Source organism: Juglans microcarpa x Juglans regia, chromosome 1D (genome assembly GCF_004785595.1).
Source record: "Juglans microcarpa x Juglans regia isolate MS1-56 chromosome 1D, Jm3101_v1.0, whole genome shotgun sequence".
Taxonomy (NCBI): domain Eukaryota; kingdom Viridiplantae; phylum Streptophyta; class Magnoliopsida; order Fagales; family Juglandaceae; genus Juglans; species Juglans microcarpa x Juglans regia.
In genome coordinates, this window is record NC_054594.1 from 35,641,582 (window position 1) to 35,785,760 (window position 144,179).

Consider the following 144,179-nt stretch of genomic DNA (forward strand, 5'->3'; position numbering starts at 1 on the left):
ACATATGCAACCACACCACACACACACGCACACATACACACACACATGCACAAACCCACACGCAAACTCATGCACACACATGCACGCACAAACCCTCACGCGCACTCGCACACACACAAACTTGTTTGCACATTCTCATACACACACAATACACAAACAAATACCCACACCCACACACACCCAAAACACAAACTCACAGACCCACATCACACATGCTAGCACGCACACGTGCACCCACACACACACATACACAAACCCGAGTACTCACACACACACAAACATGCATTCACATACACACAAATATGCACGCATGCATATACACACACAAACATGCATGCAATTACACACACATACACGCATGCACACACAAACCTGAACAAATGTCGCGTGATTGATTGGACCACCGGCCGTCCTTCCCACCTGCGCAAACTTTGACACCAATAACTTAGCTTCTACGACAGCCAAACTACCATAAAAACAACCACCAGAACACCGCCCAAATATAGCCAAAATAAATGCTTAAATCCAACTCATAAACAAAAAAGTATCCAAAATCATAATTATCTAACATCAAACTCTGGCAGAGAGAGAGAGAGACATACCTGGAGTAGAGAGGCCGAGGTCGACAGAGAGGAAGAGAGGATAGAGAGAGAATACGACAAACGGTGGGGGCCTGAGGCATTGAGGTCAATGGACGAAGAGAGATTAAGACAAGAAAGAGAGAGAACGGGAAAAAGAGAGACAATTGTTGCGGTGAGGAGAGATAAAAGTTTTCAACAGTACCTAACAAGAAACGATCTCGTTTTCGGGAGACTTGGGACTAGAAGTCTCCACAAAACAACATCGTTTCAATTAAAAAAAAAAAAAAAATAAGTTCTAAGATAAAACGACGTCGTTTTATTAAAAGAATCTACTTTTTCAAAGTATATAAATGTATATATATAAGCTAGGTCGAGTGGACGGAATAAATCCTGGGCGTGCTAGGGCCCAACAAGAGCCCCGCCCCTCGCTCCCAGGTAAGCAAATTTCTCTTTCACCCATGTACGCATTCACACGTGCACTAACCCACACACGCCCACGTGTGCATTCATTAACCCACACACGGTCTTTCTCACAATACACACACCCACACCCACACTCTCTCACACACACACACACATACCCACATGCGCACTCACACGTACACGACCACATGCACAATGACACAGCCAAACACACATGCACACAAACACACGCACACGTCACCACACGTTGCACACACGGGCATAGTCCCCACACCCACACCCAACACACACATACACACATCATAGACATGCACACATACACACACGCACAAGCCCACACTGGCACTCACACACAAGCAAAACACAAACGCACACCCAAACACGCGCACGCACACACACTCATACGCACGCACGCACAATCCCTCACGCGTACTCACACACACACAAACTTGTTTGCACATTCACACACACCCAAAACATAAAAATAAATACCCACACACACACACACCCAAAACACATACACAAACACACCCACACACACAAACATACCCAAAACACAAACTCACAGGCCCACATCACACATGCAGGCACAAGCGCGCCTGCACACAAACATGCATTCACATACAGAAACATGCACGCATGCAGATACACACACAAACATGCATGTACTTACACACACATACACGCATACACACAGACCTGAATGAATGTCGCGCAGTTGATTGGACCACTGGTCGTCCTTCCCAACTGCCCAAGCTTCGACACCAATAACTTAGCTTTATGACAGCCAAACCACCATTAAAAAAAACCACTAGAACACCGTCCAAATATAGCCAAAATAAAAGCTTAAATCAAACTGATAAACGAAAGAAGTATCTAAAATCATAATTATCCAACATCAAACTCTGGCAGAGAAAGAGAGACATACCTGGAGTAGGGAGGCCGAGGTTGACAGAGAGGAAGAGAGAGAGAGAGAATACGACGTATGGTGGGGGCCTGAGTCATTGAGGTCGATGGACAAAGAGATTGAGACAGGAAATAAAGAGAACGGGAAAAGAGAGACAGTTGTTGCGGGGAAGAGGGTTCAAATTTTCAACAATATCTAACAAGAAACGATCTCATTTTCGAGAGACTCAGGACTAGAAGTCTCCACGAAACAACATCATTTCATTTAAAAATAAATAAATTCAAAGATAAAATGATATTTTTTGGGGAGTAACCTTTCTATTGTCCCAAAAACCACGTTGTTTTATTAGATAAATTTACTTTTTCTAAATATATATATGTATATATAGACCAGGTCGAGCGGATAGAGTAAATCCTGGGCGTGCTAGGGCCTAGCAAGAGCCTCGCCCCCGGCTCCCAGGTGCACTCACCCCACACACGACCACGTGTGCATTCACCCACCCACACACACTCTCTCTCGCAAAATTCAACACCCACACCCACACTCTCTCTTACACACACACACATACCCACACGTGCACTCACACATACACGACTACATGCACAATGACACTGCCAAACACACATTCACACAAACACACGCCCACACACAATGACACCCAAACGCACACCACCACACTCCGCACACACGGGCGTAGTCCCCACACACACACCAAACACACGCATACACACGCCACATATGCAACCACACCACACACACACGCACACATACACATACACACGCACAAACCCACAAGCAAACTCATGCACACACATGCACGCACAAAGCCTCACGCGCACTCGCACACACACAAACTTGTTTGCACATTCTCATACACACACAATACACAAACAAATACCCACACCCACACACACCCAAAACACAAACTCACAGACCCACATCACACGTGCTAGCACGCACACGTGCACCCACACACACACATACACAAACCCGAGTACTCACTCACACACAAACATGCATTCACATACACACAAATATGCACGCATGCATATACACACACAAACATGCATGCACTTACACACACATACACGCATGCACACACAAACCTGAACAAATGTCGCGTGATTGATTGGACCACCGGCCGTCCTTCCCACCTGCGCAAACTTTGACACCAATAACTTAGCTTCTACGACAGCCAAACTACCATAAAAACAACCACCAGAACACCGCCCAAATATAGCCAAAATAAATGCTTAAATCCAACTCATAAACAAAAAAAGTATCCAAAATCATAATTATCTAACATCAAACTCTGGCAGAGAGAGAGAGAGACATACCTGGAGTAGAGAGGCCGAGGTCGACAGAGAGGAAGAGAGGGATAGAGAGAGAATACAACAAACGGTGGGGGCCTGAGGCATTGAGGTCAATGGACGAAGAGAGATTAAGACAAGAAAGAGAGAGAACGGGAAAAAGAGAGACAATTGTTGCGGTGAGGAGAGATAAAAGTTTTCAACAATACCTAACAAGAAACGATCTCGTTTTCGGGAGACTTGGGACTAGAAGTCTCCACAAAACAACATCGTTTCATTTAAAAAAAAAATAAGTTCAAAGATAAAACGACGTCGATTTGGGGAGTAACCTATTTATTGTCCAAAAACTACGTCGTTTTATTAAAATAATCTACTTTTTCAAAGTATATAAAGTATATATATAAGCTAGGTCGAGTGGACGGAATAAATCCTGGGCGTGCTAGGGCCCAACAAGAGCCCCGCCCCTCGCTCCCAGGTAAGCAAATTTCTCTTTCACCCATGTACGCATTCACACGTGCACTAACCCACACACGCCCACGTGTGCATTCATTAACCCATACACGGTCTTTCTCACAATACACACACCCACACCCACACTCTCTCACACACACACACACATACCCACATGCGCACTCACACGTACACGACCACATGCACAATGACACAGCCAAACACACATGCACACAAACACACGCACACGTCACCACACGTTGCACACACGGGCATAGTCCCCACACCCACACCCAACACACACATACACACATCACAGACATGCACACATACACACACACGCACAAGCCCACACAGGCACTCACACACACAAGCAAAACACAAACGCAAACCCACACACGCGCACGCACACACACTCATACGCACGCACGCTCAATCCCTCACGCGTACTCACACACACACAAAACATAAAAATAAATACCCACACACACACACACCCAAAACACATACACAAACACACCCACACACACAAACATACCCAAAACACAAACTCACAGGCCCACATCACACATGCAGGCACAAGCGCGCCTGCACACAAACATGCATTCACATACAGAAACATGCACGCATGCAGATACACACACAAACATGCATGCACTTACACACACATACACGCATACACACATACCTGAATGAATGTCGCGCAGTTGATTGGACCACTGGTCGTCCTTCCCAACTGCCCAAGTTTCGACACCAATAACTTAGCTTCTATGACAGCCAAACCACCATTAAAAAAAACCACTAGAACACCGTCCAAATATAGCCAAAATAAAAGCTTAAGTCAAACTGATAAACGAAAGAAGTATCTAAAATCATAATTATCCAACATCAAACTCTGGCAGAGAAAGAGAGACATACCTGGAGTAGGGAGGCCGAGGTTGACAGAGAGGAAGAGAGAGAGAGAATACGACGTATGGTGGGGGCCGAGTCATTGAGGTCGATGGACAAAGAGATTGAGACAGGAAATAGAGAGAACGGGGAAAAGAGAGACAGTTGTTGCGGGGAAGAGGGGTTCAAATTTTCAACAATACCGAACAAGAAACGATCTCATTTTCGAGAGACTCAGGACTAGAAGTCTCCACGAAACAACATCATTTCATTTAAAAATAAATAAATTCAAAGATAAAAAGATATTTTTTGGGGAGTAACCTTTCTATTGTCCCAAAAACCACGTTGTTTTATTAGATAAATTTACTTTTTCTAAATATATATATGTATATATAGACCAGGTCGAGCGGATAGAGTAAATCCTGGGCGTGCTAGGGCCTAGCAAGAGCCTCGCCCCCGGCTCCCAGGTGCACTCACCCCACACACGACCACGTGTGCATTCACCCACCCACACACGCTCTCTCTCGCAAAATTCAACACCCACACCCACACTCTCTCTTACACACACACACATACCCACACGTGCACTCACACATACACGACTACATGCACAATGACACTGCCAAACACACATGCACACAAACACACGCCCACACACAATGACACCCAAACGCACACCACCACACTCCGCACACACGGGCGTAGTCCCCCACACACACACCAAACACACGCATACACACGCCACATATGCAACCACACCACACACACACGCACACATACACATACACACATGCACAAACCCACATGCAAACTCATGCACACACATGCACGCACAAACCCTCACGCGCACTCGCACACACACAAACTTGTTTGCACATTCTCATACACACACAATACACAAACAAATACCCACACCCACACACACCCAAAACACAATCTCACAGACCCACATCACACATGCTAGCACGCACACGTGCACCCACACACACACATACACAAACCCGAGTACTCACACACACACAAACATGCATTCACATACACACAAATATGCACGCATGCATATACACACACAAACATGCATGCACTTACACACACATACACGCATGCACACACAAACCTGAACAAATGTCGCGTGATTGATTGGACCACCGGCCGTCCTTCCCACCTGCGCAAACTTTGACACCAATAACTTAGCTTCTACGACAGCCAAACTACCATAAAAACAACCACCAGAACACCGCCCAAATATAGCCAAAATAAATGCTTAAATCCAACTCATAAACAAAAAAAGTATCCAAAATCATAATTATCTAACATCAAACTCTGGCAGAGAGAGAGAGAGAGACATACCTGGAGTAGAGAGGCCGAGGTCGACAGAGAGGAAGAGAGGATAGAGAGAGAATACGACAAACGGTGGGGGCTGAGGCATTGAGGTCAACGGACGAAGAGAGATTAAGACAAGAAAGAGAGAGAACGGGAAAAAGAGAGACAATTGTTGCGGTGAGGAGAGATAAAAGTTTTCAACAATATCTAACAAGAAACGATCTCGTTTTCGGGAGACTTGGGACTAGAAGTCTCCACAAAACAACATCGTTTCATTTAAAAAAAAATAATAAGTTCTAAGATAAAACGACGTCGATTTGGGAGTAACCTATTTATTGTCCCAAAAACTACGTCGTTTTATTAAAATAATCTACTTTTTCAAAGTATATAAATGTATATATATAAGCTAGGTCGAGTGGACGGAATAAATCCTGGGCGTGCTAGGGCCCAACAAGAGCCCCGCCCCTCGCTCCCAGGTAAGCAAATTTCTCTTTCACCCATGTACGCATTCACACGTGCACTAACCCACACACGCCCACGTGTGCATTCATTAACCCACACACGGTCTTTCTCACAATACACACGCCCACACCCACACTCTCTCACACACACACACATACCCACATGCGCACTCACACGTACACGACCACATGCACAATGACACAGCCAAACACACATGCACACAAACACACGCACACGTCACCACACGTTGCACACACGGGCATAGTCCCCACACCCACACCCAACACACACATACACACATCACAGACATGCACACATACACACACACGCACAAGCCCACACAGGCACTCACACACACAAGCAAAACACAAACGCACACCCACACACGCGCACGCACACACACTCATACGCACGCACGCACAAACCCTCACGCGTACTCACACACACACAAACTTGTTTGCACATTCACACACACCCAAAACATAAAAATAAATACCCACACACACACACACCCAAAACACATACACAAACACACCCACACACACAAACATACCCAAGACACAAACTCACAGGCCCACATCACACATGCAGGCACAAGCGCGCCTGCACACAAACATGCATTCACATACAGAAACATGCACGCATGCAGATACACACACAAACATGCATGCACTTACACACACATACACGCATACACACAGACCTGAATGAATGTCGCGCAGTTGATTGGACCACTGGTCGTCCTTCCCAACTGCCCAAGCTTCGACACCAATAACTTAGCTTCTATGACAGCCAAACCACCATTAAAAAAAACCACTAGAACACCATCCAAATATAGCCAAAATAAAAGCTTAAATCAAACTGATAAACGAAAGAAGTATCTAAAATCATAATTATCCAACATCAAACTCTGGCAGAGAAAGAGAGACATACCTGGAGTAGGGAGGCCGAGGTTGACAGAGAGGAAGAGAGAGAGAGAGAATACGACGTATGGTGGGGGCCTGAGTCATTGAGGTCGATGGACAAAGAGATTGAGACAGGAAATAGAGAGAACGGGGAAAAGAGAGACAGTTGTTGCGGGGAAGAGGGGTTCAAATTTTCAACAATACCTAACAAGAAACGATCTCATTTTCGAGAGACTCAGGACTAGAAGTCTCCACGAAACAACATCGTTTCATTTAAAAATAAATAAATTCAAAGATAAAAAGATATTTTTTGGGGAGTAACCTTTCTATTGTCCCAAAAACCACGTTGTTTTATTAGATAAATTTACTTTTTCTAAATATATATATGTATATATAGACCAGGTCGAGCAGATAGAGTAAATCCTGGCGTGCTAGGGCCTAGCAAGAGCCTCGCCCCCGGCTCCCAGGTGCACTCACCCCACACACGACCACGTGTGCATTCACCCACCCACACACGCTCTCTCTTGCAATATTCAACACCCACACCCACACTCTTTCTTACACACACACACACATACCCACACGTGCACTCACACATACACGACTACATGCACAATGACACTGCCAAACACACATGCACACAAACACACGCCCACACACAATGACACCCAAACGCACACCACCACACTCCGCACACACGGGCGTAGTCCCCCACACACACACCAAACACACGCATACACACGCCACATATGCAACCACACCACACACACACGCACACATACACACACACATGCACAAACCCACACACGCAAACTCACGCAAACTCATGCACACACATGCACGCACAAACCCTCACGCGCACTCGCACACACATAAACTTGTTTGCACATTCTCATACACACACAAAACACAAACAAATACCCACACCCACACACACCCAAAACACAAACTCACAGACCCACATCACACATGCTAGCACGCACACGTGCACCCACACACACACATACACAAACCCGAGTGCTCACACACACACAAACATGCATGCACATACACACAAATATGCACGCATGCATATACACACACAAACATGCATGCACTTACACACACATACACGCATGCACACTCAAACCTAAACAAATGTCGCGTGATTGATTAGACCACCGGCCGTCCTTCCCACTTGCGCAAACTTTGATACCAATAACTTAGCTTCTACAACAGCCAAACCACCATAAAAACAACCACCAGAACACTGCCCAAATATAGCCAAAATAAATGCTTAAATCGAACTCATAAACAAAAGAAGTATCCAAAATCATAATTATCTAACATCAAACTCTGGCAGAGAGAGAGAGAGAGACATACCTGGAGTAGAGAAGCCGAGGTCGACAGAGAGGAAGAGAGAGATAGAGAGGGAATACGACAAACGGTGGGGCCTGAGGCATTGAGGTCAATGGACGAAGAGAGATTGAGACAAGAAAGAGAGAGAACGGGAAAAAGAGAGACAATTGTTGCGGTGAGGAGAGATTCAAGTTTTCAACAATACCTAACAAGAAACGATCTCGTTTTCGAGAGACTTGGGACTAGAAGTCTCCAAAAAACAACATCGTTTCATTTAAAAAAAAATAAGTTCTAAGATAAAACGACGTCGTTTTGGGGAGTAACCTATTTATTGTCCCAAAAACCACGTCGTTTTATTAAAGAAATCTACTTTTAAATATATATATATGTATATATAGGCTAGGTCGAGCGGACGGAGTAAATCCTGGGCGTGTTAGGGCCCAGCAAGAGCCCCGCCCCGCCCCCGGCTCCAAGGTAAGCATATTTATCTTCCACCCATATACGCATTCACACGTGCACTCACCCACACACACGACCACGTGTGCATTCACCCACCCACACACGCTCTCTCACAATATACACCCCTACACCCACAGTCACACACACACACACACACAAATATACCCACACACGCATTAAAACATACACGCCCACATGCACAATGACACACCCAAATAGACACACAAACACGCACGCCCACACACAATGACACACCCAAACACACACACACCCAACACACGCATACACCCACACACACACACCCAAAATACAAACACACACATGCACGTGCGCGCACAAATTCACACGTGCACTCACACACACACACAAACTTGTATGCACATACACACACACACACCCAAAACACAAACACACACACACTCCCGCACGCGCACCCACACACACTCACACAAACATGCATGCAGATGCACACACGCACACACAATCATTCACGCAAACTTGCACACACATACACGCACACCACACACACACACCCATGTGCATGCACACACAAACACACCCACTTGCGCACTCACACACAACCACATGCACGTTCACACACGCGTGCAAGCACTCACTCACACACTAACACACACATTCACGCACATACACAAAAAATGAAATCAGATAAAAAACTTTTGAACAAATATATATATATATATATATATATACTGGACTTGATGGTGTGCCATCAATTATATGTAGTACTGCAGAATAACAAATTGCAAAAAGTATTGACCTATTGAATGAGTCAATGACATCACCCAACAACTAAAACTAAAAGGAAAAAAAAAAAACACTGCATATGAGGGTATCAGACTGAAGGAAAAAACCAAATAGATCGATAACCTATAGAACATATGTTTGACACACCTCTAGTTGAATCTCCCCCTATCAAAGCTCAAGGTAGGCTTCAACCTGAGTAAAGAGGGGTTGGTGTTTTGCATTTTTTAAAGAGAGACAATATCTCATCAACTTTGTCTAAAAGGTCATCCTGCAATGGCCTACCATTTCTAAAGCAACTTTCATCCACAAATTTCAGCATGTTTGTTTGGATTTTTCTTGACAATATCAGATTTTTTAGTGGTATAGTAATTAAATAACTCCGCATGCTCACCTATTTGGATTTTTCCTGACAATATCAGAGTTTTCAGTGGTATGCATTCCTGCAATATTAGTGAGAGTTTTAGAATGCAGAAATACAAGAAGGCAGATAAGAGTAATCAATCTCACGATTTTCTCCCCAAGTGAGTACAGTTCCAAAACTCCGTGCATCTGTTGCTTTTGGTCTTCTCATTGAGCGGGCAAAAAATTTCTTATAGGCATCCTTCAATTTTTCAACTGGTTGAGCATTCCTATTTAATGGTAAGTTTAATCAGAGATACATTTCTGCAATGCATGAAAATAAGATAAATAAAGCCGAATAAAATGTCATAAACAGATTTTGAAAATAGAATCAGCATAAAACACTGGTCAGAGCATATGTCAATATTTTATTACAGATGACCAATACTTTGAAGTTACATTAATGGATGAAATGCAGCACAAATACAATGATATGTAGAATAATACAACAAAGCGAGTCTTACTTGGATATCCCAAGATCATAAATTTCATTGGCAAGTTTCAACTTATTCTTCAATTCCATGTGGCAAGCTTACCTTATGTACACAGCATGTGACTTGCCAATTTCATTTGCATCTAGAAAATTGTATAGGATTTTTGCATCAACACAATTTTCAGCCCGAATAGCATTTTATATTTCAAACAGCAATCCAAGATGGGATCCAGGAGCAATGACATGTATATTCTTTTTCTAAAAAAGGACAAGTAAACAAGGTAAAAAGGACCCACATACTCCAACCACACTTTAAGGCATCGTAGATCATCTTATAGCGATCCGAATGCCAAAACGTACGCACGCATTGTTCATATATCACAACCAACCCGAGTAGTCTCCACCCGGTGGAAATGCTTCCTGAACCCACTTAATACACCTTCCAAACGAAAACAGAAAAGTTGCTGTTAATCTCTATAACAAATCCCTCTTAGAAGATGACATTTGTAGCAGTAAAGAATTTCACAAGTTTAGGGAAAGAAAGACTTGGGGTATTGGAATATATGAAAACCCCTGAAAAACCCAATATCATGTAGGAAGCAATAAATCCCATCTTATATAAGAGCTTATTCTAATTTCGCAACCTTAAATCTGGGGGTCATTGTTTGGATAGACGGAAATTCCAGCTGCTTAACTTTGTGGTGTTGGAATTTCTCTAGAAATGAAATAACAAAATCCAGTCAAACCAAAGTTGAGAGTGCTCACTCGAGCCATGGCTGAAGTGGGTCATCTCCATTATACTCATCGATCGCCTCGATCAACCTCCTAAACCCAGGATAAAGAAATGAACCCAAAACTTAATCGTCAGCATTGATTGATAAAAGAACTTCAAGAACGAAAAATGAATCTTCGGTTTTCAAGAAGAGATTTCTTGAGATGATTGTCGTTGTGGGATTTGAGGGCGTCTTTTAGGATGCCAACTTTACGGCCTCTCTTCAAGGGCCTCACGTTCTCCTTTCTCTGGTTCTTCTTCTTGATCTGGACGGACACATGTATTTTTGAATTTTTGAAAAAACGATTAGGGTTCTCTCCGCTAACCGTTGGAGTTGTCTTTATATACAGAAATTGAAAGTTTGTGTGCTCGGCTGTTCCCCGACCTTCAACAAAGTTTTGAAATTCCACGATCCCAATTTGGGCTGGGCCAAAACTACTCGACTTTAACATTTGGCCCATGTAAAAATGGAATTCTAAATAAAATATTCTTCAAATTTTTTCAAAAAGATGGGGCAAGATTTTTTAAGATGATGTTTGAATAGTGAGTTGAGATAAAATGAGATAATTTTAGATGAGTTGAATAAAATATTATTATAATATTATTTTTTAATATTATTATTATTATGGAATTTGAAAATTTTGAATTGTTTATTATATTTTATTTAGAAATTTAGAAAAATTGTAATGATGAGATAAGATAAGTTTTTTTTTTTTTCAAATAGTCGAACGTCACATGTCCAAGATTGACCCCCTCTCCAATTTTATTAAAAACTCTCACTTATGATGGAGGAATACCGAATAAAATCAAACCAAGGACACCAAAACCAAAAATAAATAAATACAACTCAGGTGCCAATAAATCCCCAAACCCACGCTCCAAACGTTTCTAAAAAAAAAAAAAAAACTCCACATTATTGGCCCCTAATATAGGGAAGACCCCATTTATCAGTACGCACAAGTCCACAAAAAGTCTCTCTCTAAATTCCTCCCCCCAAAAATCAAAATTACGTCCCATCGCCCCCTTCTTAGCAAGAAAGTCAGTTACCATGTTTGCTTCACGATAAATATGCCTTACATTGACATTCATCAAACAAAATAACTAAATTGCTTCTTCCCAAAAATCTCATAAATACCAAAATTTGCACACACCAGACTGAAACCATCCCACAATCACCATCGAGTCCAACTCTACCACAAAATCTCTCAACCCAAGTTGATGACACAACTTTAGACCATCAAGGAAAGCCCGACATTCGGCAACATTATTCGTGGCATAACCAAAACAATGAGCAAACCCAGCAATGACCTTCCCGTGATCTCTAATGACACCACCCCCACCCCTCCAGATATGCCCGGATTACCATAGGACCCTCCATCAACATTCAACTTTAACCAACCCCACCCCCGGCCTAGACCAAGCAATCTTCTTCACCTCCTCATTACTTACCAGCACCACTGGGCAATTTAGATCTTGCAAAATCAAAACATCCCTGCCATTAAGTTTTTTTAGTTTCCTTAAAGAAGTTGAAAGTTCCACTAAAAAAACCTTTAACACATCGCACAATTCGTCTTCAATAAAAAATCCCCCCTCCAAACTTGCTATACATCTTGCCCTCCAAATAGACCACGTAAAAATTATCGGCGCAACCCCACAAAGCCATCCCACTTGAGAACAAGTGGATGCCCGTACCCACCAAACATTCACAACCCCTTGCCGCCTTCTCACCTGCGGCATCCTAATCCTAAACACCCCAGCAAAAAAAAATCCCAAACCTGCCTAGCTCCTTCCCCATCACACAAAACATGATCTAATGTTTCCATTTGAGCAGCCTCACAACAATTACACTTCGATACCATCGGAATACACAACTACCTAATTCTTTCATCCACTGGTAGAGCATGAAGACGAGCTCGCCACATCATAAAAGACATTTTTTTTTGGAACTTCATTTTGCCAAAGCCACTTCCTCCACAAGCAGATCGAACCCCTTTGTCTCACTAAGTTCCAAGCTAGATTAGACGTTAATTCCCCATCTTCCGCCAGCTTCCATACTTAAAAGTCCCTCCCCTCTTGCAACCTCACCTGCAAATTCACAATCTTTTCCACCATTTCCTCACCAACGAGCTGTTGCACTCTAGGCACTTCCCAGCTATTTTTCGCAAGCAAGTCACGGACCTTCAAGCCTGGATCACCAACCACCACCTCCGAATCAGCCACTACACCATCCCCCAACCAATTATCAAACCAAAAGCTTGAGTCCCCCCCTCAGATTAGTCATATAGAATTACTCAACACAATAGGGAACACCTTTAAAATACCTCTCCAAAATCTCGCGCCCCTCCCAAATGATACCACCGAAACTAGATGTGAATTACTAACATAATTTTCCTTCAAGAAATCAGCCCACAAAGAACCCCCTTTAATAACTTCCAAGCACACTTCATGAATAAGGAATTTTGAACATCTGAGAGATCCCGAATCCCCCCTCATCCACTGGCAAACAAATCCTCTTCCATGAAACCCATTTTCTCTTTTTTTGCTCCATACTCGAACCGCATAAAAAATTTGCAAAAATCCCCTTTAGCTCCTTAACTACTCCTTTCAATACATTCATCACAGATAGCAAATGAATCGGCAAGCTATTTAATACATGTTTCAAGAGAATAATCTTCCTCCCAAAGGATAAGAGCTTTCCTTTCCATCCCACAAGCATTTTTTGCACTCTTACCAATAACGGCTCAAATAAACGAAACATCTTACGACCCACATACAATGGCACTCCTAAATAAATACAAGGCCATGATCCTTCCACAAAACCAGTCAAGTTCTTCAAATCTTCCTTCCTGGACAATGAGAAAGATGAAGAAAAGAAAATAGATGATTTACTTGGACTCACCTCTTGTCCTGACATCTTCTCATACACCTTCAGAATTTGCGTAGTGTTACGGATTGAATCTATACTACCATTCAAAAATAACAAGAGGTCATCGGCATATAATAGATGCGTAATTACTCTATCCCCCATCGGCTGAAACGACTTTATTCTTCCCAATAAAAATTCTCAATGAAACAACCGAGACAAGATCTCCTCTGTCAAAATAAAAAGATAAGGCGATAACGGATCACCTTAATGTAAACCCCGGGAGGATCTAAAAAAACCCTTCAAGCTTCCATTTAACATAACTGAAAAAAACCGGCTAGGAAACACAATTATAAATGATAGTTCGACACTTCTTAGAAAAACCCAACCTCTTTAATACCTCCATAAAAAATCTCCAATTCATTCGATCATACGCTTTCGTCATATCAATTTTAATCATTACCTTCCCACCTCTAGCTTTTCTATTCAAACCACTCACCATTTCCTGAGCAATGGATATATTATAAAAAATGCTTCTACCTTGCACAAAAGCCGCTTGTTCCAGCGAAATGGTCCCTTCTAAAATTGGAGCCAGTCGATTCACCAACAATTTCGATAAAATTTTATACACTACCCCACATAAACTGATTGGCCGAAATTGAGAAAAGGAAGCCGACACTTCCACCTTTGGAATTACCTCCTCCATAGTCGGACTCATCTCCAACGCCGCATTTTCCATCTCAGAAACTACCGAAGCTAGCAATCCCATATCAGACTCATCCTACTCCACTGCGTCTGCTGTAAGCATTTCAGGAAAAATAAATAAATAAATAAAAACCCTCCCCCACATGAACTAATTCAGCTAATTCAAGTACCTGTCCACTCTCCAAAGCCATCCTATCAACATTTTGATTCTTCTTTTTAGCTCGCATAGCTGAATGAAAAAAAGTCAAACTGAAGTCGCATTCCTTAAGCCACTTAGTACGTGACTTTTGACATCCCATAATCTCCTCTTGATGCAAATATTGAATTTGTCGTTGCTTGCAACTAAGCAACTCCTCTTCCACCTCCTACGAATAATTTGAGATAACAACATGTTCTAACTCTCCTAGACTTGCTTCAATGGCCTTTAGTTCACCCTCAACTCTTCCAAAAACCTCAACATTCCATTTTTGCAACTCATTTTTGCCGTTTCAATTTTTTACTAAGTCGCACCATAGCACAGCCCTCCACTAGCCTGCACCATGAATTCCGAACTACCTCCAAAAAACCCTCATGGGTCCCCCACATGCGTTGAAACCTGAAAGGCCTTACACCTCTCCTACTCTCACGCGCCATAGAAATCAACATCAGCGCATGATCCGATGACGTTCTTGTTAAATACTCAACTCGGGCATCAACAAAAAGATTTATAAAATCAGTATTCACCAAGACCCTATCTAGTTTGGCCCAAATACACCGACCACCCAGCCTTTCATTACACCATGACATCCTCTGGCCCTCAAAAGGAAGCTCTAACAAACTGCAATCTTAGATACACACATTAAAATCTGCCTTAGCGCAAGGAGCACGAAACAATCCTCCTACTTTTTCATCATCACTTCTAATAATATTAAAATCCCCGCCACCAACCATGGTCGTAACCCAGGATCAATCCTGCACAAAGAAGCCCATAAATCTCGCTGGTTAGTCTGAAAACAGCTTGTATATACTACCGTAACCAGAGTGCGTATCTCACCTCTAACAAACCAGCCTGATAGTGCCTGATCTGAACACGAAACAAATTCAAAATCCAGCCCTTCCTCCCAAAATTGCCGAACTTTACCTCCAACCTCAACATTATTCACATAGTGTGGCAGTTTCATCCACTTTGCCCACCTACCACATTTATTTGAAACAAGAAATGGTTCTAAAATAGCCACCACCGATGGATGATATTTAGTTAATAAACGCTGAAGCCTACTATTTGATGAAAGAATTCCCCTAATATTCCAAACAAAAAAATTCAACACCATTAATAAAATTTATTCAAGCGCGTCACCCTATCAAGGACAACAATAGGCTGTTTTTTCTTGGTCCCTCGTGGTTTTTTTCGAGAGAAGTTCAACTCCGTATCAGATTCATAACATTTCCGAACCATCTCCACACCACCTTGACACAGCTCATATTCTGATAAAGAATGCCCCAAGGCATTGTCCCCTCATCTGCCATACTCCCCCCTCTCTGCCAAATGGAACAACTCAAACTCCATAGCTTCATCAATTATTTTAAGTGAACTTCAAGGGCTCAATACGCCATCACACAACTCCGCTCGGCCCTTGCCATTAGCTTCCAGTTCAGATTGTTCAAACCAATTTCCCCTGCTCATCTCAGTAGCTAACACTGGCCCTTCTGCCTCATTCAGTCATTTAGTATGCCATCGCTATTCCCAGCCATTCTCCCAATAAATGGGACATCAAAACTGACGGATGGACCCCCAGAAAGTCCCTCCATTTTAGGCTGAACATCATGATAAACCTGCCCACATCCATCTACATAGAAGACCTTTGAAACTGCCATTGCCCCTCCAAACAACGCTGCTTAATACCTTCCAGCAACACCGCTCGTCTTGAAGGTTGCACTACGACTACTTCTTCTGCTGCCTTCTCTAGTTCCCTCACCCCCACCGACTTCCAGACTTGTGCCAATTTCTCTTTGCCGCCCCCACCATTATTCACTCGCATCTTTCCCTTCCACTCCCTCTCAGTCCGACCACACTTATTCTCTTGGTGCCCCTATCTACGACAACTTGAACAATACAAAGGAAGATATTCATAAACAACCTCTTGGAAATGGCTATTTGCCACCCCTGGGGGACCAATCTAGAATGAACGCCTCACAAGTTTAGAAACATCTATCTCTACACAAATTCTTGTTGCCTCCGGACACGTGACACACGCCGTCGCATTATCTTGTTTCGGAGACCTTCCAAAACCACCCCCAATACTTCTCAAAATAGAAACATGAAAAAAATTTGGAGGTAGCCCTGGCAACGTCAACCAAACCGGAACCATTGGAGAATCCTCTTATTCTTTGAAATCCGGCGTCCAATGGAACACCTTGTAAGAAACACCCATCATATCCGAATTTCCCCTTGCCATCACCTGAATAAAATTCTCCTCATTTGCCAAACGAACCAAAACATTTCTAGGATTTCTAAGTTGCCCCACCACAGGAACAGATTTCAGACCCCACCGATTGCGAATGAAGTTGCGAATATGGTCCAGAGATGGTCGCCTACGGAGGAATTTTAGAGCCACCGAAAGTCAAAAAAGCTCTGCAGAAAGTTTGATTTCCGCCTTAGAGAAGAGGAAGAACATCTCGCCCTCGTAAAATCTAGGCTCCCTCACAGGCAGATCCACTTCTGGAAGAGGTTGTGGCCTTGCACCCACAATATCAGCCAGAGAACGACTAGACAAAGCCGCACCTATCAACAACGCATCTTGATTCCTCTTGTCTGCATCATGTGCTCCTAAAGCCTGCAAAGAAACACTCGCACCCTCCGTCCATCCCAAGGAGGCGGCGGACGAAGCCATACAAGAAGACCCTAGGCGATCCCCAATCCGAGAGAGAAATCGAGGCACGCCACGTCAGAGATATAAGAAATCCAGAACATCATATGGGATAAGATGAGTTGAGATCACTTCTCAATTCAAATAGGGTCTAACTCTTCCTTAGGTCTATATATTTATATATACATTTCTTAAATTTTGAAGGTCACGTTTCTAAGTTTTTAACAAAATGAGATACTATTTTCTTTTTTTCTTTTTTTTTTTTTTGTGGAAACCCAATTATTTTAGATGAAATAATTACGTATTATTTCTCCAATTATTATTTTTTTGGAGCTTGTGGGGACCAATACCACGGCTCAAACAATGTGCTCATGTAAGTGTCAATGAAATGGGATCATCTTCATTTCAAGTGAAACAAATCATATTTATTTAATGTAAAACACTTAACACTGTATTTTTGAATGGTTAGATTTATAAATAAAATAATCTAAATATCTAAATATTTAATGTAAAACACTTAACACTGTATTTTTGAATGGTTAGATTTATAAATAAAATAATCTAAATTGAAAATGTTCGAAACTAGAGTAGTTTTCCACAATTATCTTACTTTTTTTTTATATGTTTATTAGATTAATCATTGTTGAAAAAGCTAAAATTCAAAATAATAATGATACTATCTAGCATTGATCTTTACTAAATGAATAACCTTATTTAAATTGTTATTTTCCATAGAAAAAATATCTAAAAAATAAAATATGTACGAGATTATAAGACTCTTACTTATATTTTGCATTATTATTCTATTTTTATTTCACTGTATTATTATGTCTCTTCTATCAACTTTTGGATAAACTTTTATATGAAATTAATAGTTTTGGCCTAGTTTGGGTACTGGGATTTACTTCACTACTATTTATTATTTTATTATTATTAATTATCTACTTTTTATTACATTCACTATTATATAATATTCTATCATTAATTTTTTATTACTATTCACAGAACAACTCAGAATATCTCACTATCCAAACGCAACATTAAGGATTTAGACCATGGTCTTGGCCCATAATTTTACAGCGAATGGTATAACAACAAACGACCGTTGTCTGTCTCGACTTATCCAAGATTCAAGAAAATATAAAAACATGAAGAGTGGCACTCCAGGCCGGTCGGGTGTGAAGATTAATTTTACACCGGCGAATCAACAAGTGCCACGTAGGCATCCAAAAAAGAATTGAAATGGACTTGCATATACCCGAAACCTCTTTCTCACCTTCTTTCTCTCCTTGAAACAACCCGACCCTAAGTTTAGGCTATAATATAAGTGTTATGTAATTTTTTTTTTCATATAGCTATAAATTTATTATATTTGTTATTATTATTATTATTTTATCAGATTTTATATTATTAATAAAGTGTAATTTTAATAGATTTATTATCATATCATTATTATTATTATTACTATTCATATTTTATTATTATTAGGATAACTCATACTTTTAAGTTTCACGTTTTCCCTCATCTCCGCTCCGCACGTCTTCATTACACATGCACGTTTCTTTCCCTAGGGTTTATTTTTATGGTGTTCACTACATAGCCCCACGTAAAGCAAAAATCACTTGGCCTCCTTCCATAAACCAGACCACCCGCACAAAACACACACGACAGTGCATCAAGAGCCACGATCCTTCCTACACACAGCAACCAGCACACAGAAAACAGAGATGTCCAGCAGCCCACGTAAACGGCACCAACCGCCCCTGTTTTCACACACCGAAACAGAGCATGGCTTCTCCACACATCCATCCCACACGAAAACCACCCAACATGCACCGTAGCCAGCCTTGAACCCACAATGAGACGCAGCAATAGGAAAGGCCACGACTCGACGACGGAACCACACGTTGCGCAGACTATGCATGACCGTGAAAGACCTCCAAGCCCTGTCACACGTACACCACGCGATGGCTTCTTGCCGAGCACCTAGACGCTGCCAGTTCAGGTTATTCCGCCGACCACCCCAGGACGTCGGAGCACCACCCACGGTGCTAGAAACCGCCGACCAGCTTTTCTCTGTGGCACCTACTCCATCCCAATTGGCCTACGACCCTTAGCCACCCAGCTCTGTACGTGCGCCTCCCTCCCTCTCGGTTGCACTGCCGCATGGTTCACTTCCTTCGGCGTCGCACCACCACAGACGAGCCCCCAGTCGCGCCGCCATGACCCCCCGTCAGCAACCCAGAACCGCCGCACGTCCGCCTCTCTCTCGGTGAGCCCTTGCTTCGCGCGCCTCCCTCTCTCGTTGCCTCTGCTTCTCTACATCATATATTAGTTGCTTTTAGGTTTTAAATTACTAAGTGCAGGTGTTAAATGAGATTACTTTTATGCCCTTTTAATTCCTTCTCATAGTGTTAAGTATAATTTCATTTATAATTTCATTTATAACCTTACGTTTAAATATATGTTACATTTGAATATTAATATGTCATTTTTGAAGTGGAGTTTAATATTTCAAGTTGAGTTTAATTTTATTAAATAAATATATTAGTCAAGTGTTCATTTTTATAAGAAAGTGTTGAAAGAATTTGAAATATATTTTATTAAAATATACTATTGAGCCTAATATTTTAGTTAATATATCCTTTGTCTATTTAGTCATATTTTCTTTAATAAAATTATTATGTTATATTAAGGAATTTTCAACTATAGTATTTATTATTAATTTTACAAATAAATTTCAATAGTAAATAGCAAGTGTTTAATCGTTTATGTTTAAAACTTTAAATCTATGGTATGAAATGAACCTGTAATGTTATTATAGTAGATTTTAATATATTATTAAAGTTGTAATTTTTAATAAGGAAACATGTTAAGAATATTTAAATGATATTATTATTTCTTGTTTAATTATGTTAATTATAAGAAATGAAACCTATTTTAAGAATTTAAGTTTTATGAATTATTTTAAAATAGCTCGAATATTTTACTAAATTATAAATTAGTACCTAAGTAATTTAAATGCCAGGATTTATTGATTATGGTGTTAAACAAAAGATTTACTTGACTATCTTTTAGATTGTGAATTCAATTTAGTAGGATATTAGTTCATATTGTTCCCAAACAGATTTAGTGATAGTTATTGTTGCGTATAGGTGTCGAGTTACGAAGTGTTATTCAAGAAGAAACGCAGCGAGGTAAGTAATTTGATCGCAAGTTAGGATCATCACAGTTTAGTTTATAGATAATTATTATTCAAGCCAGTTCATTTCCAGCCAATTATTTATGCACCACTCATGTCATATGCAAACATGTCATCCAGCATAGCATATGATTTTGTCATTCCGCATCATGTTTAAATTCAGAAATTTATGATTATGTATGTAATATGTCATGCATTTCATGTGTATAAGACACGTAAGCCATCTGAAATTCAAGTGAAAGATAAGAGCAGATCAGTTAATAAGATGACCATTCAGATGCATGGTACCAATGCAGTTCAATTTCAGGATAGATGTGCAAGCCACGAACTCAGTCGTGGTCCACCATAGTATGCCAGAATACTATCAGCGGCTCCCCTTGCGGCCGCGAGACGTGGGGCCGGTGCATAACCTCGCACACAGGGTTAAGTGTGTTGGCCAGTAGGATAAATCAGATCAGTCAGATTAATCAGTCAAATCAGTCAGTTAATTCAATTAAAACAGTCATGCATAGCACAAACATCATTATAAATAGTCATGAATTTAAACTCTCAACATGAAAGTTTTTATGAAAACTTTATGTTTAGTATGTTTACGTTGTGATGGATTTCTTGCTGAGTCTTCGACTCATTTTTGTTCAGTTTATTTCATGTTTTTGGAAGACTTTTTGTTAGACCTTTTCTACAAAATAAATTTCTAATTTCATTTATGACATTTGAGATCTTTTGCTGGATTTATTTTTATGAAAAGTACGTGACACTCCTAGCCTTTGGGAAGGGGTGTTACACTGCCTCTCCCTCCCTCATCTGCACTCAATAGCAGAAGATCCATAGAGACACTATGGTCCAACCAAGTACCCAAGTAATCAAGAGCTTCCTCCACCATGCTTTGGGGACTCTCTTACCCAATATACTGGTAGTAGTAGTGGATCTTCCAACTGTTTCCTAAGATATTCTCCCACCATTTTAGCTACGTCTTGCCACTATCACCAAGCAAACCAGTCTTGGTGTCCACTATTCCACTATTTATGAACCAGTTCATGGAAATTACAGACACAATCCAATAACATAGCATCAAAAGTAGATGCCACACCGGGTTTCCAGCTTGCTGAAATCAAACAAGAACGAATTTAAGCATGTGGGTATTAAAGTTTGACTCTTTTAAGTAAACAAATCTTAATAGAACTATGCACAAAACACAAGAAAGACCAGAAATGGTAGTAGGAGAAGAAGCAGCAATAGGAAGATAAAGAAGGTGAGTAGAGTAAAATCATGGACATTGAGGAAAAAATGAATTAGCGAGAAAAGGTTGGAGAAGAATATGGTAGTGGTGGTAGAAATGTCTACTAGCCACATCTTGAGTGCAGATGGGGAGGGAGAGAAAGAAGGAAAGGGACAGTCGGCATCTTGAGTGCAGATGGGGGAGGAGAGGGAGAGAAAGAAGGAGAGGGACAATCGGCGTCTTGAGTTCAAATGGGGGAGGGAGAGGGAGAGAAATAAGGAGAGGGAGAGGTTTCGGGTGTATGCAGGTCCATTTCAATTTTTTTTGGGATGCCTATGCGGCATTTGTTGATTGATCGGTGTGAAATTAATCTTCACACCTGACCGGCCTCAAGGTTTTCTCAAACATGAAAGGAACGGAACAATTGAAGCAAAATAAACAAGGAGAGTTAAATAAAAAAAAATAGTACAATGTTATCCTAACAATCCAAAATGGGTAGTTGATTTGGATGGATTTCCGAATAGAGAAAAGTTTGGGGCCAGATGGGTGCCAAAATAATTTTCACACTAGCCAATAAGAAACAGCCATGTAGGCACTCCAGAAAAATCAGAGATGAGCCCGCATGCACAGAACAAATGCTCTCCCTCTCCTTCTTTCTTCCCAAAACTGTTATGGCAAACACCTCACAGAGATGAGCCTCAAGGCTATATCGCTGATTAGCTTCTTGTTACATCTTGAATGCGAGAACTTTGTGCTTTTCTAATGAGATGGAACTTTGGGCAGGCGTGAATCCTTGAAACTAGCATGCTTTGGCCAGATTCTTGTGTCCACAATGCCTATTATCACATCTAAAGCCAAGTCGGATGCATTCCAAAGTCCTTTTTCAGGTCGGAAGCCAAGAAACTGAGGGGTGCGTGTGGTGCGGAGGCTTCACATTTCATTAGGTGTAGCAGATTGAAAGCCATCAAGTTTTTCAAGGATTCGAGTTGTTTGGGGGAAAGCTGGTCGGAAAAACCAGAAATGGCGGTTTCATATACATAAAGAAACTCTTGGGGTGATGTTTCTTCTTCTTCATCTTGAGATGAGATCTGACTCGCCTGAGATAGGGAATCATTCACATATTCGAACCATTGTTTGGCACTGCCTGGAGCATCATTACGCGCTGTAAGTTTGGTCTTGTCCATATAAATTATGTATGTTTGTTGGCCCATCGTAGCCATTGAAGTCGTTGTCATGACATGAAGACCAGAAAAAGCAAGAATATCCAAAACATCATGATGGCTGTAGAACATAAGAATAACAAAAGAAGTCGGATGTATAATGTACTCGCAAGAATGAACATGGAAGAAAAAACATAGGATGAGAAACCAGTCCGACTGTGAGGTGTTCGCTGCAGCAGTTTTGGGAAGAAAGAAGGAGAGGGAGAGTGTTTGCTCTGTGCATGCGGGCTCATCTCTAATTTTTCTAGAGTACCTACGTGGCTGTTTCTTATTGGACCATGTGAAAATTATTTTGGAACCCACCCGAACCCAAACTTTTCCCTTCCGGATAATGTTGGGAAACGATGTTCCTATGGAGGGAGGGATTTCCCTGTGGTGCTTCCCCATGCCAATTGCTACACCTCCATCGTCACCAACAAAAAAGAAAAAAAAAAACCATGAAAAAAGGTGGAAACAATTATTGCATTTAGGAGTGTAAATTTAAATCGGGAAACCGGAAAACTGGTCCGGACTGGTTGGACCGATTTTGAACCGGTCCGGACCGGAACTGATTCTTGAATTATGCAAACCGGCCGGAACCGGTCCAGTTCCGATTCAACGATTTCTAGGACCGGATTAGACCGGTTGAGGGAAAAAATATAAAAATTAATATTTTATATATAAGTTTTATATATAATATATAATTTTTATGTGAAATTTTTATATATAATTATATATCATATATGAAATAATTTCATATTATAATTTATAAATTATAACATAAAATGTTAATATTAAATATAAACATTTGTAATTTGTTTGATTATATGTTATTAATATAATTATATATAAGATAATGTTATTATAATTTATAAAATAAAAGTTTAATCTTAAGATGAAAATTTAATTGATCATATGCTTTAAACATAAAATATATATATTAAATTATATTATATATAGTCTAATATATTATATAGCTATACTAATATATAAGTTTATGACTAATACTAATATATAACTATACTAATAGTATAATATTAATATTATTATATAGTCTAATATATTATATAGTTATACTAATATATAAGTTTATAACTAACACTAATTTTTTTAGTAGTGCAGATTTTGTAATAGAAACAGATTTTTAGAACAGATTTTTTGAAGCAGTTTTTTTTTTTTATTAACAGATTTTTATTTTTTAATGACAAATTTACATTTTAAAAAATCAAAAAACCGGACCAGACCGGACTGAAAACCGGTAAAACCGGAGATACCGGTTTAGGAGGGTAGCCAGTGCGTAATCGGTTTTGAAAAATACAAAATCGGTATATACCGATTCGGTCCTAAGTTTTGTCCAAAACCAGACCGGACCGGTTATACTCCTAATTGTATTGATGACCATGTCCAAATGTACATGAACCAAGCAGTAGGCTATTTAGGATCAACTATTAACCAAAGGAATGTATTAAAATCTCATCTTGAAATGTATGGCTCAATAATTTCAATTTGTTTTTTATTTATTTAAGAGGTATTAGGATTTCAAAGACGACAATTAATTAAAATATAAAAAAGTTTTAGAATATATTTAATACAAGAGAGAAAGAAATGTAGAACGCATTTTATGTATCTCTTTTTTATTATCTACGTATTAAAATTCGAACAAGTTTTTTAAAAACATTATGTATGAGTTTGACTCATTTTTTTTAGAGAAATGATATTTACAGTTATAGAGTGCATAAATGCACTACAATCTTTTTTAAAAAATGAATAAATATAGGACCCATGTGAAAAAAATTAATTTTTTAATGATAGAATTCACTCTTTTTAAAAAGAATTACATAGTACTTACGTACTCCACGATTGTATCTAACATTTCGCATCTACTGTAACAAAAGATAATTATGTGTGGCTCAAGTGTCGTTTGTCAAGCGTGAGTTTCACACATCTGTGTTAGGGCCTTTAAACAGTACTACACACACAACATAGATAGATTTGTTGACTCCAGATCTTACTTACCTAATTGCAACCAATATATATGGGGTGTTCGGATCCTCATTATTTGAGTATATTTTTTACTTTCCTTAACTAAAGAGTCTAGATGAAAATAATGGAGAGATTTCATCGACAATACTGGAATAACAAATTGTAGTGTCCTTTTTCGAGATGCAACATTAACCACATTCGAATCGTGCTCTATTTGGACTCCATCATCCTAATGTGAATAATGGTTTTGAGTCTGTTTATTCACACGAGATTTTATAGCGGGTGTGGCTATTCAGTTCTATCATTTTGTTCGTTCAAAATTATCATTAGTTCAAATTGGTTTTTATACTTTTTCTATTTTTATTTTTTTTAAATGTTAAAGAAAAAATACACAAATACACTAGTGGTAACATTTTTAACCATTTGGGAAATAAAAAATTCAAATACATTAGTAGTAACTTTGAGGGGACAAAATGATGGAGCTAACTAACATAATTATTTCCTATCTATCATTTTTGTTTGAACTATTATACAAACTCTTTTTTTTTTTTTTTGTTTAACAATATGATCTAATTTATTTGTTTCAATTGTCTTGAAATGCTTTTATAATCTATTGAAATAGGGTTTTGTTGATCTTTGCTATTATTCCTCTCTTTTTTTTTTTTTTTTCTAAGCAAGCATTTCATAGATAAACTAAGTAGTTACAAGATACTAGATTCAATAGGGGTGAAAGTTCTCAACAATCATCCCAGAACAAGGAAATGCAACACTAGAGAAATAAAAAAAGAAGAATCCAGAGCTAAAAGTTTGGCTCCCACCCATTTTTCATTAAGGGGAAGCTGCTTGAAGCGGTTTCTGCCTAGTCTGATAAATAGACTATAAATTAAGACTAAAAGTCGCAGTGGATTGTTGTGTGCTACATTTTGCTGGTCTGGTCCAGCTGAAGGAGACATTCACTACCACTTTATCTTGATTCTTTGTTAGGAAAAACGAGAACATAGAGAAGTAGCAACAAGAAGATGAGTCGATACATCGGCATAGGACCGTCACTGGCCGTGGAGGCACATGTAGCTTACACGCCACTCTTGAAAAGAAGGTACTACTCTGATCTAAAAGATCCGAAGTCGCTGACCCCGATGGTGTCGCGGCAAAAGACTCTTCGTGACACAGAGGCGTGTGAGGATCACGCGCACTATGAGCTGCGCGTGAGACTCACGCGCCGCTTGTTTGGTCAATTTTCTTCTACTGTTAGACAGATCGACAGTTGAGGAATCTTATGGTGGGGTGCGTGGCGATCGTAGGAGGCTGGTAAGCAGTAGATCGACTCATCTTAGTGCTATAGACGGAAAAGTAGGAAAAACAAAAAAAGTAGGGAAAAACTGATGTACATTTCCAGCGTTGGTCGGACAGGTGGACGAGGGCTTTAGATTTTAAACATAACCTAATAAAAAACGACCTCGTTTTGGGGAGATTGAGATTGGGAGTCTCCAAAAAATGACATCGTTTCATTTAAAAATAAATAAATTCGATAAAATGAAGTCATTTTGGAGAGTAACTCGTTTATGGTTCCCAAACCAGTTTGCTTTATTAAAGAAATTTGATTTTTCTAAATATATATAAACCTTGAGCATGCTAGGGTCCAGCCAGACCCCCGCCCTCGGCTCCCAATTGAGTGTGCATGTCTCTCCCCCACCCACATGCACACTCACATGTGCACTCACATGCCCATGCCCACGCTCGCACTCACACACAGACACTACACGTGCACTCACACACATACACATACACATACACCCACACACATACACTCTCATTGACAAGCGCACTTACACATACACGCCCACACACAATCACAATCACAAACCCAAACACACACACGCCCACACATACAATCACACACCCAAATGCACACGCGCACTCAAACACACGCAACTGCTCACAGACAAAAAGAATGCGTTGTGCGAACTCCCACGCACACATACAAACACACCCACTTGCGCACTCACACACAACCACATGCATACTCACACACACGCACACCACATCCACTCACACACATACAGAGACCCACACGCGCACTCATCCACACACCAACATATGAACTCGAACACACACAAGCACTCACGAGCCCACACACAACAACATGTGCGTAGGCTCAATCACACACTCACACATGCATGCACATGCACACATGCATCTACACACACAAACATGCATGCACTTACACACACATACACGCATGTGCGCGTGCGCACACACACACCCACACCCACTCGCACACCGAATGTCGCAGGGTTGATTGGACCATGTGGCCATCCTTCCCACTTGCCCAAGCTTTGACACTAATAGCTTAGCCTCTATGACAGCCAAACCACCATTAAAACAACCACCAGAACGCTGCCCAAAATAAATGCTTAAATCTAACTAATAAACAAAAGAAGTATCCAAAATCGTAATCATCCAAAACCAAAATCTAGCAGAGAGAGAGAAAGAGAGAGACATACTTGGAGTAAAGAGGTCGAGGATGACAGAGAGGAAGAGAGAAAGAATACGATGGACAGTGGGGGCCTAAGGCATTGAGGTCGATGGACAAAGAGAGATTGAGACAGGAAAGAGAGAGAAGAGGGAAAAGAGAGACAATTTCTGTGGGGAGAAGGGGTTCAAGTTTTCAACAATACCTAACAAGAAACGAACTCATTTTGGAGAGACTCAGGACTAGGAGTCTCCACAAAACGACATCATTTCATCTTAAAAAAATAAATGCTAAGATAAAATGACATCGTTTTGGGGAGTATCCCGTTTATTGTCCCTAAAACCATGTCGCTTTATTAAAGAAATTTATTTTTTCTAAATATATATGTATATATGCAAGGCCGAGCAAACGGGGTAAATCCTGGCTGTGCTAGTGCCCAGCTAGAGCCCCGCTCCTGGCTCCCAGTTAAGCATATTTCTCTTCCACCCACATGCGCACTCACACATGCCCATGTGTGCATTCACCCACCCACACACGCTCTCTCTCTCTCACACATGCATGCACACGCACACTCACACTCACACACACAAACATATACCCATGCACACGCACACATACGTGACCACATGCACAATGACACAACCAAACACACATGCCCACACACAATGACACACCCAAACACACACACCAACACACGCTGCACACATGAGCGCACTCCCCCACACACCTACACCACACACACACACACCCAAAACACACACGCACACTTATACACACATACGCACAAACCCACACACACACAAACTTATGCACATACACACACACACCCAAAACCCAAACACACACACCTACATACACACATGCGCACTGATACACACACGCACGCATGCAAAAGCCCACACGCGCACTCACACACAAACTTGTATGCACATGCACACACACACCCAAAACACAAACACAAACACCAACACCCCCCAAAACACAAACACAAACACAAACACACCCAAAAAACACAAACACACACACCCTCACCACACACACACACATACAGGCACACGCACACGCACACGCACACGCACACGCACACGCACACACGTGCACACACGTGCACACACATAAACATGCATGCACACACACACACACATGCACAAATTTGCATGCACATACACACGCACACCACACACACACACACACCCATGTGCATGCACACACAAACACACCCACTTGCACACTCACACATAATCAATGCATACCCACACACGCGTGCAAGCACTCACTCACACACTAACACACACATGCACACATATACACACACAAACATGCATGCAATACACACACAAACACGCAATACTAATACTTTTTTAAGAGGACAAAGCCCCATAAAGCTTATTGAAATAATACTAAAAGTAAGTTTTATTGGAGAGGCTGGTATGAATAAATATTTGTTATGAGGATGAAAGTTCATTTTGTTTCCTTGGGATTATGCTTATTTTGTTCACTAATGGGTATTATACTTGAAACCTATCTCTTCTGTGCACATATGGGATATTATCTCAGCTTGGATATTGTGGTTGAACTGTTTTCCACTGATAGTGTGTTCATAGAAAAAACTACTCATTGGACTGACTAGTGAAGTACCACAGCACTTTCGTGCGACATATTGTGACACAATTCATTTTTATTAATTCGACTACTGAAACCAGTTAATACAGGTAGTTCCAAAGCTCCTGCTATTAGCAGGAACAGACAGACTGGACAGGTTCTCTACTTTTAACTTGCTTTATGAATTTATTGAATTTTAACAAGATCATCATACATTGTTATCCATACTTATGACACTTTCCTACAATCAAAAGAAGGAAAGAACAAAAGGGGAAGGAGGGGTGGGGGATTTTTCTCTTTGATTGTACATGACACATTCACAAATCTAACTGATGCACAATATGATGGCTTCATGAAACTGAATATCTTATGTGTTGAGTACACTGTAATTAGCACAAAACATAGGTTTTAATGCTTTCAATAATAGCTGCAAACAAGATCTAGATGATACTTTAAGCCTATGTTTAAAAATTGAACATACATTTAACTCATCAGGTATTTTCTTTGGTTTCTCTCATATGGGGGGGTGTTCTCTGGGGACAATAATTCAATATACATTTAACTCATCACTTATATAAAATCCGCCATAAGCAGAATTTACATGTGAGAGCTCAATTGGAGAATCAAATGAAGATTATAAAAAATAGAAGAAAACATCTAATTACTATCTAATAGAAGAAAGCATCTAATGAATCCCATATTGTATTCACCTCCCTTTCCTTCTCTCTCTCTCTCTCAGCGAAACCAAACCAGGTATCAATCTCCTCTATCTCTCTCACTCACTCTCATATGCATGTATGTGTTGATGTTATTTTGGCAATGATTTTTAGGTTCAAATTTTGCTTTCAACAAGGTTTACTGTGATTCAATTTGGCTTTGGGAGCTATTTTGATTCCCAGCGTTTTGTTTTGACTCCAGTGTAATATTAGTTCTGGAATTAGAATTGCTGGGTTGTTTTTTTAGCCATTTGTTTATAGATTTGTTTTGGAAATTTATTTGATGGAAATTTATTGCTTTGATGGAAATTTATTTGGCAATCCCAAGTGTTGTTTCATTGATTTTCTATTTGTGAAATATTGCTTTTTTTTTTTTTTAAATGAACGAGGACGAAACCTTTATCATTTATTCATAACAACCTCACTTGTGACGGAGGAATACCGTAAAACAATAAAGGACCAATATAACAAAGGACACAAATAAAGAATTCAAGGACTACATTATGTTAAAATAGTCTCAAATAAGACACCACAACTTTCCCTTCACTACCTGAGGTAGTTCCTGCCAAGTAAACCAAGTCTTTAAAATTCCTTCAGAACCCATCTCCACTGCAATAAAAGTAGTACTCAGTGTACGAGCTAAATGTAGTCCATGAAGCAAACCCATCATTTCTGTAAAATTATTTGTCCCCTGTCCTAGGTGCACTACAAAAGCACCCATTAGATCACCAAGATGATTTCGGATCACACCACCTGCACCTGCCTGGCCTGGGTTCCCCTTGCAACTTCCATCTACATTTCCCAGCTTCAAGACGCTGCCATTTTACTTGCATAAATATTTAGTAGGTTTGACTGGTATGTTAAGAGCTAGCAATCTATCCGCATCCCTACAAGATAAATTCTTCCCTTCTTTCAATTTCATGCCAGCCCATGCTACCCAGTATTTATAAGACAACCAAGTTGTTTTTATGCTGTCCATTTTTTCTTCCATTCTCAGTTTACATCTTCTATTCCACAACAGCCAAGTCACAATGCACGGTATTAAGCCCAATAGATTGCCCACTTGAGTTGACTTCCTTGCATGCCTAAACCATCCCTCAACAATATCCCTCCAACTTCTACCAGGAACAAAAGGAATACCCTAACAGCTTGCACATCAACGCCACAGCTCCTGTGCGAAATCTCCCATAGCCAGCACATGGTTAAGATCTTCATAAGCAGGCTTCCTACAACAATTACACTTTGAAGCTAATGGAATTCCAGCTCTCTTTAACCTATCATCAACACTTAAAGCATTGTTCAAAGCTTTCCATGTTGTAACAGAAATATTTTTTGGGAGGCAAGGGTGCCACACCCAATCAGACCAATTAATTCTTGGAGCTGAGATTCGAATACATTGCCATGCACTTTTTGTTGTAAACTTCCCATTATTTTCAGTAGTCCAGATTAAAATATCAGCTCTCTCTCTGCTCATTCCCAAAACTTCCAACAACTCATCCGTTTTGTCCATGCCAACCAACTCCTGCAGGTAATCCACATTCCAACCATTATCAAGTTTACATTCCTTGATGAGAAGAGTTGGATGAGTAGTCACCTCAAAATGATCTGTTAATGGACCATCCGATGTCCATTTATCCCGCCAAGAAGAAATCTCTCCATCTTTAACCTTCCATTTTGATTTTTCAATTACCATTGGGATACACTATAATATTTCTCCAAAACCGAGTGCCTTTCCCTGCATCAACCAAAGAAATATGATTGCTTTTCACATACTTGGCCTTAAAATACTTAGTCCATAGAGAATGCTCTGTCATCAATTTCCAAGCAAATTTCATATGTAAGGAAGTTTGAACCTCTTTGAAGTCTCAAATTCCCAAACCACCCTCTTGTATTGGCTTGCAAATTCTGTCCCAAGAGCACCATTTCCTTTTAGATTTGCCATCCGAGATACCCTAAAAGAATGAGCTCAATATCCTGTTTAATTTTTTTATCACCAAAGTCGGGACTTGAATAATGGACAATAAATGTATAGTGATACTCGATAGTACATGTCTTAAAAGTAAAATTCTTGCTCCATTACATAACAACTTGGTCTGCCAACCTTCCACTTTTTTTTGTATTTTTCTGCACTAATTCATCCATTTGTTGCACTTTCAATCTACCAGAAATCAAAGGAGCCCCTAAATACTTGAAAGGGACACTACCCTTCTTAAATCCAATAATACTCAAAAGCACCATTTTTCTTGTAGAAGTCATGTGTTTAGAAAAAATTATGAAAGATTTTTCCTTATTAACCTTTTGTCCCGACCAAGATTCGTAAGTAGTAATTTTCCTTTTGATCTCCCTTAAAGACTTTGTACCACCATTTACAAAGAAAACAATACCATTCGCATATAGTAAATGTGATATAATAGGTGCTCCTCTTGGATGATAAAAAGGTAATATTTTACCTTCTCGGAATTTGGCATTCAACAAATGAGAGAAGATTTCCTCAATAAGAATAAAAAGGAATGGAGAAATAGGATCACCTTGCCTCAAGCCACGACCTCATTTGAAAAAAACCTTTTCGTGTACCATTCATGACAATAGAATACCATGGCAAACAAACACATTGTTTGATCAATTCCAACACTTGTTCCGAAAAGCCAAATGAAGCTAAAACGTGTAAAAGAAATTTCCAATCAATACTATCATATGCCTTGGCCATATTGATCTTTAAAATAACATTCCCACCTCTTGATGGCTTATTGATACTGTGAAGCATTTCCTGAGTCAGGCTAATGTTATCGAATATGCTCCTCCCTTGTATGAAGGCTCCTTGTTCTTTAGACACCAACTGAGTAAGCATAAAGGATAATCGACCCTCCAGAATTTTTGAACAAACCTTATAAAGTACCGAGCATAAACTTATGGGTCTAAATTTATTGAACCCATTAGGATTGTCCACCTTTGAAATAAGTACTAATGAGAAAGCAGTGTAAAACTGAGGAAGAGTCGTGCCACTAAAAAAATCTCTCACTGCTACCACAACATCACTTTGTACAATACTCCAACATGCTCGAAAGAAACCCGAGCCAAAGCCATTTAGACCTGGACTACTGTCAATCGGGATTTAAAAAAGAGCCTCTTTAATTTCCTGCAAAGAAGGAAGCTGACAAAGTAGAAAATTATCATCCTCACCAATACTCTTCTCAACCAAAAAGGATAAATTTGGAGTAGAATCACAAGTTGGACACTCCATCAAAAAATTCTGAAAGTACTCTCCCATCCCCAAGCTTCATCTCCCTAACAACTTTAAAGTTTCTTGATTGAGAGCTTTTGAAAAACTTAGCATGCCCTTCACCTTTCTCCAACTATGTTATCTTGGCTTGATGTGCTAAGCGCATCTCCTCCCGTTTGTTCCACGTTGAAAGTTCAAGCTGAGAAATTAATAAATCTTGCTCATCTTCCCGAGAATAGTGTTGTTGAAGATTAGACTCAAGTCTCTCAAGTCTCTCAAGTCTCTCCTCCAAAGCTCGAATATTTTCTGTTTTATTCCCAAATGTTTCCTTACTCCATCTTCTTAGAACAATTCTGAGTTTCTTTAGTTTGCTAACCAACCGGAAAAGCCCATTGCCCTGTTCTTCATCTTTCCAAACAGACAATACACAGTCCATGAATTTTTCATGCGTTACCCACATTTGCTGAAACTTAAAACTAGAACTACCGTACGATAATAAAGATGGTTCCAGCCAGGCAATCATAGTTGCATGATCCAAAGTACTTCTTGAGAGGTATTGCATGTGAACTCCCCCATAGTCTTCAAGAAAAAAACCATTAACAAGAGTGCAATCTAGACGTGCCTAACTCCTAGTCCACCCCTCATGCCCATTGCACCAAGATAGAGAATTGCCACTATGAGACCAATTGGATAATCCATTGCCATTGATAAACTCATTGAATTCTTCCATTGCAACCGATGGCCTCTGTCTCCCTCCACACCTTTCAGAATCATTAGAAATAATATTGAAATCCCCAATTATCATCCAAGAGGTACCTGATGGAATGGAACCTTCCAGTTGAGCCCAAAGTTCATGTCTCTCTTGGTAATAACACTTTGAATACACAAAGGTTATAAACATATGCTTATTTGCACAGAAATGGCAACATGTTGTCCACTCCTATTTTCAACTGACACCAAAATTTCAGAATTCCACATAATCCATAATTTTCCACCCACTTCTTCATTAGAGTAACTACAAGAAAAATTCAACTCACATTGCAGCTTACATAATCTAGCCTCATTATTAAAAGGTTCTGCCATCGCTAAAAGCTTTGGTTTGTATTTATAAACAAGTTTTTTCAACCTTTTTCTCAAGGTCCCAATCCCTCTAACATTCCAGAACATGAAAGGACTCATCACAAACTCATTCGATTGGATCTGCTTGTGACCCTGGCTGAACTCTTTGTTTTCATTCCTCCCTTTTCAACCTTTCCATTATTTTCAGAATCTAAATAAAATTCTTTCTCTTTACTCAGTGGCATCAACTGTTCCTCCTCATTCTTAGACATCACCTGAAGCACATCAAAATTCTGTTGGTTTGTTTCCTTCTCATTCCTCTGTTTAGTACTCCCATTACGCCGGATATCATTCTCTGCAACCTGTTGATCTATTAGTGCATCAATCTGTTCAGGTAACCCCTTATCTTCCCTCACTTGGACCAATTCCAAATCCGAAATATTACTAGCATACAGGACGTCATCTTTAGCCATAGCATTAACGTCATCTACCATTGGCTCCAATATAACAGGTTCCTCTGATATTATAGTTCTCAGTTCAACACCATCTTGGCTCAATTCCTTCATACTCCTATTGGCTTCCTCCAATTCATTATTGTCTTCTACCATAATCGGATTCTCCAGAGTCTTAAAGGCCATAGTGTCATGTGGTTCCTCCATTTTGCTACTGGTTTCCTTTAAAGTCTCCTTTGAAACCTCTGTTTCTTTTTTCCGCCAAATACAATCATGTTTTTTTCCGTCACCTTTCCTCAACTCTTCCTTTGGTTTTTTTTTCCACTCTTTTTGCAGGTCATAGCATTGTGCCCTTGCATTTTACAGTTCCACAAAATGCAGGAAAGGTTTCATAAACCACATTTTGAAAGAAACTATTCCGGTGATTAGGTAAACCAATCCAGACTCCACGAATAGGATCTGTGGCGGCGTCCATCTCTAAACAAACCCTTGCACCATTTGTTCTGGTAGCACATTTGGTGCTATTGTTCCTCCGTGTAAAACGACCCATCGGTGCAGTTATATTTTTCAGAAAAGAATCATGATAAAAGTTGGGAGGGAGACCTGGTAGAAACGCCCATACAGGAACCATGGATGGCTCTTCTTTCTCGTTAAACTCTGTATTCTAATGAAACACCCGATATTGCACTCCTTCCATCTCACATCTCCCTCGAGAAGGCCTTCAAAAAATCTTCCTCCTATATAAGCCTGATAAATATGTTCCTTGACTTCTGCATGGAGGACACTACAGGTTGCACATTAAGTCCCCATCTACTACGGATAAAGGATCTGATGGTGTCCAGCAATGGTCTTTGCTTCAAGAATTTCAACACCATCGAGAATTTGGAAGGCATTGCAAAACGCTCAATTTCCTCTTGAGAAAAAAGGATACACAAATCACCGTCAACTGATTTCGGAGGATGAATCGTCACCTCAGGAAGAGGCTGAGGTGATTGGGATACCATGTCTGCAAAGGAACGAACCCTTCCTGCCGGCGCCGAGGAGCAAGTGTTACGTTTCCACATTGACTAAGTATGTGATTGGTTAATGGTTTATAAGCCCTTAGGCACCATTCCTTGTAAGCTAGTTTTCAAGGATGAGTTATACCTAGTGGGTTCATAACAAATGGTATTAGAGTCATCTCACATCTAAGGCCATATTGCGATGGTTGCAATCATGCGGCACGGGGGTGATGCTAGCATGGCAGTATTCACTCGGAGCTAGGAAAAGACCTAGCACACAGCCAGCCCGTGTGAGCCCTGAGATCGTAGTAGACGTCGGCTGCGGAGCGTGGTGGTTGTTACGATCCCACATCGACTAAGTATTAGATTGATTAATGGTTTATAAGCCCCTAGGCACCCTTCCCTTGTAAGCTAGTTTTCAAGGGTGACTCTACCTAGTAGGTTAATAACACCAAGGACCCCAACGGCAGCCATGCAACGTATGCAAAAAACCCACCAACCCTAGGAAATTCTGTAGTAACGTAAAACCTAGAGAGTGTTTTTTAATATAAAGAAAATTGACTTTTTTCAAGTCTTCCTGAAATATTGCTTCATTATCAATAAAGTGGAAATGCATGCTGCATGCAGTTTGACACTTTATTGTTCTTTTGTAGCTAAACATGTATACGTATTGTGAGCAAAAATTATTGTTCTTTTGACACTTTATTGTTCTACATACAATTTCTTTGAATCTCACTTTGTAAGCATCTTGTTCTGGTATTTTGGTTTTATCATTTTGTACCTTGTGATTCTCAAAATTTAGTACTTTGTACTATATTAATGTGTTATGTAAGCTAAATCTGGTATTGGCATTTCCACCTTGTCATTGAACTCAATTCACAATTTTTTAGTATATATGGTGCTGCATGACATATAAGATGATATTAATTCATCTTTTTAACATTATTCCATTTGATATCAATTTCTGCAAAATGACAATCCCAATCAATAATCCAGAAGACTAGTCATTCCAATGTTCCACTTTTGCATAGATGCATGGACCTTTTGGGAAGTTGCATCATTGATTCATTGGTTTGGCCAGAAAGTATGAACCGGTCATGCATGTTCATAAGTGTAAGGCATTCATATGTTGATTTTGAGGCAAGTACAAAGCTGGCCTTTGGGTATACCTCATTTAAATTTTGACTAGGTTTTTGTTATATATACAGGCTAAGGTGCTAGGCAAGATTCCGTGCAATTCCATCTTTTATATTAACATGTTGAAGTCTTTTCAGAACTAACTTAGCTACTTCAAGTCTTCTTAATCCTAAAGCAACCCTTTTCACCTAAGCTTCTTTAATTCCCAACCTCACAAAAACCCACTTTTGGTGTAATTCTTTAGTGCTAAGGCTTTTCAGCAACCTTTTTCATTGCTGAACCTCCTAGCCAAAATTAAATTACCATGACTATATGCACCTCACAGCTAATGATTTTTCTAAGAGCTTTTAAGTGTTCACTCCATGTCACACATATGGCCTCCTATGAAATATTTCAGTCTTCTATATTTCTTTTTTTCTTTTCTTTTTTCTTTGACCTCAATATTGAAAAGAACCACTCCATCTTTCTCGTTTTGTATTGTTTCATTCTCGAAGAAAATGTTTACTTTAAACTAAGATATCACTCTATATTCCTTTTAAAGAAGTAAAATTTAGTGCTCTTCATGCTCATGTTTTTGCAAGTTTCATCAAGTTTTTTGATGTTTTAGTGTGCACCACCACTACAACATATATAGTCTTTAGCTCTCCATATATCTATCTATATATATAAAGTGGCTATCTAACAGAAAATATTGTTTTAACGGTTTTTTTATTATTTTTCTGTTAAAATTAACGCCGTTCGTCTATGGGTATAATAGCGAAGTGCAATAATTAATTATACAGGTCAAGTACAACATCCACCAAGTAATCCACCAATAAATTAGCCCAACCTCATTGGATTATAAAATGTAGGTGGGGCCTTTCATCAAGAAGGTTGTTTGGTTTATTTTGTTGATTTTTTTTTAAAATAATTTTATTTTGTTGATTTAATCATGTGCTATAGTAGTCTCCTTTCATTATAATTTAACACATAAACCAAATTTAGGACTAATACTTTTCTTATAACTATGTGAATAGAATGGTTTCACTTAAAATATTTTATATGATTTTGAAAAATAAGAGTGAAAAAGTTGAATAAAAATATTATAAAAATTATAAAATTGTTTGAATATAATTTTTTAATATATTTTTGTTTTGAAATTTATAAAAATTATTTTTTTATTGTATTTTATTTTAAAGTTTATATTATATTTTTTATTTGGATAATTATTATGTAATGGTTAGATGAAAAAAATTAAACATTTGAAATTAAAAAATATTTTATATTTGATTGATGTTTAAAAAAAAAATAAAAAATAAAAACAAAATTGATAATTTTATGTCTCATCTCCTTTTAATTTATTTTGTGGGCAACTCTTAATTTATTTGTTTTCCAAAACAAGATTTTTTTTATATTTTGTTTTCAAGTTTTTTTCTGATAGAACAAATTCCAGAAAGCGACGATATATTGTCTGGCTCTGGCTTCACGTTTGTTAAATCTTGTCTGGTTTCTAGTGTGTTTGTTTACTCATTTCTCGTGTATACTAGAAAAGGGAATTTGATGGGTGCTACTCCTGGGTAAGGTTGAAGGAATGGAAGTGGGGCTTACTCTGGGCTTCGAGTAGAAACCAAGCTTTTGGCCACTATTTGTGAGGTAGGTCTGATAGAATTTAATCTTTGTTTGGTTCTGTGAAATCATTCTACCTCCATGTTGCAAATTCTATAATTTTATTTCATTGGGAAAAACGTTTCTATTTTCTTGCATTTCTTGACATGTGTCAGAAATTGGAGAAGCCATTCATCAAAGTAATACTGAAAAAGAGATTTAAAACTATCTCTTTGGACTTCTTTAATTTCTTTTAATTTTTTCTTTGGGGTTTCTATTTTTCAATCTTGCAAGGATCTGTATTCTAAACTGACTGGTCTGTAAGATTGTGAATATAAACATGTGCGATTATCTTGTATGTATTTTAGAGGTCAGATACATTATGATACTGGGATTTACCTTACCATAAAGATTGAGTTAAGGATGCCAGAAAATTTTAGTATTACTAATTTATCTAGAATACTGGTATCTTCATATAATCTGTTGGGTGTTGGGCATATCTTTCATTGATGAAGCGGTTAAGTATTTTTGGTGGCTGCTGTCAAGTCAAAAGCCAAAACATTCACAATTGTTGTTATTTCACAGAAGAGATGGTCATACATGGAAGATTTTGGATTATGTCTTATTGAAGGCTTGTTCATGATTGGTTATTGTGTTATCAAGATCTTGTTATATTTTGCAGTAATTGTTTTTTTTCCTTCTAAGCGTCTTTGCAACCGTGTTGATATTGGAAGATGAGGTTTTTTTTTTTTTTTTTTTAAATATATTGGAGAGGAGGTAAAATGCCTAGAAAACTCAATTACTACCAACAAGGTTTATTTTCTCGATGTTAATTTCCTTGAACTTTTACAAGGCTTATATAGGTTCAAACAATCACCAAAAGTCGAGATCTGAAACAAAAAAATTAAAGATTAAGCTTGCAACATGGTGTTTCCATTTGAGACCCGAAAATTTTTAGAATCATTTGTTTTGAACCTTTTCAATGCAAAGCAAGGTAATTTGTTAATTTAAAATTATCTCAAACAACTTTCATAATATTATGGGTATGTTTATTTATAGGATCATGTTCTAGTTTCCATTAATGCTCTTCTTTTATAATATATCATAGCGTGTAATTATTTATAAATTACATAAGCATTACATCATTATTTAATTAATCAAAAACATTACGTCCTTATTAATAAAAAATTAGTTCTTAACAAAAAAAATATATTAATATAAATTAAGTAAACGTGCATTGCACGTTGCTTTCACCTAGTGTGTGTGTGTGTATATATATATATATATATATATCAAATGACCTCTTATAAATGAAAAGTATCATATTGATGCTTTCTTATTAAATTATAATTATTATATTGTTCTGTAAAGGACATCTAACATTATTTCTGGTATTTATATCAGCATTATATTTGATCTTTAATGCAATATAAGTCATAATCCCCATCCCCTGTTCACTTGAGATGAAATATTCTTTGTAATTTTCATGAAGATGGAAATCTAGAATTGTCCTAGTTGCTATCAAATTAATGTCTTCTTTGTTTATTATTTTAACAGTGAATTAGTTTATTCCTTATGATTTCGTTTTTGCTTTATGTAACATTTGTTCATAATGCATAACTAGTGAACTATTTTTAGTTCTAATTGTTGTTTCACTCTTAGCCTGAATCATTGTATGTGTTTTTATAGTGTTTCAGTAATAATTCCCTCTATTACTTGTCTTGGTTTCATGATTGAGAGGTGGATCTATGCTTTACCTATAGGCAGACAATCTTCACATTAGTCTAGTGGGAAGCATATCTTTCATTATTTTTGCTATTAAATTATGTCATCGGCTTTATCTTTTATCATATTTTAACAATTTTAACAATCTAGCGTTCTCTTTTTGTAAGTTGTAGTTGCTAGTATAAAAAATTTATAAGCTGCCAAGATTTTTGTTATTTGAGCTTCTCATCTTAATTTAATTGATTTATCAGTGAAGGCTAGGCTAGTTATATTTAGGAGTCAATGACGCTTGAGTGATTCAGATTTTTCATTTAGCAATGGCTAGCACTTTGGCTGACATTTCTATGATAAAACTAGCTTATTTTGTCGGTGAGGGGATTTTACTATATTAGATGGGACATGTTCAATGAATTTTTAATATTAATTTTTAGAGAGGGGATACAAGGGGATCAAGGCCAATAACTTGGATGTTAGTTATAGGGAGCTACTCACTAGTACTACATTTATTTGTGACATCATAATTGGGTTAGTATTGAAGCTTTTTGAACGTTTTCTTTTTAAGTTTTGACTGATGTGGTTTTATTTTGGTGCTTTCTTATCTAGTTGCAGGAAAAGAAAGTAGCATACATGAATATGCATCTTCTACAAGCTCTTGTACGAGTTTATAGCTATTCATAATGTGCAAAGACTATTTACATATTGTAAAAGTGCTCTTTGATTAGGTACCTGATAAAATTTCTGCTATTTGTCATGGTTTAAGTAGAAGTTGTCTCTCTAATATATATTTGGACTCTAGTTTGTCTCTCTTATAAATGAAAAGTATCATATATTTGGATTCTAGTTTGCTGCCAAAATTTTTTAATATACACCATGCTAGAAACATTTGTTATTTGAGAAGTTCATCCTAGTTTATTTGATTTTCATAGCTTTCTTTTGTGCCATAACTTGTATAAATTTATGTTCTTATGCAGAGGGTACTTATGTTATCTACTTTTCAATATCATTTGAAGGGTACGCTATCTACTGGAAAAGTCCCCTTAATCGAGTAAGGGTACTTCCCACCAGACTCTTTCTTTTGTAGTTATTTTCTAACTTTCCAAGAAGAAGTTATTTTCTGATTTTCATTTTTATAAATTACCTAGAAGCTATTTTCTTGGTTAGCTTGCAAGAAGGTCTATTTATAGCTTATGCTAGGGATTTAAATAATCAACTCTTTCAGAAATAGAAGTTCACTAAACAAAGTTAATGATTTTTATAGGATTGACCTCTTTTGTTATTGTTTGAATTTCCTTACAGCACCAATAGTTTTAGCATCTATCACTACAACTTATGCTATTCAATCATTAGCTAAATTAATTCCACAAACATGCAGCGTACAAATGTTATTTGGGTAGGCATAATGCACAAAGGAGGTTTCTATGTATAGTGGTTATGATTTTGAGCTTGAGAATGGACCAACTGTGCATATTTGTGTTGGTAGAATCTATTTTTTTAAATTGGGTGATTTAATATCTAATGTTTCTCATATCCAATGCTACATGAATAATTGAAATCTAGTTAACATACTGGTATGTAATGTTTCTCATATCAAATTCTACATCAATAATAGAAATCTAGCACAACATGGCAAAGAGCATACCTGCAAGTTACAACAAACAGAGTTACAACTTATATTTAGCTGTTTGATTAACAAACTTTGGAGCATTTTTAGGAAACTTAATTTTGGCTTTCTTTGCACAAGATGTATATGCTGATCAAGAATAATGACTATAAAGTATGCATGTCGCCTTTGTCTTTACTCCAAGTGCTTCTTCTTCAATGACTCCATGTAGAAATTAAGTATGTCTTGACTCTCGATTTAGTAATTGCTTCTCTTTGTTTGCTGAATTTTGGAGGTCATGTTTTGCCATGCAAAGTGAGCTTATGTTTGTGTTGAGAAGATACCAACACAAACATAAATACAGGTTGAGGCAGAAGCAATACACCTAGGGAACATCACAAGATTACTAGTAGCTATAGACTTTTTTGAAGATCGTTCTCCTATCAGGATCTTTAATCTATATAATTAATTACATTATTTTACTTTGGATGTATAATAGTTGTTTTGATGATGTTGAGTTGGTGAAATTGGTAGCGAAGTTTGCACATGTTTGTTTGAAATTGTTATATGATATTTTGCTAAATTTGGATCATCATTGTGTTCATATTTATGTTTTTAGGTTTATATTATGCCATTCTTTTTTTACTTTTAGACTCGTTCTCATTTCATCGGTTTTAGTCTATAATGTTTTTTTTGAAATTTTTTTTTCCTTCCAGCAACATGTTGTGGCCGTAAATATTTTCTTCTACTAGAATAAGTTATTTTCGATCATAACATATTGTTGCAAATAAATTTAGTTTCGAGATAGCCTTTCAATGTATGCTACTAGTATAGTAATTTGCGGCAATTACTATTTGTAGAGAAAATGAATTATTGACAAAATTTTTTTGTCACAAAATATTTTACAAAATATTTTGTCAATATGCTAACGCAACAAATATGTATTCCCAACAATGATTAATAATTAGAACAAATTTTTTGTGACGATTTTTGTTCTTATTTGCAACAAATATAGTTGCCAAAATAAGTACATTTTACGACAAATTGCAGTTTTGCCAGATAAGATATTTAAATCGGTGTTGTATTTTCTCTAATCTTGTGACCGGTCTTTTTGCGGCAATTTTTATGCTTTTTGTGACAAAACTAGTCTCCGCAAAAATTCATAAATGTTGTAGTATATTTACAACCTTCAGTAGAGAGATGGCACGTAAGCTCGCCTTTGACTTTTTAAAAAATTGCATAGTACCCGATAACTTCTCTATTCTATCTATGGAATCCCTAATTTTTTTCCCAAAAAGAAAAAACAAAACAACATTTGTTTTTTCTCTCGTTGGACTTTTTTCGTCGATCTCTCTGCAGTCTGCTGGCTACCCAACTTTGCAAGGCATTGCTCCTTATATTCACCGGAAAAGTCTATTCATAGTCCGGTCTATATTTTTACACTCCACACGAAAGTCTACCTGGCAAACCGGTTCGTCTTCCTCCGGTCTAATTCCAAATCCGTGCCTCTGCTTCTGCCCGAAAACATTTCCCTCTTCCACAAATCAACTCCACCTCTTGCCATCTCTCGCCTCTCCCTCCCTGAATCAGCTCCACCTCTCGCCTCACCCTCGCCATCTCTCGCCTCTCCCTCCCTGAATCAACTCCCTCCCCGACACTCCCTCTCTCACCTCTCTCTCCCTGAATCAACTTCTTCCTCTCTCAAGACCTTAACCACCACTACCACGAAGGAAACTCAGCGGAGCTCGAATCACAAATGCCGTGACAACTGACTGCCGATTTTCTGGGTAATTTTTTCAAATGTCTTGTAATATACTTTGAGTGATTGTCTTTTTGGTATAGTGATTGTAATTTGGGCTAGAAAATATGTGGGGATATGGATTGATAACGACTTTGAGAAATGAATAGCAAGTGTTTGTAAAAAAATCTCAAAGAAAATATTCTGCCCCAATACTCACGGTGCCCCTCAGTTTTGGTACCACGGTGCCCCTCAGTTTTGGTACACTTGATATACCTTATGTAGAATGTATTTTTGCCAATGTTGTTTGCCTAATGAATTTTGCATGTGGTTTACTTTCTAGATCTACTTCCGTGTGTATGGACTACTTTATTTTGGCACAAAGATGCTTATGTGATGTAGTGGATCATTGTTAGCCTTTGAATCACTCTCTTCAGCAAAACTGTGACATTGTCTTTTAGTTTTGAAACCAGTATTTCCGATACAATGGTCAACCTGTGAAACCGTGACATTGTCATATTCTTTAAATGTTATTAGTAGTTTTTGAAATTGGTTTGATTATTATGGTGAATTCTGACTTTGGTTCTTGAATGAGAATCATAACACCTCTGGCTTTGGTTGCTAATTTTGAATTTTGTAGGTACTAGATTCCGACCACTCTCATTGAACATTCCAAAGCCGTTATTTCCTTTGGCTGGACAACCAATGGTTCATCATCTAATTTCTGCTTGTACAAAGGTATATTCTTTAAAAAAAAAACTTATAATGTGAATCTGTATATGTTGAGCTTCTATCTTTTGAGTATGCTGAGTATCAGCTGGTGGGCTTTATAACTTCAGAGACCTTATCATGGAAGACAGCCCTGTATTTGTCTTTACCTTTGGCTTTGTCTTTGGTTGATAATTACAAACTTTTGCTTTTTAAAAAAAAAAAAAAATTGTTTGATTGAAGATATTCTGTCTCTCTATACTTTGACATGATGTGTATTCACATTGTGTTGATATTGATGCTTGAATTGTGTTTGGTAGTCACATATTTTCTTGCTCAATTGCGATGTTTGCTGCAGTTTTTCACTGCCAGAAATGCTTGGTAATTATTATCTTCTTGTTGATATATGATGGTATCTTTTATTTTTGTAACAATCTTACCATTTGATGGTTCCTTTGTTCTTTCTTAATGTCTTGTATGGAAAATTTGTTGTGTAGCACCAACTTCAACATTTTCTGGTGGTTAGGGGTCGATTTTCCTTGGCTTGCAGAATAATTTGATCACTTATTTTGCCTTCTATATTTGCAGAGTCTCACAGAAGATATGGTGGTATGGGAACTATTCTAGTAATAAAAGTAGGAGTTCTTGAAATAGCTTGATCTATATTCAAGTTATGGTTAAAACTCAAGATGGATACTTATCTTGAATTTGCTCCTCAGAGCACTAGCATTGGATTCATCAAATGCATCTTTAAATTTTGATGAAAAGTACATATTTTTCATATATCTAAACCTTCTTATCTATAACTCCACATTGGATTAGTCATTGGATTCATTAAAATAATAATATAATATTATTTTTTTAATAATATTATTTTTTTTATTTTTTCTTTCATATTATTTTTTCCTCCTTATCCATACGGATGACACCCATATCTAGGTCCATACTATTTTTGAATTATTCATATTTGCAAGTAAATTTGCTCAAAGTGGTGCTATTCCCAAATAAAGCTCAGAACAGAGACTCAAGTTTAAAATTAAAATTTAACCAATGCACATTCTGATTAATAACATGATTCCTGGCCATCAAGCATCTAAAACTCAGAAATTGGATTTTTGTCTTGCTCGAAATCATTTAAATAACAAGCATCTAAAACTCAGATTACATCAACAAAACAATTCACAATTCTCCTTCCAAAATGAAGTCACAACTCTACAAAACATCAACTACACAATTCAGATTACAAGCCACAATTCCCCTTCCAAAATGAAGTCACAACTCCACAAAACATCAATTACACAATTCAGATTACAAACCACAATTCCCCTTCCAAAATCAAGTCATAATTCCACAAAACATCAACTACACAATTCAGATTACAAGTCACAATTCCCCTCCAAAATCATATCACAATTCCATAAAACATCAACTACAGAATTCAGATATCAAGTCACAAGAAAATAGATACAAGATAACATAACAAAATAGATACAAAGCAGCACATTTATAAAAAATTCAGACCGCTGCTGCATGTTGCTTCCCTATTGTTCATTTAGATTAAATTGTAAGTAGTAACAATTTTCTTTAAAAGATTATGACAATTTGGGTAATATCTAGAATAAATTTATACAATAAATATATAGAGTATGAAAAAAAAATACCAACAAAATCAGAGACGGTCAATAACTCAAAGGAATTTAGTTAAAACAATCAAATTTATACTGTAAAGAGAAGAATCAGCCCATCATATTGACATATGGATGGTTGTGTAGTGTGCAGAGGCAGATTTATAAGAGCCTTACCATGAACAGATATCATATCTCTAGAGATCAAGTCATCACATTGACAATACATTTTTTGTATCCTGGCTTCATTTTTATACGTGTTCATGTAAAGAGAATAATCCCCAAAAATAAGTTTTCCCCTCACAACATGAAGTTTCCCCAAAAATATATATGACTGAAATGGAAGGAAGTTTCTACCTCTTTCCATTTCAGTCATATATATATATATATATTGGTATGTATCCTACTAGTAAAAGTTACACTAATCATCATAGATTAATCTAACTCAACAACAAAAGGCATTGTAAACCCAGAACCAATAGAAAGCTCTAAGAAACAGAGATGAATGTAATGCAGCTCGTGAAGAAACAGAGATGAATGCAATGCTATTGACTGAAGAGAAAGCTCTACGAAAATGAAATTAATTGAAAATACTCGTGAAGAAACAATAGAATGCTTGAAAAACAGGATTGAACAAACAACATTTTGTTTCAAACAACTCAAACAACATAAGGATTGAAATATATACATGGAGTGCAAAATTTCTTCATGGGAAAAAATACATAGATAGGCATACAAATCTCTTTTATCAAAATTTCTTATACATGCATATAACACGAAAATTATCAAAATTTCTCATAGATGCATATAGGATTAATATATAAAGACGGGGGAGAGAGTGAACTCACGTAGGCAGATCTTGTTTGGAGCGGAGAAACTCGTAAATTCGAAAAAGATAAGGGAGCTGTAATAGCTTGCCTAGAGGTGATGGAGGTCTGTGCTCATACAAGAGCGGAGAGTCGAAGAATCGAAGAAGAGAAGGGACCCCGTACACGTAGGAACTTGAACTTCAGTGGAGGTTTAATTTCAAATGGACGAAGATGAAGTTCTTCAGATTCACGACAAAGGGAATGGATAGCCTGGCGGAAAAAAGAAAAAAAAAAGGAGAGGAAATGAAGGGAAGAAACGGAGAGGAAGAAAGGGATTGAGGATTTCTGGGAGTCGGGAAGAAAGGGAGAGGAAGTGAAAAGGGATTGGGCTTTTTGCGGGGAGATGAGAAAGGCAGAGGAAGCGAGGGATTTGGGGATTTTCGGGGAGAGGAAGAAAGGCAGTGAGATTTAGGGATTTTCTGGGGGAGAGGAAGAAAGGTAGTGATGAAAAGGGGATTTCGGGAGGAAGAGGAAGAAAGCAGAGGGAAAGAAAGGAAAACTAACGACATCACGGGCGAAACAAAATACTTTTTCTAATAAAATAATGCGTTTAGCCATGAACAGGAACTCTTCAAATTTGAAGATGAAGAGAAGCACACTGTAGCTAAAAGCTTGAGAATTGAACATATGATGAATCCAATGCCAGCCTTTTAAAGTTAAAATCATCAAAATTTGAAGATTGAACTCATTTGATGAGTCCAATGCCAGTGCTCTCAGTTATTTGTTTTGGCTTTTCAAAATGTAATAAACTTGTCCTGGTGATAAAATGAAACTAATTTTTTCATCTGCCTTACCATGTTATGTATGCATGGCATTGAACTCTTCTTAAATGTTTTTTTTTCCTATCTAAACATATCCTTGATAGATCTTTAAACTCTACTAAAAATTCCTTTAAAAAAGTTTTCATTCCTACTCAATAAATTTTAGAAGTTCCCAACACCTAAAGCTACCCTAAGCCTTAGAGGTATTTGAAAATGTAAATGGCGTCCCTTATGACTGATATGACCACATGATATTGTTAACACTTGACACTGGACACAAATATATGACTTTGTATCCTATAACTATGTATATATATGACTTTGTATCCTATAAAAATTGAAATCTACAACTATCAATTTTTCTAGCTATGCTTAAACTACGTGGTAAATAGACTTCGCATTCTTGAATTCTCATCTATTTACCAATGACAATGTTTATCTATTTTCCAATAAATAACAAATTCAAGTACCAATACCAATTCAAGTACATGGACTTCAAGAGGGAAAGACAAAGCAAGTACATGTAATGATCGAATAAGCTAAATATAAAGTAATGGAGAATAAGTATAAGGAAACCATAAAAGCGTTGTTGACGTCGTGGTTGTTGTTTATTGCGATTTTTGCTGTAATTTTTATGTATCTATTGAAACATTTCTGTATGTCGGGCAGTGCTTTGACTCATGTAAGCTATTTCAGTTTTGTACAACTGATTGTAATAAACATGTGATGTAATTAGTAGTGTTAAATAAATTTAATGAACATGTGATGTAATGAGTTGGCTTTTGTCAATGTTTTAGAATGTTATGGACAAGAATATACAGGAAATTAATTAAGAAGAATCTTGCAAATGCTGCAAGGAGAGACTGTATATATATGCTGCAACTTGTACATCCAGAAACAGTTTTTTGTTATTTTTTAAACAAAATAATGAATGAAATGTAGCAAAACTCAACCTTAAAAGCGTTGTTCCCATTTATAATAATAAAATGCAGCAAAACAAAGCATAACTCAACTATAAAAAGCAAAACTCACATACAATCAACCTAGTGCATTTATAATAAATAAAATGCACCAAAACAAAGTATAACTCAACCTAGTGTAGTAAAACTCAATGCTAGCACAACTTCCAATAATCCCAAAAACATTCCACCAACAATTGTCACATATAACCACAACCTCGAAATAAATGTGCACAAAATACTTCAAGATTTCTATAATTTATATAATAATGATTTTTATACAAGTACTGCATTCAACTATCTGTACATTCTTTACAACCACAACCGCCAACAAAAAGGCTTCAGATTTTCACAAAATACTTCAAATAACCCATAAAAAATGTAATAATGATTTTCATACATGTTGAACACCCAAAAATCTTTCCAAAATACTTCGGTTAACCCGTAAACAATGCTTCACAAATTCTCATCATTGCCCGATGGTATTTGTTGTGTGACAGTACTACATTGGGTTCCAACAACAACATTTTCAACTTTAGCACCAACTTGGGGGGCCGGGGCCTCAGCAACTCCAACTTGTTTGTCATCAAATATTTTCCTGCAAATCTAATTTCCAAAATGCCAGAAAATACACATCTATTAGAAAGTAAACAAACACCTAACCAACATATATACAATTAATAAAAAAAAAACTGAGTACCTGTTTCTTCTTTCTCTTGGTTACGGCCTTATCCACAGGTGGAACATTTCTCTTCGTTGGGGGTCTCCCTTTCCCTCGAACAACGTTAGGGCTTAATATTTTCTTACCCTTATCAACAACGTCGCTCTCATTGAACTTGGTTGAACGGGACTCAAGTGGTAATCCTTTAAAATTATGTTCAAACTCATCCAAAACCTGCATCAATGCATTGACATGGTCATTACTTGGGGATACACGCGTCGCTAATTTGAGAAATCTTTTAATCACAAGTTCATACCTTCGTGAGTCCGCATTATCCCGCAAGTCATCATAGCTACTTTTGACAAGTGTGTATCTCCTCTTTAAGTCTTTCCTCCACCGATCCAAGACGTACCTCTCTGGCAACACGTGAATCTTCTTCATTTGACAAACTTTAAAGACATGCCTACAAATAATGCCCCTCATCTCAAATAGTGCACACGTGCATTTGATATCACATTCCTCCTCATTATAGTAAACTACGTAATGGACGGTTTTGACATAGTCACCTGTGGAAATTTCATTCAACACATTAAAGGTGGAAATACAACCTTGTTTGCTAACATGTATGCAATTACAACAAATCATCCCCACACCTCCCCATACCAGGTTTTGGCTCCTCAACTCGTTCATCATCATCAGATACTTCATTAGTTTCCTCGGCCTCTGCCACTTTATTTACGTCCGACGAACTTTCTGAAAATGAAAATGTATATTTCATATTAGAATTTATATTATAACACTGTATGTTTATTAATTGGGTTAAGAGTCTAATATTGTTTGTCAGGTGACAGCTCTTATCAGTCGTGTGTGATGTACCTCCAAAATTCTTTTCACTTTCAGCACCCAATGGCAATGGCACAGTTGATGATTCACTTACTAGTTGGGGAGTCTTTTCAAATCTTATTGACTCCTCCAGATTACTCGATGGTGGCATCGATGGATGTTGTAATTAGGCACGGTGCTCAAATAAATTCAATACATATATATAAAAATAAAAAATAAATAAATAAACCTAACAACAATTAAAAGAAGTATATCTAATAGGTATGTTGAACCCGTGTGGACTCCTCCGGATTACTCGACGGAGGGTAGGGCATCATTTGTTCAAAAGATGGCATCGATGGAAGCTGTAGTTAGGCACGGTGTTAGAACATCCGAAATGCAGAAGAACTCAAAAAAAAAAAAAACTTCAAAACGTTTAAAAATAAGCTACCTGGCTACCCCAAGTGCATGTATATGGATTTGGATATGCATTTTGAGGCAACATAAATGGTAGGTAGTATGGGTTTCCTGGACCATAATATCCCTATAATACACAAATAAAAAATTCGTTTAACTATGTATAAAAAAAATACATTTAACTAAATGACAATATCGGATATAACAACATTTTCAAATGATCAATATGTTTCATACCTGAGTCGGTAAAATCGATGTAGAAGGCGTAGATGGTGTAGGTGCTGTTTCATCTTCCTCTTTGTCTATCCCGTTATCTCAATAGATTCTACTTTAGTGAATCAATAGACAATCACCAGGTAAATTTCCAATTAAAAAAAAGGCAAGTATAAAGAAATCATAATTTTGAATCTCATTTTTTTATTGTTCATAAATGTAGCTGGAGTAACAACAAAAAAATAATTACTCGTACATTTAAATTACAAACAGCATACATTTGAAAACTAATGCTCAAAAAATAATTGGCTTTTAATGCAATTTTCTCATACTTACTTCATCAACTCTGTTACACAGCGCATCAAATCATAATAAAAAAAAACAGCTTGCAACGACACTCATATCATTGGCTTTTAATGCAATTTTCTCATTACACAACGCATCAAATAATAATAATAATAAAAACAGCTCGCAATGGCACTCATATGTGCAACCCAATTGGCTTTTAATGCAATTCCCTCTCTTACACAAGGCATATAAAAAAAAAAAAATTAACCTACACTAACACCCACCCCAAGTTCCAAGTTCACAAATAGATTGAGAAATGAAACCTAATAAATATACTATGATTTTCGGGCAATAGTAGAACAAAAAAAAAAAAAAAAAAGCAAAGAAAACCACAAACTTTATTTATTATGATTTTTGGTGCTCTGTTTTCTTTGCAAGAGTTGAGGTAAACCATCAAATGAGAGCCCCGCATAGAATGAAAAACACAACAAATTTGAAAGTGAGTTGAAAGAAAAACATTAAAAACGAGATTGTAACACATAAGAAAAACAGAAATGGTTCAAAGATTATAAAACATGAAAAAAAAAAAAAAGCAAAAACCTGCCACGTTGAATGTGGAGCTGCAGACTCGTTGATGCAAACTGATGTTGGTGTGGTGGGTTCGTCGTGCTGGGTTCTCCTCGGCAGTCCCAAACAGTAAAGGTGAAATGGCCGCTATCGGAGGAAGAAGAGGCTGCTGGCGGTGTTGGCGGGAGGGAGAATAGAGGAAGAACGTGGGCGTGCGGGGGGTGGGGAGGGAAAAGAAATTCGAAACCGTATTGGATATATCTTAGGTTTACTAAATGCAACGTTTAACATTAAAAAAACAAAAAAAATGCCAGATTACTTTTCGTGTGCCGTATGAGAGAAACGGGTAGGTGTATAGAAGAACTCAAATTCACCAGGTGATGTTGATCTATTAGACCAGTGACCGGCCCGTCTTTTGTTAACTGCTCTGCTCGATTTGAGCTAAAGCCCAACAAGTCCAGTTCACAGTTTAATTCTGAGTTGGGCTAAAAAGGGAGAGCACGAAGCAAGAACCTTCTCGTGTAGCTAGTTCGGCTCAAGTGGAGCCGGGTTCAACCATTGGGCTTGCTTTTCGTCGGCATTGAACACAATTATATTTTATTTCCGTTATCCGGCAACCGAACGGTGCCTTTCGTTCGAGCCGTGAAAGAGGTTTGTCTTAATAATGTACCAGGGTTTCATGTGTCCGGTAGTTGAATGAATGGTGAAAATTTTTGGAGGAGGATTGCTTGGTTCTGAATATTTTGTGCGAATTCTCGGCGTGTGAGGTTCGGGCTTAATTATGCCATTATGGTTTGTTGCCGAGAAAACTGAATATTTCGTTGTGTATTTTCATGAAAATAAGATTCTAATTTAAAGTGAAAAATAATTGCACAAAAATTTAGGAAAAGTTTTCAACAACCGAACATTGTGATGTAGGGTTTTTAGTTTTGCCAGTGGATTTCAAGAATTCTCGGTATATATGGTATAAATTGCTTGCTGATATCGTTGGAGTGGAGTCTATCAGCTCTACTTTCATTCTATGTGCTGTGTTCGTTACCTATAAAATCCAGGGGCAAATAAAAGAAACTGTACATTGAGACCTCATATTTTTGTTGTTTTGGTTCTGGATGAGGGGTAGTACTTCAGTTACCGAGTTAAGCTTATATTTTGATGGTCGAAGAAGATTGCCTGCCTTTTCTTTTTGTGATGTCTGCTCTATGTTCCAGATGCGGGCCTCAAGAGTATACATCATTACCTTGAAAAAAGATAACTTGATCCTTTGGACGTATTCATGATTCTCTTAATTGAAAACTGTTAGTTTTCATTTGCGTTTCATTCTGATTTGGGTGACATTATCGGAATTTCAGGTTATTGCATAACTTACCAGTGCTGTACGTGTGATATTGGTATTTACTGCTATGAATTCATGGCGTGCTATCAGTCTTCGCTTGTCCACATTTATTCCTTTTGGAGGAGGTTTGCGTGCTTAGGGAGAAACTCGTCAAGGACTGCAAGCACTGGAAATTATCTGTCCAATCTAAAAAAACCATATCTGATTCTTCCTTCCTACAAACTATCCAGAAAGGTATATTACAAGTACCTGACAATTCTTTGGCCGTCTAAAATCGTAACGTTATTACCACTAAGGGCCTTGTCAGTTAACTTCCATTTTTAGTGCCCTACCGTAAGCATAGAATAAAACAAATATGGACTAATTTAGTATACCTCACTTTGCTTCTATGTTGATTTGCAATTATCCTTGCATGCTTCTGAAAGTAAATATTTTTTTCTAGACTTATCAGATATGAGGTGGGATATGGGTTCACTTGTTAATACAGTGTTGTGGCTGGTGCTATTTGGCAAATTATTTTTAGCCATTTCAAGTTGTGTTGGACCATGCCTTGAAGGATGTGGATCTTTTCTTTGTTTTAAAGGTATTTTTGGCAGCTACACTGTGAAACTTTGTGGAAAATACCAGGAGCGGTCAATGGAAGAGCTTAGAACTTTTTTTTTCAAATACTTTACTCCATTGGTCAATTATAATTGATTTTCATGGCATGACCTTCCATGATTTCCTTGTATCACTAAACTAGCACACCTAGGTGTTGCTCTTGTATATGTCTCGTATACTTGGGCTAATGCCTACTCTTTTGATCAATAAAAATCTGTTTAACGATCAAAAAAAAAAAAAAAAAAAAAAAAAAAAAAAGTGGAAAACGACCCCAATTTGCCTAATGTGGTGTGTTGGGAGGGAGAGGAATGACCAAAGTTTCGAGCTATGTGAGAAGAATATGAAGGAGCTAAAGGATTTGTTCTTTATATCTCTTTATCATTGGATGGTAGCAAACTCAAGTTTTCTCAACTTTAGTTTTTTGACCTTATTACTCCCTTTGATACCTCACTTCAATAAACTCAAGAGTAATATAAGCAAAGAGTTTTTTGACCTTATTACTCTTCTACTTTGGTGTTCTAAAGAATCCTCCCCGTGTACTTGGGTATCACTTTTTGCTCATTTATCTTACTTATATAAAAAAAAAAAAATGGAGTTTCTTTGGGAGTGAGAATAATCTAATTAAAAAATGATCATGGAAACCCTCCTGGCTCCCTCAAGAAGATTCAAAAGCTTTTTATAACATTCGCTATAGAATTTATCAACATTTTTTTGATAAGTATTAACATTAAGTTATATTTTGGTGACTTCAAGACGTTTATGTGCATAAATCCTCCTTCAACTATAGGTTGGGTTATGTGCAAGACCATCAAATAAAACAAGAAACAATGGTGACAGGCATGCACAGCAAAAATAGAATATGTAATGTGAAAATAAAACATTGCATAACAAGTGAAGATCCTGCTTTTAAGAAATTCCAACAGTCATGTTTTCTTTAAAGCTCATGATTGGTTTTTGGGCAAATTTTCTGCTTCCAGAATACAATGCAGAGTAACTTAGGTTAATACCATGTAATCCATTCATTGTATTCTATCTGATTCTTTTTTTCTCAGGGCTACTGTAATTTATCCAATAATGTGAAGTCGTCTTTACCTGGTGCTATTTATGAAACATCTCCGAGTAATGTTGTAATTCCTTCTGAAAGTGAACAAACACAGCATCAAGATGCATTTCTTAGTCCAGCCAAGTGTGAAGAAAGAGCACTGAATACTAATCCTTCCGATGGTAGAGTAATGCTTATTGATGGCACATCAATCATCTATAGAGCTTACTACAAACTTCTAGGTATGTTATGGTTTTTCCTACAGGCTGTTAATGGATCGCATGCTAAGGCCTAAGTCCATTCAATTAAGACAGTAGGTGCCAGAGTTTTTTGAAAGGTTTTCTATAACCTGTTACCTGGCTTTCCTTCTTAGCCATGCCTCAGACAGTCTTAGATTAGAGGCAAATTCCACCAGTTACCCAATATTTGGATTTCTAATACTGGCACTGCATTTAAGGATGAAACTCCTCCACTGGCGTTATTTTTTTTCTGAAATATTGGGATATACCTTTTTACTGTTTATCAGCTCCTTATATGATTTCAACGGCCTTTAGCTTCAGGGTGCAACCTAATGTAGCATATTTTAATTAGACAATTATTTTTTTTTCAGTTGTTGACTAATAACATGTTTCTACTAATCATTATTTTGTTATCTTTTGATTGAGAATAGCAAAATTGCACCATGGCCATCTATCACATGCTGATGGAAATGGAGATTGGGTTTTAACTATATTTACAGCTCTATCTCTCGTAAGTAATAATTAAATTAGGTTTGTGGATGTTCTTTCAAATTTTTTCTTCTGCTGTACTTGCAATGACTATGGCTTCTATGTTTTGTTGTTGGAACTTCATATCATAAATATAGACTACAAAAATATATGAAATTTACATAATTTAAATCATTAAATATAGCTTTACGTTATTGAAAAGACAAACTACCTCTAAAATTGGTACTCCCTATGGATTTTTTTCTTTTCACCTACACGATGTGTTCTGGTTTGTGACATTTTGTGGTTCATTAATATTTGGGTATTTAAAATAGTCCCTCAGTGTAATAAAACAATAATATCATGATATACTCAAATCCATTGTAGTATTGTGGAGTGAGGTGGCTAGTGTTTTACGGAATGCTACAGGAAGTTCTGCTGTTCCCAAGGCAAAGCACTGTGGAAGATGGTTTTGTCTTTTATTTTTAGGTGCATTTAGAGGGAAAAAAACGACCAGAGTTTTGAGAATAGCAAGAAGACTGTGGAAGAACTCAGATTTTTTAAAAACCTTGTATCATCGGATGATTGCTCATTTCAGTTTTCCTATTTTTTAGTTTTCTGGAAGTTTTTTGCTCTTTTTTCTTTTTTTGGTATGCTTGGGAAACGCGTCTGTTTGATCATAGAGATAAAGGCAATGGCCTTTGGTTTAAATGATGATTTTGTCGTTGAACTAAGTAGTATAATCTTGAACAAACACCTTTCTTTACTCGATCCAGAGCAGTAAAATCTTTCCACTTAAATCCTTGATGTCCTCATTAGGTTATCCATAGTCATGGCTCAAGTCCCACACTTCCAACTCAGATTAGCTCTTATTATTTGTAACGACCCAAGAAAAGTTCAAGCAATATATGGGCTTATGTTCCAAAATGACTAGTTAATTTAACAATTAGACCCCTTGGGATCATTTTTTTTTTTTTTTATATGTAAAAAGATATATTACTCCAAGAAGACCCCTTGGGATCATTATAAAGCACAAGAATTAATCCCTTATGGGATCCTAGTCACCACCTTTCTATACTCAATTCAGAATATGTAACCTTTGGGTATATGTTATTCGATTTATAAAATGATTACTAGAATTGAACCAACACACCTTTTGAAACCACAGGGTTGACTATTGGGAATTTGAGTCAAGGTTGGTTTGGGTTGATCGGTTTCTAAGACTAGAGCATTATGGTTTCTAAAAAACGAGACTGGCTGGAAACCCCCAGGAAAAGGCTCAGGGAAGATAAACTTTTGATGCTGCAGTGAGAATGAATCATTCAATTGTTTCTGCAGTATGCTGAGACCACAGAAATATAATTCACAAGGTATGGTCTGAGGAAATCGATACAGGAGATCCACATGAAGCTGAGTTCAGTGCTGCTGAGGTGGCCTGTAAATTAGCGGACTACATGGGCACTGGGCACTACATTATTGAAGGGGATGCGCTGGAGGAAGTAGATGCAATCAATGAAAACCTGAATCAAGAGAACGAAAGGCATAAGCTTCATCAGAAACACACTTGGAACAAACACAGAATGTCAGGTTATATGGACCGAGAACTGCTAATGGTCAAGCACACGATGTGGCAAAATGGGCTGCTACCTAGAGTCTTGGGCTGTATAAATGGTTCGGAAATTTTAAACCACATTGTAAAATGGGACGAAGTTTTTGATTCCCCTTAATCTATGTCATGTATTATTCAGCCAAAAAAAAAAAAAAAAAAAAGAAACTCCCAAATCAATCATATGCCTCAAAATACTTGAGAGTGCCAAATATGCAAGGTTGGTAACTGAATTCAACCCTAACTGCTAACTGGATTTGGAAAGAAATTTGGTGTCAAACTCAGAATCCGATTCATAAGCAAACTTCAGCATGATTGACCAAATGGAGGAAATAATTAGGGGTGTCAAATCGTGTTAACGGGCCGTGTTCGTGTTCATGTCGTGTCAAGACATGTATATTATACTATATAGGTCAACCCTAACCCGACCCGTTAAGCTTATCGTGTTAAGATCTCAAACCCTAACACGACCCATTAATATAACGGGTCGTATCGTGTCAACCCGTTTTGACCCATTTATGTAAATGGATTGAACAGACCCAAAATTAACCCCTTGATCTAGTTAAGTTTAGCATAATTTTATATAAATGTTAAAATCACAATATCTATAAAAAATATAATACTAACTACAAGTCCAAAATTGCAATCCAAACAATAAAAATATCGAAATTAAAATTCCAAAAATTTTATTTTTTAGGTATAAGGGTATAATTGTAATTTTAACTTTCTTAACGGGTCATAACGGGTTGACCCGTTATCAACCCGTTAAGCTATCGTGTCTTAATGGGTCAAACCCGTTTTGACTTGAACCCGTTAAGACTAAATCCTAACCCGCTTTTATTGTGTCGTGTTCATGTTGGGTTAACGGGTCGTGTTACATATTGTCACTCCTAGAAATAATCGAGGGGCCATCATATATGACCGTTCATCTTCTACTCCCCCATCGCTTCTCGTCGTGAATAATTTCTAATCTCTCTTTACTCATGTCTATTCCTTTTTCATCTGCTTTATACTTCTTAATCTTTGTTGGAGGATGATGTCAACGGAGAGTAGTTTTTGGATTGAAGCCAAGCTTTTTGTGATCAGAAGAATAGAGGGGAATCTTTTCTGTATTGTCGATAAGTGTAATAAGTTTACGAAGGCCCTTTACCTCAGTAGGGAGGTGGTGGTCTGGTTGGCTAAGGTGGTTGGGGGAAGTCTGAAGTTCTCGAGTAATAGGGCTCCGTATCAGACTAAAAGGGATGGAAATAGAGCCTTTTTGGTCCAAGTATGTCAACATTCGTTTGGCAGGTTTGTGAAATTGATGGAGTTGGGCACAGGTGAGGGAAAATGAATTATTGTTATCCCTGAAGGGAGGAATGGAAGTGCATGGGAAAGGTTCGCTATGAAAACGATGGAGATTGTTGGTTCAAATTACTCTGTTTCTACTCCTGGAAACAGAGGTGTACTTAACAAGGGTGCTGCTAAGAGGGACTCTAAAGGAAAAGAGATGAGTATGGCTAATCCTCAAAGAGGAGCTTCTTCCTCACAAACATCTCCTTGTTTGTTTGCATTGATGGAAGCTGTTAATGATAATCCTAACCCCAGTAACAATCATGGAAAAGGAATTATCAAGAAAGATGTGGTAGTGTTGAGGGAGAGGAATAAGAATGTTGGATCGAAGGAAGGGAACCAGAGACATCTTTCCTGCGATGAAGGTGACGGTTGGCATTCTGCGATGTTGTAGAAATTGAGTGAAGTCGAAGGGTCATTTTGGCATGTGCGGGCAGAACTTTTTGGTTGGAAGGGCAGGCTGGATTCGATGTTGAAGATGATTGATGCGGGACTGGGCTTAATAATGAGCCTGGTTTCAACTAGAAAGCCATATGGGTTAGTTGAGGAAATGGGTAGGCTGTATGGACCCAAGGCTTCTAATGTCTTCGTAGGGACGGGGTTTGAGAAAGGCCCATACAAGAAGCCCATTACTTGTAAGAAGCAGTTTGGCGTTAGGCTTCAACGTTCTACCAGTCCAAGAAGAGAGTTGCGCCAGCCCAAGCCCGTGATGGCTTTGCCACCTGGTCTGTTTTCACAGAGTGGGTTGTTGGCAGCGGGTGTACCTCCTGGAGGTTTCCTTGCGACGAGTTCTGCTACAGTACCCACTGCGAAAGACCCTGAACAAGACAAAATTTTTTAGAGATCAGTCTAAGGAGAGGAATGCCTCGACACAAATCCTGACTTCACAGAAGAAGTTGACAGGTTTAGGAGATCTTCCCATCAAATTTTCGACAGGTTTGGAGGCTGAGGTGACTCATTCGACAGAGTTGATAGGTGAACCTGTTGTTCAGGAAGATGTGATGGAGGTTGGAGGCTCTTCAGGGGATTCTTTGGCGTCGAGTTTTGCACCTGGTGTGGGGGTTGTGATGTCCTCCATAGATCTTGCAACAGGGGAAGTTGAAGAGGTTGAAGATGAAGAATGTGAGGGGGGGCAAATGGAATTGAGCAGTCAATCTCACAGGTTCCATGTACTCAGTTTATTGATTCTGACTTGCAATTGGTGATTGGTGGAGGTGAAGGTTCTGAATCTTGCAAATTTGGAGAGTTTTTTGAATCTCATGAAGAACTTGATCCTATTCCTTTATGCTCTATTAACCCAGGCATTGAATGACCTAGTAATTCTTCTAATTGGATGTTGAGGAAGGTGGAAGAAATTAGAAATTGTGTTGGCATTTCTTGTGAGGGATTTGAAGAGCAGTTTAGAGCTCTACTTATTACTATTGAGGCTGGAAAACCTGCTCTAGCCAGATCTGCTGCTAAAAATGAAAGGGAGGTAAAAAGATTGGAATGTAAGATTAATTACAAATCTAGGGATGGGAGTGCCTTTTGAGAAAAAGCAAAGAGAGGGTTGTCAATGATTTCTCATGAAGCCTAAGATCATTTCTTGGAATGTTCGGGGGCTGAATGAGTATAGAAAGCGTCTCCGAGTAAAAAATATGATTAGGCAGTGGAAGGCTGAAATTATTTGTTTTCAAGAAACTAAATTGAAAGTCGTTAACCAATCGGTGGTTTATAGTTTATGGAGTTGCAATTATGTGGGTTGGGTCGAGTTAGTCTCTAATGGAGCTTCGGGAGGCATTATTGTTATGTGGGATAGAAGGGCTGTAGAAGTAGTAGATCATTACGTGGGAGAATTCTTGGTGGCTTGTCACTTTAAGAATGTGGATGATGGCATCGAATGGGCTTTTGCTGGTGTTTATAGGCCAAATTCAGATTCTAGTAGGAGTATATTGTGGGAAAAAATGGCAGGTCTTTGCAGTTGGTGGGATCTTCCATAGTGTTTTGAAGGAGATTTTAATATTACTCGCTTTCCTTGTGAGCGAGTAGGGGACTTGTCAATTACTAAAGCTATGTCTGAATTTTCAGAACTCATTTCTGAGTTGTTGTTGATTGATTTACCTATGGCAGGAGGGGATTTCACGTGGTCAAATGGGTCCCGTTTGGACAGATTCTTGGTTTCAGTCTCTTGGGAAGCATTATTTCCGAAGTTAAGTAAAAAAAGGTTGCATGATTTCCTTGGAAGTGTTTAGGAGTTTTTTCTAGAAGACTTTGTTTTTGTGAGCCATTGCTTTAGATTTGAATGATCTCAGCTTTCATGATTTACTTGTAACTGTTTCTAGTTCTTAAATAGGTGTATTCACATGTATAATTCCAGTGTACCTGGGCTATGCCTATCTTCATATCAATGAAATAATTTATAACTTATAAAAAAAAGTCACAAAAGGTTGCAGAGAATAGTTTCTGACCATTATCCTATTTTGATGGATTGTGGGGGCATTATTAGTGGGAAAAGACACTTTAAATTTGAAAATATGTGGTTGGAGGATGAAGGTGGTGGGCCTCTTATCATTTTACTGGTATTCCCTATTTTATCTTGGCTGGAAAATTTAAGGAGCTCAAAAAAGACTTGAAGAGATGGAATGCGGAGACTTTTGGCAATGTTGGAAACAATAGAAAACTTCTTATGGAACAGTTGCATAGTTTGGAGGAAAAGGAGTTGAAGAGTTCAATTTCTTTTGTGGAAAAGGAGATGAAGAAAGGGGTGCTGGCAGAAATTGAAAAATTAACGCTTCTGGAGGCAAAAATTCTGAATCCTATGGTTAAAGGAAGGAGACAAATGTATGAAATTCTTCCATAAAATGGCAAATTCTCATCGTAGAAATAATGCCATTGAAGTCCTTCATGTAGGTGATAATGTGATTTGTGACAAGGAGGAGATTGAAGATCAAATTTTGAATTTTTATGAGAAGTTTTTTCGGGAAGAATTTTCCTGGAGACCTAAGTTAGATGGGCTGGCCTTTGAAACCATTGATCATCTTACTGCAGATTGGTTAGAGAGATCCTTTGAGGAAGATGAAGTTCTTGATGTGGTTAGAGGCATGTCTAAGGATAAGGCTCCGAGCCCGGATAGTTCTTCCATGGCATTTTTTCAAGCATGTTGGGATATTGTGAAGGATGATATTATGAAAGTTTTTGAAGAATTTCATTCCTTTCTGAAATCTGAGAAGAGTTTTAATACAACTTTCATTGCTCTCATCCCTAAAAAGGCGGGTGCTGTAGAAATGAGTGATTTTTGCCCTATTAGCTTGGTAAATGGGGTGTATAAGATCATATCAAAAGTGTTAGGTACCGCCTAAGTGTGGTTATGGATAAGATTATAATGAAGTCTCAAAATGCATTTGTGAGGAGAAGACAAATTCTTGATTCAATCTTAATTGCTCATGAGTGTTTGGAAAGTAGAAAAATGATGGGGCAATCTGGAATTTTAGTCAAATTGGATATGGAAAAGGCTTTTAACCATGTCTATTGGGATTTTCTACTCTGCTTGCTTGGGAGATTTGGGTTTGGGGAGAAGTGATGCTCGTGGATAATGCATTGCATTTCAATGGCCAGATTTTCTATTTTGGTTAGGGGTGTAAATCGTTCCTGTCCGGTTTGGTCTGAGGGGGTGATGGACCGAAATTGGTCCATCATTTTTCCCGGACTGGATCAGACCGAACATCCCTAGGGGCTGGACCGAATCGGTAGCTATCAGTCTAGTCCAGTCTGTTTGGTCTAGTCCAATTATTATTTTAAATAAATTAATAAAAAAATTTATTTAAAATACTAAATTAAAATTAAGTGAATTATTAATGTCGATTATGTAACTAACTCAATAAAAATTATTTTATATGGTCAATGATAATAAATTAGATGAAAATTACATTCTTAACTTATATAATTATTATATAATTAATTATTTGATATTATATATTAGTTAATTGATAGAATATTAATTTCTTAATAACATATTTGAAATTTTATATTTTTAATGGTGATAGATTAGATGAAAATTACATAATTAATTATACAATTAGTATATAAATAATATAAATAAAATATATCTTTTTAAATTCGGTCGGTTTGGACCGGGACAGGACCGAAAAGTCTCGGTCCTCAATTTCAGGGACTGAGACCGACCGGTCTTGGTCCCAGGTCGGTCCGGTCCAGACCAACCAACTTTCACCTCTAATTTTGATGAATGGCTCTCCGGTTAGATTTTTTAACAGCTCCTGTGGTTTGAGGCAAGGGGACCCTTTATCTCCTTTCCTATTTTTCTTAGTTATGGATTCCTTGAGCCGTATGATTGAAGCGGTTGTGGAAGGGAGTTGTGTTGAGATTCATGGTGGGTGATGTCTCACGGGGCAACATTACTGTTTCTCATTTACTCTTCGCAGATGATACTTTAATATTCAGTTATACCAACCAGGATCATCTTTGAGCTTTAAAAGCCTTATTGTTATGTTTTGAAATTGTCTGTGGGCTTAGAATCAATTTAACTAAGTCTGAAATTGTTCCAGTGGGTACAGTCATAAATATTTTGGATTTGGCCAATATTTTGGGATTTAAGGTAACTTTGTTACCTATGAAATATCTTGGGTTACCTTTGGGGGCCCCTCACAAATCATTGTCTATTTGGGATGGAGTGATTGAGAAGATTGAGAGGAGATTAGCATGTTGGAAAAAAATTTATTTGTCTAAAGGGGGCAGTCACATTGATTAAAAGCACATTGTCTAATTTACCCACATATTTCCTCTTCCTCTTTCCTTTACTAGCGGGGGTAGCTACAAGAATTGAGAGGATTTTTCTGAATTTCTTATGGGAAGGGTAATGGGGAGGAAAGGAAATTTCACTTGGTGAGTTGGAATAAGGTTTGTATCCTGGTGTCATGTGGAGGATTGGGCATGTGGAATTTAGCTTTTCAATAAAACTCTTCTTGGGAAGTGGCTTTGGAGGTACAACAATGAGAGTATTGCATTATGGAGGCAGAATGTGGATGTTAAATATGGGAGGATGTGGGGGAATTGGCGTTCTAATGAAGTAAAAGGGGGGTATGGGGTGGGTTTGTGGAAGTCCATTCGGTTGGGATGGGGGGATTTTGTCCAAAACATTACTTTCAAAGTGGGGAATGGGAAATATAGGTATTTCTGGCATGATAATTGTTGCAGGGATTCTGCTCTTAAATTTGTATTTCCTAATCTTTTTAGGATTGCTAGAAACAAAGTGGCTACAGTGGCCAACTCTTATCAGTTATCTAATAATATGTTGCATTGGAATGTGAAATTTACTAGAGAATTACAGGACTGGGAAGTGTGTGAAGCTGCTGATTTCTTTGTAAAATTATATGATACGAAGATCGATCAGAATAGGGAGGATAGGCTGCTGTGGGTGCATGATTATAATTCCAGATTCTCAGTGAGATCTTTGTACAAGGTGTTAAATAGTCATGGTGATAAAGTATACCTGGGGAAATGTATCTGGAGAGCAAGGGTGCCTAGTAAAGTTGCATTTTTTTGTTGGCCGGTGTCTCTTGAGAAAATATTAACCACGAATAATTTGAGGAAAAGAAGATTATTTGTAATTGACTGGTGTTTTATATGTAAAAAAGATGGCGATTCTATTAACCATCTTTTCGTTCATTGTGAGGTGGTGACGAAGTTGTGGAATGAGATTTTTGCAAGGGTAGGCATTGCTTGGGTGATACCTTTCCGTGTGGGTGGACTTTTCGGCTAGCTGGCAAGGTTCAATGGGATGTGGAGGCAGTGCAGCAGTGTGGAGGATGATACCCTTGTGTTTGTTTTGGTGCTTATGGTTAGAGAGAAATGGGAGGTGTTTCGAAGATTGCGAACGAACTATGGGGGAATTCAGGGATTTTTTCTTTGGCACTATAAGTTTTTGGGTGAAAAACCTTGTAAGGGATGGGAATATTTGTAATGTCTTGCCTTAGTTCTATTTTGCTATAGCTTGTATTTAGGTGTACTCACTTGTATACATCCTGTGTACTTGGGCTATGCCTATTTACTTGGAATAAATTCTATTTTTACCTATAAAAAATAATAATTGAGGGGCCATCAGATAGATTCTGGTTACCATTTGTCTGGGAAATGGAGAACCAAACATTGAAACTAGGTTGTACAAATATTGAACCATACTGAACCTCTGCCTTTTCAGAAACTGACTGAATTACTTATCAAAAAAAAAAAAAAAAACAGAAAAAAAAAAGAGAGAAAGAAACTGACTGAATGGCTTTGAGGGTGGTTTAATGGACTACCCCACCAGAATCTCAGCAAAACAATTTCCACTGATGGATTTATGTTGTATCAGTACTGTAACTAGATATATCAAAGCAGAACATCATTTGATTCTTTTTTAATTTTGATAGTCTTGCTCATTCCAATTTTAGTTTTTCTTTCAGTCTAACATTCAGTTGCTTTTTATTTTTATATGGACAAGTTTCACTTTTTATTCATACATACATCTATAAATACATATATACATATACGTGTGTGTTTATATATATAACCTTATCTTTCAGTTTTTATTTGAGTCTATTAGGTCAACGGCATTTCTTATCTTTTTGCTCTTCGTGCAGATAATTGATGTTCTGGAATTCATCCCCTCCCACGTGGCGGTATGTTTCCGTTCTATGAAGTGTGTGTGGGGCAAGTCAGATTGCATTCTTTTCTTTGTACTTTTTATCTGTTACAAGACTTTTTCTTCTTCTCTTTGACTTGTATAAGTAGTCTCACATAACAACTTATCAGAAAAAAATAGTCTCACACAACACTAGGTGGGGTAGTATACAAATCTTGTATCATTTACTTGATTTCAAAACGTATATCAGTCATCAGAACTGTATGATAAAATATAGTTGTACACAGTCTTTGGAAGCATAATGTTCATGCTTCAATAGTTTTTCTTTGTTAGGCGCTATTTTCTCCCTTGCTACTACTTATTTTATATTAGGATATAGCTGTCTTTTTTTTCCCTTTCACAGATTTTGCTTTGTTATTGTTGTTGTTGTCGTGTTTGAATTGCATGTTTTCTTAATGTTTTTTCTATTTTTTATCTTGTTCCTTTCAGTTTCTTTCTTTAATTTGTTTGGAAGCTTGTGCTCATCATTTTCCTTTTCCCATGCAGGTGGTATTTGACCATGATGGTGAGATATTCAGTCACATTTTTCATTTTATATTATTATCCCCTCAAAAGTTAAAAGTTGCTCGAGACCTATTTCTATATTTGGTAAATGTTATAATTGTTTTGCATGCCATACAAGATCTCATTCTGCTTGTTTTAAACTTCAGAAGTGGCTTCTTCTGGAGTGCATCTACCTGGAATAATTTTGGCCAGTGGTGTGACTTCAGATGCCCATAGGAAAAAAAGATGCCCTTGGGGTTTATCAACTAATTCTTTTCCTTCCACCCTAACAATTATGTGTGCCTTCGGTTCTGGGTCTCTCATTAACTTCTGGGATGGTTGTGGTTGGACAGATAATCGAAGCTACTCAATAGTATAGGGCCTGTAGGATTCTCAAAAAGGAAGAAAAATAATTTGATATCCTTTGGAATCCATCCCCTGTTATTTCTTCTAGTCCTTGTTCCAGACATTTCTTCTTTTGTTTTAAGTTGATAATTGAAAATTTTAAGTTGGAAAATGGTGGAACTCTTCCCTTCTTTTTTTTTTTGTATGCAAATAATTTTTTATTGAATCGAGTAATAAGGCGTGAGTATACAAAAGAGACTACCTAATTACAAGTTAGGAGCTAGAAAAGGATACAAGAAAATCATGAAAACTAACCCCATTAAGAACAACTTAACTACTGAGTTTTGATGGGATTCGGTGCATTAGTGTTGGCATGATTGCACCCATCTTAATATCATCAAAGGACATGCCGTTTATGATGTCCAGAGAAAAATAGGGTTGAGGTAAATTTGAATTAGGTTTTGTTACATATTGGGATTAATTGAAATTGGGGTTTACAGCTTAAGACTTAAATAAAATCTGTTTGTACCTGATGGAAACTATGAAGAAAACTAGACAGCTGTGAAAACAGATATCAACTACAAGCATCTTTCTTGACATGTCTTTACCGAAATGTTCAACCTCTTGAACATTTTTTTTTTTTTATTGGCACCGGGTGTCTGGAACAGCATCCCAACTAATCCTAATTTTTGCCCTGTGCAAAGCACAAAAGCCAATACTTTTATCCCTTTGGCATTTACTACTGGAGGTCTCATTTTGGAATGACATTAGCTGTACTTGCCTTAATGACGTTGAACCTTGTATGATATGTTCTTAGTTTGGTTGCAGTCAAAGGTTAGTGTCTGGAATGGTGCTTTTTTGACCGTCTAGTTCTGGTTGAAATGAGATGATTAGGATGATTAATTAGTTTATTTTTTTCTTTCCTTTCTTTCTGTTGTCTCGTTAATTCTGGTTGGGAGGATATGAAGAGGAGGATGAATGGATTTCTTTGGAATGATCATTTTCTTTTTTCTTTTTGCTCTGAATTCAAGGTCTTTTATATTTTTTTATGATATCGGGGAGTTGATTATTGTTATTAGCCAGTTGTCTGGACCAATATATCATCTAACTTGCACCCATTTTTTTGCATGGCTCAAATGGAGTGGTGATATTTTTCTTTTGTTTTCACGTGTTTGCTCCTTTCTTTCTTATGTTGCATATGATATAATTCTTGGATTTTAAGAATGGTCTATTTAGCACATTGAGATGAGTAATGTGATAACTGAAGAGAGAATGAAAGTCATCATCGCTGCATAATTGGTGGCTTTTCATCTTTGATGCGTAAATAATCATTTTAATTGCCAAATTGTATCTGCACATTTTTTTTTTCTTTTTTAAGCATGCAAATTTTGTAGGTGTGTGTTTCAGCATTTCCTTTTCAGTGTCATCTGAAGGTTTTAGAACTTCAGAAAATTCTGCTTGGAGTTGGCTGGAAACTATTTTGGGATAAGAATTATATTTTCAAAATTTGATAGTGTTGCAAAGGGTATCATGGCATTAACACTTCCACTAAAGCTGATGTGTAATTCGGTATTCGAATGATGAAAAGAATTCATAATTATTGAATAGGACTACTCTTGCTTCTTCTGTCTTTTGTTGACTCTTCTTCTGTTTTTGCCCTTTAGAACTATAGAAATCTACTTTTCCATTAAAACCCAGTAACTAATGGGAAATAAAACATTCTTTGTAATTGTTATTAGCTTTTTATGCTTGAGATCGATAAAAAGCTAGGATGGTAAACGTAATCTTATGTTCAGATGTGCCGGATAAGTACATTCTTGTGAATATGATCTCTTTCAATACCACCAATGAATGGACTTAATCTTCTAAATGCGAATGAAGCTTCACATGGGTGTTTGTGCTGCTAGTTGTTAGCACTCTTTCTTTGGGCCACAGTTGTAGGTTTTCATGGCTTCGATTTTCATGATTTTCTTGTTTCTATTGCTTCTTTCTAAATAGGTGTGACCTTTTGTATACCATCTTGTACTTGGGCTATGCCTATTCATATCAATATAATTGTTTACTTATCAAAAAAAAAAAAAATTTGTTAATATCCAGGTCGTATCTCAGGTTAAGATTTTGAACATTGGCTTTTTAGTCTTCTGCACCTTTTCCCCAAGCAGTGGCAATAATTTGGGTTGTCGGGAACTTTAGTATCTTAAGCAGTTTGTTCAAGCAAAATTTTGATAAAACAAACGTTTTCTTTTCAGGAATTCCATTTGGTCATTATTATAAGTCTTCCAAAGAAAGTATTAAGGGGAAAGGTATGTTTTTTTATTATTTTTTATTTCTATAAAATTATTACTTGCATGATTGAATTGAAAAAAGATGGTGTTCAAATGAGGCCAATGTGCCTTATGGGGTTGGGCTGTGAAAAAAAAAAAAATCAGGAGACGGTGAGGCACTTCTCTTATTTTATTAGATACAAGGTGGGGGACGGGTAGAATAAGATTTTGTCTGATGTGTGGTGCAGGGCTCTGCCCTCGAGGACAAGCTACCTGAGTTTTTTCAATTATTCTGTCCTAAGGAGGCTTTGGCTGTAGAACCCTTGTAGATCTATGAATATGTGCCTCAATAGAGCGTCACGTTTATTGGCTTAGCTCATGATTGGGAGATGGAGTCATCCTCTTTGTCCTACTACTGGTTGTATTCTTTTAGGTAGAGAAGAGGCAGTTGTGATCAAATACGTTGGAGAATGAACTCCTGAGGTCAAGTCCCATTTTAATGTGCTTATTTCTCAAGCTGGCTATTCATTTTCCTGGAATTATTTTTGGAGAAACAAGGGCGCCTTTGGGGTAGCTTTTTTATTGTTTAGATGTTTGTGTTGGGAAATGAGAAAGAGTCATATTGTAGTAATCAAGTGGCGTTTTATGTGCAAGCAAAATGTGAAAAACATTGATCACGTTCTTCTAGATTGTGAGTTGGCTAGGGACTTATGGGTAGTGATATTCAGCACTTTTGAGATTGAGTTGGTTATGCCCCATAGGACGGTGGAGCTGTTGGATTGTTGGTGGAACCCTTGTTGGAGTCGCAAAAGTTTGGACATTTGGAGAACTGTCCCAATGTCCTTCATTTGGCAAAAATGCAATGCTCAAACTTTTGAACAACATGAGATGACAGTAACAGAGTTAAAAGCCAAAGTCTTTGACATTCTCTATGCTTGGATGGCTGCTCAGTGCTCATAACAGCTTCCAATTCTCCAACCTATTAGAGTTCAAGTATTTTTCCTTTTTATTTTTTATTTTTACGCATTAGTTGGGTGATCCTTCTGTATACTTTTTGTATACTTGAGTTGCACCTTGCTATGCTTTTAATAAAATAGGTGTTACAATACATAGAAGATTAGCATGGCCCTTGTGCAAGGATGACACACACAAATCGAGAAATGGTCCAAATTTTTTCCCCGCACCTCCATCCCACCTCTCCATATTTTACCTATAAAAAATAAAATAAAATAGGTGTTACTTATCAGTAATGAGGAAAAAGGAACAGAATTGAGTTGAAAATTTGGGTGACCATCATGCGATTATTATGGGTACGGTATAAGAATTTTATTTTAAACTTTGAAACTGGTTTCTAGGTGAAACCTTATATCAGCGCTTCAGTTTCAAGTGGTGTCGCGAGTATGTGATCAGAAGTTTGACTTATTTTACATTGATTAAAGTCTGCCATTGAGCCCTCAGCCAACCTGATTGTGTGAAATTCGGTTGTGCACTGTTGTACATGGCCCCTTCAACCTTCAGTAACTTTTAAACAATCTATAATGTTCACATATTTTGTAGTTAACCACATGATTTTCAGTTTTTCTGGCATCTCTTAACATTTCTAAATCTACATACTAAAATACGTGTCTGTCACTGGTTAATTAGTGATTAGGGTCCATATACCTTTAAATCTTGGAATGGGATTGGCCTGACACCTAGACAAAGATTTGCATGTGCACCATGTGCCCACGTGTCCAAGTGCTGATGATAAATTCTTATGTATTTGTGGTGTCTGTATGTTTTGAGAAACTCTGATACTTAAAACCTTCTTGTTATTATATTGAGTTTCAAGATAACACTTTCATTTCGGTATATTTCTTGAACAATATAATGAGTTAGTGGTTTTATACCCATTGTTCTATCAAGTTTCTGTGCTGAAAATGAGGCACTATATCCCAACTCATGGGATTGGCTTCAAGAGTCCTTTTTCTCTCCCGTTCTGCTCTTTCGAGGGAACTAGATTTTGGTTAAATTGATATGACCCTTGTTGATCTGTTTGTATATATTGCTCCCTTCATTTTTCTTTCTATTGTTTTCATGTTTATCCAGTGATAGACTTGTTAAAAAAAAAAAAAAAAGTTTATCCAGTGATAGATTTTCAATTATTTCTAACCATGTATTGCCTAGACAATACATCTATATACCTTAGCTCCTCTAGGACTAACCTTTCATATTTAATGTGCTTAATGTATGTTCACTTTTCTTTTCGTTTTTTTAAGGTCTGAATTTTCGTCACACTTTATATCCTGCCTACAAGAGCAATCGCCCTCCTACCCCTGATACTATTGTTCAGGGACTTCAATACTTGAAAGCATCCATCAAGGCTATGTCCATAAAGGTCATTGAGGTATTAACTGTGTCTTACAGATATATATGGCTACTTAACCCTGGTAAGACGTGGTTATTGACCATGAGTTTACTTGAAGGCAGGTACCAGGTGTAGAAGCTGACGATGTGATTGGAACGTTGGCAGCAAGGAGTGTTGATGCCGGGTACAAGGTGATATTCTGAGGCTATATTTGAGAAGCATGGAATAATGTCCTTGATTCATGACCAATATTTTTACAGTAGTGATTGGTTTGATGCGTTGGAGATTTATAATTTATTGAGAGAAATTTCCTTGGACCAAAATTCAAATTACCAGTTTGACTTTCATTTGGGTATCCATCTGCAAGAAGCCAAATCAGATACTTTGATGGTAACTGTGTTGCAACTTGCAAGTTCAAAGCTTTGGAAGTTAAAATCCTGTATTACTACATAAAAACTCCAGGACAGATTTTTGTGTTTTCCTTTTTCCGCTTACTTTTTATTGGAACTTATCAATAATCATTAATGTTTATATCTATCTCCTAAACGGCTGTGCGTTAGCCTACTAACATGTGACAACTTTCGTGCTAGCATGGTCGGTCATTGCTTGTTGGGAAGTGGTTTCTTCACTTTACTTTTAATCCAGAAGCACACCTTTTGTTGAAGCAAAGTTTGCATTGCTTGGATTGCCTGCATGGTTGTCACATGTGAGCATCCTGTGTGTGTGTTTGGATACTTCAATTAGGCAAAATGAATTAATATTCAATTAGGGTAAATTTGAGCTTTAGTTATTGGTCAACTACTATAATAGTGTAGAATACATGGAGATCTACTATTAGCATTCAGCCGATATCCCTGAATTTATTCTTTCTATGATAGTGGGAACACCAGAAAAATATAATAGGGAAAGGAGCTTTCTATTAAAAGTTGGTGGTGATATTAATTGAGGTTTTGGTGCTGAGAAATTGCTGAGATGTTATAGACGTGCAATGAAAACCTATCAATACACAGGAAAATAAGTGTCCTTTCAACTTGGAGCAGAAAGCTCGGAGGGAAGCTAAAATGACAGTAAAATACTGAAAATGGATACGATCATTAAAAATGTAACGTAGAAGGTGGCCCTGATAACAGTAAAAGGTGGATCAATGGAGAATTTAGGACATCAATAAGTTAGTAGGTGTGGTCTCTCGAATACTTGTGTGCATGGGTTGCCCCAAAATTGACATAAATACACACACACACACACACATCATGTATGTAGTGAATTTTTTTATCCTTTTGAAACTTTACTTCATTGGAGCCATCTGCTATGCAAGTTGGCAATGTAATTGCATTCATAAAAATAAAAAAGGTATTTGACATTTTAGCCATGCGACATAACATCCTATTAGCTAAAAGTGTTTTGCAAAGGTAACGATTATTCTTGAATGATAAGGTTGTGATGGGGAATGTAACATTTGGAAGTAATAAACAAAAATATGGTGTATTAAATTCATTTACCTAAAAAGAAATCACATTTCTAGTTGCTCTTAATCACATTTCATGACAGGTACGAGTTGTGTCCCCAGACAAAGACTTCTTTCAGATCCTTTCTCCTTCACTACGTCTACTACGGATTGCTCCTCGTGGCGTTGAGTGAGTTTCATATTTGTATTTCCACATCTTTGCAGCGCTATTCTAATCAATACTTTTTTTTCTTCTTATGATCCTTTAAGATACGTGGCATTTGATGCTGATGTTGTTTTATGATCTTGAAGTTCTTTAATTGGTATGACTTACGAAAAAAAAGGTATGAGTTATGTTGTTTAGAAGCTGGCAACAATAATCATATGCATACTTGGTAATGTAAGCTAGATGTAAAGACTGAGGATATGCACTGAATTTTGGCACTCTTTGTTGTTTAGAACAAAATTTTGAACTTAATATTAAGTTTAGACCATCTAAACGGTTTTAAAATCTAATTATCTATTTTATGAATTAGCTTGCTTTTTCAAATTCATAGAAATTTAAAATGTAGGTTCTTGAAGTTTTTTTTTTTTTTTTTAAATCACATTGAATACATAAATATGGGCAAAAAAGAACCGAAGAATAACCACAGAGAATGGAAGTTACTGACAAGTGTGAGACTTCATTTTCATTTTCGGTTTTAAATTTTTCTGTGGGTTTCATTGTGTCTTCTGCTGCCTAATACAATTTAATTCTCCTAATTATATTATTCAAGTTTGGGGCATTACTTGCATGGTTTGCTTTCTCAGGATGGTTTCTTTTGGAATGGAGGACTTTGCTGAAAAATATGGAGCTTTGAAGCCTTCTCAATTTGTTGATGTGATTTCACTTATGGGCGACAAGTCTGATAACATTCCAGGTTAGTTTGTGATTCTCTTTGTAAAATTAATATCAGAGCTGCTCTTCTACTTGGTAACTTAGCAATTTCTTGCGAACCTAGTATATGATATGCACCACATACCAATAGGTATTGGTATGTAGCTGGGGTGCGGCAGATGCATATTCTGTGCATAGTACAAGAAAAAAATATAGTTGGTGACTAAATATGTTGGCATGCATAACCATGCACATACAGATAGAGACATACATACACTATATTTGGAAACTGTGTTGTGACTTTGTTAGGTACACCTATGACATGCCTTGGAGTTTTTTATGTGGTGTTTTTTGTGGGTTCAATTGTTCTTTCTGCTGCCTTATACAGCTATGCTCACATTTTGTGTTTTGGACATGCTCACATTTTAAACAACATATTTTTTAAAATGAGATGTGAAGAAGGATTTTTAGTACCTAAATACAAACAAAAGTAAAATTAAAATGGTGAACAGGGTGATGGGGTGGGTCAGTCAGGTTCAAGTTTTCTTTTAAGAAAGGAAGTAAAAAAAAAAAAAAAAAAGTTTCAAATTCTCAGATTCTTTAGCAAGAAACACACCTGGGAGAGAGGAGGCAGGTGGAGATGCGTAGAACGATAAAAGTTTAAATATTAAAATTCTGCTATCTTGCCACTACTATATATTGCAAATAATGTAGATTTGTGTATATTTCTTAAAACTAGTTAATTCATTTACCAAAATAAAATTTTAGCCATATCATATTATTTCTGTTGGCATGCTTAATAGTAAAGATCTATTTATTTATTTTGGCATTAAATAAGTCTAGAGAGCATGTAGAATTTTTCTGATTGGTAAATTACATGAGCTTAGTGGGTTTTGAACTGTTAACCTTACCCTCCACTGTGAACCTGTAGGGAAAGGAGTTGTCTTCTAAGCTAGTGCTCATTGGTGTGGGTTCCACCAACTTTCTTTATATTAAACCCACCATATCGTTGAATAAAGAAGAACCCATGAAAGTGGTTTTAAATCCTTGTACTGTGAAATTGGTTGAAACAGTGATCTGATTTGCTTTGTCTTGATCAAGTGTAATGAATTTTTTTTTTTTTTGTAAGTATATTCCATAATGATACTATATTGAAGGAATCTTTTTTCCTTGCTGTTGGAGTGTAAGACCTTTGTTGAAGGAATTGCATCAGATACTTGTTAGAAAATATGGGAAAAAATAGGACCATTTTCACCACTGTTATCTGGAGGAGAAATAAAACAAGATATAACTTTGATACCAGGTTAGTCAAATAGATTGTCAATTTCTGTGTCTATGGTGGTTTTGAAAGGGCTCATGCAATCATGCTTCCTTTTTCCTGTATTTAATCTTGATGTACTTCTCAACTATATCTTTGAAGGTTGTACTTTTTCTAAATTTGAAACATCTTGTTTTCTTTTTTAAGAAACAATTATCCAAACGTTTCTCCATCTGGCACCTTAACTAAATGAGCTGAGAGAACTCCTGTGTACTTGGGCTATGCCTTTTACTATCAATAAAGTTTTACTTTTACTTACTTAAAAAAAACTAAATGAGCTGAGAGAAAGGAGATTACTAGAATCCTTGGTAAGAAAGCATTTTATAAATTGTAAAAAATGTTCTTTTATTTATTGTCTTCTTTCTGATGTTAGATGAGAGTGAAAATTTGGTGCTTCATGCATCTTTATCTTATAAATGCAGGAGTTGAAGGAATTGGAAATGTTCATGCAGTGCAACTGATAACTAAATATGGTGTGGTGATATCTCATCCTTATATTTAGTTTAGAAAATGTAAAACAGTGTGCCTAGTTGTATGCTTTATATCATGATGGGAAATAGATGAATTATTGTCTGCTTTATAATTTGCAAAAGTTGATGCTGACTCAGCATGTTTTTAGTTTTTTTTTTAGATTATTATTTTAAAGCCTTGAAAGATGGACTGATGATAGGCATTGATGAATTATCCAATGCATGGTTCCTGCATGAACAAAATGTATACCTCCTTGCTCAACCATAAGTCAGATCAAGGCCAGTGGCCCTTGGTCCAAATAGCACTATGCCACCACCCAAGGACCAGGCCCCTAGGTTCTCAATTCCCCCCAACTACTAGGGCAGTAGTCCCTCAAAAAATTATTAGCAAAGAAAATAGATGTCAAATCAAGGAAAACCAGAGGCTCTTCTACATGAGATTCTAGGAAAAGAAGGATGTGTCAATGGCAGGATGAGAACACTATCTGGTGAAATATATGTGAGCATAAAGTAGTACACTTATGCTTGTAGGCTTTTTCTTCGTCTTTCAAATGATATCAACCTTTCATATAATTTTCCAACCTAAATGATGGGTTGTTGAATTTGAGTAAGCTTTTGTCAGAAATAGGAGTCATCCTCCAAATTGTATAATTTATGTCCATGTTCAAGCTCATTGAGCATTATAGTCCATGTTGTTTGATTTTTCAGTATGTTCTTACTTGTTCCCTTTTAAGTTACTTTCTTGATGCTGATTGGTAAGATATCCTCGCTTCTTAATGGCAGGCACATTAGAAAATTTGTTAAAATGCGTCAATCAAGTTGAAGAGGGACGTATCAGAAAGGTAGTAATAATTAACGACTTTCACATGGATGCCATGCTTCTTTTGAATTCATAGGTAAATTTTGGGAGGTGAGATGTATGGATATTGGCATGCATAGCTTGATTGCTTAAACTTATAAAAAAACACTTGATCGATCTAATTCGTTTTGGACCCAGAGAACCCAATTTTAAGGTTAACCCTCCAACTCATGCGCTAGATTTCCCCTTGAAAATCACCATTTGTTCAAAAAAATTTAATTTATAGGAGGAGGTGAATTTAATCATTTAATTTATAATTTAACAATCTCTTGTAATGGGATCCATTTTGATCCAGGCTCAAGATGGATAATCATGATTAATGACTTGAAGACATTAATTTTTGAGCAAATTTAAATCCTACCTATGGAACAAAATAGTATATTTTCCCTAGTTGGTGTGTCAACGTTAAAGATTGATCTCTTGAAATTTCATAACCAACCCTTACAGAAAATCTTAAAACCTGAGTGTATATGAGTTTTGACACACAAGTCTTCTATATACTGTGAACCAGATCCATAATATTATAACATGTTCAGGAGAGTGCTTGATCTGACTCGGATGTAGTCAAAAGTTACACATCAGATAGGTAACTACACCCTGATCTACTTTTACTTATTATATCTAAAACTTTTGTTTTCAATAGTCCAAGACACAATTTGCTACTGATGATCGGTTAAGGATAATAAGAGAAAATAGCTGATTTCTTTTTAATTTTGGTTGAATGGGGGACAGGCGCTTATCATCCGCCTAGGACAAGAAAGGGAGGAGGCTGCAGGGAATAGAGAAGGGATGTTAGAATCAGTGTTGATAATATTGGTAACGAGGGAGAAGGGAGGCCTTATTCTTGTGCAGAAGAGAAATTCTCCATTCGTTATGAAAGACATGTAGCAATGAAATAGGGATTATGTAGATCCTACTCTCTTTCATTAAAGGTTTTACATTTCTTTAATTACCCAAGGTGCACTTGCTGGAAACTCCTTGCCGAGGGCCTGTGCACTCCAGGGATTAGTCGGGATGTTGTTCCCGGACACCCGGTGCCAATAAAAAAGAAATATTTCTTATCCGGAAAGAGAGGTGGCCGCTAGTAGGGATTACTCTGTTTTGTTCCTTTTTAGTCTAGGCCAAGCACCTTCCAAGAACCATATTATCTTCTGGGAAGCCATTTCCCTAATTCCAGATCCTGTTTGGTATTAAATGAACATGGTTAATAATCTTCCATTGGATGACACGACATAGTGAGACCTTTAGTATGATTTCTTTATTGTAATTTTTCATTTTTTCCTTTGAACTGTATATTGCATGTGATTTGAATTCTTGCATAATTAGTCTGTATTCATCTAGTAACTTGATATACTCAAATTTTCTTTTATCCTTGTAGGCCTTAATTACGAATGCTGAGCAGGCAGTATTAAGCAAGAACTTGGTAATTTTGTCAATCTTTGCTAGTGTTTGCTGTTATAACTTTTCTTTAACTATATTTCGCATGGCAGATTATGGGAAAGTGTTCTTGTGATTTATTCTTACCAAAAATAATGATTTGAGTGCACGAGGAACTTGTTGTCTTAATTATCAAATTTTAGAAGATAGCACTTTCTTCATTTTTTACGGTGAATCAGGAGAAACTATAGGAATCCTAGAATGCTACATTGAGAGACATCTTTCACACTCTATTCATGATTTGAAGGCTTGATAGGTTTGTCATAAGTACACATGGCTGTGGATGGCATGGATGCCCTCTCAAACTACTTGGTTGTGGCTGTGGGTGGTGCTACTGGTGTAGTGGCTGAGCTACCCGTTCTGTGTATCAGTTTTTGGATTTGGTATATTTATTTATTTACATATATATTGAAAAGGAAAAAGATACTTTACTTAAAGTTTACATATGACACAGCAATGTGGCATTATGTAATCAGTTTAAGGAGGCACATGAATGCTTTTTAGTAATTTTTCTTAGAATATTTGACACTTTATTTTAATTCACTACCATAGGAATGCTTAATGTTGGTTTTTGAAAGCGACAGAGGTTAACTGTACATAGAATATACCTTAGGGAGGTAAATCATAACTTCCCCAAGTAAAAATGAGATTTTCCCTAAAGAAATTAGAAATAGGCAAAACTCATGTCCTATATATTGCTGTACAGACTGGCTTATCAAAAACAAATATATTGCTGTACAGACTGAATGTTGTCCCTCACCTAGCTTACCTGAAACACAGAGAAAACCTACCCACTCGCTTGTATACATGTGTGTCTGTTAGAATAAATAAGCACTGCTCCCTAAGGGGACTCTGACAAGGAAGCCAAAATGATTAAATAAAGCCAATGCTTCCATTCGTTAAAAAAAAAAAAAGAAAAAAAGAAAAAAAAAAGGGACAAGACTTGTTCAAGTCCGTGATGAATGAGAAAGCTGAGACTAGACATGATCCCGTTCCTTCTCATTTTCGTGCACCTGCTAGGGGGAGAAAACCTCCATTGAATTGGTTACTCCGTGCAATTAAATCCAATCTGGTTCCAATGAAGACTCCGTCCAATTCATACAGGATGCCCATGTGGTCTAGAATTGATTGACAATTTGAAAAGTAAATCCAATTGAGAAGGCCTTTGTTCAGGCTTTCACCCATAGGAATGTAAAGACAAAAATGCCTGGCATGTAGAGTCTGATCAATACAAACAAACTAGACTCTTAGTCCATGTTAGAGCTAGAAATTTAAAATTAGGTGGGGAGACGCATTTAGTACATCAATCCTTATCAAGCGTAACACCTACTTAAATGTACAACTCCTCCTGACAGATGATTTCTAGCGCATTACAATAGTCAATGCCTCGTCATGAGGAAGCCTCTTTATCTATGACCGAAATTTCTGATTGCTATTTACAATACTGAGTTTTTTAATCCTAGTGGTTTCCTTTTCTTTTAAAGAAAACAAGATACCACAATCTACTCCCAAAACTCATCATAGCCTTTTTCCTATATGTTTAGTTTATGCCTTTGTAGGAGCTTAAGAAACACCAACATTATTGGTCTTGCCCCTGGTTTTGTCCTCCATTTTGTATTTAGACATGACAATGGAATTCTTCCCTCCCCCTTTCCCCTGCGACTGCTTTATTCTAGCTATTTTGAAGGCCAAATTTCAACGTTTCCTCTACAAACAAAAAGGTGGAAAAATGATTGTGTGATTTAGCCAACTCTACAAACAAAAAGGTGGAGAAATGATTGTATTTAGTCAACTGGACTTTGCTGCTCATATGCATCAGTTGGACCCTTTATTTCCTCTCAATTTTCCATTGTGAATAGGCCTAATACATATATCCAAACATTTGGGAAATGATTGTGTGATTCAGCCAACTTTTCTAACAGGAAGTAACCAATGCTCCTCGTCTTCATTTTCATTGATCAGTAGTGATGTGCTTCAATAAATAGTTAGTGGAATATGTTTTAATATGTGAAAGCTTTATGCTATGATAGGCCCTGCTGCGTTCTGATCTTCCATTCTACATGGTACCATTTGCTACCAGAGATCTCACATTTAACAAACCAGAGGTTTGTGCAACTATCACTAGACAAATATCTCTTTCTTTATTCAATTATTATCTCAGGAATATTTGTTGGTTAATTAAACTATTGGTTTTGCTACTTTAAATCATTTGCAAGCATAAGTGCTTGAATCCTGCATTGTACTAGGTGTTTGATTTCTGTTAGCCTCTTAGTCGTAGTCTGTAGATTTGCTCCATTAAAATACATTTTAACACGCGGTCTACTTTAGATGAGTATTCTTTTGCAAACTGATGAAAACCTTCATCAGTGTACCTTTTATGCATGGCTGTAGGCAGATGAGTTTCAGTAGCTAATTCTCAATTTTTACAGGATGATGGGGAGAAATTCACAAGCCTCTTAAATGCCATCAGTGCTTATGCAGAAGGATTTTCAGCTGATTCACTCATTCGAAGAGCATTCTACTTGTGGAAGAAGCTCGAAAGGCAACGTTGAGTTATGTAAACGGGCTAGATTTGCTATTCGCTAATTTTGAAAGTGCATGAGCGGAATACTGACTATTCTTTTGCTGTATTCTCAAATTGTCTCTACAAGGTTTCTCGTGCATACATTCCAAAAATTCCTGGTTCTTCACTCTCCTATTATTCCGGTACATCTTTATTCTGGTAATTCTGGTTCAAAGATGACAAATGCAGGGTGAAGAGTAGCACTGCTCTTACCCATTGCTTTCTTTGGTTGCTGATAGATTGGAGAGCAAACTCCTGAGGAATCTCATATCAGCATAAAAGCAGAATCTTTCTTATCTTTGTAGCTAGCTGGCTTCGCAGACACAGCTCTCTGCAATAATCCCAGCAGTATCGAGGAATTGTCTTTCAATAGCACAAAGACACCCACTATGCTGCCCTGTTTAGTATTGAGTCGAGACTATTGGCATGGCAGCCATCTGCGTAACTGCTATTGCCACCAGAACCAGAAGCAAAACAAAAACAGGCCTTCGTTTGTTCCCAATATTCTATGGAGATGTACGATGGTTGTGTTAGTTCCTTTTTCCCACCACAGACATGGTGCAATGGTTGGCTAAGGAGTGCGTATTTCAAACAGAAATACAGCCCAACGTTTTCATCAAGAACGGACATGAACATTAAATTGCACTCAAGAAAACCACAGTTTTGAATCTTCTTGGATTTTTATTTATTCCTTAACATGTTCGGCTTCAGCCCTAACATCAAACCCTCAAATGTTAATATAGAAATGACGATTTCATTATCAACAGGTAGAGCCCATCTGGGATAACAATGAACAAACTAACATGAGTTCTACACGGTCGCTCCCAATAATTGGAGGATGCAGGAAACCTCGAAAGGGTAGGGAAAATGAAGAAAGAATTGAATGTTCCTCCAAAATCACCAATTTACATTTAGTAGATTCAGCTCAATGTCTCGGTTTCTGAATTTTCAAGTTCAACTATAGCATTAAATCCAAATTCCTTCCCAGGAGTAAACAGTGACTTCAGTTCTGCTGCCGTCTGGGTCGTGTTAATCTTGTTATCCTTTACCTTGAGATTTTCCTGGTATTAGGAGGTTAAGGAAGAAATTGAAGAAGAAAATGATTAATTGAGTCTTCTAAAATAGACGCATGTAGAGGGAGTTGTGACAATGAAAATACCTTCTTTACATAATCAGCCAGGGCTGAATTAACTATCTCTTGTATGACAAACTTGGTGACCCGCTCCTCACCAATTATCTGTAAGAGGAAGCTCTTTGGGACCTGAGATAAGCCATAAGTTTGCGTCACCAAATGCATGCACAACAGAGAATTCCATGGAAAATATTTCCAAAAATGAATAGATTCTTCGTAAAGACCCTACAAGAATGACAGCACCAGCTAAGATTAGGGTATTTTAAACACATCAAAACTTCATAATCTCTCCCACTTCAGTGACTGTTATGATACTAGGAAGAAAAAATCTATTCATCATCCATTTTCTCATTATCTCATGATGTGACATTAGATGATTGGAAACTATTTATTATATTTCACTTATGAACCTATCATCTAATGCCACGTCATAAGATGATGAGAGGATGTTGAAAAAATGGATGATGAGTAGCATTACTCAATTTCAGTAAGTAACACTGGGTGTATTTATGTTTGTGGAACTTCTACATGTTACACTTTAGGGTTTACTTCATATGACTATCTTTTTTCACTCTAGGCCCAAGAGTTTGAGTAGGAATTCCAGAGGATCTGAATCTAATTATTTACATTCCAGAAATTCACAAACATCCGGCATATGGAGATCATTGAAACATTTTAAACTGACTCTTTCTTACATGTTTATACAAACATGATATGTGATGTGATATTCAACACAGTTGTTCAAATTTGGTGCAACATACGTTAATATTTTCCAGTGATAAACCATTGGAAGCAAAAATTGCATGCTTTGCTACAAGAGAAGTATAACTCGATGTCTAATTTTTCGGTTACTGAAAAATGCCTTCATGTAGACATGCCAGAGCCCCCACATTGCAAGATGTGATGAAACAGATGACTATGATTCATTGATTCTTAGAAACACAGCAGCCCCTAACTCAGGCTCCTTTGTCCATCTAGAATACTCGCAGACAATCAGTAAAGGGTGGAGGTCAGGGATCCAAGGCTCCATAGAAAGAAAGCATGGGTAGCAAAGCTTGATGGTATGAAGAATACCGTGGTGGTCAATTTCATTTCAAGAAAAATAAAAGGATTTTCAAGTAATCAACATTTAGACCAAATTAAGAATTGGAAATTTGGAACAGTGAGTCAAGGATAAAACAACAGGTGTAATAGTTACAAGCATAAATAGGCAGATTTAACCACAACCAAAATTTATGCAATATCAAATAGTACTTTTGATTTTTTTTTAAAAAAAGCCCAAGGTCAGAAGCCACTTGCCTGTGATGTTTTTCCTTGAGTAGCACCAGCCCACAAGCAAAACCAAATATTGTTAGAATTCATAATGTGACAAACTAATAAGCTGCAGAAATGCAAATTCATTCATAAAATGATAATAAAGATATATCATTATAAACCATTTATATCCATGCACTCACAAACAGGAGGTCAGAACATTCATTAACCTCAGACAACAATTCCAATTTTATGATATTCAAGCCTTTGAACATGTTCTTTCAACCATTTAATATCAGATGAAAGGCAGGAGCCACCAGTTGGCCCATAAAAATATAGCTAAAAGGCCAAAACAATCAACTCAATTCTTTTTTACAACCCCTTCACGTTATAAGTTATATACTAGATAAGAATTAATTAGATGCAGCAAAATGAATACACCATTTGTTGGTTGATTTTAAATCTAAATATTTTGGGGAAATAGGACAAATTTATTTTTAGAAGGTAAACATATTCTCGACGGAACAAAACAATGATGGACATATAATATATGTTTTTTTTATAATTCACACACATATACATATATATGGTTAGACGGTTGTTAAAAGTTTTATTTGCTCATAGCTTTGGTTTTTAACACCTTGGTTTTGGGCTTTATCGGAATGTAACCACAGTATTCCTTTGCCATAAATGAGGGTTTTTCAATAAAATTGGGGTGTTTTTTTTTTTCAATTTTTTAATAAATAAATTACAAAGCAACTATGAATATTAGCAATCATCCATACATGTCTATCATCTACCTTTTGTACCGGTGCCCATAGGAACCCTATCTTGAGAAACTTCATTTCCATGACAATATTCGTATTCTTTATGGGGATAATAGACATAAAGCAAGGTTACCACTTGAACAACCTAAGCAAGTGGAAATCAATGTAATACCTCCTTTTTGCCTGCGAAATCCAGGAACTGGTGGTGCTGTGCTAGCTAAATTTGCCAAAACCTTATCAAATACTTTTTGTGTCTCATCGCCAGGCAACTGCACTTTTAGCTACCAATTGAACATGATGACGGCATTAGAAAAGAAGGTCCAATCCTGAATACTGGGAAATCCAGAAACATGGAGAAATCTGGGCTATGATTTCCCCAATGGTACAAATAATTTGTTGCCCCAGAGCTAACATTTTTTAGCAGGTTGTAGGATTCAGTTTAGCAACAACTTCCAGAGATATGAACTGCAAATTCCAGGGCTGACTAGATAATAAATAGAATTTACCAACAGACACAGACGAACCAATCAACAGTTTATATCCTCTCTTCTCCCATCTTCATGAACTAAAATACCAACCTTCAAAACCATATGCAGAATAGAAAAGTTGACAAGCCAAGAAAATCCAGCCAAACCAAGGAGAACTTGATCAGTTCAACTTTGGTAATTTATAAATTAATTCATTCACATTCATTATACAGAGGTAAAAATGTAGTTTTAAAAAAAAAATTAAGTGACAATTGGTACTTTCACGTTGATAATGATAATTCCCTAGTTTCATTGATGAGCAAAGGGGATTAAATTATGAGATGTGATCTTCATTGACAGATTATCAATACGACAAACTAAACACAAATAAATTTTAATGCATATAAGGTGTCTTTGATAATAGAGGCCTGCGCTTGAAAGATCAATGATGAGCAAGGGAAGGTCCAAAATTCGGGCCTCAAACAGAGTCTTGACACAGCTCATTCCCGTAGCATCTCAGAGTTTGAACAAAATCTAACAGTTAGACTCCTAGGAAAGACTTGGTCAGGTAAAGAAGGCAAAGGTTTTAACTGGCATACTATGCAAGAAGAAATGCGTAGGTAAGAAGAAAAGAAATGGAAACAAACATCAAAATTAATAGTCACAACTCCCACTAATGATTAGAGAACTCATATCATCACTCTGCATAAAGGCCAAAATATGTGCTATCAGGGATGAACAATCGAAAACACACGAGTAGCACAAATTTTATCTTGCAGACTCACTTGTATCTTATTTTCATCCTGAGATTCAATAACTATCTCAGCATTTTTCAATGTAATTGCATTGTCCTTCTGATCTGTAATAGATGCCTCCAACCCTACAACACCAAGTCACTCGATTACTGGCCAAAACACATGTAGAAGTCAGATTTCAATAAAGTAAAAAATGAAGGGGCAAAAAAAGCTGCACATATGTACAATTCAGTGTTTGAAATTAACTTCACCTGAACTAGATGCAGATATCTGTCTGGGCAAATGTGTTGGACCTCTCCTATGGGGACTACGATGAATTAATAACCTGAAAACAAAAAAATATATATAACATAAATACTTCTACAAGTCAAATTTATAAATGTCGAAAATGGTTTCAAATTAAATCAAATGGCACGTGGTGATGTTAAAGCTTAATGAAATTAGATGTAAAGGTTCAAAGGTATGGAATTCAAGAGTTTCAATGTACAAGAAGTAAATCCTGTAAGAAGCAGGGGGATTAAAGTTAGGAAACTGAAGCAACCTTATAAAAAGTTTACACAAACATGCAGATACACATAGAAAAAGAAATCTTTTGGGATATTAGTATATTTAATCAAATATCCTAGTCTCTCTTTGTCAGTCTTTTACAATAGACTTAGCTCTTCAAAATGCTGGTTAGTTTGGAAAGCAAAAAAACTAGGACATTAAAGAGAGACTAATAATTTCACGTAAATAGGATATTTCGGTTTGTTATATATTGATTAAAACACGGAAAAAATAATTTACATAAATTAATGATTTACCTCCTGCACAGATATTTCTGCACATTACAGAAATTGATGCAAGTGGAGTTTCGACCTGTGAGAATATAACTGCGGCAGCTTGTCACAGAAAATTGCTGTAGAAAATAACAAGAACTTGAATGTTCAGAACATCAACCAAAGCCCAACAAGAACTTGAATAATGATAAAATCAATCAAAATACCCAGAACTTGAACTGTTCTTCCAACTTCAAATGGCTAATTAGCGAAGATACCACTGGTCTCAATCGAAGCGTGCATGAAAATAGAAGCAACCCTACGACTTCAAAAGTCGGGATCTTTTTTGTTTTTTATAACGGATCAAAAGTCGGGATCTTATCAAATATATTACATAAATTCCTCAGAAAAAGCATCCATTATTTCTTCACCCCACTAACCCATTAGCCCATAACCGTTAAAACTTGCATTCCATTGTTTTTTTGATACACACACACCAGAAGACATAACGACAACTGCAGTTCATGAAACTCCTTAAAAGAGCAGTTGAAACTGCGGGAAAAAAGAAAAGAATCCATTTTCGGTTTTCATACTCTGGAAGTTCGGAGTTGCAGTTGAAATTCTGAGGGAACAGTGTTCATCGTGGCTGTGATTGAAGCCATGCTTGTTCTTCAGCAACAATTCGCCTTCTCAGAAAAAGCCTTATCCAAGTTTAATCCCCAGAATCAACGACTTGCTGTTTGGTAATCAATGGTCAAATAACCTGCATTTTCATTAAACGACTTGTCGTTTATTTGACCGGGCTGTCATGCACCAAAACGCACCGCTCTTTGTTTCCCGACCTGGGGCCGAAAGAAAACAAAAATAAAAACAATACCTGACATCAAGAAAAAAAATTAAATAAATAAATAAGAAGAAGAAGAAGAAGAAGAAGAGGAGAAGAAGAGAAAATAGAAGCTTTATAATTCTCAATTTAACTACAAAAGGGAATTTGCTACTGAGAGAGAGAGGGCAGACAAAGAGACCTTTATTAGGGTTTTGCGTCGGCGATTAGAGCTCAACCGCTGCCTTCATCATGGTTATTTCATTTTCTCTGTTCCTTCGACTTAAATTCCTATTTATGTATATATATTGGGTTGCAGCATACGGCACTTGTTCATTTTTAAAATCCAATTATTATTTTCTTTTATTTTTTTTCATATTTTTTTACTACCTGATATTGCTGATCCTGTTGTCCAATATATTACTGTGAGTAATAGGTTTCGTTGCTCATGTATATATGTATATGCATTTGTGTTTGTATTTATGGGCAATGCATGAACTCGTTACTTAGCTATTCGTCCCTGCCAGTTTAATTTTTCTTAATTTTCATATGTTCGTGGTTTTCAATTCCATACCGTATCAATTGGAAAATTGTAATGTTATTGATAGGTCCCAAATTAAGAGAGTATAAATGCTAAAATGAATCGTTTCTCTTCGGGTGAGAAAGTACCGCACGATATTTGATTTTGATAATAATTGATTACTTGCCTTCTCATTGATAACGTTGGCTGCTTAAATAAGTAAAGCCATTTACAAGAAACCCGAGCTAAAAGGAAAGCTGTAACTCACACGAAAAAACAGAACATGCACCATACGTAAAAACAGAGCACCACTAACAGAAATAAAAGTAACGTAAAACTCGGAATTGCATGTGACCCAGTCCATCCAACGTCTCTCTCGTCCTTCACGTGCCCATAACCTCTTCCACTACGTCCCACCTTCCAGCCTGCAAGCCTGATCCCATTAAGTGGCCTAACAATACTCCCCCATTAAGTGGATCCTTGTCCTCAAGGTCCACAGTTGGGAATAATTGCAGTAGGTTTTTCGTCTAGCCATTTTCTGGTGGACCTGGACCCGTTTGAAGGTCGTTTGCTGCTTGTATGGGTGCAGCTTCACAGATAATGTTGCCGCTGCCATTGTGTCCTTCTAGCATGAGTAGCCGTGACCCTTGACACCGGTGACCTGCAGTAAAATGCTCATTACAATTAAAACATAGACCTTGAGCTCGCCTTTGCTGCATTTCATCCCAAGTCAGTCGCCGAACAGGAATTGCAGGTACGGCTGGTGCTGCCTGAGTTGCTGGCGGAAGAGCTAACGGGGCTTTCACTGGTGGTGGAGGATGTACACACGTCCCTTGTCTCGATAGTTGATCATCTTTCATTAGCGCGAAGCTGATAGCCTTCTTTAATGTCTGAGGCTTAAACATTTGGATACCATCCGAGATGTCCGATTTTAACCCACCCATAAATGTTCCCACAAGAGCTCTTTGTGTCTAGCCTCGTACTCAATTGCCTAAGCGTTCAAATTCTCGCTGGTAATCACGCAGAGAGCCTATCTGCATGATTCTTGAAAAAGCTTCATCAAAATCTTTGCACTCCGAAGGTCCAAAGCGAGCCCAGAGTTCATCTTCAAAATTTGCCCATGAGAGAATGCGTCCTTCTTCTCGGACTGTCCTGCAGATCCACTGCCACCACTGGTTGGCCTCTCCTTCCAAGTGGTAGGAGGCCAAGGAAACTTTCTGGGCTTCGGGAGTATTTTGGAACTCAAAAAATTGATTCACACGATTGAACCATTCCGTCGGATCATCTCCTGAAAATTGAGGAAATTCAAGCTTTGCTGTTTTGGAGGATACCACCATCTGTCCCCCGTCGTTGCCTTCTCGGTGATGGTTGGGGATCTCTTGGTTTGCAAGCAAGACATCGGAGAGGCGATTGAGGGTTTATTCCAAATGACGAAGCCTGTCGGTCATGCCGAGCTCCATCCTGTGTAACCCATCCTACACTCCACCGAGCCCAGCCTCCAACTGCTCAATACGCTCTTTGTTGGTTCCCATAAATAATCTGGCTCTGAGGCCAATGATAAGTCCCAAATTAAGAGAGTATAAATGCTAAAATGAATCGTTTCTCTTCGGGTGAGAAGTACCACACGATATTTGATTTTGACAATAATTGATTTCTTGCCTTCTCATTGATAACGTTGGCTGCTTAAATAAGTAAAGCCATTTACAAGAAACCCGAACTAAAAGGAAAGCTGTAACTCACACGTAAAAACAGAACATGCACCATGCGTAAAAACAGAGCACCACTAACAGAAATAAAAGTAACGTAAAACTCGGAATTGCATGCGACCCAATCCATCCAACGTCTCTCTCGTTCTTCACGTGCCCATAACCTCTTCCACTACGTCCCACCTTCCAGCCTGCAAGCCTGATCCTATTAAGTGGCCTAACAGTTATTGCTTTTTGGTTCATTATAAACGAGTTCCATGTGTCAAAGTATAATTTCTTGTTTATAGGGTGAATATAGCCCTCTTTTGGGTGCCTCTGTTTGCGGTTGCTTTTGTGCATGCTTCTGATTTCTTTGGTGATTGGGCGTGATTCTAAACTGAGTTTTTGTTCCTTTCCCGTCCCCCACAAAATATTTTTTTCAGGTTCTTTTGCAGCTAGACCCGTTTCTTAATGAACTCACTAGCATGTTTGAGCACACCATCGAGAAGGGTTCTGTTTGGGTTACTCTTAAACGATGTATGTGTTGATTTTTCCTCTGCATTCCATTTCTTTATAATTGGGATGATGAGTTTTTGGATGTTCTGTTTGGCATTCTAATCAATGCTTTTCATTATTATGGTCCTTTAGCATCCTTAAAGTCTAAGGTGCAGACGAATAAAATGGCAAGTGGTGGCGAAACTGAGTATAGATGCCACATCCGTGCTACCGATGGGAAAAAGACGATTTCTACTTCAGTATGTACTCTTTGTCCCTTTGTATTCATCGCTTGCTCTTCATTTATTAAGCTTTATCATTCATACTTGAGATTCTATGCAATTTCCAGAATTTAGTGGTGTATTCCTGTTTGCTTGTTTAACAACATAGGAAATTATGCACTTGTTATGTGGTTCCGAGTGTTTTATATATTTATATTTGGTTTCATTAGTGGTTTCCTGAGTTCTGTTGGAATTTGAGTTGTGCATTTAGATACTTTGTCAATGAGAAGTTTTGGGTAGTTTTTCTTATAAATTTTGCTGGAGTAGGGTGACTGTGGAAACCTTGATTTCAAGATGGTTAGAATATGAAGGTGTTGGTCCATATAAATTGATTGTCCCCAAGCTGCAATCTGCACGGGATCTTGGTGTATTGAGGATGGTTTCTGACAATTAATTTAAATGAGAGGACTCTATCATGGATGATTGGTCAATTCTGGTAGCTGTGCTACCTTTTTTTCCCCCCCTAATCTTGGAGAAGGGGAACTTTGAGATAATACTGGTTCGTTTCTGTGCAAAATAGCTTTCTTCCAAGATCCAACTGCCCTCAAAACTTTTTGAGTTCCCCTAGCACTTCCTTGCTACTTATTTTTCATGTAGCCATGTTTATGCGAAAAAATCAAATGTTCTTGGAAAAAATGAATTCATGATACTGATGCTTTTAGGTATTACCTCCTAGAGTGGGACAAGTATGTAGTTGCTGCTGTGTGGTTGTGGTTAGAGCTTCCTTCTATTCTATTTGATGGTAAAGAATTGTTGGTAAGTGGTTCTTTAGGTTAGGAGAACATGATAGAGATTAATATCAGAGCTGAGGATCTTATAAAAAATATATATATATATATATATATATATATATATATATATATATCAGAGCTGATGGATCCTGTGGTCTTTTGAATAAGAATTTTCAATCTTTTATATCTAGTAGAAGACTCAATTCTTATGTAGTTGGAAATGGTGCCAAAATAGGGATCAGTATTGACCATTCTTCAGATTGGTCTAAGTTGATGGACATGCTCTGTTTGTATTCTCTCAACTTTCAATGGAACTTTCGTGATTGTAGAGGTTAGTGCCTGTCTAAACCATTTTTACTGGCTTTTATTGGAAAGGTTGGAGCAAAGGATCATCAGCGCTTTCAAGCTTCTTATACAACTATCCTCAAGGCCCACATGACAGCTCTAAAGAAGAGGGAGAGAAAGGATAAGAAAAAGGCTGCAGAGAATGATAAGAAAGAAGGGGTTGCTAAGATGCACAAGAGGGCGTAAATGAGTCCCTTTTTTACCATGTACTCTCTTCTCTTCTTCTTTTTTGTTTTTTTGTTTTTTTTTTGTTTTTTTGTTTTTTTTAAATAGAAAGAAAGAAAGAGACTAACTAACACGAACCAAAAAAATTTCAATGTTGAGCAAGCACGGGGACTGAAGCATATGGGTCATTTGTTTGATTGCCCTTTTGTTAGATGTTACCCTATAATTGACGATGTTTTCATGATCTGGTTGAATAGAGAAACAGAGACTTTGCCCGGTGTCTTAATGACATATGATTGAATGAATATGAAAGAACTATAGTATGTTTGGCTTCAGCTTGTTGACTGATAGAATGAACTTTGCTTAGAAATTTCCTGGGATCAACATCAAAACATGCAATTTACAACAGGGTGGATTGATTTGCATAATGCGCTTGGACAGAATGTGTGGGCATGCCTCTTCTACTTCTAACAGGTAATGAAGAGAGCAGTTTGTTGTTTTCCGATTTGAGTATAGTCTTGCCAAATGCAAATGCAGAATAATGTCCTTACAAAGAACTTCTTCTTGAAATACAATCCTTTTATTTTCGCCTTTAACTTTGATTGCTTTTTAGATAAAAGATTATGTTGCTTTGTCAGATCATGCAATAATGGAATAAGTTTGTGGTGTTGATGGGTTCACAATGACCATCCAGCTTTGTTTAGAATAATGATATGGACGCAACTATTTTATAGCCGATCAATGAGATGGTATCACTTCATTAACCATTTCATTTCATTTATTTATTTTTTAATTTTGAGTTTTCTATCTGATTTCAAATTTTGAGTGAGCTCACCGTCCGTTTTGGGCTGTCGGAGTCGCCTAGGATGGTTGATGGCCCAGAACGGTAAGGTGCAAGAAGAAGCAGCTCGAGAAAGAGGAGATAAAGACAGGAAGAAGACTAGAAGACCGAGTCTAATTAGGAGTTTTTGGTTTGGGTTGGGCGGGCCGGAGAGGTTTTATGTTTGGTCTGGGTTGGACCATTATGGGCGTCCGATCTTTTTATTTTTCGTTCTGAAACAATATCGGGCCTAGAAAGAGAAGCCCCCAATCAAAAGCAATCACTCGGCCACCCCGATGTTTACGTGCTTCAATTTGATTGAGTATATATCTTGCGTACTTGTGTTATTGGGCATGGCTTGTTTCTAATGAGTATTGATTGAGACGTAAATCTTTTTATAATTATGTTTTAAAGTAATGTTATTTTTGTAAATACCATCAATAGATTATTGAATAAGCTAGATTATGAATTTCAAAGACTAGAAATCATGTTCTTGTAAAGCCATTTAATATCGGTATTCCATTTAGTTATTAGTCTATGGCTTAAAAAAGTTGGCATGTTTGACCTTATAATCAATTGACTTATATATATATATATATATATATATATATATATTTATGACTTGGATGTGCCTAGGGGTCCATAATCAATTGATCAGTATACTGTATACCCAACTTGGCATAGACCAGAAAATCCAACTTATACAATATACAAATCCAAAAATTGGCCTTTACTTTTACGAGTAATGATATCCACACAATATATTTTATAATACATATTTTGAAATGAGGATATTTTTATAAAATTATGTTATTTTTATAAGATATTTTATAAAAATATCCCTCGTTTTAAAATATAATTACGTAATAACGAGGATCATGACTAAAAACGTTAATTCAGCTGCTTTCAAATTGATTACAAAATCATGACATAGTAATAATGAGACAGCCCCTTATGTTTGACATTCAGAGCTGCCAGCTCATTAATTCTAGAAACATGCACCCTTTTCAAATAAGATTGTTTTGACTCGATCGTAATGACCCTTTTACTTTAATTATATGTTAATTGTCGTCTATTTTCTTTTGGTCAAATCCATGGACCAATTGTAATTAGGATGAACATTTTGGTCAAACATCCTAAGAGAGTTATTTAGGATGAGGTTCCTATGATTAAATTCTACGTTGATTAATTACTTTAATCAAATATAGCAGAGATGACCATGTACTTTAATTCTATTAATTATGAGAACGGATGAAATTTGACTTTGTAAGGGATATTGGACCTAATTAGGCCACAACGCATATTCATGATATTGTGCGCAACATAGTAATTTACACTCCTGTGAATTTCCCAGACTACCCATGTTCTTGGCTCGTTAAAGAGTATCTTAGTGTATTTAATTCCGGTAATCACAGAATAGTATCAACATTTATATATTAGTTAGAGTAATGTTGGCTGTGCAAACCTCAATTTGAAAAAAATAAGAAAATAAAAAAATAAAGTGGAATCCACCATTATTTTTTTTTTCATATGAGTTTATATTTATTTATTTTTTTTTTTCAAAAGAAGTGTGCTCAAGTTGTGTACTATAAAACTACAAATATCATTTTTTATATAATTAGTTAAGATTTGTTCTCGGCTATATTTAAAGAAAAGTGGTGACTCCACTATATAGCTTAATCCTGTAGCTTAAAAAATATTAAATCCAGCTTTCAAAGTGGTTAGGCAATACATAGTTAATGACTTACATATATATATAGACATTGCTTTCACTAATAGACTCTAAAAGTGATTATAATCCACTAGCTACTTTTGCCCATTTGGATACAGAGGTGAGATGAAACACCTCATCTCATCTTATCTAATTTCAATTGGCCTGGTTTAGATACAGAAATACTCTAAACCCATTTCATATCATCTCATCTCATCTTATCATTACAATTTTTTCAAATTTCTATATAAAATATAATAAACAATTCAACTTTTTCAAATTCTAAATAATATTATAATAATATTTTATTCAACTTTCATTCAAAATAATTTCATCCCATCTCACCTTAATATTCAGCTTTAGTTGGATAGGGCGCCTAAAAAATAGTGAATTATGATTTGCATATACCAATATTTTGATTGGTAAAAAAAAAGTGGGATCCACCATTATTTTTTCTTTTCATATGAGTTTAGATTTATTCACTTTTTTCCAAGAAAAGTGTGTTAAATTTGTGCATCTTAAAACTACAAATATCATTTTTATATAATTAGTTAAGATTTGTTCTTGCCTATATTTAAAGAAAAGTGGTGACTCCACTATATACCTTAATCATGTAGCTTAAAAAAATATTAAATCCAGCTTTCTAAGTGGTTAGGCAATGAGAAATACTTTTTGTTCCGAAAATGTGTCTCGAATGATTTTTTTTTTTACTTAGTGATTAAGGAAATATTTTTTAATGATGTTGTGAATTTTTTTTATTTTTTTTAAATGTTTATGATAATTAAAAAAATACATAAAAAAAGAAAAGAAAAATAAAAAAGTGTAATAGACTATTTGGGATGCATTTTCGGTGAATGTAGCAATGCTCTTAGGCAATACAGGTCTACAGTGAATGACTTACACACACACACACACACATATATATATATATATACTAGCAGTGAGTGACGTGCAATGCACGTTTTCCTAATGACTACTATCCACAAAATGTTAAAATAATATGATTTTTTAAATAAAATTAATTAGTCAATAATTTAATGTACAGGAGTAGAAAAATAAATTTTAACAAGCATCATAATGATAACAAAATGTTATAGTAATATAAATAATATGAAAATTAAAAGATTTGAGATATTCTAGCAATAGTTTTCTTAACAAAATATATGAATTGTAGAATTTAACCACACTACTCAATAACTCAGGGAGCACTAAAAAAATCATTTTATCTAAATGATTTTAGTTAATTAAGAATATTATGAGATTTAAATTATATTAAAAACTCTAATTATTTATATGATTTTATTCTCTTAAAAATAATTAACAAAACTCTATTTTTTATTTAATGATAAAATATTAGTATTTTATAAATTAAAGTTGAATTTATATTTTAATTATCTATTTTAAGTTTGTTTATTTTTAATGTTTTAACCTTAGATCAATTCTGAAGATTTAAGATGAAGGGTTGAGATTTAAAGTCTCAAATCTTAATTTTTCCAATCACTGTTCATTACTGTTGGCTTTTAACGTGAACAGGGATTTGTGAACAGTAATCACTATTCATTTCTGGCTTTTAACGTAAATAGTAATAACTGTGCATTACTGTTAACTTTTATCGTGAATAGTAATTACTGTTTATGTTATAGTGACTTTTAAGTACAAGGGGATATATATATCTATCCAATTCTTTCACTAGTAGACTCTAAAAGTGATTATAATCCACTAGCTACTTTCGCCCGTTTGGATACAGAAGTGAGATAAAACCATCTTATCTCACCTCACTTTATCTCATCTCATCTCATTTAAGTTCAATTAGTCTGGTTTGGATACAGAAACACTCTCAACTCATTTCATATCAACTTATCTCATCTTATCATTATAATGTTTTTAAATTTCCATACAAAAATATAATAAACAATTCAACTTTTTTAAATTTTAAAATAATAATAATATTAATATAAAAATATTTTATTCAACTTTTAACTTTCATTTAAAACCATTTCAATTTATTTCACGATAATATTCTAGCTTTAGGTGCGATAGGGCTCCTAAAAAATAGTGAATTATGATTTGCATATACCAATATTTTGACTGGTAGAATTTTTCATTTATATATAAATATTGATTGTGGACGTCAAGTGGCTCAACTCATGATAATAATTAAGTATTTTATTCATTTTGGTCCAGTACTAAGACTAATCGGGACGAACTTAATTTAGTGGACGGAAAAAAAAAATTACAAGGATTATTTAATTAATATCACTAAAATATTTTTATAGCTAATTAATAGTTATATAAAAAATGATTAGTTAATGCCATCTCGAGTGCTACATCTGCATAATATCATTGGCGTGACCGATTTACTCACGTCTATATATCTCAATAAGAAAAAAATTAAAAATTAAAAACGATTGGTTATTGCATTTTTTTTTTTTAATTTAGGCATTACATGCTTAAGTTGACCGTAGTAGAGTTAATATTCAGCAGCCAGCCACCATATATGCTTGGGAGAAAAATGGAAAATTGATATTTAAAATTATTTATGCCCCGACGTTGATTTATGCACGTACAGATGCACCAATCGTCATTTTTGACGAGCAAAGTCCACTCACGGACACGTAAATTACACGGCGCCCTCTAGAAACCATCCAGTTCAGATTCAAAGTCAAGAAGCCATGCACCGCTCATTTCAACTGCTTGCACTATATATAAATCCGACCTTATGACTTCAGTTTTCATAAGCAAACACAATCTCTTGCCACCTTCAATCGGTCACCCACAAACTCTCTCAGATTAATGCTAGCGATCCTTAGCATGAAGAAGAATTTTCTAAGTACCCTTGTTCTGATAGGAATTATAGCTGGGGCCTTTCCAAGATACACTGAGGCTCAAGATTGTGGTTGTGCCGCAGATGAATGCTGCAGCAAATGGGGCTACTGTGGCACTACTGACGATTACTGTGGCGACGGGTGCCAACAGGGTCCTTGTACTCCCCCTCCTGAAACTAATAATATTTCGGTGTCTGATATTGTAACATCGGAGTTCTTCGATGGGATAATTAGCCAGGCTGATGCGAGTTGTGCTGGAAAGAGCTTCTACTCACGAGCAGCCTTTCTTGAAGCTCTCGGTTCATATGATCGATTTGGGAGGATTGGTTCTATTGATGATTCTAAGCGCGAGATTGCCGCCTTCTTTGGCCATGTAACTCATGAGACTGGACGTAAGATCCAATTCCTCGATCTCTTTGAATCATATAATCTTGCGCATATATATATACATCCTTATATAGATTTTTCATATAGATTTTTCATGCATATATATGCATGCAAAACACCCAGAAACTTAACATGATAGAATCCATGCATTCTAGAATATCATCTTCAAAACTAAGATCATTGAAGCAAGATCGATGTTTTATTTTTCTTTTTTTGGGTGCATGCAGACTTTTGCTACATAGAGGAGATAGATGGTCCCTCCAAGGACTACTGTGACGAGAATAATACAGAGTATCCATGCAATCCAGATAAAGGTTACTATGGCCGTGGACCAATTCAACTATCTTGGAATTTTAACTATGGACCAGCAGGAAAGGACATTGGATTCGACGGGTTAAACTCTCCTGAAACAGTGGCAAATGATGCAGTCATTTCGTTTAAGACCGCCTTGTGGTATTGGATGAACTTTGTTCACTCAGTCATAGACCAAGGGTTTGGGGCAACAATTCGAGCCATTAATGGTGCCCTTGAATGTGATGGCGGAAACCCTGCAACAGTTCAAAGACGTATCGAGTATTACACTGAATATTGTAACCAATTAGGTGTTGATCCTGGCGAAAATCTCAGTTGCTAGCTTAATTAATACAGTCCTCGATCGATCGCCTAGCTACCCCTTATGTATGGTATGAAAGGAAATAAATTAAGGTATTAATAAAATTAAGTTTATATGAATATCCCAAATCAGCTTGAATGCTATTATAATTTATATAGTGCATGCTATTATATATAGTGCATGCTTGCCTTCCTTAATTACGGTCATCAATCTCGTCTCCCTGATCCATTTTTCGATCTCATGATCATCTATTTATATTTGTATATTATATAATTTTCAAGCCATGCATCTCGATCAACTATACTACTATTATTAATGAATGATAAATAGTAATAAAAGGCTATATATATGTATATACCATCCACTCCCTAATTATATTTGTGTTATTATATAATATATATAATTGAGTTACACTTAAACTAATATATATATATATATATATATATTGAATGATGAGATCTAATTTTTATGTGTATATATATATATATATATAGAAGTTAAGCAATATTTTGGAAATCAAAATACTAACAATTAGTGTACTCTTTTTAAAGATTGATCTATTGAGTTATAATAGTACCACACACTACAAGAAAACTATTATTTGTGACCAGTACTTATTTTTAGCGAAAATGATTATTTCCTACCAAAATGAGTTTGTTTTTGTCGCAAATAATCGTTATATTTGCAAATAATCCATCACAAATACTTATTTTTCTTGTACTGACATGATCATATGCTAACTAATTTGTTACATAAGCTCTTTTCATTTAATAATATTATAGCTATTTTCATGCATGATCACATAGATTAACAATTTTAAGTTTAACTTAATAGAGTACCTAATTAATTGGTAGAAAAACATTTGTTGCAAGCGCCTGGTGCAAACAGGACTAAAGTGGAAAAAACAAAACGATTTGTTTCGTTCAAAATTGAAAACCGTTTCTTCTCTCCTTATCATTCAGATCACATTTTCGTCTCCTCAGTTTCCCTCCCCAATTCCCTCCCTCTCTGTGTTTCTTCAGCGCGAAGCTCCCTTCCTCGACTAAAAAAAGTACAACTCTTACGTATAGTTTTTTTTTTTTTTTTTATACAACTGAAATTACTACATAAAGGCATATATGGCAAGCTTGAGGCCATGTGCAACGAGGGAAGAGAAGAGGAAGAAGATGAGGGAGAAGACCTCGAAGATGAGGAGCTTCCTGGCAATGTTGATACCAGCGTTGTAGGCTGCTTTGTTCTCGAGGCTACGCTGGACAGGGGTGGTGAGAGAGAGCCCCACGAAGATAGCAATGGTGAAGAGGGAGTTCACGTTGACAAGGCCATCCAAGGTAGTCACGTGCACGCTCGTAGTCGTCACCGTCGCTGTAGAAGTTGATGTCGCTCTCTGGACGCTGCTGTCTCTCAGGTTTGACCACTCAGATCTGCAAAGAAAATCAAAACATATTTGAAAATATAGGTTTGGTGGGTTTTAATTTTAGAGATGAGGGAAGTAGAAATTTTATAATAGGTTTAAATCATAACGAAATTACAGATCTGGGTCTAAACAGAATCAAACTTAAGAGGAAGAAAGAAATAGAGAAATACTCGTCCATGGGTAAATCTTGGAAGTGTTGTTGTTATTAACATTGCTTGTTAGGGTTTATGTTCTTCTGTGATGAGAGAGAAAGAGAGAGAGAGATTGTTGAGTGAAGTTTGCTGTTGTTTATTTAGGATTGTTGGAACGTGGAAGGAAGATGGGGATAAAAAATTCTAAGAGAGACAAGAGTATAAAGCGAAAATTGAAATACTTATGCTTTTGTGGCTGTTTTAAGGGGAATACTTTTGTTTTGTTTAAGAAAAACACTTGTTGCAAGCTTATGATCTGAAGGAAAAACACCAGCCGAGGATGAGATCGAGATCGAGCACCAAAGCGGGAATCCAAAACCAAAGTTTTGTTCTGTTTTTCTTTTTCTTTTTTTTAAATATCAGCTGACGTGGCATTATCCCACGTCAGTTGTTTGCTTGTCGTGTACATTCGACAACTGTACCTAGCAGAAGTGTAATTGGTATCATCATCAATTGGATAGAAAAGTTCATTAGACAGTGTAGTATGGACTCTAGCCCCTGACCTAGTATGCTCGCGCTCCATCCCTCATTTTCTTCACCACTCAGTGATCATCATGTTAGATATGACTTTTTCCTATATATAAGCAAGTTGCATTAAATTAAAAATAGAGGTAGCTTCATAGATATACCTAAGATCATTCTACAATATCCTTTATAGGCTCTGCTCCTGCATAGAGGCCTACATCCTGTCCTAGTATAAGAACTACATATGCAGTATTATCTGCAGGCTTAGTGAGGGAATATCTGTAGGTATGATGGAGGAAGATCTGGCAGTCTTTAGAAGAAGTTATCTTTAATGGAACAAGAGGAGGAGGAATACTGGTGGATGCAGGAAAGTTGGATGATGCAGTTATTTGAGGGGGTAAATGTTTGATCGCAAAATTGTTGACGGATTGACATTATAACAAAGAAGCCTTTAAAACAATGATGAGGAAAGTGTGGAGACCTGCAAAAAGTATAAGATTCAGATAACTCAATTCTATTTTCATGTTGATAGAATTTGATGACATTCAGGACAAAGATAGAGTGCTTCGAGATGGACCATGGTCTTTCGACAAACACTTGGTGTTGATGACAGAAGTGGAAGGTTGTCAACAAGTTCACCAAATTCAAATCATAGAGGCATTGTTCTGAATTTGGCTTCATGATTTACCTCTTATTGCTCGTAATGAATAGAAATTTGAACGGGAAAACGGTGGGTGAAGTGGTAGAGGTGGATTTAGACGAGGGGGAGATGGAATGGGGGGAATTCATGCGAGTGAGGATAAAGCTAGATATCATGAAACCTCTTCTTCGAGGAAAGAAGATCAATCTAGGAAAGGGGAGCCTATATGGGTACGGTTCTCTTACGAACGCTTACCAAACTTGTGTTATTGCTGTGGACGACTAGGCCATAGCCACAAATATTGTGTTCTCTGGAAAATGAGTCCAAGAAAATTCGAAGATGGATTACAGTATGGTCAGTGGATGAGAGATGCTCATTTCAGTGGTCGGGGAGGTTTTTGGCATGCTCAAAAGATGGGACCGGAGTTTTCTGATCCGATGCCTGCTCTGGTGAAGGAAAACAGACAATCGTCTAGTTCGGCAGTAATTGGCAAGAAATCCGCAAAAGATTCTCAAAGAGAAAATTCAGAGGCAAGATCTTCAAAGTTATCCAAACGAGTATAAAACTACCTAAAGAATGGGAGGAAAACACGAAAGAGATGGTAGGGAAACAAAAGAAAAGGGTTTTCAAACTTCAGTTAAGGATATAACAGTTACGAGAAGGAATAAAGGGATTGGGGAGGATGATTCATATGGGCCTGAACAAAGGGCTTTACAAATAGGCTCTGACATGGGTGTCTCAAGCGAATGGGCTGAAGGCTCTATTATTTTTGGGCAGGAAATGATAGAGTCGGAGTAGGTGGGTAACAAGCCCGAGAGGCTATTAAAGCTCGATGTCTCCATAGGTAGAAAATGGAAGAGCAAGACCCAAGACGTCTAGGACATCGCGAACAGGCCACACAAAAGGCAGGCAAAGCCCCATTGAAAACATAGCCAAGTAAAGGGTGACGGAAACAACCATACCTCTAATATCCATCGCTCCTTTCCCTTGGCCAAGCAGAGACAACCCCATTGAGTCAGGGATGTTGAAATGGTCCCTCGCACCATCCAGTTTACGACGAGAGAGGGTGGAAACCCATCGGTGACCTTTGAAGATGGAGCGAGAGACGCCTCCATCGACGTTAGGGCTAGCAGTGGCTCTATCACCTGGGGTAGAAGGCTTGCGGGGTTGTGAAGGACCACCACCTTGAGAAGAGCCTGCGACTGGATTCTTACCAGAAGTCATGGAAACTCAAATGTGGGAAAATGCGATGGAATGAGAGGAAGACGAAAACTGGGAAGCACAAGAGACAGAAACAAGGGAAGCTAAGGAGCAAATCAAGAAACTTGCGCAAGAAGACAGGAAGAAAAGAAAAGTGAGCAATGCCTCGCAATAAATACTGACAGCAGTTGGTAAGAGGGAAGGCGTATCGATTTCTGACAAGCATCGTGGGGAGTCACAATGCAGAATCCCAAACGTTGCCCCAGAGACCCTCTGCGTGTGGCAAGGACTTGTGGGGTAGCCGAAAGGAGCACAGGGCATTAGGCCCGAATCACAAGGCCCATAGCCTCATGGATTTTAAAATCTCATCATATGACACAGTAATTCACAGGGCAATAAGAAGAAGGGAACAAAGTAATTCAATTGAGGGAACCTTAAGACACCTAACGTAAAAGTCCCATTGCACAATATGCAATGAGACTTCACGTGGTAACTGGAAGGGTTTTAATACCCATATAAGCTCGCAGGGTGTTTCCCTAGGCCTGGACCTCCACAGCCTAACTAGACACTTGAGGCCTAAACACCCCCTGACCCAGCAAGGTTCAGGTTGAATCGATAAAGAAAAAACCCACCAATTGTCCCATCATTATTAAGATGTTTATCCATTCAAAACAAATAGATAACTCTGAGGAATGAAGATTTAAGTTTCAAATAACAGATGAGGTAGTTAACCTAAAGGACCCAAAGAAGGCAAAATCTCTATTTAAAGATGTCACGTACGCTAACGAAGCTCTGGAATATCTTTGGCTTTGGAATTACTCATATCGTTACTAACTGAGGGATCGGAGGGTCCCCTTGCCCCCCCCCCCCAAGTCCTCTTACTCTTTGGTTGCAAGAGATTGAAAGTGAGCATCGGTGAAATGCGTCCTTAACAACAAGTATTGTTTTAAAACAATGACAAGAAAGCAAAAGGAAACAAGAAAATAAACAAACAATCAATCACACGACACATATTTACGTGGTTCGGCAACGTGCTTATGTCCACAGAGCTGCAGAGGAATTTATTATGCTGAGTAATCACAAAATACACTTTGGGGCGAAGTTTTACCGTTCAATTGGCTACATAATTCATAATAAGCATATTTATAGGATTACATGGCGGAAATCCTAATTTTTACTTTTATGCGATATTCTCTCAAGCGGGGTGTCGAGCAAACTCTTTTTCTGCTATTCGCTCAAGGGACCTTACAAGCGTGCCTTGAGCTAACTCTCTGCCTGAACTTTGCTTGAGCTACCTGTAGGGCGAATGTCGAGCGAACTTTCTGCCTGGCGCCTCCGGAGCAAAAAATAGTGTCAATGCCAAAAACCTCATTGAGAATTCACTTAAAAACCATAACAAACCCTTGTTGAGTTGGCCCATCAAATTAGGTCACCACAACAATAAACTAGGCTCCACAAACCCAACAACAAGCCCTCTAGAAACCATCATGATCATGTTCAGATTCAATAACTTAAAGCCAAAGACACCATGCACTGCTTGACTTTCTTAGGTTTGGTTGTCCCGTAGGGTTTTACTTTTAAAGAGTTCTTTAAAGGGTTTTCCTTCGATACCAATCTTGATGTTATGCAATTTATTTACTTTATGTTATTGCTTAATTATTAAATAATTGCATGATTAACAACTAACCAATTTATTGAGTAAATTGGTAGATATTTCCATTGCGTTACAATATAGGGGTATTTGGATAATTTCAATTGGCATCAGAGGGTGGTTCACTCATTCGAGTGTGATCCGTGTCTTCTTGTAGATCATGTCGTCGTTGTATGTCCCGCCACACTTTCAAAAATAGGGCAAAGAGGAAGAAATACAACAGGTGTTGGATATTATCATTGAAAATATAGTAATTCTTGTCAGATTAGTGACAAAAAAAGGGAGTGGTGTAACACCCCGTATTTCAGTGTATTTTTACTGAAGGATTATTTTTGATTGTTCAAAAATTTATCCTCTTATTTTAAAATTGGTTGGATTTTTAGTAAGTTTATTTCTATGATTTTAATTTGGTGAAAATTATTTTTATGTGCTTTCCAAATATTTATTTATTGTTATGCATTTAAATTGCTTTTAATATTTAAATTAATTACTGTGGGATTTAATTATTTCAATTTGACTTTACCATTACGTTTAAATTATTTTATTTAACTTGTGGTTTTAAAATCATCTCCGTTGGATCATTTTTGTGACTCAAGTTATGAGGATTGGACCTCATTTCTTTTCCCTCCTTTTTTCTTTCCTTCCTTTTTCTTTTCTTTCTTTTCTTTTTCTTCTTTATTTCCTCTCCTTCCCGTGCACTCCCTCTCCCTCCCTCTCCCTCCCTCTCTCTCCGTCCGTTCTTCCTCACCGCCCAGCCCGCCGCCGTCTCGCCGCCGTGCGCGACACCGCCCAGTCGACCAGCTCCCCCTCCCTCCGGCGACCTCACCTCCCAAATCTCAGCCCCTACCTCGCCGCCGGTAGCCCACACGCCCCCCACGAAGCCGCGGGCCACCTTCACGCCAGCGCCGCCGTGAGCCGGCGGTGGCCCTCACCGCCCAGCCCATTAGCTTCCCCAGCCGCCGGCGACCTCACCCCACCAACCTCACCTCCATCCGTGCCGCCGTTAACCACCAGTAGCTCTTCGAAGCCGCGGCACTCTTTCCGCCGTTGCACCGCCGTCGCACCACCATTGGCCACCATCTTCCTACCACTTCATCCCCGACCTCTTGGCAACCCATTGGACCCAACCCCACATCCGATCCGTCACCGGTGAAGCTCCACCAACTACATTTCCGATTTGGGCATTTTGGTCTTCTACCGCCCATTCCGCCGCCACCCACGGCAAACCACCGCCACCATTGGCTTCACCGACCTCCCTAGGCCCTACCTTACCATTTTTGGGTCTTCGTTTGTCCTCGTTGAAAAGTGGGTATCTGTGACCCACGGCCACAGTGTATTTTACACTGTGGTGTTGCTCAGAAATCACCACTTGCAACTTCGAGATCCTCCGGAAATTATTATATTGCACTGTAAGTATTTTCCTTAAAGAACTTTCGTGATTTAAATATATTTTTGCACTAACGCATATTATCTGTGAATTGGGTTGTTTTGCCGGACTGAGTCCGAGGAGTTTCGGGGGTCGGATGGATTGTGGACGGAGTTGTGTTTGTTTGCATTGTGAATTGTGGTTGTTGGTTATGACTTGTTCACGTACATCGCATATTGCATGCATGATCATGTTTATAAAGAAAACTGGGTTTTCGCATGATTGCATACATGTTCATGTATTTATTGGATTTAGATTTTCATGTGAGTAAAAGGAAAAGAGACTGTAGGGATGGTGGTAAGCAGGGATGGTGGTTGTGTCCCGCCTGTGATTCCCGCCTACAGTGCTCTGTTAAGTATTTATTGTGTGTAAAGGAACTGTAGGGATGGTGGTAAGCAGGGATGGTGGTAAAGTTCCGCCTGTGATTCCCGCCTACGGTGCACGCGATAGGGATGGTGGTAAGCAGGGATGGTGGTTGTGTCCTGCCTGTGATTCCCGCCTACGGTGCACGCGGTAGGGATGGTGGTAAGCAGGGACGGTGGTAGAGTCCCGCCTGCGATTCCCGCCTCCAGTGTCCGATAAATGGATTGTTTGTGTGAATCATTTTATGGGAAAATGTGTTACGGATATTTTGGGCCAAAATGGGATTTTTGGCGTGTGTTGGAAATAATCATTTTTCTGGGAAAAAATGGTATTTTATGGCTAATTGTATTTTGCTATATTGTTGGTTGCATTAATGTATTTTTATCCCGAGAGTTGTTTGGTTTATACTTACCTGTGGTACCATTTTATGGTATCGCAGATTTTGATGCAGACGATGATGACGAGCCTTAGTTTGGCTCCGGTGGAGGAGTGATCTGGGATTGCTCCTGTTTAGTGAGTTATGTTTTTATCAATTACTGTATTTACCTTTTGTATTATATTTGGGATGACTGTATAATTTTTTAAAGATAAATTGTGTTAAATATTTGTATTTAAATTCTGGTACTTATTTGACTATCCGCTGCGTTATTTTATTTGTACACTGTTGCATGTACACACACTGTCACTTCGTTGGGATGTGTGACCGTGTTGTCACCAACCTGGCGTCTCGATTCCTGTGTATTTATATAAGGGGGATTGGGGGCGCCACAAGTAGAGAGAAAAGTTTTGATATATATATATATATATATATTTTTTTTTTTTTTTGTATTGAGGAGTTTAGTGGGAGTTAGAGTAAGTGTGTTGCTAAGGGGGAGTTGAATTATTTCTGTTTAAGATAATTTAATATTGAAGGAGAGAACTAAATTCTGGACATAATTTTGATGTTAGATTAGGACATGGTTAGACTTTGATTTGGATTTTAAATCTTGTGAATTTTGATTGTACTAATCTTAGTCACTGTTCTATGTCAGTATTTTTTATTCTTGACTATTTTTTTGGAATTTCTACTCGATTTCTTGGTTTGTTGTTTGTGTTTTTGACATTTTTATATTACATTCATTAAGTTGATTTTGTCACCAATCCGCCAAATAGGAAGATTGTAGATGCAAGACATTCATACTTTGTCACCAATCCACTAAAGGGGAGATTGTAGATGTAAAAGTTTGGTTAGGACTAGGTGACTAAGTTGATAAGTTTGGATAGGACTAGGTAACTAAGATGATAGAGTTTATTTTATTATTAATTTTATATTTTAGATGAATGTAAATTATCTTGACTTTATCTATAATAATATTGAGTTTATTTAGGTGGTATTAGAGGTTGTTTAGATAAGTCATAAGTGTAAGAATCGAGTTCCAAAGAATCTGCTCTTATCCAGGAAAGAAGTTGAACTAGGTTCAGTTTCTATAGAAAGAATTTATCGCAAGTGTCAGCATTCCGTCAGGAGAATTCTTCACGATAGATTCGCTCCATTAGCGGAATCCTGCTGAAACTAAAATTTCTCTCAGATTGTTTATTTAAAGGATCCTATTGGTTAGGATTAGAAGAGTTTCAGATCTGGATATTTTCTAGAGCACTTTCCAGTTCATATTTTGGTGAGAAAATTCCTTGGAGAATTTTCATATTGTTTCTCTCAAAAAGTATGATCGTGTTCCATGTTGGAGATTGAGTGATCGTGATTCAACCACTGGAGTTCCAGGAGGAAAGTCAATAGTTTAAAGATCACCATAGAGGTTATGGTTGCTAATGCAGTAGAAGACAAACGAGTCGTTTGTCTAGTCTAAGTAAGAGAGTCAAGTTACATAGATTTTGTAATTGAGAATTACTTATAATTGGTTTTCAAATAATAAGATTGACTTTCCTGAGTTTGGCTGTCCAGTAGGGTTTTACCTTTAAATAGTTTTTTAAAGGGTTTCCTTCGATACCAATCTTGGTGTTATGTAATTTATTTACTTTATGTTATTGCTTAATTATTAAATAATTATATGATTAACGACTAACTAATTTGTTGAGTGAATTGGTAGATATTTCCGCTGCGCTACAATGCAGGAATACTTGGATAATTTCACAAATTTTAGCAACCACATATAGGCTATACTATGGCTTCTCACCAGATTTGAGACCCCTGTATACTTTATACTTCTTACATACTTCATTAGAGAAAATTACACTGGTAGCGAGTCTGGTCATGTCTCAAATTTCTGGTTTTCAACTGGTACGGCCTGTAGGTGCTAGTGGTCCAAGAAAAGAATGGGACTTTCCCGGGGACAGAAGTCTGGAAGTTCCCCCCCGGAGCTGTCGATGAGGTGAGTACTCAGGCATCAGTCTAAGCTCTTCATCTTACATGTAAATTGAAAGCTATGCATTTTGTATAGTCTCCTTATTCAACTTTATCATCGTCGAAGGGGGAAGATATCTTCACAACCGCAGTAAGAGAAGTTAAAGAAGAGACGGGAGTAAGTGATCATGAATTTGTTGTGGGCTTATATATTTTGATAAAATTTGAGTTATTACTAGCTAATACCAGTTGTCTTAGCCATTTATTTTATTGATGTGATTTTATTTCCAAAATTTGTGGGACTTCTACTCTCGACTACAGATCGACTCAGAATTTGTTGAAGTACTAGCATTCAGGTATCAAATTTGCTTCAAATCAGATAATTTGAATCAAATTGCCTCACACATTAATCATAATTGCCTGCAGTGGATGCCATTCGAGGAGTATGCAGCACAGCCATTCGTCCAAAGACACAAGCTTATGAAGTATATAAACAGTATATGTTTGTCAAAGATTGAAAGCACGTATTCTGGGTTTTCTCCGGTGCCAATAACATCAAGTTTTTCTGATGAAAAGAGCTATTTGTATTTTAATACATCGAGGCCTTAATAGGGAGTACTAATGCATGTGTCCATCAGCCGGCCGCCCTTGGAATTACAGCACTACTTTTACTCGCATATTGATTTTTACAATTTTATAGATAAGCGTTTTTTATCATAATTTTTAATAATGCTACTGTAAAGAGTATATACCAGCTAAACAAGTAGTAAACCTGCTATTTATGATAGTCTTTCTTTCTGGAATAAGATCAGAAAGCTGAAATGTTTGTCGTTCTATACTAACGTATAAACGAAAAAAGATTACTCAAAACAGATTCTGTCCAATTCGAGAAGCCTTAATTGTTTTGTTAACTTCTTTATGTTCGAATCGGATCTCTTTAGATAGGCAAATCGGCTCGACACACATGATCATGAGTGTGAGCAAACAAACAATGATCAGACTCTGATATCATAATATCAGAGCATCCAATCCAAAATGTATGCTAGGAGCCGTTGGTAGAGAACAGAAAATCATGCAAACATGCATGTATTCATCATGACCAAGCATGCATATTGTATCCATTCATTTTAAGCACGGCAGCCAATTTCGCATCATATCAATATATTTACAGTGAAAACTCTGCTGCATGCACATCATGTATAAGAGATAGATAGCAGCTTGTCAATTGATAGTTTCCCGTGATTTACAACCACGTACAAGTCGTATCATGCTCACTTCTACCGATAGGATAGTGGGAATTTCCCCCTTTTTCTCTCCTAACCCGATATTCGAAAATGGTCAGCTGGTGCTAAGATCATATAATATATATATATATATATATATATTTATATATATATATATATATATATATTTTGGTGCCCTTTTACTTGATTATCAGCTACTCGAAAGATTTTACAAAAATGGTCCAAGGGTTTTTGGTGTAAAACCCGTTATAAACATAATTGAATACAAACTCAATCTCAATTTTCATTACGTTATCTACAATCACTCAGCTCTCAAAAAGTAAACTCGAAACTCTCTAGTTTTCCATTTCTGTCCAACAATCCCTCCAAACTTCAAAGGAAGTAGATCTCTCTCTCTAATACTCTCTATTGCTTCTCCAACCTCTTTAAGGTTACGTTTATATGTTAATGTGATCTCAATTATGTGTGAATAATAATAAAAAAATAGTGAAAAAATAATTAATAATAGTAAAAAAGTAGAAAATAGTAGTAAGGTAGTTTGATATGACCTCATATCACCTCACTAACCTCAAAGTCTATTCCCCTTACTTTATGTCTTGTCTTCAAGCTTTATGTCCCATATTCTTTTTTGCAATATTCTATCTATAAACAGATAACATACATAATAAAGAGCTTACTTGACATAATTTGATTTAGAAAAAAATTTTAAAATTTGACTATTAAAAATCAAATCTTACTATTTAAGTGATGTAGATGTTATGTTCTACACACCAACTTGAAAATAAGAATACTCTTCTTTTTCTAATCTGATCAAGCTTTGTATGTCATTATCAAACAAACCATCTATTTCTCTATTTCTTCCTATTATAGCGAGCTTTCATCTTTAATGGTCTTTCAATGGCTTTACACTTGGCCCTCATTATTTTTATTTGTGCATGATGATCTCTAGCCAGTAACATTATTTTTTGAGTTTTACTATTCATCATCCCACACACCACATTTATTTTTTTTATTTTTTTATTTTATTTTCTTTTATTCCTCCTAAATTAATTGAGTTATTCTATTATTCATTATCCAACACTACATATTTGGTAAGAAAAAAAAATATAAAAAAATTATATATGATTTGTGGTGTGAGAATGATGAATAGAATTTTTTTTATTTTTTATTTTTGAGTGTAGTCCAAGTTGGGGTTGATGTAAAGCAGCAAAACAGCTGTACGTACAATGATAATATTTATATATATATAGACCTCTGGATTCATACCAATTTAATTTGCTTTGAGTGGAGCAAATCATACGAAGCAGGTTGTGGGTTCCATATTGCTCAGCTTAGAATTACTAGCATATTAACGCCAAGAAAATCATAAAATTAAACGAATACGTGTACGCATTTCTCTTCCTATTTTACTAATATTGCCTAATGCTAACGGCTACAAAATTTAAACTTAACTACAAAGAACTGAGTAATTAATACACTCCTCTAAATTTAAAATTTAAAAACCCCATCTCTGAAGAGAGAAAGAAACAGCGATTCAGAAGAATCGAGATGACGATGCAAGATGGGAAAAACGCTACGGAAACGGGGTCACTGTTGACGTCGGCATCGATGACGGCGACGTCTATTTTCAATCGGGGCTGAAGACGTACTTCAAGAATCCAGAGGGACGGTAAAAGCTGCTCCATTAATTACCAGAATACTCAACTCCCCTGTTCTTCTCCTCCCTTATTCCCAAGGCTAATCCGTTTCTCAGGTTGGGCTTTCTTTTATTTTTCTTCTCTTCTTGATGTTTCTGTTTTGGTCTTTCTTGTTCCTCTGTAGCAGTTTAGAGGTGTTTCTGACTCCCTGAGATATTAACTTCTCTATTTGTAGCGGATTCGGCTTGCCTCCAGTGGCATATTAACTTATGGTTGCCACGTTATTTGCTTTTAAAATAAAGGGCTGAGATTAAAATCCATAGCTTCCTCCCAAATCTGAACACAAAGCAAGTCATTTTTTCCATTGATAGCAGCAAGGAAATGGGTTCGGAACATAAAGCAAGTTATTCCTTTTAGTATTTCGTTTGAACAATACTTACGAAAAAAGTATTTCGTTCAAACAAAATATAGAGGAAGCTATGGGTTCAGAACATTAGAGAGTAATTTTAAATAATTTTTGGTCGGATCCTTGCGCTTTGTGATGGACTTGAAATTTATGTGTAATTAGTACTGTGTTGCTTGTAATCTAACAGTATGCTTTTAATGACTTCCATTATAATTGTGCTTCTAGTAGTGAAGAAAGACAGGTTTTTGTAAAATGTTCTATAAGACCAAAGCAAACTTGCACAGATTAGTTCTGCAGTTTTTCTTTCCACTCCTTCGCTGCTATCCGTAAGAAAACTGACTTGCTTTGTGTTTAAATTTGAGAGTAACTTATGGATTTTTAATCTCAACTCTTTATTTTAAAAGCAAGTAACGTGGCAATCATAACAGGAGATCACCTATTAATATGCCACTGCCGAATCCATTTGTAGCATCTGCATTTTGATTTTCTTGATCGAACGTGCTATTAAAGAGAGCATACAGAAGCTGTATAATTAACTGGGATTATTGCTTAGCAGTATGTATTTTTTTTATAGGCTTATTTTTACCATCGCCCTTTCATGCTTTGATCAAGTTGGAGTTCTTGGCTTTAGACTATTTTACAGATAAAATGGTTTCTAATAAAAAGCAGGGTTTCACCGAGGTTTATTTAGCCCGGCCGACTTGGTTGTCTGCAGTATGAAAGTAATGATATTCTTAGAGATTCATTTAGCCACTAGCTATTCTGCATTTGACACTGCTACCTATACTATCATCACCATAAAAGCCATCCCGTCCACGGCCACAGCCACCGCTATTAGCCTACACATTCCGTAACCAACAAGCAAAACCCAGGCATGTTTTACCATTATTTGCCATGCAGACTTGCAGTTCACCAAAATTAGAGTATAAACAAATATCATAAAAGACGACATTTTAGACCCAAAAGTACCCTAATCTAAAGTTGCTTTCATCTACACACATATCATCATTCTCTTTAACTTGGTCATTTGATTATCTAAACTGCATCTTACCCATCATGTCCTGTTTACCCACTTCAGTCCTCATAATGGCAACAATGACAGCAACGTGCTAAACAGAAGACATGATCCTATGTTCCTTGGTGTCGTAAGATACTTGTGATCCCAATCATTAACAGGCAAGCAATGTTTAAAAACTACTAGAGGTTAATATTCTTTTGTAGGTTCTTGGTATTTTTATCTTTTGGTAAAGACTCTTGTATTTTGTGATGGATCAAGTAGTTTTCACATGGTAGACCTTACTTGCCGCATATGAGTGTAGGCTACATATTTAGGTGAAGTTGAATCTCTGGGCCAAAGTGTTGCAGTTTGTATAAGCCCGAGCTAAGTCAAGTTTTTCATAACTATAAACATCATTTACTTGCATAACATGAGTACTGTAAATGTACTTATAAAGAATAAAATGAGCATTTTAGATGTTGAGAACCTTCCTAACTGGTTAAAACTTATGAGTTCCTTTCTTCACTCCAATCTTGTTTTTAATTAGTTGCTGTTCAGTTACACATATCCTTTCTATCGTATAATGTGTGCTTCATATTGGAACATAGTTGTATTATTTAATTTTCTTGCTTTCTCAGCTCTTCTGAAAATGCAAAGTATAAAATATTCCATCTTGAGGGATGTGAGGGTGGAGGGTATCTGCTGAAAGTTGGTTATTAGCTAAAATTGGTTTTGTGCTCAAGCAATTGAGTCGCAAGATGTGCTCATAAACTACAACCAGCCCTGATCAAATAATGGATCGAGTGCTTGAATTGGTTAAGAAATTTGATAAAATCGATGCCTCTAAAGTAATTAATAGTTGTCCTTACAAAGTTATTGTAGACTGTGTTATGTTTCCCTCCTAAAATTTTGCGGAAAGAACAAATCACAAATTCTACTGTAATGCTATTTTCTTTTTTGTATATTGAACAATCCTGCTTGTTGGATAATGTTCTATCTTGAGACAAATATTTTCACAAAACTTAGCCTATGATCAAAGAAAATTAATGTTTTTTCCAGTCAAATACTTTAATAGGTTACTGATACAGCTGATTTTCAAAAAGACTTGAGCCTGTACAGCTTGGACAGGGTAGAGCTTGCTATGGCTTTTGAGCAAGAATTCTCCATTGAGATCCCTGATGAGAAAGCAGATTAGCTTACTTCTTGTGCTGATGTTGCAAAGTACATAGTTTCTATAGTTGAGCAAAAAGTTATGGAGACTTCCTAATTTGGTTTTCAATTTTATCGTCCCTTCAAGTTTTTACTCAAGGATTTGTCTTCTATGGTTTCTTGACATTAGTTGGGTGCAAATTTTTGTGGGGTCAAAATCTCTCTGTTCTTATGTAATTCTCTTATTGAAACTGCAATTCAATAATTCTCTTATTTACTTACCTGCTTACCAACTAAATTTCTACCATCACATCTCTTTGTGACCACTCCCCCTTCACGCATGCTTGCATTGGTCTAGAAGTCAAATGCAGGAACCTAATGCTTCCTACACTATAAGAACGGATGTTGTTCCCAACGGATGGTAGCATTATCATTTTTTGTTTCCTGACAGAAGCTGATCTCAGGGTGAGTTCTTTGATAATTTAAATACTTTAATTGGACATGTTTTTTCCAAGCTCTCTCTTTGTGGCAAAGTCACCTGCTCGTCTAACAATATTCTTGCCTCTCAAGAAACTGGCTCATGCACAAGCAGCAAAATAAAAGAGGTTCATATATCAAAACTAATCTCTTTTGAACGATTTTGGTTTTGCTTAATTCTTGAGTTGCTGTCTCGCGGATTCTGTACCAAAGAAAAAGGTCTTGCTGCATTGGTATTGGTGGTCCCTCCAAAGAGTGTACTGAAGGAGACCCAACCCCAAGAAGATAAGGTGATTAACTCCGACGAAGAGGAGAGTAACTGTGCCTTTGATTTTGTTTTATAGTAACCCTTCTGCTTGATGATTTTCAATATTATTCCTTTTCTTTATTTGGTGTAAATTAAACTCACACTGCTTGTGGATGCAAAAATAATTCCCAACTATTCAACAGAACATCAACGAGGCTGATGTTTGACTTAGGAGTAATTGAGAGGGGCGAGCTAGACTCGCTCTTTCTTTCTACTGTTTATGCAGCCAGACATTAATGTTAAGATGAGGTAAAATCTTATAATCTTGTCGAAGTTCACTCTAATTCAAAATTATGCTAGAGAACCTCTCCTAGATAATAAATATTGTATATGACTAAAAAAAAAAAAAAAAAAAAAATTGGCCTGTAGTTTTTGTCTATGAAAGCTTTATTTATGAGAGAACTCCATTTAGTAGAATTTACTTGATGCATTGAGTTCGTCTAATTTTTTGAAAAAATAAATTTCTTCCCTTATTTATGTTTAAAATGGCTAGTAAGTGACTTTGTTTTCTGAAAGGGTGTCTCCATCGAAGATCTTCTGTTGGTACAATAGAGGTACGTATGTATTTATTCCTTTTGTTATCAAATAATGTATCTTTTTGTCAAATCTTATGATGACACAAATTGCCAATGTACACCAAACAAAATATGATACATAAAATAGGAAAAAAAGGTAAACAAAAAAAAAATACCATAAATCCACAACCATGAACAATATTCAAAACAACAAACTCCACCACATGGACTCATGGAATCACCACCACCACAAACAATACTCAAAATCAAAGTACACTACTATAGCCACACGACCACCACAACAAATAATATTCATAGCTTCAAAACAAAAATCAACATCACAAATAATATTTAAATCTACAAATCCATTTAAAACTCCATTATTGAAACACAACGACTCCAACAGCACCTGCCCATCATCATAAAGGTACAATTCTACTAAAGCTTTATTCTCTCGATATGTATTTAACATCACATTAACACCACTTGCCTAATAATCGGATTCACATAATGTTGGCTCCACTTGGATGATACAACTGAGGATTATCATGGTCTAGTAGAGTTAGTTTTTTAATTCTCATACAATATGAGTGTACAATAAATTAGAGGTTGTAATATAATACCACCATCGGAAAAGAATAGAGTAGAGATTCTCAAAAGTGTGAAAGTTTCACGTTGAAGATCCTTTAGTGCAATCAAGGTATGAGATTCTTTATTTCGCTACTTTATTTTAATAATACATTGATGTCATATAGACTATTCTAGTTGTTTTAGTGAGTTCTTCACCATCGAAAAATAGTACTTAGAGTAGAGATTGCCAAAAATCTAAAGCTCTATCAGTGCAATCAAGGTATGAGATTCTTTATTACGCTATATTTTAATATTTTTTTGATAGTTTTTCTTCTATATTCTTATATTGGTGTCATATAGACTACACTAATTTTCATATTATTTACTTTTCCAATCAACTCTTATGATGACACTCACTAGTGCTTAGGTATTTATTTTGGAATTACATTATGGCACATGCAAATATAATACTATGATTAAAGTGAGTTATTTTATAAACTTTTATACAAATATGGTATATATATTTTAATAGACATGACTTAGGAGGTCAAATGGCCAGCAAAGGCCCGCAATTTTACATTGCTTTTAAAGGTACAACTTTGAGCGTTTAATATTTTTGATTCACTTGCCAATTCTTCCTAAATTTTTTATAGAACATATTTATCGTTAATCTTTTTTCTACTTTCTTTTTTTATCATTCTCTTCATGACTCACTTCTTCATCTCCTTTTCTCTTCACCCATTTCACCGCTTCCTCTTCTTCCTCCTTCTCCTTTCCTCCTCCACTTCTTCTTCTTCTCCTTTCTCTTCTCCTTATCTTCGGCCCTATTACCAATGTACTCAAAAGTATAAAGTCAAATTACCAATGTATCAAGTCAAAATATGTTACTAAAAATAATAAAAACCATCACCAAAATTCCACAATCATGAATAATTTTCAAAATAACAAAGTCCACCACCATGGATCCATGGCTTCACCACCACAAACAATTCTCAATATCAAAGTATACTACTATAGACACATCACCACCACAACAATTAATATTTATTGCTGCAAAATCAATACCAACACTAAATAATATTTCAAGCTACAAATCTACTTAAAACTTTACTATTGAAGTACAACGAATCCAACACCACCAGTCCAAAATATTGAATCTACATAATGTTGACTCCTCTTTGACGATACAATTGAGGATTAGAATGGTCTTACTAGAGTTAATATTTTAATCCTCATACAATATACATGTACAATTGATTAGAGTTTGTTACAATATAATACATATGGAGCGGGCTATGGATTTAGTGGGTTCTTTATTGTCAAAAAAGAATACTTAGAGTGAAGATTGCCAAAAGTATGAAACTCTCACGTTGAAGATCTGACAGCGCAATCAAGGTAAGATATGCTTTTATTACGTTATATTTTAATAATAATATTCTTATATTGATGCCATATAGACTATATTAGTTGTTTTAGGGGGTCTTCATCATCAGAAATGAGTACTTAGAGTGAAGATTGACAAATTCTAAAACTCTCTGATTGATTATATTTTGGTTCAATCAAGGTATGAGATTCTTTATTACTCTATGTTTTAATAATATTCTTTTGATAGGCTTTTTTATTCCATATTCTTCTTATATTGGTGTCACATAAACTATGCAATTTGTTTTTGTTTCAATCAAGGTATGAGATTCTTTTTTCTCTTCCTCATCCTTGTCCTTTTCTTTTTCCTCTTCCTCTTCTTTGTACTTCTCATTTCTTTGTTGAAAGGGCAGAACAATCCCGTTTAAGATCTTTTTTCGGTGAAATAGATGTATAGATTTATTTATTCCATTATGTTTCTTTTAATGCTGGCATCAAACAATGCGTTCTTATTTTTTAGTCAAATCTTTTTATAGTTGAAATTATTAATGTACACCAAACAACCTATGATACAAAATGTAGAAAAGAATCAAACCAACACCACAAATCCATAATCATAAACAATATTCAAAACAACAAGTCCACCACCATGGGTCCATTTCATCACCACCACCAGAACAATACCTAAAATCAGAGTATACCATTATGGCCACACCACCTGCACAACAAATAATATTTATAGCTTCAAAATCAACACAAACATCATAAATAATATTTAAAACTATAAACCACCACCATTGAAGTATAACAAATCCAACCCCACCTACACAATATAAGGTACAAATCTACAAAAGCCTATTCTCTCAATGTGGATTCAAGGTTTAAGATTCTTTATTAAGCTATATTTTAATAATATTCTTATATTGATGTCAACTATAGTAGTTGTTTTATTAGGTTCTTCACTGTCAGAAATGAATTCTTAAAGTGGAGATTGCTAAAAGTCCAAAACTCTCATCGAAGATCTTTCGATGCAATCAAGATATGAAATTCTTTATTTCGCAATGTTTTAATAATATTCTTTCGATGTAATGTTTACTCCACTTGGATGATACAACTGTGGATTAGCATGGTTTAGTAGAGTTTTAGTTTCTTAATTGTTATACAATACAAGTGTACAATGAATTAGAGATTGTAATGTAATACTTTACAGAGTGAGCTATGGGTTTAGAGGGTTCTCCATTATCAGAAACGAGCACTTAGAGAGGAGATTGTCAAAAGTGTGAAACTCTCTCATTGAAGATCTTTTAGTGCTATTAAGATATGATATTCTTTATTAAGGTATGATTGCCAAAAGTCTAAAACTCTCTCATCCAAGATCTTCTGGTGCAATCAAGGTACGAGGTTCTTTATTATACTAGGTTTTAATAATATTCTTTTGATAGGTTTTCTTTCTATATTCTTATTTTGGTGTGATGTAGACTATGATAGTTGTTTTCGTGTTCATTATTTTTTACTCAACCCTTATGATGGCTCTCATTGGTACTTAGTGTTGAGGGAAAAATGAGTTAATTGACATATTCATGTGAAAACCTATGTAAAGTTGAGTTGTAACAAGTGTTGATGCATTGGTACGTGAAAAAGATTGAAGTGTGCTCAACATGGCTCGATTGGCGCTCGAGCGGAACCTTCCAGAGAGGTTCGCTCGATGGGCGCTCGACCTGGCGCTCGAGCGGAACCTTCCAGAGTGGTTCGCTCGATATGTGCTCGACTCAGCGCTCAAGAGGAACCCAGGCAGAGTGGTTCGCTCGATGTGAGTTTGACGTGGCGCTCGAGCAGAACCCATCCAGAGTGGTTCGCTCGATATGCGCTCGACTCAGCGCTCGAGCGGAAACCAAACAGAGTGGTTCGCTCGATATGCGCTCGACTCAGCGCTCGAGTGGAAACGAAACAGAGTGGTTCGCTCGAGGTGAGCTTGACGTGGCGCTCGAGCGGAACCCATCCAGAGTGGTTCGCTCGATGTTGCGCGCGAGCAGAACTCATCCAGAGAGGTTCGCTCGACATCTTGCTCGAGCGGTTTCAGAAGATAACGTGCGCTCGACCTTCGCTCGACACCTCGCTCAAGCCAATGTTCAAGACAACCTAAAGATTCATGTTTTGAGCGCCGTGACTTGCTGGGACTATAAATAAAACAGATCATTTCTGTTTTGCGGTGTGGAAAAATAGAGCAAAACCCTAAGTGTTTCAAGAGCCAAAGAGAGAAACCTATTCCTCACCTTGTGAATCTCTCTTGGACAAACACATATCCACCACACCACACTCAAGATCAAATCTCGTTCAAAGTCCATTGAAGTGGACGTTTTGTTGGCCGGAAGGTTTCCGGAGCTACTGTGATGCAGAGATCGAGAGGTTCTCGTGGAAAGCTATAGAAGGTCGGAGTTCCGACACTACATGCGTGTAAAGATCGAGTGGGTCACTCGTAATGTTGCAAGCCAGGTTTAGGAACTACAAAGGTTTTGTGAGTGTCTCTAAATTGGTTGTAATAAACTTTTTCTATAGTGGATTTTAGGTGGTGCCTTACACCCAGAGTGGTTTTAGAATTTGAAGAAGTTCTTCAAATGAGTTTCCACTTCGTGACCAAAATCATTGTGTTAATTGTTTTTGTCCATTGATTAACTGTTTATTTGTTTCTAATATTGAAAAGACAATCAAAATTGGAATACACCTATTCACCCCCCCTCTAGGTGTAGTGATTGGTAGAACCACTGCTTTTTCACTTAGATATTTATTTTAGAGTACCCAATCTGCATTATCGCACATACATAATATAATACTATGATTGAGGTGAATTTATCTATAAATATTTATATAAATATTGCACATATCTTTGAATAGAAATAACTTAGGAGGTCAATGGTTATAGCCTTCTCTTCCCCCACAATTACTCACTTCTTCACATCCTCCTCCTTCTCTTCACCCTTTTTCCTTTTCTTCCTGCTTCCTTGCCTTTCTTCTTCCTCTTTCTCGTCCTCCTCTTCCTCTTCCTCTTCCTCTTCCTCTTCCTCTTATTCTTATTCTTATTCTTATTATTCTTCTTCTTCCACTTCCTCTTCATCTACTTCTTCTTTCTACTTGTACTTCTCATTTCTTTGTTGAAAGGGTGGAACAATCACATTCAAGATCTTCTTTCGGTGCAATACATGTATGTATAGATTTATTTATTCCATTATGCTTTAATGTTCATTTAATGTTGATTTCAAACAACTCGTTCTTATTTTTTAGTCAAATCTTTTGACGGCTCAAATTAGCAATGTACACCAAACAAACTATGATACAAAAAATAGTAAAAGAAAACATAGACAAAACGAATACCAACAATTCACAATCATGAACAATATTCAAAACATGGTTTCACAGCATCATCACCACACAGACCCTAATATCAAAGTACACCACTATAGTCACGCCACTACCACAACAAATAATATTAATAGCTTCAAAATCAATGCCAACACCGTAAATAATATTTAAAGCATGACGAATCCAACACCACGTGCAAATCTACTAAAGCTTATTCTCTCGTTATATATTTAAGGTGACTTCAACACCACCTGCCCACAATATTAAAATCACATAATGTTTACTCCACTTTGATGTACAACTGTTGAATAGCATGGTCTAGTAGAGTTTTAGTTTTTAATCGTCATAGAATATGAGTATACAATGAATTAATTGTTGTAATGTAATATTTATGGAGTGGGCAATGGATTTATTGGGTTTTCCACTGTTTGGAAAGAACACTTAGTTGGAGAATTTTAAAATTGTGAAACTCTCACGTTGAAGATTTTTAAGTGCAATTAGGGTATGATATTCCTTATTACACTATATTTTAAAAATATTCTTATACTGATGTGATATAGATTATGCTAGTTGTTTTACGTGATTGTTTACCGTCGGAAAAGAATACTTAGACTGGAGATTGCCAAAAGTCTAAAACTTTCTCTTTAAAGATCTTTTTGTGCAATCAAAGTATGAGTTTCTTTATTACGCAATATTTTAGCAATTTTTTTATAGGTACTTTTTCTCTATATTCTTATATTGGTGTGATATATAGACTATATTAGTTGTTTTCATGTTCTATATTTTTTCAGTCAACTCTTATGATGGCTCTCTCGTTTAAGATCTTTTAGAGCGATCAATGTATGATATTCTTTACTACGCTATATTTTAATATTTATACCATATAGACTATGCTAGTTGTTTTACAGGATTCCTTACCACTGGAAAAAAATACTGAGTAGAGATTGTCAGAAGTCTAAAACTTTCTCATCTAAGATCTTTTGGTGCTATCAAGGTGTGAGGCTCTTTATTACACTAGGTTTTAATAATATTCTTTTGATATCTTTTTTTCTATATTATTATATTGGTATCATATAGACTATGCTAGTTGTTTTCGTGTTTTCACTATTTCACTCAACTCTTATGATAATTTTGACTAGTGCTTAGGTTTTATTTTGGAGTATGCAATTTGCATTAATCCTCATGCAGAATATAATACTATGATTGAGGTGAGTTTATCTATAAACATTTATAGCTTACGAGGTCAATGGCTATAAAACCTTTTATGTCCCCACAACGACACACTTCTTCACCTTCCTCCTCCTTCTCCTCACCCTCCCTTTGTTCCTTTTTGTCCTCGTCTTCGTCTTCTCCTCATCTTCCTCTTCTTCCTCTTTCTCGTCCTCCTCTTCCTCTTCCTATTTTCCTAGTTCTTCTTTGGGTGCAATACATGTATAGATTTATATATCCCTTTATGCTTTAATGATCATTTATTCTTGATATCAAACATCGTTCTTATTTTTTAGTCAAATCTTTTGATGGCTTAAATTAGCAATGTACACCAAACAAACTATGATATAAAAGTAGAAAAAAAAACATAGACAAAACAAATCACACAAATCTACAATCATGAACGATATTTGAAACAACAAACTCACTGCCATGGTTCCATAGCATCGCCATCAACATAAACAATGTCGAATATCAAAGTTCATCACTATGGTCACACTTCCACCATAACAAATAATATTAATAGCTTCAAAATCAACGCCAACACCATCTGCCCAACATAACCTGCAAATCTACTAAAGCTTATTTTCTTGATATGTATTTAAGGTGACTTCAACACCTCCTACCCTGTTTACTCCACTTGGATGATACAACTATAGATTAGCATGGTCTAGTAGAGTTTTAGTTTCTTAATCGTCATACAATATGAGTGTACAATGAAGTAAAAGTTGTAATGTAATACTTACAAAGCGGGCTATGGATTTAGAGGGTTCTCCATTGTCAGAAACGAACACTTAGTGGAGATTTACAAAAGTGTGGAACTCACTTCTTGAAGATCTTTCAATGCGATCAAGGTATGATATTCTTTATTACGCTATGGTTTAATAATATTCTTATATTGATGCCATATAGACTATACTAGTTATTTTACAGTTTTCTTTATAGTTGAAATAGAATACTTAGAGTGGAGATTGTCAAAAGTCTAAAACTCTCTCGTCCAAGATCTTCCAGTGCAATCAGGGTACGAGGTTCTTTATTACGCTACATTTTAATAATATTGTTTTGATAGGATTTTTTTTTTCTATATTCATATATTGGTGCGATATAGACTATGCTAGTTGTTTTCGTGCTCTTTACTCTTTCACTCAACTTTTATGATGGCTCTCACTGGTACTTAGATATTTATTTTGAAGTATGCAATTTGCATTATTCCTGATGCAGAATATAATACTATAATTGATGTGAGTTTATTTATAAAAATTTCTATAAATATGACACATATTTTTGAATAGAAATAGCTTTGGAGGTCAATGATTATAGCCTTTAATTGACCCACAACGGCTCACTTTTTGCACCTCCTCCTCCTCATCCTCACGCTTTTCCCTATTTTTCCTTTTCTTCCTTATGTTCCTCTTCTCCTCATCTTCCTCTGCTTTCTTGCCTTCTTCATCTTCTTCCTCTTTTTCATCCTCCTCTTCCTCGTCATCTTATTCATACTGTTATTCTTATTCTTCTTCTTCCTCTTCCTCTTCCTCTTATTTTACTTCTTTCTATCTTTACTTTTTTCTTTGTTGAAATGGTGGAACAATCCTGTTTAAGATCTTCTTTTGGTAAAATACATTGTGTATAGATTTATTTATTCCAATATGCTTTAATTATCCTTTAATCTTGATATCAAACAAAGTGCATGTTCTTATTTTTAGTCAAATCTTCTTATGGCTCAAATTAACAATGCACACCAAACAAGCTATGATACAAAAAATAGAAAAAACACATATAGACAAAATGAAAAACACAAATCCACAACCATGAAATATTTGCAAAACAACAAACTCACTGCCATGGTTCCACAACATCACCACAACACAAACAATACCCAGCATCAAAGTACACCACTATGGTCACACCACCGCCACAACAGATAATATTAATAGTTTCAAAATCAATGCCAACACCACAAATAATATTTAAAGTTAGAAAACTATTTAAACTTCTACTATTGAATTATGTCAAATCCAACACCCTGCCCAGCATAACCAGCAAATCTTCTAAAGCTTATTCTTTTGTATTTAAGCTAACTTCAATATCAGCTACCCAACATATCGAATTCACATAATGGTTACTCCACTTAAATCATACAACTGTGGATTAGCATGGTCTAGTAGAGTTTTAATTTCTTAATCGTCATACAATATGAGTCTACAATGAATTAGATGTTGTAATGTAATACTTACAAAGTAGACTGTGGATTTGGAGGCTTTTCCATTGTCAGAAATGAACACGTGGAGTGGAGATTGCCAAAAGTGTGGAATTGTCTCGTTGAAGATCTTTTAGTGCAATCAAAGTATGATATTCTTTATTACACTATATTTTAATAATATTCTTATATTGATGCCATATAGACTATGCTAGTTGTTTTAAAGGTTCTTTATCGTCGAAAAAGAATACCTAGAATGGAGATTGCCAGAAGTCTAAAATTCTCTCGTCCAAGATCTTTCGGTGCAACCAAGGTATGGGTTTCTTTATTACGCTACATTTTAATAATATTATTTTGCTAGTTTTTATTCTATGTTCATATATTGGTGTGATATTGACTATGCTAGTTGTTCTTGTGTTCTTTACTTTTTCACTCAACGATTCTCACTAGTGCTTAGCTATTTTGGAGTATGCAATTTGCATTATCGCAAATGCAGAAAATAATACTATGATTGAGGTGAGTTTGTCTATAAATATTTATATAAATATAGCACATATTTTTAAATAGAAATAGCTTAAGGTCAATTGCCTTTTATTGACCCACAACAACTCACTTCTTTACCTCCTTCTCTTCACACTTTTCCCTTTCTTCCTTGTCTTCCTTTTCTCCTTGTCTTCCTCTGCTTCCTTATCTTCCTTTTCTCCCTGTCTTCCTCTGCTTCCTTGCCTTCTTCCTTGTACAAAAGAAACTAAAACTCTACTAACCCCAAGCAGTTGGCCCAAGTGGTGAAGGCCTTGGTCTTAGGGTATCACTCTCTTCAAGGTCCAAGGTTCAACACCTTATGGGTGCAAACAATCCTTTGGGGTCACACCCTTTAGTGAAAAGTCAAGCAAATTAACCAGTTTCGTGTAAGTAAACTTTCGAGGGTACGATACACGGGACCGAGGTTTACTCTGCGGGGTGGATACGAAGAGCCCTGCCTTAGAGAGGTTCCCCGACATAAGGACTCTACTAGACCATGCCAATCCACAGTTGTATTATCCAAGTTGAGTAAACTGGGCAAGAGGTGTTGAAGTCGCCTTAAATACATTAGTAGATTTCCTGGTTATGCTGGTTAGGTGGTGTTGGATTTGTCATAATTCAATAGTAGAGTTTTATTAAATAGATTTCTAACTTTAAATATTATTTATGGTGTCGGCGTTGATTTTGAAACTAAATATTATTTGTTGTGGTGGAGGTGTGACTATAGTGATGTACTTTTATATTCGGTATTGTTTGTGTTGGTGGTGATGCTATGGAACCTTGGCGGTGAGTTTGTTGTTTCACTATTGTTCATGGTTGTGGATTTGTGTTTTTTTTTTTATCTATGTTGTTCTTCTACTTTTATATCATAGTTTGTTTGGTGTAATATTTCTAATTTGAGCCATCAAAAGATTTGATTAAAAAATAAGAACGATGTTTGATATCAAGAATCAATGATCATTAAAGCATAAAGGAATAAATAAATCTATACATGTATTGCACCAAAAAAAGAACTAGAAAAAGAGGAAAATGGAAGAATAAGAAGAATTCGAATATGAATAAGAGGAAGAGGAAGAGGAAGAGGAAGAGGAAGAGGAGGACGAGAAAGAGGAAGGCAAGAAAGAAGAGGAATATGAGAAGAAGAGAAAGACGAGGACGAAAAGGAACAAAGAGAAAAGGGTGAGGAGGAGGTGAAGAAGCGTGTCGTTGTGGATTAATAAAAGGTTTTAGCCATTGACCTCGTAAGCTATTTCTATTCATAAATATGTGCCATATTTATATAAATGTTTATAGATAAATTCACCTCAATCATAGTATTATATTCTGCATGAGGATTAACGTAAATTGCGTACTCCAAAATAAAACCTAAACACTAGTCAAAGCCATCATAAGAGTTGAGTGAAAAAGTGAAAACACGAAAACAACTAGCATAGTCTATATAATTCGCTATATTTTAATAATATTTTAATATTTATATCATATAGACTATGCTAGTTGTTTATATATCACACCAATATAATAATATAGAGAAAAAGAACCTATCAAAAAAATATTACTAAAATATTACGTAATAAAGAAACTCATACCTTGATTGCACAGAAATATCTTCAACAAAAAAGTTTTAGATTCTTGGCAATCTCCAGTCTAAGTATTCTCTTCCGACGGTAAATGCTATAAAACAACTAGCATAATCTATATGACATTAGTATAAGAAATATTTTTAAAATATAGTGTAATAAGGAATATCATACCTTGATTACACTCAAAGATCTTCAACGAGAGAGTTTTATAATTTTGGAATTCTCCACTCTAAGTCTTCTTTTTGAACAGTGGAAAACCCAATAAATCCATAGCCCGCTCAATAAATATTACATTCCAACCGTTAATTCATTGTATAATCATATTCTGTGACGATTAAAAAACTAAAACTCTACTAGACCATGCTAATCCACAGTTTTACATCCAAGTGGAGTAAACATTATGTGAGTTTAATATTATGGGCAGGTGGTGTTGAAGTCACCTTAAATACATATCGAGAGAATAAGCTTTAGTAGATTTGCACGTGGTCTTAGATTCGTCATACTTTAATAGTAGAGTTTAAATATATTTCTAGCTTTAAATATTATTTATGTTGCTAGCGTTGATTTTGAAAATATTAATATTATTTGTTGTGATAGTGGTGTGACCATAGTGGTGTACTTTGATATTAGGTATTGTTTGTAGTGGTGATGATGCTATGAAACCATGTTTTGAATGTTCATGATTGTCAATTGCTAGTATTCGTTTTGTCTATGTTTTCTTTTTCTATTTTTTATATCATAGTTGGTTTTGTGTACATTGCTAATCTGAGCCATCAAAAGATTTGACTAAAAAATAAGAACGCGTTGTTTGAAATCAACATTAAATGATCGTTAAAGCATAATGAAATAAATAAATCTATACATGTATTGCGCCAAAAGAAGATCTTGAACGGGATTGTTCCATCCTTTCAACAAAGAAATGAGAAAGAAGAAGAAGAAGAAGAAGAGGAAGAGGAAGAGGAAGAAGAAGAATAATAAGAATAAGAATAAGAATAAGAGAAAGAGGAAAAGGAAGAGGAAGAGGGGGGCAAGAAAGAGTGGAAGAAGAAAGGCAAAGAATTAAGCAGGAAGAAAAGGGAAAAGGGTGAAGAGAAGGAGGAGGATGTGAAGAAGCGAGTAATTTGTGGAGGAAGAGAAGGCTATAACCATTGACCTCCTAAATTATTTCTATTCAAAGATATGTGCAATATTTATATAAATATGTATAGATAAATTCACCTCAATCATAGTATTATATTAGGGATGAACGATAATGCAAATTGCGTACTCCAAAATAAATATCTAAGTACCAGTGAGAGTCATCATAAGAGTTAAGTAAAAAATAATGAACACGAAAACAACTATCATTGTCTACATCACACCAAATAAGAATATAGAAAGAAAACCTATCAAAAGAATATTATTAAAACCTAGCGTAATAAAGAACCTTGTACCGAAAGATCTTGGACGAGAGAGTTTTAGACTTTTGGCAATTTTACCTTAATAAAGAATATCATACCTTAATAGTACTAAAAGATCTTCAACGAGAGAGTTTCACACTTTTGGCAATCTCCACTCTAATTACTTGTTTCTGATAATGGAGAACCCTTTAAACCCACAGCTCACTCCATAAAGTATTACATTATAATCTCTAATTCATTGTACTCATATTGTATGACAACTAAGAAACTGAAATTCTACTAGACCATGCTAATCCACAGTTGTATCATCCAAGCGGAGTAAACATTACATGAATTCGATATGTTGGTGTTGGATTCGTCGCCTTCAGTATTAGCTTTAATTAGATTTATAGCTTTAAATATTATTTATAGTGTTGGTGTTGATTTTGAAACTATTAATATTATTAGTTATGGTAATGGTGTGGCCATAGTGGTATACTTTGATATTGGGTATTGCTTGTTGCGGTGGTGATGTTGTGGAACCATGGTGGTGACTTGTAGTTTTAAAGATTGTTCATGGTCAAATATTTCGTTTTGTCTAAGTTTTTTTTTTTTTTTTTTTTTTTGTATCATCATTTGTTTACTGTACATTACTGATATGAGCCATCAAAAGATTTGATTAAAAAATAAGAATGCGTTGTTTGATGCCAACATTAAAAGATCATTAATGCATATTGGAAATAATAAATCCATACTTGTATTGCACCGAAAGAAGATCTTAAATGAGGTTGTTCCGCCCTTTAAAAAAAATGAAGTACGAAAAGAGAAAGATGAAATACAAGAAGAGAAGGAGGGAGGAGGAGGATGAGAAAGAGAAATAAGACAAGGAACCAGAGGAAGATGAGGAGAAGACGAAGACAAAAAGGAAAAGGGCAAAGATAGGGAAAGGAAGAGGCAAAGAAGCAAGTCATTGTGGGGCAATAAAAGGCTATAATCATTTGACTTCCTAAGCAATTTCTATTTATAAATTTCTCCCATATTTATATAAACATTTATAGATAAATATGACTATACGAATTTAAAGGCCTCAAATAAAAGAGAGATTAGGCACATGACATGATTGTGCATGAAAAAAATCTCAACAAGAATTAGAATTTTTTGAAGTTCTATGTATAATGTTTGTGTATAATGTTTGAGGCGTTTATTTCCTTGATTGTGAGTATAATTGAAATCCCCTCAATTGCTTTCTAATACCATTTACAGATTAAAACACATGCATATAGTGTAAAGGTTGATGTAAATGTGTCATGTACTATCACTACACGAATGTGTCATATTTGGCTGCGAAGCCAAGTGTATCCATTGTGTATGGACATTTTTTTTGTTGGGTCATCCTTTGAACCATTATCCAATTTGTAGTTGTGGTGCTCCACAAATTAGGTGATTAAGAACCATCCCGTCTTAGAAATTCTGGCCTGCGGGATGTCCAAATCTGGGTTTAACTCGGACATAGATGCCATAATTTTTTGCAGCTCTGATGGCTCTGAATTCAAAGGGATCAGTTTAATCTTCTTAGTAACGCAAAAGTATTTCTGATTAGAAGACTTTTAAGTCTAGTACTTAAATCAAAGTAATTAGAAATTAGCCGATGATCAGTATTATTATATATATGTACACCTTTTTCAACTCATGATCATGCATGTGACCCAACCTTGTTGTCAATTATTCACAAAAAATCCTGACAATTAGATAATTAATTAATCAGTTCTGCTACAGGTACCCGTCTTCGGGTACCCGTAGCGGAATCGCTGACGTGGCTAACGCCACGTCAGCGATTATTATATTAAAAAAAAAAAAAAAAAAAAGAAAAGGGCGGAAAGGCCTCGTTTCAGAGTGCCATTTTGATTTCAGAAACCATTTTTGCCGAGCCAAATGCTGTGGGTTCATCGTTCTCCAGATTGTTCCGAAACCATTTTGCGCTGAAAGGGAAAATCCGTTCGTCGATCTTCATCGCGTTCAAGTGAGTGCCGTCGGACCTAGAAACCATTTTGGGCTCTGAGAAAAAGAAAAGCAGGTTCGTCTTCTTCGTCGTGAAGGTGCCTCTAGTTTATGGTTTAATTTTTTTTTTCTTCATCTTTGGCATCACCGGCTCCATCACCGTCTACTAGTACTGGTATTCCTCTTGGGTGTCTGAAGAAAAGAGACCCAATGATGCACAGTGGATATCAGCTTGCTCTGTCTCAAGAAATGCTAGTCTGAATAGCAGCTGATCTTCTTCTTTCTTCTTTATCATAAATAAATAGAACATAAATAAATAGAACACCTACGGAGATTGAATGTAATGTTTTCTTTGTTATAAATTATGTTGTCACATTCCTATTGGTGGTTTTCATATTCATTGTTTTTTTGTAGTAGATGTGTTTGTTGTTATGCCACGCTTATGGACGCACAACCATTAACTTCTTCCTTTTGTCCGGAACATGATTATTGGTCCTTAGCTCATATTGTATTGGCCAGCTTGGCCACGTTGATGAAATATGGTAGAATTTGCAAGAGTGGAGTATTTCAAGGGACCTGTATTTTGAAGCTTTAATTTGCAATATGGTTTTGTAAGAATTGCTAATACATGTTTGCTTTTGGGATTGTTAAAAGAAATCATTTTTAATTATCTAATTCAATAATCAGAAAAATATCTCAATTGTTTTTGATTGGTTGGATGGAAAATATGTCAATTTCACATGATTGAAGCTTAATCATCACAAGACTCGAGCCCATGCCCTAACACTTGCAACACTCACCCAAAAACATGGCACACCTCTTATGCATGCAAGTCATAATGCACACCTCTACTGTAATTACCTTCTTATGCACAGTGAAAATTTGTTATTAGCATATATTGTTTGGGCAAATTCCTAATAAGACATTGAATGTCGCTAACTTTAGTATTAGACTACATTAATGCAATCCTCTAAATATTTCTATATTTGACCACAATGGACAAGAATACAAGCCTAATTGCAATTTGCTTTCTCCTCTTGCAAAATCCTTTTTTTATTTTTTATTTTTAAGAAAATCTTAGAGAATGGATGTATTTGCATTATTTCATACTAAAAAGGATTATGAGAATTCTTAAGTGGGACTAGGACTACAAGAGTTACCTTCCCTAACCGAGGTCCGGTTAAGAGTTCCAAGTTCAATTTGTATTCACTCCCGAGTAGAAGTGCAGGGAAGTATGCGCAGTTAAATACCAGAAAATCACACAAAAGATACTCTGCGTGTGAGATTGATACTACCAAGGTGCCTTTCGTATGTGAGAGAATGATTTGGGCCTGACCCTTTTGATTTTCTCCAATGAAATCATCAATAAGTGAGTAAAACTCTTACTTGCAAATAATGACAAGCTTAGCTGTCTAGATGGTCCAACTTAGCATGCGGAAATTTGAAATTTTATTTGTTCTATTCTGCATATATGCAAGTCATAATGACAATGAGAAGATAAAACTTTGCAGTTTTGTGGCTAAGTATTTTTTTTATGAAGTAATTGATTGTGGAATTATGCAGTTCATCTCTTCTCGGCATGGGAAAATGGGAAGAATACTCATCTCCTCAAATACCATCTAGCTCAAATCCCCCAACCGCTGTATGTTATATTTTTTTCAATGTTGCTTTATTTCTGTGTTGAGTTGATATTTATTTTCAAAATACATAAATAACTTGTGTAATTATGTTAGGATATACCATCAAGTAACCGGTACTTTGTAGATTACACCAGTCCCGATTACTACGGACCACTTCCTGCGTGGGCAATGCCTTTTCCGCCATATCCTGATGGCGGGCAAGATCCAAGAAACATTCAAGTGGTGATTAAATTGGCTTATTGTTTTTTTGTTTGTATAAGTTGGCCCTTTTTTTTAGTTTAATGTCATTGATTTGTCAATTTCACATGGCAGAATGTTAGTGACCCGACTCCTCTCATGACTACATATTCCGCCACGAGTGAAAGAGTTGATATAGAGGAACCACCTAAATGTAGAGAAACTGATATTCCATGTACCTCTGAAAGAGTTGAAGAAAGCAAAGAAGATAGACTAAATTCAGAAGAAACTGAGGATGAGATTGCCGGGACACCACATTTGTCGGATGAAGTTGTGGTGATCCGATTCAAGAGCCAAGTTCGAGAATGGAGTTTAATACTTTTGAAGAATTAATGGTCTATTATAAGCAGTATGGTAAGAAAAGCGGGTTTGGGGTAATGATAAGACTGATAAAGGAGATGATGGAACTGTCCGATATGTCACTCTTGGTTGTGCCCGTGGTGGGAAGGCTCGGAATAGGACATTGAATGTCGCTAGACCACGTCCAACAGGAAAGACAGAATGTAAGGCAAAGATTAATGCCTTAAAAGTTGATAGAAATTTCCGTTGACAACAATGAATAATACCCATAACCATGACCTTAGTCCAAATAAGGCTCACTTCTTTCGATGTAATAGAGAAGTGAGTGACTCTGTAAAAAGAGTCCTAGATATAAACGACATGGCTGGTATTCGAATGAATAAGAGTTTCGGATCTCTCGTTGTTGGCGCTGGTGGATTCGAGAACCTCCCATTTTTAGAAAAGGATTGTCGTAATTATATCGACAAGGCAAGACATCTAAGGCTTGGTAAAGGTGGTGCAGGAGCGCTTCAAGAGTATTTTTGTAGGATGCAGTACAAAAATCCTGGTTTCTTTGCACTGATGGATTGGGATGATGAGGGGAGGTTAAGGAATGTCTTCTGAGCAGACCCTCGTAGTAGGGCAGCCTACCAATACTTCGGTGATGTGGTGACATTCGACACTACATACCTGACGAATAGGTATGGGATGCCCTTTGCACCATTTGTTGGTGTAAACCACCATGGGCAATCAATTCTGTTGGGAGCAGGGTTGATTTTCAGTGAGGATACAGAGACTTTTGTCTGGTTATTCCAGACGTGGTTGAAGTGTATGGATGGTATCGCTCCAAAAGCTATTATCACCGATCAAGACAGAGCGATGAAAAATGCAATAGCTATTGTTTTTCCTGAAAGCCGACATCGACTTTGTTTGTGGCATATACTGAAAAAAGTGCCCGAGAAGCTGTCCTCCTATGCTTCGTACAAAAGTGGGATGAAGAATGCATTGATGAAATGTGTGTATGACACGCATACTATTGACGAGTTTGAGAAATCTTGGGATGAGTTAATCGATACTTACCACTTGCATGATAATGTCTGGCTGAAAAGTTTATACACTGAGCGTGAGTATTGGGTGCCGGCTTTCTTGAAAGACTGTTTTTGGGCTGGGATGAGTACAACGCAGCGCAATGAGAGCATGAATGCTTTTTTCGATGGTTACGTTCATGCTAAGACAAACTTGAAAGAGTTTGTCGATCAGTTTGATAGTGCGTTGAAAACAAAAATTGAGAGTGAAAATAATGCAGACTTCCACTCATTTAGCGTTACCATTCCTTGCATATCTAGATCTCCTATCGAAAAGAGATTTCAAGAGTTGTACACAAATGCTAAATTTAGGGAAGTTCAGATGCAACTTACCGGTATTATCGATTTGGATCCAGAGTTACTTAAGAGGGATGGTGCAGTAAAGACCTATCTGGTAGAGGACGAAGTTCGTGTGGAAGAGTTCAGTAAGTTGGTTACGTTTTCTGTGGACTTCAATGAGGAAGATGCAGATGTTAAGTGTTCATGTGGTTAATTTCAGATGAGGGGTATACTATGTCGGCACATTCTCGCTGTATTTAAGTGTAATGGGAGAAAATCCCTGCCAGAGAAGTATATTTTAGACCGATGGAGAAAGGATATCAAAAGGAGATACACGTTAATCGATAGCAGCTATGATGCAGGGGATCAGCGGCCAGATGCTTGCAGATATTCTAGTCTATTAAAAGTCTGTTATCAAATGATTACTTATGCAGCGGGTTCAAAAAAACATACTGAGGATGCAACACATAAGTTACATGCAATGATTGAATTATATAGTGAGAATCAAGAACCTCCATCAATTACCCTCACTGGTTCTAATGTTGGTTGTACTCAAAATGACACACTCACTGTGGGTAGTTCAAAACAAGTACTCAGTCCATTGGTTGTCAGAGGGAAAGGTAGACCCTCATCTCTTCGGAGAGCATCCAAGATGGAGAAAGAGATGCGGAAACTTAAAGGAAAGACAAAGAAAGCACCAGTAAACCAGAAACGTAAACAGGTGAATATTATTTTAGCTTTAAAAATATATTTGTAAGGCTAGGGATTTTTTATTACATGCAAAAACTTACGTTCTTGCCAATGCTACTTGTTTATTAGAGAGATGGAGGAGATACACCAGTGCCAGACACATGCAGGAATTTATTTGGCCCATCAGTGTTAGATATTTCCAATGTTGGTTATGTGCAATTATATTACTTTTGTTATATTTATACTTGAAATGTTATATTTATGTTTTTATTTGATTTTCATGTTTTTTTTTTTTTTTGGAAATCCAGCTTGTTCAAGACAAATCAGCTGTTATCATTGATGGAACCCAGATTGGACAAACAGTGGGTGGGAGTCAAGAAATTGTAATATTTCTTAACTTTTCATATGTCAATAGTAATATTGACATTATTCTAATCTATGCAAATTAATCCTTATAGGTTCAATTTGGGTTGGATGGATCACAACCTAGACAACTTGGATTGGATGATTCACAATTGGTTCAATCGTGGTTGGCGAGCCCAAGGAACTAATTCCAGGTACTACAAGCGAAGGATATAGATAAAGTAATAAATGATCCGTGTTACAACCTCATATGGAATCTGTTTTGTTATCGTACTAGAGAGTCAAGTTAATAAATGATCTGTTTTGATACATTCATTTCTTTATTATTTCTTTTTATTGTGTCGGGGTACATTATTGTGGGGGTTGTCAGCGGGATCAAACTTGGTAGATGACAATAGCTCTACTGGTGGCAGTTTTAGTGGCAGTAGTTGCAGTACTACTCACATGAAAACTCATGGTTAGTTCCACAAATCTCACAGCACTGACCATGGTAGACTCCTTGTACTGAAAGTCTGAAATAGAGATGAGTTTTGGCGGGTAACGTTAGAATTTTGATAACTTCATCAAATATTTTGCACTGTACTTCCTTCTTTTCACCTATCTCAAGCACCTCTGGCTTATGTAATCAGGCACTAGCTTCTTTTCTTTCGTTTTTTAGCTTATTTCGTGTAATCAAAGTGAAGAAGAAGGTGGACCTTTAGCAGTCTGCTCTTGTTTGTCTAAGGGATCTTTGAAAGATTTGAAATAGAACTTTAGACCAGGTTATAGAATGATTTTAGTATCGACTTTCGTACTATGCTAATATTTATATCAATTACATTGGGAATATCTATATCAATTATATTAATTCCTTTATTTTTATCTTACTTCACATGCAGGAAACATTGGGGTTTATTGGTAGAAACATTGGTGAAGGATTTTCAAGAGCTGAAATGATATGATGGATTAGTCATTTTTTGTTTCTTGGTAGAAACATTAGTGATTTTTGTAAGTTTATCATGTTCTACTTAGTGGTGATATGGCATGTAAGATCTTATGTTGGTTGTTTTTTTGTAAGTTGTAAATGTAATTTTTTTGGAAATCTTGACAAAAGATACAAGATTGTTGGCAATGGTTTTTTGTGTAGTTGGAACAAATCATAACATTATTTTGATTTGTTATGATAGTTTTTCTTCCAAGAATGCGCATGGTTGAATTATTTACTGGATTGATTATTTTAGTACCTACTGGTATGCAGTTTTAGTACCTATCTAAGCCAAAGCTACGGCAATCCCGTGGGAACCAGATACCACCATTCATTCTGATCTAGTTGTCAATAAGTTCTCTAAGAGAATTGCCTACTTTCTCATTTTTTTACAGCTTCAAACCAGTCGTAAGATTTTCTATTTCTATTATGTATTGTTTCATCTTACATAAGTGATTTGCAAGCTATTACTCTAATTAATAATTTGGGCGCAGGACTCTGAAGAGGCCACTCAGTTTGGGTATTAGTCACATATGGAATTGGACATATTATTGTGACTATACGCTGCAATTGGACCACTCAGTTTGCGGGGCAATTTATTTGTGACTGGAGTGTTATTTGGTTGGCTCATCCCTTTTGTGTGCAGCATTCAACTTTGTCCAATTATCCAAAAAATAAATAAGCACAAATTAAATATACACTATATACAATCAGACTAAAATACTCCACAAGTCATTAACATAAAAAAAAAATGCAATTAGACTATACAATTAGACTAAGTTCTAACATCACCAACCAACATATAAACAACTTAAATATACATAGCAACTAACTGCTAACACTATTTGTAAGTTTATCACTTATTTACAAGACAAGTAACATGCTACAACAAATGCGGCAGCTCAATACACCCGGAGTAGTGTGCGTGAGTGTCTGATTTCAGCTTCGCGTACAATAAGCGCCAACTCCTTCTTCACAACCTTTTCATTTCTATTGGATAGTGCCATCTCTCTCATCTCGATGTCATCCGCTCTCCTACGGAGATCAATCTTGCTCTTTTCGATATCATCAAGTATCTTCTCCAACTCTTTCTTGGCTCTTAACAGTTCATTGTGAGTTTCTCTTAGATCGGACTTTCTGTATTGATCCTCCTCTACCCACTTGAAATACTTACAATATGGTAATCCCTAATTATTTTAAACATATTTTAGAAACATGTTAGATGCACATAATATTTAAATTTTTTATTAAACATGAATGTAGTTACCTTTGTGTTGTAGTTAGGACACCCTAAGAAGGGTCGCTCTGGATTTCTTGTAGTAGATAAGTATCTTAGTTGGGCTTCAATTTCACAGAAGCATAATAGTTGACCCAGACTTCGTTTACCAGAAGATGAAGAAGAGTCCGTTGTGGATGATGAGATATTCTTAAACTTAAGGTGAATAAGAAACAAAAGGAAAATGAACAATCAAGAACAAAACTAAACTTTCAGCATCTTCTTTAAAAGACTATCAACTATCAAGACAATTTAAAGTCTCCACACATTTAAACTAAACAAATCTTACTCTCCAAACATTTAATAAGATATTCTACATGTTGGACCTTACAAATAATTAAAGTCTTCCTCTTCCCATCATAACCTAGATTCCTTAACCACCAAAACCTAGATTTAATTTGGTATCATTTGCTCCTATATGTGAGACGAGACAAACCTAGTTTCAAAATCTGAGACATGATGCTTATGAATATCAATCACACAATGCTTATGAAAACAGCACACAAACCCATCCTAGTAACATTGTAACACATGTCTTGCAAAAGAAATTATATAGTCAAGATAAAACACAACTAAGATCAGATGACGGAATTAAATTCTTCCTTGATACTCCTCAATCTAAGTTTGAAAAGCTGATGTATAATTTAAAACCATAATAAAGATATGACATAACATCTATTACTTATCATCCAGAAAAACAATCCTAGTAACATTGTAACACATGTACAAATAAAGAAATGATTAGTCAAGATAAAAGTCTCAATCTAAGAACAGATGAAGGAGACAGAAAAATTCTGCTCGTACATCTATTACTTATCATCCAGAAACAGCACACACAATCCTTCACCTACTCCTTTTTCAATCCCCCAATACTTTCAATGTTTTTGGGATCCAGCACATTTTTTTCCTTTTTGATTTTCCTACCAAAATAAAGATCATACCTAAGTGAAAATGCCTTCATTTTAGTTTTTTTTTTTTTTTTAGATCAATCGTGCCTACTGCTACTCAAACTGAAGGAGACAAAGAAACAACCACGGTAAATGAACAATCAATAATTGATAAACGAAAAAAAAACAGAGTATTTATATTTTTCTTATCGATTAGGGCTAGGGTTTCGAATCTACAAGTATTTCAAAATAATTTGCAATTTTGAGTCTAAATCAAGTGCTATTTCGAAATCCACATGAATTTCGAGATCTCCCATTATGGTTAGGGTTAGGGTTCGGGTTAGGGAAAGGGTTAGGGTTAGGGTTAGGGTTAGGGTTCGGGTTAGGGTTAGGGTTTTCACTTATTCAAGAATCATGTGTAATCTGCCGATTTGGTGATTTTGGAAAAATCGAAATCATCTATTCAATAAAGAAACCCAATGGGAGATTCGGTTGTGGTCATGCGAATCGATAGATACAATCAAGATGACAAAGAGAGTACCTCCCTTTGTGTATCGTCTTCCTGCACGTCGGTGGGGACGTCGCTCAACTGAGCTGAAGAAGATGACCACCCTCCGTGAATCGTCGTCTTCGTTGCTTGCTTGGGAAGGTTCCCATGTTCCGTGCGGGATTCCATGGTCTTCGTGGCTGAACTGAAACTAAGGGGAGGTCATCTTCGGGTTTGAAACGGCTTCGTCGTTTCGAGTGTCTTGTCCATTTGAACGAGCACGTGTGATTATTAAAATGAAACTGCACCATTTTAATAATTCCACGTGGACTCCCGGGTACGCGGGGGTGCCCCTCCCGTGTACAAGCAGCATTTTTGTTAATTAATTAAAGCTGAAACTGCATGCTGCACATTCATTAATTTGCATATATACATGAATACCATTTTCACTATTTGATCAGCTAATAATATGCTTTAACTGCTTTATTCTATAATTAGTAATTCCAATATTCATGCGATCACCTGGGTTATATAACTATATATATTTGTAGTGATGATTCGTAGGGGCACCTAGATAGCTAGCTAGCGCCCTCGCTCTTTAATTATGTAAATGTTATATACATGCATGCAAGTCTCCCTGCTAGTTTTTATGTATCTAGTACTGTAAAAGGGTGGGGTAGAGTACTAGAATCATAGCCTCCTGGATGAACTTGGTCAAAATTTTCTGCTTGTGAAAAGTTAAGATCGTTGCACTGAAATATTTTTATAGCAATGTACAGTAGTGAAGTTTATTTTGTTATAACGGTTTTTTTTGTCTTTTGTGTATCATTGCTAGCTAGATTGGAGTTGGAGAGATTGAAATATCAAATATGCTTCAATTTTCTATAAGGGCATTGATGCAGTCTTGTTGAAGCTGTTTACCCACCCCTGATGCCCATGTGCATATTGAAATAGAGATAATTTTTAAAGATAGAGGAGCAGGACAATTGATAAATATTGAATGAATGTACACATTTTCAGATGATGTTTAGAAGCATAATGTGTTCTTAATATTTAGTACTGTGTTGTAGGTTTTGGATTCCAATTGGTCCACCCTAGTGTTATAGTCCATAACTACATTAATGTGAATTCTATGTAACTAACTTTGGATGAATGAATGTCTTCGATTTATTAAATTAGATGAAAATGTTTCCTATTTCTAAAGTACAGTTTATTTTATTAACACATAATTTATCTTATGGCTCTGAGATAAGATAAATTATGTGTTACTAAGATAAACATTAAAATTTGTATAGAAGTGGGACAATGAAGTCCAGCCAAAAGGGTGAAGGAAAAAAAATGAAACAAAGCTGCTTTGCGGCGAAATTCGAACTCGCTGGGAAAAAGCAAATGTACTGGAAGACAATATTAGCGGTGATTAGTAATCAAAAAAAATAATTCTATTCTGGCGATTTATATGTGCTGAATATATGCGTGACTACCTTGAACATAATATACCAACAACCAAAAAACTCACCACGATTAATTTTTTGCGGTGGCATGCTAGTTTTTGCGGCGATTTAATGTCCGTTGGGAATACATTCAACCGCAACGAAAATTAAGATCGTTGAAAAAGGTTGGCAATATTTGTAGCGATTTTTTTAGTATTTGCGGCAATAAATATCGCCGTAAATTGTAATAATACTGATAAGATCTTAATATCGTTGGGAAAAAGAAAACCATTTGCGGCGATTTATGGAGTATCTCCGACGATTTTTATTGTTGCCTTTGCTTTTTCCCAATGATTTTGGGGCAAACGGATACCACCTCTTCCGACGGTTTTTTAGTGCTTTTCCGACGAAAAAAAATGACCACTAAAAAGTGGCTTTCTCAGCGATTTTTGCTTGTCGCTACAGTAATTCAGAAATGGCATATTTATTTCGTCGACAGAGCAACGATTATAAAATCGCTAGAATTGATCAAATGCAGTTAGGTTATTTACGACGATTTTGAGTGCTAAAAAAAATCTTTTTTCCTGTAATGTTTAGAGAAAATTAACAATATCGGAAAATATTTCAACTCACAAATATCAGAAAATTAACTTTAAATATTTAGAGAAAATATTTAAAATTAATTCACAGTTTATTCATGTTAATTCACCAATATTGAAAAGATTTTAGACAGTCGATTTGGATTGAGATATCATCTCAACTAATTTCATTATTATTCACAAATTTCAATTCATAAATCTCATTACAATTCATAAACTATTTCAACTCGTCTCATTTGTCAATGGAAACTTTTTCTCAAAAGAGAGATTTAAGAGAGATATATACGGAGAAAGAGTAGTATTGAACACTTCAATGGTTGTTTTTCAGCAAATTAATTGATTCTGCGTCATTCATGATGCAGAAACAAGTTATTTCATTCGTGTACGTCGTGTCCAACTTATTTGAAAAAAAAATTAATCTTAAAATTCCTTTATTTTAATTTGGTACGTAGGACGAGCAAGTAATTAAGTTTTTGTGTTTCATTTTCTTTTTGGTTGAAGTGAAGATGAAAAAATAACTTGTTGGATGGCTTTTCTTTCGTTCTGATGGACACTTTCTTATTATTCGATTCGATCGGCCCCATAATCATAAGCTTCCATAATAAATTAATTAAGAAGTTTGCCTCGCCCACTAATTAGCTTGTTTTGCCGGCAATATCATTTCCCATGAACTTTTGTTGTAGGAAAATTTTTTCACACGATTTACAACTAAATGCTATCATATTTGTCACGATAAATATAAAAATAAAAATTCCCCACAACTACTCTCGTCAGGAAAAAAAAAAAAAAAAAAAAAAAAAAAAAAAAAAAAAAAAAAAATCTATTTTAATTGGCTAACACGTGGAATAAAACACTATTTTGCCGATTATATTCCCCGAGCTTCCAACTACTGAAATCGATCGAAAAAGATTTTTTTCCACCAATTTCATGGTTCTTTTCTCCAAAATCTATCGCATGAAAAATCACATATATATATGATTTATCCCATACATATATATTATATATATATATGATGAGACAAGATAGCATAGTTTGCGAAGTCGCACGTGCTTGACAATTTCGGAGCTAATTAAATGGTACTGATCATCATTCTATAAGACCATTTTTTTAGGAGCAATATTTGTATTGACGATAGATTGATCGATATATGATGTCACGTTAACACACGTACGTACATATAGGGGTGTACATTTAAGCCGCTTACTCCACCCGACCCGGGAATTTTGAATTATCCGATCCGAAACGAAATGGTGCGAAACGGAAGAAGACTTCCGTTTGAATTCCGAATTGAGTCGGCTAAATCGGTTAGTACCCGATAACTGAACGATGTCGTTTTTCTTTTATCAAAAACACATTTTCTTCCAGACGCTAGCCCTCTCTCTCACACTCTGCCCTCTCACAGACTCGTACCCACCCTCTTAATGACTCTCACTCAACCTCTCCCAAACTTGCACTCAGCTGTCTCACAAACTCGCACTCAACCCTCATGCAGTCTCAGCCCTCTCAGTTCTCACTCTTGGTGTCTCAATCTCTCTCTCAGACATAAGATATGGATGATTTGAACCGTTAGAGTTCTTGAGTTTGGGTTTATCTTGGCTGTTGAACTTTTGGGTATTATGGGTTTCCGATTTATCTATTTTGGTTTTTGGTCTCCTTAGTTTTTTCGCAGCTAATACGGGGTTGTTCCTGATGGTGTCCTACTTTTTTTCTTTGTAGTGATGATTGTCGATTCGAGTATGTTTAGAAATTTAAACCCTACTCGTTGCTCCTTTGTTTTCTATTATCAAATTAAAATGAAACTCTCATTGAGCAAGTAAATAAGAACCAAAACAGGGGATTCTTAAAGAAAAAAATCATTATTGACTTTGCAACCCATAAGAGTGTTTAACATGATTGGTACGTGCTTAAAATCCTTGTTTTCACTGAAAAATAAAGCAGTCACTTGAAAGTTTTGATTTTAAAATAAAGCAGCCAAACCCCACTCGTTGAAGATGTTGGTAGACTTTGACTTGCTTTGGATGTTGTTGAGTTTGTTGCTTTGGAATTCCTTTAAGGGTTCTGTTTGGCATGTAGGAATTCCTTTAAGGGTTCTATTGTAAATGTGAAGGTACGGAGCATAATTCTTTGTTCCATGATAGAATTACCCATAATAGAATCATGAGCATTTTTTCTTTTTTGGGTAAGTAGAAATCATGAAAACCTATTATATGCATGACGGGCTCTCAAACTTCAAAGAATAAGGTGTGAGTAGGTAACTGTGTTTATCAAAGACAAAATATACCATAACTATTTTTTTCCTTACAAAAGGCTTAGATGTAATTTACACTGAAGCACATTATGCCTTTGCTGGCATTGACAAACCTGCCTTTAAGTTCAAGCTACGGTTTGGTGAATATAGCCCCAAATAAAGAAATCATCTTCCACTTTTTTTAGTAGTCTTTGGTGGAGAAGCTTCAAACTATAAAGTTCATACATTAATCCTCTTCCACTTTTTTTTTTCTCCTATCAAAATCATGAGCATCACGAAACCTTGGAAAGGAAAGTCTCTGAAATACTGCCAAACCACATCCATTCACACAATAATAACTACAAGTTCAAGGAATTCTGCAGTGACAATACTGTTGTAAAGCTATGAATGCAGATTCTACTAAAAAAAACTCTGACTGTGTTTGAGTGTTTAGAGAAAAAGCATTACCAAAACACAAACATCAGTATAGTTGCCACTGGAAAATGGCTCAGGCAAACAATTATATTGGAGCTCCCTAATATGCCTTCTTCCTTTCTATTGTAGTTGAATAATATTGGAATTATTAATTTATTACAACAACAATATGCGGCTGGCTTGTGGTATTGAATTACAACCTTATCTTTTTATATTGTAAACTGTAAAGTCTTGCTTCTTGGGAAGCATGATACTTGATCATATATATATATATATATATATATATATATATATATATTGACACATGTAATATATATTGATATATATTAATGATGCTTTATTTATCTCAAATTACAGTTATGGAACCTAGTGCTATTGTGCCTTTGTCAGGGTCTGAATCAATTCCTAGTGTAATTCATTTTGGATAGCTCTCTCCCTACAACTACTCATTCTCATGTTCGCCCTCCTATCAAAAGATCTCGGGGTAGATCGGATGTATGGCTTCATTTTTCTAAGATTGAGAATGAGGATCCTAATGACCAAAGAGCTGCATGCAATTATTGTGGTAAGACTTTATTATGTCATTCTAAAAAACAAGGTACTTCATCTTTGAGATACCATATTGACACATGTAAGGCCTTTATTGAGACTAGGATTGGAAGGGATAACCTCCAATAAAAAACGACCGGACCTAGGAGGGATGGGGTGGATGATACATCTAGTAGTCCTAGTTTTGGATTTGCCAAGTATAATGAGCAGAAAATAAGGTTGGTGGTAGCTAAGATGATAATTGTGGATGAGCTACCATTTAGATTTGTAGAAAAATAGGAATTTAAAGACTTTATGGCTGCAGTTAAGCCTAGATTTTCAATCCCCTCTTGCATTACTATTATGCGAAATTGTATGAAAATGTACTTGTCAGAAAAAGACAAGTTAATGGACATATTCATGGCATCCAATTATAATATTTGCATTATTACTGACATGTGGACATCAGTGCAAAATCTTAACTATATGTATATAACATCCCATTTTATTGATGATGATTGGGTTTTGCATAAAAGAATTATAGGCTTTATGAAAGTTCCTAATCATAAAGGGACAAAAATAGGAAGAGAGATCGAGTCATCTATACTTAGATGGGGCATAAAGAAGATATTTACAATCACAGTAGACAATGCATCCTCTAATACTACTGCCATTGATTATTTGAGGAAGATTACCAAAATTAGAGATTGTTTGGAACTAGACAATGACCTTATGCACATAAGATGTTGTGCATATATTTTGAATCTTATTGTCCATGATGGCTTGAAAGAAATTGATAGATCAATTGTGAAGATTCGAAATGCGGTGAAATATGCGAAGTCTTCCCCTGCCAGACTTGAAAATTTCAAGTCATACGGGAGAGACAAAATATCTTGGGTGGTGTGCTTCTTTCTCTTGATATTCCAACCAGGTGGAACTCAACATATCTGATGTTGAATGCGGCTCTCAATTATTATGCGGCTTTTGAGGTGATGCAAGATGAAAACAATCAGTTTGGTCCACATTTACATGAGATTAGAGAAGGACCACCAACTTTAGATGATTGGAAAATCGTCAAGATTTTTGTACAATTTTTGAAGATTTTTTATGATATCACCTTACGGATTTCAGGCTCAACTTATGCAACTTCACATTTGTTCATTAGAGAAATAGCTTCAATCTATAACCATTTGATCAAAATTTCTATGGATGATGATGATATGTTGAAAATTATGTCGAAGAGGATGCTGTTGAAATATGACAAGTATTGGGGGGATTTTGAGAAAGTAAACAAAATTTTATTTATTGCGGCTATGCTTGATCTGCGCGCCAAGTTGGAAGTTTTGGAGTTTTGGTTTACAAATTTTCTTGGCCATAAACGAGCGTCCGAACTTGTTACTAGGTTAAAGAGGATGATTGATCAGTGGATGTATAAACAAGATTCAAAATCCAATGTAGGTTCAAGTGTTGATGTGTAACCAAACTTGCAGTTTCCCAGTTTACAAGATCAAAAACAACAATCATCTATACTGGTTTTGTATGATTCACATATTATTGATGAGTATTTGTTTATCTTGGACTTCTCTTCCCAAAAGGAACCCAGTATTATGATAATACTATTATCTATACGTCCAACCATGCATGCGAGGTTTTTGGAACTTAACCAACATGAAATTCTAGCAAATAAAATTTAAAGGTGGCATAACTTCATTCATTCATTACAGACAAGACTCATCTTGGGTTTGGCGGCCTGGCTGGCATTACTCTTGTTGTTCATTCAACCCAAATAATTCTTCTGGCAAACTGCAAGTTTGGTTACTTACATGGAGAGATGAGATCTTTGTATGCTACGGCTTAATGGCATGCTTACTAGAGACCAATTGTAACCTCAACACTATGTGGGCAATCCTTAACAATATTATAATATCAATATTAAAAAAAATAAATTAAAAAAAATAAAAATCGATTAATCGGATAATCGAGTAATCGGGCAATTTTTGAAATTTTATGGTTCGGTTAAGCGGGTAATATAGCCGGTTCAGGTAATCTGGTAATAGGGTCGGGTCGGGTCGGAACATTGGTTTCGGGTAATAGAGCCCTATGTACATATATTTTGGGCTTGTGAAGATCCAAACAAAACAATGCAAACATGAGCATTTACAGAGTTCATGATGCAGAACAAAACACTTTTTATTTTCAGAATGCAGAGTCAAAACATGTTATCAAGAAAATCAGAACGAAAGTTCAAAAATATTTTTATTCAAAATTCCCTTGGCATAACACAACTGAAACATCATATTATAACAGAATTCTATGTATAACCATCGCGGTAGGGTTATGCAAATCCCGGCAGCCAACCAAGCAGCAACATAATATGAATCTTCCCTTATTATTCTCGGAGCCCCGAGTGTGCACATAGAAAAGATCACGCAGAAAATTACTTTATTTCCAAAGTGGATGCACCAGAAACAAAAAAGTTGGTACCGACCCAAACAAAAGCCACAATTTTACACCCGTGGTAAGGTTAGAACAGAACAGAAACAAAATATCATGTCATAAGTTTCAGAAATCACATCATATCATATCAGAGTACAGAACATTTTCATAACAGAACAGAATCATATCACAAAAATATAATTTATGCACAAAATTTCATATTCGCTCTCTTTTGCACAGTTCAGAAACAAAATATCAAAATAAGCTCATGTCTAAACCAGTCATGACAAAAAATACTTTCTTCTTATACAAAATTTCTTTTCATAACAAAACGTGCATATTTTCCAAAATCAACCTCAAATAATTTTATTCTATGCAAAGTGTAACATAAGAATCCCACTTACCTGACTCCTTAGTCTTTCAAAAAATTTCTTCAACAATGCCGAACAAATATTAATCAACACCTATAAAAATCACGTAATTCCCGTAAATTTCCAATCAACCACGTATTTCGATATTTAAACCTAAAATGCTAAAAGAATCTATTTTTAATCCTCAAAACCAAAAATTCTCATAATTCCTAAAATACCATCATTTTCTAAAACCATCAATATCCACTTAATCGAATTCGTACCGAATAAGAAATTTATCAAATAAGTATTATGATAATTGCATAACTCAATAAATACTAATATTTAAAATATCTAAAATACAATAGAATACTTTGGCTACTAAAAATTCCAATAAAATAAGTCATGAAAAACTCCTCTCTTAAAAAATAGGTTTACGTTTACTTCCTTTAATTAATAATATTATCAAAATATTATCTATATAAATATAATATTTTTGAGACTGAAAACAAAATCCATTTAAACTAGGCCCTAGACAATAAATCTGAGGCTTACACGAAGGGGTTAAAAAGTAATAGTAATTCTTTCTATTAGGTTAACATATATATATATATATATATATATATATATATATATATATGTAATGATCCCGCGTACATGACCATGAATAATGTCCGATATTTTTTTGTGAAGAGAGAGCCAGTATCTAGAAACGGTAATACTCATGTGTTCATAATTACCTCATCATCAGTATTAATCAGAGTCGTGTTACGGGCGGATTTCGGCCTTTGGAGGAAGTTGGTCCGGCTGACAGGTAGATAGTTGTGCCTCTGCTTTTATAGCAGAGGCTAGCGCTCTACAGATATTGCCCTGAACAAAGATTAAAAAAGAGAGAGAGAGAGAGCGAGAAAGAAAGATCATTGGAGAGAGCTGCGATCGATGGAGATGTCGAGACGTTGGTATCCATCTTTCCCCATCGGGTTCAGGTTCGATCCCAAAGACGAAGTGCTGGTGTCCGTTTATCTATGGCGGAAAATACAGGGGCTGGATCTACCGAATGTTCCCATCGTTGAAGCCGACGTCTACGCTCATGAACCATGGTTTCTTCACCGTAAGTTCTTCTTCCAGTACCTTTCGTTTCTTCTCATGATAATCTTTTTTGCGATCATTTTTAATTCTAATCTTCTACGTACGTACAGTACTGATGATTCTCTCGTTGGTTTGAAACTTGGTGCATGTAGATGGAAATGATCCCGCGTACATGACCGTGAATAATGACCGATATTTTTTTGTGAAGAGAGAGCCAGTATCTAGAAACGGTAATGGGAAGAGAATCAAAAGGGATATAGAAGGGGCCGGATTCTGATGGAGGTTGGTGGAAGGCTAACACCGGAGCCAGAAAAATTAAAGACTCAGAGGGCCACCTCGTGGGTTACATGATGCCGCTCACCTTCTTTAAATACAAAAACAAAGAACGAATCCGGAAAGAAGCAACCAAAACCGACTGGATTATGCACGAATACAGTC

General features: G+C 36.5%; 5 protein-coding genes, 3 long non-coding RNA genes, 1 other non-coding gene and 1 pseudogene across 12 annotated transcripts; 7 read left to right on the forward strand and 3 right to left on the reverse strand.

Moving 5' to 3' along the window:
• Positions 1-44,549: 44,549 nt before the first annotated feature.
• On the forward strand, positions 44,550-45,094 carry LOC121238913. Its single transcript, XR_005935204.1, has 3 exons — positions 44,550-44,603; positions 44,768-44,828; positions 45,036-45,094. It is a non-coding gene; the product is annotated as an uncharacterized LOC121238913 (long non-coding RNA).
• A 4,023-nt stretch (positions 45,095-49,117) lies between these two features.
• Positions 49,118-49,763, reverse strand: LOC121247065. Its single transcript, XM_041145402.1, has 2 exons — positions 49,362-49,763; positions 49,118-49,267 (listed from the first exon to the last, which is right to left on the reverse strand). Exons 1-2 carry the CDS (start codon positions 49,761-49,763, stop codon positions 49,118-49,120), a joined length of 552 nt encoding a protein of 183 aa, XP_041001336.1.
• Positions 49,764-49,979: 216 nt separating this feature from the next.
• On the reverse strand, positions 49,980-51,168 carry LOC121251181. Its single transcript, XR_005937927.1, has 4 exons — positions 50,799-51,168; positions 50,596-50,688; positions 50,199-50,509; positions 49,980-50,075 (listed from the first exon to the last, which is right to left on the reverse strand). It is a non-coding gene; the product is annotated as an uncharacterized LOC121251181 (long non-coding RNA).
• A 1,045-nt stretch (positions 51,169-52,213) lies between these two features.
• LOC121251188 (DNA polymerase I) lies at positions 52,214-79,459 on the forward strand. 3 transcript variants are annotated; one of them, XM_041150561.1, is made up of 16 exons: positions 52,214-52,391; positions 52,979-53,196; positions 54,615-54,846; positions 55,275-55,354; positions 64,864-64,902; positions 65,412-65,430; positions 68,003-68,056; positions 70,276-70,403; positions 70,487-70,555; positions 71,913-71,998; positions 72,619-72,728; positions 74,426-74,476; positions 75,257-75,315; positions 76,711-76,755; positions 78,800-78,874; positions 79,199-79,459. In XM_041150561.1, the coding sequence occupies exons 2-16, from the start codon at positions 53,038-53,040 to the stop codon at positions 79,319-79,321; spliced, it is 1,329 nt and encodes a 442-aa protein (XP_041006495.1). In that variant the 5' UTR covers positions 52,214-52,391; positions 52,979-53,037; the 3' UTR covers positions 79,322-79,459. The 3 variants fall into 3 exon arrangements, with proteins under 3 accessions (XP_041006495.1, XP_041006501.1, XP_041006487.1); XM_041150553.1 differs by having other exon boundaries at positions 52,215-52,396; XM_041150567.1 differs by lacking the exon at positions 68,003-68,056 and having other exon boundaries at positions 52,214-52,396.
• Positions 69,087-69,192, forward strand: LOC121243692. The gene has a single exon (XR_005936228.1). It is a non-coding gene; the product is annotated as a U6 spliceosomal RNA (small nuclear RNA).
• A 607-nt stretch (positions 79,460-80,066) lies between the features above and the next one.
• Positions 80,067-85,337, reverse strand: LOC121251209. Its single transcript, XM_041150576.1, has 8 exons — positions 85,059-85,337; positions 84,511-84,605; positions 83,959-84,032; positions 83,738-83,832; positions 82,658-82,766; positions 81,764-81,777; positions 80,492-80,593; positions 80,067-80,393 (listed from the first exon to the last, which is right to left on the reverse strand). The coding sequence occupies exons 1-8, from the start codon at positions 85,125-85,127 to the stop codon at positions 80,253-80,255; spliced, it is 699 nt and encodes a 232-aa protein (XP_041006510.1). The 5' UTR covers positions 85,128-85,337; the 3' UTR covers positions 80,067-80,252.
• Positions 85,338-85,367: 30 nt separating this feature from the next.
• LOC121251220 (signal recognition particle 14 kDa protein) lies at positions 85,368-89,983 on the forward strand. 2 transcript variants are annotated; one of them, XM_041150594.1, is made up of 5 exons: positions 85,368-85,543; positions 87,937-88,030; positions 88,142-88,248; positions 89,376-89,551; positions 89,878-89,983. In XM_041150594.1, the coding sequence occupies exons 1-4, from the start codon at positions 85,541-85,543 to the stop codon at positions 89,529-89,531; spliced, it is 360 nt and encodes a 119-aa protein (XP_041006528.1). In that variant the 5' UTR covers positions 85,368-85,540; the 3' UTR covers positions 89,532-89,551; positions 89,878-89,983. The 2 variants fall into 2 exon arrangements, with proteins under 2 accessions (XP_041006528.1, XP_041006522.1); XM_041150588.1 differs by lacking the exon at positions 89,878-89,983 and having other exon boundaries at positions 89,376-89,841.
• A 4,775-nt stretch (positions 89,984-94,758) lies between these two features.
• LOC121266850 (endochitinase EP3-like) lies at positions 94,759-95,985 on the forward strand. The gene is made up of 2 exons (XM_041170692.1): positions 94,759-95,258; positions 95,481-95,985. The coding sequence occupies exons 1-2, from the start codon at positions 94,835-94,837 to the stop codon at positions 95,885-95,887; spliced, it is 831 nt and encodes a 276-aa protein (XP_041026626.1). The 5' UTR covers positions 94,759-94,834; the 3' UTR covers positions 95,888-95,985.
• A 14,502-nt stretch (positions 95,986-110,487) lies between these two features.
• Positions 110,488-111,221, forward strand: LOC121266856 (annotated as a pseudogene).
• A 10,537-nt stretch (positions 111,222-121,758) lies between these two features.
• Positions 121,759-139,362, forward strand: LOC121266867. The gene is made up of 3 exons (XR_005940930.1): positions 121,759-121,882; positions 123,576-123,579; positions 139,351-139,362. It is a non-coding gene; the product is annotated as an uncharacterized LOC121266867 (long non-coding RNA).
• The last annotated feature ends 4,817 nt before the right edge of the window (positions 139,363-144,179 follow it).

Excerpts from the sequence above, each read along its gene's own strand:
- LOC121247065 (XM_041145402.1), bottom strand. The coding sequence starts at position 49,763 with ATGAAGAAGATTCACGTGTTGCCAGAGAGGTACGTCTTGGATCGGTGG. Across the intron at positions 49,268-49,361 it reads CCAAGAGAAAGAAGAAACAG|ATTTGCAGGAAAATATTTGA; the intron begins GTACTCAGTTTT and ends TTTGGAAATTAG.
- LOC121251188 (XM_041150561.1), top strand. The coding sequence starts at position 53,038 with ATGGCGTGCTATCAGTCTTCGCTTGTCCACATTTATTCCTTTTGGAGG. Across the intron at positions 54,847-55,274 it reads AGCTTACTACAAACTTCTAG|CAAAATTGCACCATGGCCAT; the intron begins GTATGTTATGGT and ends GATTGAGAATAG. Across the intron at positions 68,057-70,275 it reads AGAAAGTATTAAGGGGAAAG|GTCTGAATTTTCGTCACACT; the intron begins GTATGTTTTTTT and ends CGTTTTTTTAAG.
- LOC121251209 (XM_041150576.1), bottom strand. The coding sequence starts at position 85,127 with ATGGCTTCAATCACAGCCACGATGAACACTGTTCCCTCAGAATTTCAA. Across the intron at positions 82,767-83,737 it reads AGGATGAAAATAAGATACAA|CTAAAAGTGCAGTTGCCTGG; the intron begins GTGAGTCTGCAA and ends TTCAATTGGTAG. Across the intron at positions 80,394-80,491 it reads TGGCTGATTATGTAAAGAAG|GAAAATCTCAAGGTAAAGGA; the intron begins GTATTTTCATTG and ends TCCTAATACCAG.
- LOC121251220 (XM_041150594.1), top strand. Across the intron at positions 88,031-88,141 it reads TTGGGTTACTCTTAAACGAT|CATCCTTAAAGTCTAAGGTG; the intron begins GTATGTGTTGAT and ends ATGGTCCTTTAG. Across the intron at positions 88,249-89,375 it reads AAAAGACGATTTCTACTTCA|GTTGGAGCAAAGGATCATCA; the intron begins GTATGTACTCTT and ends TTTATTGGAAAG.
- LOC121266850 (XM_041170692.1), top strand. The coding sequence starts at position 94,835 with ATGCTAGCGATCCTTAGCATGAAGAAGAATTTTCTAAGTACCCTTGTT. Across the intron at positions 95,259-95,480 it reads TGTAACTCATGAGACTGGAC|ACTTTTGCTACATAGAGGAG; the intron begins GTAAGATCCAAT and ends GGGTGCATGCAG.